The sequence below is a fragment of the Misgurnus anguillicaudatus genome, chromosome 4 (assembly GCF_027580225.2).
Source record: "Misgurnus anguillicaudatus chromosome 4, ASM2758022v2, whole genome shotgun sequence".
Classification (NCBI taxonomy): domain Eukaryota; kingdom Metazoa; phylum Chordata; class Actinopteri; order Cypriniformes; family Cobitidae; genus Misgurnus; species Misgurnus anguillicaudatus.
Window position 1 is genome coordinate 15,493,064 of NC_073340.2, and position 109,844 is coordinate 15,602,907.

The 109,844-nt window shown below is 37.2% G+C and overlaps 3 protein-coding genes across 6 annotated transcripts; 2 read left to right on the plus strand and 1 right to left on the minus strand.

Moving 5' to 3' along the window:
- The first annotated feature begins 12,757 nt into the window (after positions 1–12,757).
- Positions 12,758–62,975, plus strand: htra1b (HtrA serine peptidase 1b). Its single transcript, XM_055175626.2, has 9 exons — positions 12,758–13,373; positions 27,811–27,913; positions 28,690–28,894; positions 55,325–55,519; positions 56,049–56,081; positions 56,416–56,530; positions 56,617–56,674; positions 57,059–57,154; positions 61,373–62,975. Exons 1-9 carry the CDS (start codon positions 12,911–12,913, stop codon positions 61,539–61,541), a joined length of 1,437 nt encoding a protein of 478 aa, XP_055031601.1. The 5' UTR covers positions 12,758–12,910; the 3' UTR covers positions 61,542–62,975.
- Positions 62,976–70,236: 7,261 nt separating this feature from the next.
- Positions 70,237–82,774, minus strand: c4h10orf88 (chromosome 4 C10orf88 homolog). 4 transcript variants are annotated; one of them, XM_055175635.2, is made up of 7 exons: positions 82,635–82,774; positions 82,252–82,429; positions 81,944–82,141; positions 75,836–75,902; positions 75,543–75,743; positions 74,251–74,516; positions 70,237–71,475 (listed from the first exon to the last, which is right to left on the minus strand). In XM_055175635.2, the coding sequence occupies exons 2-7, from the start codon at positions 82,392–82,394 to the stop codon at positions 71,298–71,300; spliced, it is 1,053 nt and encodes a 350-aa protein (XP_055031610.2). In that variant the 5' UTR covers positions 82,395–82,429; positions 82,635–82,774; the 3' UTR covers positions 70,237–71,297. The 4 variants fall into 4 exon arrangements, with proteins under 4 accessions (XP_055031610.2, XP_055031607.2, XP_055031608.2 ...); XM_055175632.2 differs by having other exon boundaries at positions 75,830–75,902; positions 82,635–82,773; XM_055175633.2 differs by lacking the exon at positions 82,635–82,774 and adding an exon at positions 82,511–82,611 and having other exon boundaries at positions 75,830–75,902.
- A 2,036-nt stretch (positions 82,775–84,810) lies between these two features.
- adam9b (ADAM metallopeptidase domain 9b) lies at positions 84,811–109,324 on the plus strand. The gene is made up of 22 exons (XM_073866767.1): positions 84,811–84,971; positions 85,375–85,472; positions 85,558–85,634; positions 85,727–85,802; positions 86,009–86,085; positions 88,530–88,713; positions 88,805–88,867; positions 88,967–89,038; positions 96,851–97,020; positions 97,522–97,612; positions 97,931–98,067; positions 98,500–98,671; positions 101,834–101,923; positions 102,249–102,444; positions 102,537–102,642; positions 103,507–103,696; positions 105,455–105,541; positions 106,351–106,456; positions 106,543–106,677; positions 106,921–107,024; positions 107,334–107,383; positions 108,750–109,324. The coding sequence occupies exons 1-22, from the start codon at positions 84,914–84,916 to the stop codon at positions 108,802–108,804; spliced, it is 2,394 nt and encodes a 797-aa protein (XP_073722868.1). The 5' UTR covers positions 84,811–84,913; the 3' UTR covers positions 108,805–109,324.
- Positions 109,325–109,844: the final 520 nt, after the last annotated feature.

Consider the following 109,844-nt stretch of genomic DNA (forward strand, 5'->3'; position numbering starts at 1 on the left):
TGGCATCGCGCAAAAAAATAACCGGGGAGTTTCGATGTTTTTCCTATTTGGGGCTTGACTCTTCTGTAGTTACATCGTGTATTAAGACCGACAGAAAATTAAAAGTTGCAATGATATTACGCAGTGCCCAAAAATAGTCCCCTGCCATTGAAAGTTACTAAGGGGACTATTTTCGGCTGCTGCGTAATATCATTGCGCCTCCTACACCATGTTACGGCACCAAAGTCCTTGATTATTACCTCAGAATGAGAGTATAGTTCCTAGCCATATCTGCCTAGAAAATCGCAGCTTTTGATTTTCTGTCTGTCTTGGTGCGCGATGTAGCTGCAGAGGAGTCAAGTTTTAAGTTGGAAAAATATCGAAACTCTTTGGGGGTTTTTGCCCGATGCTGGTGGTCTGGTCGGATTCGGTGGATTGTGCTGAGCTATGCTGGGGGTGGTACCGCCGGACCCGGAGATCAGCTTGAATGGATTCCAGGAAGGGTACAAATCAAATATTTAACTCTAGGAGAGCTGGAAAATGAGCATATTTTCAAAAAAGTGGAGTGTCCCTTTAAAGGGATAGTTCGGCCAAGAGCGATGTTGGACCCATGATTTGCTCGCCCCCGGGCTGTCCGGGTTGCGTGTGTCCATCGTTTTTCGGACAGGCACATTTTCGGATATTTTGGAGGATATTTTGGATCTTTCTGTTGATTAAATGTAATGTTACGGGGTCCAGCCATAGTCCACGACCTTCAAGTCCAAAAAAAGTGCGTCCATCCTTCCCAAACGGCTCCAGGATGGTGGACGGGGGTCTTCTGGGGGTGATCCGTGCGGTGTTGTTGTGGAGGTATCCATATTTGAAATTTTATTGACGTAGTTAACTACCTTCCGGTAGCGCTGCCATCTTAGAGTATTAGCGTAGTGTACGCACTTTTCTTAGTGACGTATGACAAATTCGGAGGGCGGGGGGACAGAGCAGCAGCAGAGAAACCTCTGTACGCTGCGTAAGCGCTCATCCTGAATGCGTATGATACTAGGATGGCGGCGCTGCCGGAGGGTGGTTGATTGCGTTGATAACATTTTAAATATGGATGTTTCTACAGCGCCGCGCGGATTGCCCTCGGGGGACCTTTGTTTGTCATCCTGGAGCCGTGTGGATTTAATTTGTGAAGGGGGGACGCGCTTTTTTTGGACTTGGGGGTCGTGGACTGTGGCTGGACCCCGTAACATTACATTTAATCAACAGAAAGATCTAAAATATTTTCTGGAATGTCCGAGAATGTGTTTGTCTGGGGGGCGATGGACGTGTGCAGCTCGGACGGCTTGGGGGTGAGTGAATCATGGGTTTGGTGTCGTTTTGGCCGAACTATCCCTTTAAGGGTACAGACACGAAAACAGCACAGTTTTGCTCCTACCCAAATAGGGGCATTTTGGACATGCTATAATAAATGATCTGTGGGGTACTTTGGGCTGAAACTTCACAGACACATTCTGGGCACACGTGAGACTTCTTCTACATATTGTAAAAATGGGCATACTAGGTACTCTTTAAATATTTTCACATTAAGCAAAATCACAAACTGTAAAATCAGGAAGTTGTATATTTTCATTTCTAACAGGGAGTGCAGTACACTGTACTAAGACCACACAGTTTGAATTGGAAACGTCTGTAAAAAAAGATGTACAGTATATGTTTTGTAAAATGTTATATGTAGTTTACCTACAGTACTCTGATTGATACAGCTGAACGATTTAAAACGCTACAGATGGGGATTAGGTCACTGATTTAATGTAACTAACAAACAAGATAGTGAGATATTGTAAAAAGATCGTATATGTTTTTGTTTGTATTCTTATTATTAATGTGGTGCATTTCTTGGGGTACTATAAAATGTTTTTGTCCTATAGCTCTTTTAGGGTTTTTATCATTAACTACATTTTATTTTCTGGATTGCTTCCAAAACCCTAAAAAAATGAGCTTGTGATGAAAGACCACCATAACGTATGGTAGACACGTTTCTTCTGATTGCTGTAGAGAAAATGCATTTGTGTTTTTAACAATTCTGTGTTTGCTAACATACTGCCAACCCTAATGTTGTGTTACTAAATCAATGGAGGTTTCCTAGGAGCAACATGTTTTTGTGCACATTGTCATTTTGGTGGCACTTTGGTAAATGCACATATGCATGGACATTTTGTAGAAAATATAAATAATTTAAATACAATTTATTATTCAACAAATAGCAAAAGATTTAATAACCTACGGGCATAATATTTTTTTTAGATCCAGTGTATCTCTTGAATGACCCTGATGCTATAAATATAACATACTTTATTATACATTTATATGCTGTACCATGTTTTGTTTTGTAATCTGTATGTCTCCTGTCACAGACTGAGTGCGTGTGTACTTAACCATAGTTTGGGAAAATCCTGAATCGCCATCTAATATAGAAATAAATCATACGGAAAAGGGGGGTAAGGTTCAGGTTTGGGATAGAGTCTTTAATTTGCTTTATATTAAAACAATAGAGGTCTAAGCCTGTGTCCTTATTTATATGGCAATGTAAACATGGGTGTGTGGATTTACTGAGCTATAGTTTTAGTAAATCTAACTAAGTGTGTGTGTAGCTCCTGTGCTGACTTGTTTATCCAGAAACGATGTTGCACAACGCTCCGCACAGCTGTATAAGTGCCTGCATTCTGTTATGATGTCCAGATGTTGTGAACCTTCCAACTGTACCTGATATTCATGACAAATCATGTGTATTATTTATTTTATGGAGGTCAAATTAAAACAGACAAAATAATGTTTCTGCTTGTGTTTTGTTTTGATTATACACTGAAAAACCTAAAAAGTTGACTGAAGTTGATTTGAGTAAACTCGTTCCCTCAATTAAATTAAGTAATGGGTCTCCCAAAAACTTATATATTTAAGTTTACTTAACTTGGTGGCCACATAGACTGAACTTAAATTGTTGAGTTCACCACACTTGGAGTTTGTACTGTTCACTTAAACAATTAATTTCATAAAGACTGAACTTAAAATGTCATTTAACTTTATATAACAATGTGTAATGAAAGATATTCAGGACTGACTCGATGTCAATCAATGAATGAACTTAATTCTCCACAGAAGCACACAACAAACTGCACTGTTCACGTGTATCTTCATTTTAGTGGAGAGAAATACAATTATTAGTTAAATATGGTGCATGCATACTAAAGGAAACACTGTAATTGTAACACTGTAAAACTATAATTTACAAAAAAAAACATCAATAATGTTACAAAAAGTGTCAAACTCTAAGAAATGTTATTATCAACCGGTTTATATGTCCTCTTGTTATTCTTGGACCAAAGATAAATCATTAAAAAATTTCAGGCGCAAGGGCTTATGGTTATTCCTCACAGCATTTTGAACTGATAATCTTAAGTTAATTGCACTTGAATTTTTAAGTTTATGGTTTATATAAGTTAATAAGTTAAATTAACTAAGATAGTTAAGTTATGGATCCAAAATGCTAAATTTAAGTCACGATTGCTTGACTTTTTGAATACAAACAGCATTAGGGCTTTCAGTGTATATCCTGTGTTTATCACACAATCATCATGAATTGTGCTATTCTCTGCTTTCATTATCCGTCCACTTCCTGTAGCACTTACGAGGATCACAGTAAGTGTTGTGGTCCATCACAGCATATACTGAGCTGAAGGCAGGAAAAAAAACTACCGTATATGGGTAGCAAGCTTATCAAAGCATTAGATAAAATATCTAAGCAAGTGCATTATTTTATAAAATCTTTCGAGCTGTGTCATGGGTATACAGAGTCATCTCAGTGTTTCGAGCATGACTATTTATTTACACTAGGTTATGTGTCCTGATTGAACAACCATGTCATTTATTTAGTCACATGGTATCATCATAAAAACCCCTAACGGGTATTGAAGCTGCAAATTTGCAGGCATGTGTAAAATGTTATGTTTGCATACTGCTCTCTACTGGTGTGAGACAGTTAATTCTGTGTGTCTATATCAGGGGGTTACAAACCAAGGGACCTCCAGGATGATCTAGAGAGTCCCTGCAAACTCAGAGAAAAAGACAAAATGGTCATTTACAGGGTTTTTTTATTTTAGGTTTCAAAATTAGGTTTATTTCATTTCTTACCACATTCCAAAATTGTTTCTACATTTGCTTTGTATCTTTCTAGTTCAAGGGTTTTTAAACTAGGGCCTGGCATCCTCCAGGAGGTTCACTATGGTCCCCAGAACATTTTTGAGAAAAACATTTTGTTTATACATTTGCTTTGTATCTTTATAGTGCAGTGGTTTTTAAACAGGGGTCCGGGGGCCTGCAGCAGGTTCTCGGGTCCCCAGAAAATTTTATAAAAAAATAAAAAAATTCACGTTTTTTATTATTTTAGGTTTCTCTCTTATTTCTTACTACATATATATTTCAAAATTGTTTTTACTGCATTTGCTTTGCATTTTTCTAGTGTGTTTGACTTATTCAGTCCTCTTTATATCTGAATCATTTTTGTGTCCGTTTTTTTATGTTTTCCAAAGGTGCCGCCTGCGGGGTGACTCAGAAAATGTAATGTAATGTGTTTAATCACTGTAGTGTAAAATTATGTAATTTAAGAGTAGGCACTGAGGTCCACCCTATTTAAGGTCCACTCAGTTTAAAATTTCTGGCCTCGCCACTGATATGAATCTGCATTAAGAGAACAAAATGTACAAGGCTGTTTGTGGTTTGTTATGTGTTGCTAACGATATCCTTAGCCTTACACATTTTCTATTAACACCCACTAAATGTAATAATTTAATGAGAAATAATTCACTACAAATACATTAATGCACAAAGTGATTTGATTCGCATGTAGTGCTAATATGCAGTACTGTGCAAAAGTCTTAGGCCACCACCACCAGCTTTGTTGTTTTTGTCCATTTATTTTTCACTCTTTTTTTAAGATACAAACAGAAAATACCAGGAAATATGGACACAAAACAATTTTCAAAACTAAATGTCTTCTTCGGGCATCAGTCAACATTTAGTGTGACCTCTCTTGGCACGAAACATATCTTGAGCTTTTTTGAGAAGACCTGAAGTCATTCAATTAGAAATTAGGATTTAATTTTATTTAGGTTTAGGAGATCCTGCAGCTGCTATTGCTCAAGTGGAAGGGGGGGTTTCTATTCTAATAGACTGAAAAATAATTATATATGATCACTATACAATTGCTAAAACAACACATCTAATGGTAGCATGGTGGTCTTTTGCACAGTACTGAGCAATCTTATTTTTAATCTTAAAACTTTCATCCAGTTCATCACATTCAGTGTTTTCTGCTATGGCTCTATGAACTTGACAGTAACTTCTGGGAACTCTTAAGAGGGTTCAATAACTTACTACAGTTAAGTTTATAAATGACAAATGGAGTATCAGGACTTTATTACTAATTCTCAAAGGTGTTACTAAAACATCATACTGTATGAGAGACAATTTGAAGAGTTTCGTTGCAAAACGTGATAACTCAGTTTTTTTTAATTGTTCAGAAATCTTGTTTTTTGGTTGTGCATTCCAATTAATATCAATTCAACTGCAGTTGTTTTGTTTTGATTTAAACCTTCATAACTTAAAAAATACAGCTAAGTAGCACCATAAAACACAAAAAATAACATGATAACATAATAATACAAAAATGTAAAAAAAATGGATTTATCTCGTTTTGCCACGAAACTCTTCATTTGGATAACCAGGATCATGCATATACCTCTTAGTTATGTAATGCTTGTAAATGAACAGTTAATTCTCATTAACATATTCAGTAAAACGTCTAAAAGTTCAATTCATTATATTTTTATGGCAAGTTAAAAAAATGGCTGCAGGCCAACCAAAGTGCTGTACATATATGACAAACAGATAAAAAAAACACAATAAAAACAAAAGAAAAGACAAAAAATCATAAGAAGCACTATTTTATAATGATATATTAAAAATAATATTTAAGAGCACCTACGAAACTATGTTATTGTGTGTATTTGGTGTAATACAAGTGCCCTCCGACGTCAGCCAAAAATGTGATGCTGTTTGGAAGATTTGCTTATAATGTAATGCTGACAGGAGTTAAAATCGATTCCCCCTTGTTTAAGCCAGGTACAGGGAATTTTGAGAAGAAGTTTTGTTTTGATTCAGATCTGAGACTTCTGAAAGGGGAGTTTATATGTAGGAGGACAACACTGAGCACTTTGCAGTGCATTATGCGACTGTCTTGATAAATAAAATACAACTGTTGAATGCTTCTCTTTGATATGGGACCATAATACAAAATGAATACATACCAGTATTTAAATAATAAGAAGAAAAAATAAAGAGCAAACCATAAATAAAATATTTTTGAGAAAATATGATTTGGTTTAAAGAGGTGACTCACTTGTCTTGGGGATTGTTTCAAGGAACTATGGGAGGAGGTTTTGTTACCGGAATGCTACTTTGTATCGGACACAAGCCCAGCTTACTCTCACATCATCAGGTCAACCTCCCTGATAAATGACCTCAGAGACGGCAGGACAGACCGTGATCTGTTTCAGCAGATTAAATCATGTTTAGATGCATAGCTGAGGGTTTATGCAGTCATGATTCATGTTGTTGATATTTTGCTCTTTCATCTTGTGTGTTCGCGAATATCCAGATGTGTGTGAGTGAGTTTGTGTCTCTTCTTTTTGATGAAAGTGTTTCTTTTCTGTCTCCCTTGAACAGCTGTGAGACATGCAGGAGAAATCATTGTTCAAAAAAAAATTCCTTTCTATAGCCTACAATTGAACAGAATTTGCTACTTGAGCTTTTGTATAGTGAATACTTAAATTCTCTCCTTAAAGTGCAGCGTGTGCATATTTCTCAAAACCAAGCCTTTAATCAGTGGTAAAAGAATTGCTTTTATAGACATAGTTGGGTAGACATCAAGTTTAATTTGTCTAATAAAAATGACTGTAGTGGATAAACACACCGTGTCTTAATTTAACATGCTATACGCCATTTTGTCGCAATGCGCATGCGTTGAACATCTGTGTTGAACAGGCTGTGCGTTTGACCTTGAGATGTCAATTTATGCAATTCCCCATATTTGATGATCATTTAAATTAACGATTTAATAAATAATCGTATCAATCTAATAATCGTTAATAGTGCAAAAAGTCTTTACTGCAGTGGCATATAGATGGTTTCAGCTGTATAACAACATCAAAAACTTCTTTATTTGTCTTAGTCATTTGATTACTGATAATGACTGAGATACACAAAAGCACAATATCATTTAACAGACTTTTGATTTATGTCAACAATAAATATTTAAAGGTAAACTTTTACAAAGATCTAATGACAAAAATGCAATAATATACACATAACTATATTATCAGTGGAGTATAAAGACCTTACAAAATGAACTGTTATGTTCTTATTCCCTGAGAATGAGCCGTATTTATCGCCATACACCGTGGGTCCCCTTACATGGAAGTCGCCATTTTGTGCTGCCATGTTTTTTTACAGTAGCCTAAATTTGTAACAACGCGTCAGTTTTACGTGGACCGCAAGCACTGTGATTGGTCCACTGGAACCCCAACCATCAGGTAAAAAAAACTGTGTCATAGGTATTACGTTTGCGACGGTGAGAACAAAGATGGGCCATGTTGAGGAGTGATTTAGCTGAAAAGTCGTTTATTTACATCCATCTTCGCTGGTCTTCTCAAAACATACACAACAAGTTGCTGTTTCTTCTTCGTTTTTGGGTTAAACTTGCCAAGGTGCTTCTTTATTGACGTTCGTCTATATCTACAGTAGCCTAAGTGATCATGTACTGATAAAAGTGTATTCTCCATTACTGGAGTTTTGATTTCTTGCGCTTATCTCATGTTGGCTTGCTTACTGAGAGACTGCTGATATTAGCTTAGCGTTTTATAAATTATGTTATTTAACTCGACGCATTTGTATTGCCACAAATTGCAATACCGCTCCTGGCCTATATACTCCGGTACATGCATGCACGAGTCATGCGCACTGTACATTGACCCTCGTATATGCGTAAAAAGATAAATATACACAGGCTTTGAAGCTGCTTTGAAAAAATGCACCATTTGAATTGAACTGAATGATACAATTGTTAAAAGAATCCGTAATAATATAGTATTATATTACTATACATGCCATTTTTGGGGGGGGGCGTCCTGGCCAGGATTTCGGGTGCATCTTCCAGAAGTCGTATTTGTCAACTGCATACGTCATTCAGGTTTTATTTCAGAAAAGCAACCGCTGTATATGTTTTTAACTTAAATCAGTCAGAACCTTGATGAGGGAGCATTTGGAGGCTGCATGTGAAGGAGTTGGTTAATTATGTCATTTAAATATTGATGTAAAATTTTAAAAAGGAACTGCCCCAGTGACAGCTGGGGTACATACAGTGAGGAAAATAAGTGTTTGAACACCCTGCTATTTTGCAAGTTCTCCCACATAGAAATCATGGAGGGGTCTGAAATTGTCATTGTGGGTACATGTCCACTGTGAGAGACATCATCTAAAAAAAATCCAGAAATCACAATGTATGATTTTTTTAACTATTTATTTGTATGATACAGCTGCAAATAAGCCTGGAAAGGGCTACGGGGAAATTGCCAAGCAGCTTGGTGAAAAAAAGGTCCACTGTTGGACCAATCATTAGAAAATGGAAGAAGCTAAATATGACTGGGGCTCCATGCAAGATCTCACCTCGTGGGGTCTCAATGATCCTAAGAAAGGTGAGAAATCAGCCCAGAACTACACAGGAGGAGCTGGTCAATGACCTAAAAAGAGCTGGGACCACCATTTCCAAGACGTCATGGTTTTAAATCATGCATGGCACGAAGGTTCCCCTGCTTAAACCAGCACATGTCCAGGCCCGTCTTAAGTTTGCTAATGACTATTTGGATGATCCAAAGGAGTCATGGCAGAAAGTCATGTTGTCAGATGTGACCAAAATAGAACTTTTGGTCATAATTCCACAAAACGTGTTTGGAGGAAGAAGAATGATGAGTACCATCCCAAGAACACCATCCCTATTGTGAAGCATGGGGGTGGTTACATCATGCTTTGGGGGTGTTTTTCTGCACATGGGACAGTGCGACTGCACTGTATTAAGGAGAGGATGACCGGGGCCATGTATTGCGAGATTTTGGGGGACAACCTCTTTCCCTCAGTTAGAGCATTGAAGATGGGTCGAGGCTGGGTCTTCCAACATGACAATGACCTGAAGCACACAGCCAGGATAACCAAGGAGTGGCTCTGTAAGAAGCATATCAAGGTTTCGGCGTGGCCTAGCCAATCTCCAGATCTAAACCCAATAGAGAATCTTTGGAGGGAGCTCAAACTCTGTGTTTCTCAGCGACAGGCCAGAAACCTGACTGATCTAAAGAAGATCTGTGTGGAGGAGTGGGCCAAAATCTCTCCTGCAGTGTGTGCAAACCTGGTAAAAAACTGTACCAAATATTAACACTGACTTTTTTCAGGTGTTCAAATACTTATTTGCAGCTGTATCATAAAAATAAATAGTTTAAAAAATCATACATTATGATTTCTGGATTTTTTAGATTATGTTTCTCACAGTGGACATGCACCTACGAGACAATTTCAGACCCCTCCATGATTTCTAAGTGCGAGAACTTCAAATATTACCTCACTGTATTTCGACATTTTTTTCTGACAGTGTATTAAAGCAGAAATGCAACGAGGAATAAAATCCTGTATAATAGAAGTAAAACTTGCTCTTAAATTTCGTTTACAGTATGTTTCAGGATATGCTGCATAGCCTGCAAAAAATTATACCAAGTCAAACATGATTATAGGAGAGCTGTGACAGTTTACTGTTATGTAATGAAATTCCCCCACCAAATGCTGTAATTGCAAATTAGATCTAATTCCTGTAGTATATGTAACTGTGTTTTACTTGACAAAGTATGTTAGATGATGTCATGATTGTGTTCCCACCCTTACATATCCCCTTAATACAGCGAGGAAACACTAGTAACAGTAACTTCAGTAAACACTGCATGTGGAGGACAAGGTGTGCTCCACTTCAAAATCAACAGTTTTGGATTTTAAAGGAAATCTGAGTAATGCCCAAACCCCTGGGATGTTGCTGTGTGGTTGCTATGCTGTTCTGGGTGGTGCAAAAGCGCCCATCCATCCACCAAATCTCTTTAATATTCCGATTTGTAGATATGGTCCCTACTTCAATGTAAATTAATTGTTTTGTTTGCCTTATTTAGCCTCACAATTTGAGTTATTATTACCATCTGAGAAATAAAATAGTGAGTCCAAGATAAATGTGTTACTATGGATAACCTAAAATATTAGAAACAGCAATTTGGCAAACACAAGTATCAATACACATGATTCATGTCATATTTTGGTCCATAGGAAAGTTATGGCTAAAAATCCCAGATTATAGTAATTGTGAAAGTGACCGTGTTGCAGGGAGTGTATACGAAGATCAACTCACATAATATTGGAGTTACTCCCTTCAGAGAGTACTGCACGCATGGGAGGACAGCTTGAACCTGCAACACTGTGACATACACATTTAAAAATTCATCAAGGCTTACAGCTCATTACAATACTGAACACAAGTTCATCTGTTTAAACGAAGTGTTATACTGCAAGTATTTATTTAACATAATTTTCTGAGGTCATCTGCTAGCTCAGAGTACAAACAGTCCCACATTTAAATTATTATTCTTTCACACATCATGCCAATCCTGACAAATCTTAAAAATGCAAATGCTAAGGTTAAGATTATCAATGACTTTTCTACTCAAAACTATTTTATGTTTTAAGAAACCTTTTACTTGGTATACCCTTGATGTCTTATGTTGTTATGTGATGGATGATCCCAAAACTAACAGTTCCTAAGTGTCTATAATACAGACTGAAAACACAAAACAGATGAAATATTTAGTTGCTATTGTTCACTTGACGTACGTAGAGTCTTTACAGATGAAAACAGAAGGTGCTGTGCAGTGTAGAAGAACACATCATATTGTGCAACAATGATTTCAGAGCTGAATATTAAATCAAATGAATGCTGCAGCTGGGTGGAGCTGTGGACACAGAGACTAATTTTGTTCTTTCTGAAATGCTGTTGCTCTTGTGTGTTTTGAAATGTTTTTGAATCAAATTGATATGGCAGATAGGACTACTTCTGTCAAATGATATACACTGTACTTACAATTAAAGTAATCTGACTGTTGCAAATAACTAAGTGTAGAACAACTTTGTACATCAATAAAAAATGAATGAATTAATTGTTTCGGCAGTCATCATGATGAACTAATCATGTCTGAACTAATGTGATGCTTGAATGCCAAACAAATATGCAAAAGCTGTAACTAGGGCAGTACATTTTTTAAAAAGTACACATTTGTACCTAAAGGGTGCATAATAGTAGGCCACCTCAAAGGTGGAGAATGGTACACCCGAAAGGTTTGTTTAAAGGATTAGTCCATTTTCTTAAAAAAAATCCAGATAATTTACTCACCATCATGTCATCCAAAATGTTGATGTCTTTCTTTGTTCAGTCGAGAAGAAATTATGTTTTTTGAGGAAAACATTCCAGGATTTTTCTCATTTAATGGACTTTAATGGACACCAACACTTTACAGTTTTTATGCAGTTTAAAATTGCAGTTTGAACTCAGTTTCAAAGGACTCTAAACGATCCCAAACGAGGCATAAGGGTCTTATCTAGCGAAACGATTGTCATTTTTGGCGAGAAAAATATGCACTTTTAAAACACAACTTCTCTTCTTCCTCCGACTGTGTGACGCTCCAACGCGACCTCACGTAATTGCGTAATGACGTCGAAAGGTCACGTGTTACATATGAAACGTACATTTGCAGACAATTTTAAACAATAAACTGACACAAAGACATTAATTAGTATCATTCCACATACAACAACGTCGGAACGGTCCTCTTTCTCCACCCTTGTAAAGACTGGGGAGTAGTTTCGCATACATCATCCGTGACCTCTTGACGTGATGACGTTTTGCGTGAGGTCGCGCTGGCACGTCACAGGACCGGAGATAGGCGAGAAGTTGTTTATTTTTATTGTCAAAACAGTTTGGGATTGTTTAGAGTCCTTTGAAACTCTGTTGAAACTGCAATTTTAAACTGCATTAAAACTGTTAAGTGTTGGTGTCCATTAAAGTCCATTAAAATGAGAAAAATACTGGAATTTTTTCTAATCAAATTTCTAATTAAAATTGACTAATCCAATTTAAGTGTTACACCATTTCCTAGGCATATAGCTTTTGTACCTTTTTTCTGATAGGAAGCCTACCGGAGTAAAAATCTAAACTTTTGCTGCACACAGTATTTGGGCGTCATAGTATGAAATCCTATTACTACAATGTTTTTTGGGGCATCATGGTCACAAAGCCTATCATTGTCATTTTTGTCCTCATCTAAATTGCATTTTTGGGCATAGCCTTATTCAAAACGTTTGTGTGTTGCTTCAAAACAGTGCACTTTGTATGTAGACTGCATAATATTTTGTCTTTATAATATTTTTATGACTGTATTCAATTAAAATGTGCATGTTACTATAATATTTTATTTAGACACATGTTGGGCGCGTTGCCGACTTGTTTACCATTGCATCTATTCCCGCCCACGTCTGTGACGCCATAGATAACCAACCAATTAGAATCCGTGTTTATACTCCAAGGCTTTATAAAGCCTGTCATTGAGGAGAAGAATAACGGACACTGAAGCGCAACAAAGCAACTGACGTTTACGCGCATTACGTTTTTGTCCGTTCCTTGACTTTTGACTATTTAGTTAACTTACTTGAAAAAGATTTCAGTGTTGTTAAAGTTTATTTGTTTTTAGAAGAATACTTTACAATGATGCATCTATGGGTTTCATGCGCTTTCCTGATCCTGGTGCCGCTGCTGTGCGACGCGCACATCTCCAAGCGTTACGTGATCGGTTGTCCGGACCGATGCGACAAGAGTCTGTGTCCGCCCGTACCGGCCAGCTGTATGGCCGGAGACATCCTGGACCAGTGCGACTGCTGTCCGGTGTGCGCGTCCGGTGAGGACGAGCCATGTGGCGGCACGGGGAAACTTGGAGACCCGGAGTGCGGAGAAGGTCTGGAGTGCGTGGTGTCTGACGGGGTCGGATCCACAGCCACGGTGAGGAGGAGAGGAAAGAGCGGCGTGTGCGTGTGTAAGAACCCGGATCCCGTGTGCGGCAGTGATGGGGTCTCATACAGGAACATCTGCGAACTCAAGAGAGTCAGCAACCGGGCGCAGAAACTCCAACAGCCGCCTATCATCTTCATCCAGAGGGGAGCCTGTGGCAAAGGTAAAAACTCAAAAACTAGGGATAGCATACTTACTTTTTCGATCCAGATATGAGATAGCGTAAACTTAGTGTGCTGCCTACGCAGACAACATTGTGCGCATCATAACGTCAAAATCTGTTTAGCATTTTCAGAAAAAATAACTATATTGTGTGCTGTTTATGCAGACATTATTTTGGGTATCATCAAAACCTAGTGTGCTGTCAATGTAAACAGCATTTTGGGCATCATAACCTCAAAACTAGGTTTGCTGCCTCCATAGTCAGCAGTTTTGGCATTGTAACGTTGTTGCTGTATCTGGAAATCATTTTGAGCATCATAGCATCATAACCTAGTGTACTGTCTGTCTAGACAACATTATCAGCATAATGTCAAAACCTAGTGTGCTAAACATGATTTTGGGAACAGCGTTCTGTGCTATTATGATCTATGACATCACACTGTCAAATACTTTTGTACTACTTAACTTTAAAAACAGCATCTTAAATGCATGCTGTGAGTCAAAGATGTTTATGTTATTTTGCATTAAAATTGCATTTTTAAAAACAGCGATCATGGATGCAAGAACATGTCTAATGTGAACGTTCCTTTAGCCTGCAGAAAACTATTTGAGCAATTATTCAAATCACACAAGAGCAACGCTAAAACATACAAAATCCAGTGTGCTGGCATTGTCCTAATATTTTTCCACTTTATATACACACACCTACTCTTAAAATAGACTAAAAAATATGTGGGAACTTATGAAATGTTACCAGTTTGTCTAAAGCTCCATTACCAGGAACAGAACTCTGAGGTATTTGGGATTAACACTGAAGCTCATGCTAAAACAGAAACCCCAGCAGATAACCAAACAAGAGCTCAAGAAGTTCAAACCTGAACACATTCTCGTAGAGGTTAGCAGTAGTTCAGCCAGATTCTCCAGAAATCGCAAAATGACAAGTAGATTCCAAAAAAAAAATGTTTGAGTCCAAAGAGAGAGAGAGAGAAAGCAGAGCTCATAATGTAATGAGCATCAATAGTTGATCTATTGGATCTGGCCCAACATAAATGCAAAGAGGTTACTTAAGTGCTTAAGAATGAAACTAAGTCAGCAAAACATTTTAAAAATGGGTGGTTTCCCTCACTGCCAATGATCAAACCTGAAATTCACTCCAAGTCTTAGTGGAGCGAGCTTTGTAGGGCATCCAGATGATGGGCAGTGTAGCAGATGTCATCTGGTGCGTGATGATAAATGGTCAGGTGCGTAAACTTCACTCCCCTGTTCTCAAGAGATGTACTAATTAATAGGGGCTGTGGCCTTTCATATTAGTGTACACAACTATGCCAGCTTGACCACCCATTTGAATCCTGCTTGGAGTGGACATAACTGCAGCATTGCGTCTCTTTAGTCCATTTATGAATCAATTATTGTTGTTGCATATGAAGAGCGTAGCTTATGAAGGTAGCTGCCTGTGTAGGTAGTAGACAGAACACTAGGTGTGCTGTAGAGCCGGAAAAAAAACGTTTTTGGAAGTTGAAGTTCTTATGTATTTATAACAAAAACACTAAAAAGGCTCCAAACCAATGGGATGAATTAGGTTCTATGTGTCATTGGATGTAGTGATGTATAAATTGGGCCTGGTGTTCTCATCCACAGGTTATCACTTCATCCTGGTTTCAGTCACAGTTTAACGGGCCAAAAATAGCGTTATAAAGTCTAGATAGTGTATGCACCACGGTTACGTTCAAACCTCACAGCAGATCCAGAGCCGAAACTCTGTTTTCACTCAGCTGAGGTCATTACAATAAGACATCTGGAGTTCATGAAGCCGGACATTATCTAACACATCTTTTCTCCAAGGATTCATATCTGGGTCAAAATATTAAGTCCTTGAGCTGTTGTTATGTCTTAACCCATAATGTGAAGAAAAGACATGCTGTATATTTTAATGAGTGTTTCTTCAGCTGTGGACACTTTGGTCTGGTTTCACAGACAAGGCTTAGGTAACAGCCACGACTAGGCCTTAGTTAAATTTAGATGTTTAAGCATCTTTACATCGGCGTATGTGACAGAACCGGTCGTTTCTCTGAACTGAGATCTGTTTAAGTTTCACAACAACTTATTTCAGTTGCTTTAAAGCATTTAAACATGACTTATTGGGGTATAGTCTCACAATCTCGTCTGACGGTAATAAAAGCTAGTTTTTACGGTGCAAAAAACTGACACAGGAATGTTCATCTGACAGGAAGTTTCGTTTTATCAGGTGCCTGTACCATATTTTTCCACTGGCAGCACGACTAACATGGCAGGGCATCTCCGGGTTCAAGGTCAGATATTATATTTCATTAAAGTCTAGTCTAAAAATGGCATAGCATTTTTTGTGCTTTCAAAAAAAAGTACAAATCGAGAATCGAATCGAATTGTGGCATTAGAATCGAAATGTAATCGAATCGAAGATTTGGAGAATCGTGACACCCCTAATATTTTACGAGTTGGCTAATTTCGTAAAAATTCATACGAAGTTAATCGTGCAAAGTCGTACGATTCTCATGAAAACAACAACAACAAAACTGAACCCCTAATCCCAACCTCACAGGGGTCAAGGCAAATCTTACCAAAACTTACGAATGTGGTCATATTAATTAATACGAATTAGCCAACTCGTAAAATATGTACGAATTCTCGTTAGATAGCGTTGGTAAAACTTTGGGACTTAAAATGGGCAATAAACATACTTTTGTCATTTATTGAATGTAGTTTTATAGAATCAACAAATGCCATATCCAGCACATTTCAAATGATGTATTTTATTTGAGAACATTTTGGGGTGGCCAAAGCATTTAAAAAAATAAAAATCCAGACTCATGTGTCTTGCAAAGGAACGTTGCGCTGCATATAAAATACACAAACAAAACAATAAAACCTGTAGGTACACGAGAAGTGACAAATATAAATCTTTTATTGCTTACAAATATAAGTATGTAGTCAAAAAGGCATGAGAGGCCTTCAGCGACAATGCCCTTCACAATTTAAATAAAACAAATATTTATTGTATTGATTGTGTAATTACAGCAGGGAAAATGGAAAATAAGTATTTGACACATCAGCATTTTTATCAGTAAGGGGATTTTTAAGTGTGCTATTGGCACAAAATTTCCACCAGATGTAGCCATCAGGACAAATATTGAATTCATACAAAGAAATCAGAACATTTAAGTATACAAGTTGAGTCATAATAAATAAAGTGAAATGACAGGGAATAAGTAAGGTGCAAAATCTGGACATTGGACTGTTTTTCACATGCATAGTGGTTTCAAACCTGCATGTATTTGGCTGTGTTTGGCTGACTTTTTCATTCAATTTCTATGCTCACATTTACATTTATGCATTTGGCAGACAATTTAATCAATACAGTGCATCTATACATGTTTATATCAGTATGTGTGTTCCATTTAAAACGAAACCACAACCTTTGCGCTGCTAACGCAATCCTCTAACAAGTTTCCAGGGAGAATGGGGGATGTTACCAAATCTACGCCCTAGCATTTCATAATTAAAAGTCATTGAAATTTGTCATTAAATTAACCACTGGAATGCAACAAGCCCCAAAGTAACACCCTGATATGTTGTCAACGTCCCTAAGGAGCAAAGGTCGTGCCAAATGTTGTACACCCAAAGTATCCCCAGAGGACATTAAAAGCCCCCAAACTGCGAAGAAAATATTGACAGGGTTTAATTGTTGACAGAAATCAATTCTTGAGTAAATGGACAATTTGCTAAGCAAAAGAATCAGACGCATACGCTTTAACCATGCATGCAGTATTTTACTGCACAAATAATCTCAGTCAAACATTAGCTGGAGAAGGAAGTGTGTTGCAGTAACACAAATGTTTAGTTCGGTTTGCCCCAAATGCTGAGTTTGCATCACAGGAGGAAATTCATACAGTACCTTCTGCCCGTCTCAGCCGGTGGCGTGTGGTTACGGAAAAACTGCACGGTTAAACTAAAATTTACGGGCAGATTTGGGATAAGGCAACGTGCCAATGATGTGGAAAATTCAGCAGAAAGTGGGCATGCTCGAACCTTACCCAGTGTCTGAGGCAAGACTTTTTGGTTTCTATATATGACATAAGGAAGGGATAATGTATATCCAGATGGTTGTTATCGCAAAATGAACCCGACAAGGTAATCAGTGTCACCCTGAAGGGCTTTATTTTGTGATAAAAACCAGCTGCATGTGAATTATTCCCGGCTGCTTGCCACAAGAGCAAATCATTTAACGTGAAATATTGATTTGAAATATTTTATTAGCTTGTTTGAAATTTAAAGCTGGCATGAAAAGAGACAGTGAGGTGAAACATTAAATATATGTTAGAAGTACGGTTTAAGATTGCTTGCAGTACCCAGTGTCCAGTTTCAGACCTCCAAATTTCACTTGTTTATTTTACAATTAATTCCATGCCCCAAAAGTAATCTTTAAAGGATTACTCCATTTTCTTAAAAAAATCGAATTTACTCACCACCATGTCATCCAAAATGTTGATGTCTTTCTTTGTTCAGTCGAGAAAAAAATTATGTTTTCTGAGGAAAACATTCCAGGATTTTTCTCATTTTAATGGACTTTAATAGACATCAACACTTAACAGTTTTAATGCAGTTTAATATTGCTGTTTCAACGCAGTTTCAAAGGACTCTAAACGATCCCAAACGAGGCATAAGGGTCTTATCTAGTGAAACAATTGTAATTTTTGGCAAGAATAATAAAAAAGATGCACTTTTAAACCACAACTTCTCGTCTTCCTCCAGTCGTATGACGAGCCAGCGTGACCTTACGCAGAGGTGTCAAGTAACGAAGTACAAATACTTCATTACAATACTTAAGTAGATATTTTGGGTATCTATACTTTACTTGAGTAATTATTTTTCAGACGACTTTTTACTTCTACTCCTTACATTTTCACGCAATTATCTGTACTTTCTACTCCTTACATTTTAAAAATCGCCTCGTTACTTCTATTAATTTCAACTTGTTTTCTTTTTTACATTTCGGCTTGTCATCGTTAAAAAAACCTATCTTGATAAATTGCATCATCCAGATGAATCCGATTGTGGTTGGATGAGAAGTATAAACATACACCATTCCGACTCCCTATTGGTTTGTACGCAATCCCCGCCCCCCAGCTGACTGCAGATGATCAAAAGTTTGTTCGATAGCGCTGCAAAGATAAACATAAAAGAACCGCGAGACCGATTAGAAAGCATGCAGAGTGTCTCCCCTCGCGATGCTTTGATATCATCCGCCATCTGTTTGTACAGTAACAGAACGCGGCATTCTGTCTTCAAATGGAAAAGTACGAAATAAAACTCGCGCATCACTTTCAGGTCAGTTCACATTCACAAGCCTGTGTAAATGTATAGCTGGCTGCTGACACCAATCCATCTGTGTGATTTAAATAGTGTAACAATACCAATTTATATCATGTAACTTCAGTTGTTCAACTTAAATGACATTGTGCTGGGTTGCGTTTTGAAGCATGGCAAAGATATCTATGCTAAAGACATTGTTGTTTTGTATATGCTAATAACTACCCTAAATTTTATTTGCATTAACAAAACCTACTTAGCTGAATGCTTGAGTGTTAAATCAATCAAACAAATAATCATACATACAAACTTTTGCTTTTGTTAATAGACATCAGCTGTTTCCTTAAACCTGACTTTTAATTTACTTACAATAAAGACATTTAGTAATTCTCCAAAATTGCTTGGATTTATACTGACTAAAGTATACAAAAGTCCATTAGCTACACAAGTACAGATGCAGAAATATAGGCTATAATATATAATTGCATATTTGTAATTTGTGTTGCTGTCACAATACATATATAAATGATAACAATAGCATATTTCTATTCTCACACATACTATAGTTGTGTGTGATTTTGTTGTTTTTTAACTAAAGAGGGCACCACTGTAAAAGTTTGGCCACCAGCGGCACTGCTCTGAAGATTGACTTTTTGCACCATTACAATATTTATAGGCAACTAGTCATTATATCTTTCTCTCTATGGAACATATGTTAATGCTCAGTAGTACACATATATGGTTCTTTAATGCAGTGGTTATCAAACCTTTTTTGCGGCCTCCCTTGTGTACAGTGGATTGACATAAACAATTTAAAACTTAAAATTTGAATTAAACAAAACATTTTAAATTATACAATTTTTTGCTTTTGTTTAGTAGCCTTATTTTTCTGAGGTTTAATTACACAGAATTTATAATAAAGTAATGTATTTCATAAAATATTATAAAACTGGGGCCCCTGGCACCATCCAGTTTGAGAACCACTGCTTTAATGTATTTGTTTGCATTGTATTGAAATGCGTTCATTTTTAATGGGCATATACCGTATTTGGTTGAAACAGATAGCCTAGTGCAGGGGTAGGCAACATGGAGTGCCGATGTCCTGCAGTGTTTAGCTCCAGTCTAATCAAGCAGACCTGAACAAACTAATAAAGGTTAAAGTCACCTGAAACTACAGGTAACCAAGGTTTTATAAGGGTTGGAGCTAATCTGCAGGACATCGACACTCCAGGACTGACGTTGCCTACCCCTGGCCCTAGTGCATCCCACATTTTTTAACATTAACATTTTAATAACACTATAGTTATTATGGCCTTTAGAAACATTTTTTAGAGGAGATAGGGTAGTGCCCAAAAGGCCCCTGTGGTGCGGCTTAGGCTTTTTTCTCTAATGACATTTTTTTCCTTACATTACTTTTACTTTTATACTTTAAGTAGTTTTGAAACCAGTACTTTTTCACTTTTACTTGAGTAAAAAGCTTGAGTTGATACTTCAACTTCTACAAAAGTCTTTTTAAACCCTAGTATCTATACTTCTACTTGAGTAATGAATATGAATACTTTTGACACCACTGACCTTACGTAATACGTCATCACGTCAAGAGGTCACGGATGACGAATGCGAAACTACGCCCCAGTGTTTACAAGTGTGGAGAAAGAGGACCGTTCCGACGTTGTTGTATGTGGAATGATACTAATGAATGTCTTTGTGTCAGTTTAAAAAGTTTAAAATGGTCCACAAATGTGCATTTCATGTAACACGTGTCCTTTCCACGGCATTGCGCAATTATGTGAGGTCGCGCTGGCTCATCACACAGCCGGAGAAAGAAGAGAAGTTGTGGTTTAAAAGTGCATATTTTTTATTTTTCTTGACAAAAATGACAATGGTTTCGCTAGATAAGACCCTTATGACTCTTTTGAGATCGTTTAGAGTCCTTTGAATCTGCAATTTTAAACTGCATTAAAACTGTAAAAGTGTTGGGATCCATTAAAGTCAACTAAAATGAGAAAAATCCTGGAATGTTTTCCTCAAAAAACATAATTTCTTCTTGACTGAATAAAGAAAGACATCAACATTTTGGATGACATAGTGGTGAGTAAATTATCTAGATTTTTTTAAGAAAATGGACTAATCCTTTAAGCAGTAATTTACATTGCACCAAGCTAAAACAGCTTTAGGCGCCTTACTGCAGCAATGCCCTGACACCCACCCCACATAGGGTGGGGTACAATTTTCTTGAGAGCATAAAAATATATGAGTTATTTTGTGCTATAAACATAAATAAAATGCAATTTGGGACTAAAATGAGCTTGAAAAAACTTTCACTTTTTAAAAGGAACATTTACATACAGTACATCATTTTTTAAAGTGCATTATAGTGCATTCAACATACACATTTTATTAGATTAACACAATTGTCAAGACTGTGTCGCAGAACTCTAATATAATGTTTTTTTTAAACCAACTGGCCGTGACCTATTGAAGCACGTAACAACGTTACATCACAACATAGTCTGTTTACAAGCTTTCTCACAAAAGCTGGCACATCCTGAGATGACACAGTGTAGTTCACATTAGTTCACTAATGACCTCTGTGCTGTGCGACAACATGTGTTACCAAAATGTTCCCATTCCTATAAAAAGTACTCCAAAATTTCTCCTGGAATATGTGAACCATTTCACATGATTCAAATAAATCATAATTAATGGTAATAACTTATTTTTTCCCAACTTTCATTCAAAACATGTTCAAAATGCACTCCTGTTTGCTGGATATTTCACATTACCCCTAACATAACGAAACCCTAAAGGCCAGATAAAATATAGCTTCAAAGGGTAGAATAAACTTTTGTGCAAGAATACTGGACCAACTGGACAGGTTATTTGTGAGGAGTATGATGTCATCAGCCCATTACATAATACTTAAAAAATAAAAAACTTTTATCTTTTGTTCACATGTACATAATGCCATTGTCAATGTGTAGTTATAAAGTGAATAGGGTCAACCTTTTGATTTCATGTTAACTGTAAGCAGCATGTTTTCTGTGTGTTTACTTTGTAATAAAGAGCCAAAATTGTGTCATTTGATTGGCTTTTTGTAATGAAATGAAAAACAGATTATCCCTATCATCATTCTGGTAATGTACAGTAATCCGGTCAACACACATCCAAGTGTCCAGCTGTTTTCTATAACATAATAATGAATAGAGTGCTGGGCGATGAGTCCCTCAAAAAAGATGTTTGCATGATCACGTTCATCTCCCAAAATTCAGCAGCCCCACAGGGCCACATACTAAAATCTCATAAGAAAAGCACTAAAATGACCTTCGTGCATGATGAGATAAGTTTCCTTTTAATGGCTCTTTATCAAGGAGAACATCTCATGAGACCGGAGAGATGTTAATCTCTAATGCTTCACGAGGTTTATAACGGCAAGCGGTGTTAAGAGGTCAAGGTTTTTCTTGTTATCGTGCTGGCTTCGCTGATAGGTGCTATGATAGCTCCATCTGGTTGTAACTTTCTCCAGCATTTAAAGGTATCCATGCTAAATTTATAATGCAAATATTTAAATAATGAATTGTATATTGTTATAATTCTCCAGTTTAATACCTCTTAATAGTGAGAAATGGCTTTTATAAAGAAACCTCTTTACTCTCTCTGAGGTCACAGCTTGGCACCTGTGCATTTTCTTGTGGTGCCATCGGTTGATTAGCATCACTGGGTCATTTATCTGTAGCTTCAGAGTAATTTATCACATGGCATTAGTGACTTGAAATGGCTCCAAGCAGTGACTGGCTCAAAAACAACTTACCATCAAAAGATATCGACCCATAAGATCGCAGATATTCAAAGTAGATACTTCCTGGGGAGAAAGATTGTCATTTAGATGCTGAATGTAGGCCTATATTTTATAAACTTGTGTACCAAAGTCTTGAGAATTCTGGTGAAACGTATAAAGTAAAAAGACAGACAGAGATTGAAGATCGCACATTCACCTCTTGGCTCAAAACTAAGAATAAAAAACCTGCATGGTATTAAAGCATTGGTCTTCAGCCTGGAGTTTAATCACAAGCATTTTTGTTAAACATGATGCACCAAACGTTACAATCAATGTTCCCTTTAAATTGCGCATGTGTCGTAGGTTTATTGAATGTCTAGTGCAATTTTAGCTTGCGGATAAAAACGAAATACCTGAAGACTAAGCTCTGTGACAAAGCTATCACTCGCATTTAAAATCAATGAAACGCTCGCTGTGGTAGCCTCCTGATGGTGCTTGCTGCAAGATTCATATTCAGATTAATATCCAGACTAATAGCATTTGACAAACAATGTTGCCCCTATGATGCTGCGGACTCATTGCATGTTGTTCTCCTGAGTCTTTTATGATGCTCTGCAGCAAATAAATGGTAAATGGACTGCATTTATATAGCGCTTTTAACAGACCTATGGCCAACCAAAGCGCTTTACATATCGCCTCACTTTCACCCATTCACTCACACACCGACTGCGGTGTCAGCCATGCAAGGCGCCAATCAAGCTCGTCGGGAGCAGCTGGGGTTAGGTATCTTGCTCAAGGACACTGCGACACTTGGTCCGGTGGTTGAACCGGGGATTGAACCACCAACCTTCTGGGACAACCTACATGAACCAATGGTATTTCAAGCATTCTGACTTATTAACACAGTTCTAGAGTTGTTTCCTCATGCTAAACATAGACAAAGGGTCAAAAAAGCAGTTGGACATGTTATAGAGTATTTCTGTGCCGAATGCACTTCGCCAGGGATCGTACAAGTTTCGGAAAGTTTTTTTCGATTACAGATCCAACTGACGTTTCAGGGGTTTTCTATACGTATCACTTCTTTATATGGGCACTTCCCCCGGAAAACCCTGCCCACCTGTCAGAACTTACAAACATTCACTTTGTTTAATTTCAAAACTCAACAATGGCACGAATGAAGAAGTGTGTTTTTGGATGTAAGGACAAGAAAGCCAGCCTTATGGAAACAATGAATATAGTTTATTATCCGGGGTAGCAGCGGAGTTTTGCGTGTGTGTTTGATGCAGTGGATTTTCCCAACCGGGTCACGATTTGCATGCGGTAAGTAAGACTTCTGTCTTATGTAGGAAATAGCCGCGTACATATTGTATAAATGACACAAACATGTAATCAAAGTTAAACAGTGTTGTATAGTGTTGCATGACTCGTACTCGCTCCACCCGCGGTAGTAACTCCTCCTTCTTCATTTTTTCGTACGTTATCGGAAAGATTCGGTACAGCTAATCTTTCTTTTATAAATCTGATTAAACTAAAGACTCTTCGGAGATATAAAGGATGTCATGCTACTCTATAGGTACTCCAGATTAACATCAGAAATGCAGAAACAGGGTGTGTTACGTGAGCTTTAATACGATAAAGCAGCCTCTTGTACCTTACTGCTTATATAAATATCTCTGTTTTACACATTTACCATCAGGGGGTCCCTGCTTCATGCCTCTCTCATCTAAGGAGTCCTTGCCCCGAAAAACATTAAATAGCCGGGGTTTAAATTGTTGTAGTAGGCTGGAGTAGATGGTGAATTTTTCATCGTCTTATTTTTTCTCATTTTATTTCTTGAAATTTAAAGTGACATCATATCCTCTTCATATCAATATCTTTTATCTGCATGCATAATGCAATGCCAATCAAGTAAACTATGAGTGCAGACTCAGAAAGGACAAATTATTTGTCCAAAGTCCTTATCAACACATTACTAATGATAAGTAAAAAAAATTATATATTTAGGTGGGAAATTTTAAAATATCTTTATAGAATATGATCTTTACTTATCCTAATGATTAAAAAAAAATAATGTTTAATTTTCACTGCTAGAGGTCGCTAAACAAAACAATGGTGTAGCTATAGTAGTAGTAAGTTAGTAGTAGTTAGTTTTATAACCATTAGATTAAAAAGTAAGCTCACAATCTGGCTTAATAGAAGCAACAACAGATTGGTGTGCTAGACATTTTAAGTACTCTTTGCATGGCACTGTGCAGAACGACTGACGTATTTCATCAAAGTATCACGGGAGCAACGCAATAAGACTGCTTTTGTGATATCAATTTTGTGATACTTTGATGTCACTGGCCGATCGGCCTGTGCAGTGCCACATGAAGTCAAACACACCAGAAACCGAAGATAACCTGGAATAATGCCATTGTCAAGTGGCCTTATGAACAGGGGAGTAGCTGGTATAGAGTAGTTTACAAGAGTTTAAAATGAACTCATAAGATTGAACACAGAAGGTTTCGAATTCATAATATAACGTGACTTTATATGTCACATTGCCCAATTTGTGTGAAAAATCAAAACATCATTTTGTTGAGGAACAGATGTTGCCATTTCCCGATCCTCTAACATTCCCCAGAGCATATCGAATCATTAGTTATACTTGAATTTCACATAAAACACGAGTGTTAGAAGTGTTCCAGCTATGACATAAATAAAATGTTCTCTCACTTTAAATGTGCAAAACGCTCCACAGATGTGGAGCCATATTAACATAAGGGCTCTAAAGCAATTACGTTATCAAAATTCCGTAATCATGATGTGAAGGCTATCACTTGTATAAGGCTATGATTTTGTTTTATTAATGAATTTGTTTCTAGTGAAATGTAACCCCTATTTACAACCAATTTTGTTGAGAAAAGACATTTTTATGATACAGTATCATTCATAATAGCAAATGACAGCGATGAATCTGTAGCTTGGTTTCACATTAATGTTGTGGGCTGTGTTTGGTTTGGCAAGCGCACATCAGCGGTTTACCCATCTGTATTGCATTACAGTAATCGCCGCCTTTAACAACTTAAATGCTGAGCGGTATTTACTAATGTATTACAGCAAACCTCCCAGAAATAAAAAAGGTCATTAAAGTTTTGGTGTTTGAGGGGTCAAGGTGCTATTCATCCCAGACGATTTCAAACAGTGGATGCATAGAAGCAGACACACAGCCGTAGGGAAAAACAAATAGCATGCCACCCAACTCTCAAAAAGAATGCAGATGTGTTTGCACGAAGATGTTGTGACAGGATCGTTATACAAGGTCAAATAAAGTGTTATATATTCAAAGTTATAAATAACCAAATTTTATAAGCACTTTTGGACTGCCTGGGCACTTTAAAGGCAGGGTCCATGATCTCTGAAAGCCATTGTTGACATTTGAAATCACCTAAACAAACACACCCCTACCCCAATCTGGACCTTCTTTTGATAGACCCGTCCCAAACATACGCAAACCAAAGATGTCATTTAGTAGATGTGCACCTTACTGCTGATTGGCTTCAAGTGTGTTTTGGTAGTTGGCCCGACTTGCTTTTCCAAAGCGTTTTCAAGAAATTGTGCACTCCGCCTTTAAAGGAAAACACCACCGTTTTTCAATATTTTGCTATGTTCTTATCTCAACTTACACAAATGAATACACACCTATTTTTTTTCAATACGTACACTTTTAATCTTTGTACAGCGCTTCTTGAATGTGTTAGCGTTTAGCCTAGCCCCATTCATTCCTTAAAAGATTTATTTTGTGCCACCATACTTCCTCGTGTAGCTTCTAAATTCATCCCTATTTGGATCCTAAGGAATAAATGGGGCTATGCTAAATGCTAACACATTTACGAGGCGCTTTACAAAAATTAAAAGTGCACGCATTGAATAAAAATAGGTATGTATTAATTCCTCTAAGTTGAGGTAAGAACATAGTAAAAAATTGAAAAACTGTGGTGTTTTCCTTTAGGGATGTATTATTATACAAGTCTACATAAGTCTGTTACTTAAAATTGTCTAGTTCAGTTTTTCCCGACAGCATTGCCAGCCAACATCAGCATTTTTTATGATTTTCACAAAAGTTGAATGCCTTCCAAAAAATGTTCTTCTTTAAATATATAAACACAATATATCAAATAAAACAACACAAGCTCTTCTTTCAAAGAAAAACTTTCATCCCATCTTCATTTGTTCTCTTTTTTCACCTCTCAAATATGGGTAAGTCTCTTCGAAGACTTTTGTTAGAGATCAGACTCAGAGCGATAATTAAAACATATACTGTTTTTAAGTATGGTTACTTTATATATTTATACTGTAACATAATATTTATATTAATTTATATTTGTGTAAGAGAGCCACCAAGTGGATAATAGCAGAAATATGGATTTTTGTAAAAACTCGTCATTGGCAGGGAAGCGTTTTCACTTAATTGACTAGATAACTTGTCAATGGCGGGGAAAGAGTTAATAGTTCTCATCTATAGAACACTGTGTTTTATGATTTCTGAAGATCACATGATTTAGCAATAGAAGATGATCTCCTAAATTAAAATTGGTCTCCTAGTAGCCAACCCTTGAATTGTCGAGCACCTGGCCACCTTAAAAGTGTAACTAAACCGCTGGTCAGAGCGTGACTCCAACCACTGGCAATATTTGAAAAATGCAAGAAAAGTGGGCAGATCCCAACGGAGATAGAGGGGACGAACTAAGCTCGTACCAAGTGTGTGGTAACATCATAACAAAGGCGTGGTGAGCTTGAACCTGCTTACGTCACAAGTTATTTTTTGGACCCAACATCCAATAGGAAAATTCAACTGCAGTAGCCACCGTTCAACCTGAAGAGGGCAGCACTCTGACGTTTTTACACCATATATTGTAGTATTGAAACACTTTATATCCAAATGTCAAAAAACTTAATAAAATCAATGAACAGCACTAATAAAACGATGACACGCGGGTTGATCCAAAATGAGCGGGTTCCTGCGGTCACGGGTCATCAAAAAATATTTTTAATGATTTTCAGGTCGTGGTCGGTCAGGTTGTTTGAAATAAAGATGGCAATTAACTATTTTAAACAATTACTACTTTTAAAAAATGTGGGCCAGGAAGCAGTTCAGGTACATTTTTTTTGTGGTCCGAGTTGGGAGCCGGTTAGTTGAAAATGTCAGTCGAGTGCGGGTTATTTATACATTGATCCGCACATCACTGCAATGCACTATGGAAGCATGTAAAAATTGCATTTGAATTGGTACTGTATATGCCTCTGACCTTTTTGTTTGCCATACTTCCAGGTCACAAGGAGAATCCAGACAGTCTCCGGCACAAATATAACTTCATTGCTGATGTGGTGGAGAAGATCGCTCCAGCTGTGGTTCACATTGAGCTGTTTCGCAAGATGGCTTCCTGTCTCCTCAGTCGCACGCTCCATTAGTCAATGACCTTAAGATCATGAAGGCCCTTTTATATCAGTTCAAACTTTATCACAAAATCCTCACTTGACAATTATTTTGAAGCACATTTTAAGGGACTCGAATAGCATGCTGCTAATGCGAAGTGAACAGCATAATAGCTATAAGCATAATAAGTATGATAGCAATTAAATGTAAATGAATTGTATTTATAGACAACATTTCTGCCACTAACAGTTTTCACTGACCATGTCACAATGCATTCTGGGAAAAGATGCATGAAGACCAAGCTAGCATTGCTCATGTTGATCATGAACCTTAGATGATCTGTAGGTCTTGGAACAGAGCCTAAGGTTAGCAGTAGGTTCTGGCCTATAATGAGCTGACTGAAAAAATCTTAATACGGAGGTTGTTTCAAGTTCTGTATAGTAAGCATGATACTTTATGTGACCCACAACAGTAAACATGTTTTGACTTGACATCCAGATATGAATAGACCTCTCACAAATATCAAAATATTTGAAAAGTGGTTTCTCATCAACCAAGACTTTGTTTTTCAAGGGTAAAATGCATGCAACCTCATTTTATAGACTTTGAAAATCATGCATTGCAGTCGCAACACTTCGTGACCACAGTCCAAATGTATTTTTTCAGATGTTGAACCAAGAATGTGCAGCTGTATTGTTTGCTTTTCGGTGGATTGTAAATTATATTACTAAAGGGTTAATATCTATCCAAAAATTATCTTCTTTCTCTCTGAAGGATGGCTTTTTCTAAGCGGGAGGTGGCAGTGGCCAGTGGCTCTGGATTCGTGGTGTCTGAAGACGGTCTGATTGTAACTAATGCTCATGTGGTGGCCAACAAGCATCGGGTGAAGGTCGAGCTGAAGACCGGCGCCACTTACGATGCCAAGATCAAAGATGTGGATGAGAAAGCCGATATTGCTCTCATCAAGATAGACGCTCCAGTGAGTACCTGCAGATCTATGCTCAGCCGTCAGAGTATTAAAGGGACACTCCACTTTTTTTAAAAAATATGCTGATTTTCTAGCTCCCCTAGAGTTAAACATTTGATTCTTACCGTTTTGGAATCTATTCAGATGATCTCCGGGTCTGGTGCTAGCACTTTTAGCATAGCTTAGCACAATCCATTGAATCTGATTAGACTATTAGCATCGTGCAAAAAAATAACCAAAGAGTTTTGATATTTTTCCATATTTAAAACTTGACTCTTCTATATTGTGTACTAAGACCGACAGAAAATTAAAAGCTGCTATTTACTGAACTCTCAAACTTACGTAATAATCAAGGACTTTGCAGATGTAACATGGCTGCAGCAGGCGTAGTGATATTATGCACTGCCCGAAAATGTGTCAGACCCGGAGATCAGCTGAATGGATTCCAAAACAGTAAGAATCAAATGTTTAACTCTAGGGAAGCTAGAAAATCAGCATATTTTCAAAAGAAAGTGGAGTGTCCCTTTAAGCAAAGCTGAAGTAAGCACTAACACAAAATCGCTCATTTCCACAGATTAATGAGTTGCCTACACAGGCACCATGTACTGTATGGCATTATCGATACATTCAAAATATAAAGGCTGTCTCATGTAGGTAAATACATTAGAAGATTCCACTGGCCACATTCCAATGTAGCATCCTACAGTGTGCATCTTTCATTAAAATAAGACAATCCCATAATTCTTTGCTATAAGGTCAGTAGAACAAAGTCATCCAAGATTATGAGAAAAATGCTCATTAAAAACCTAATTTTGCATCTAGTTTAAATGTATTCAATATGTGTACCTAATTAAAGTTTTCCAAATCAGGTTTTTGTACTAAGATGCTGTCTTTTAAGGAATCTTATGTAGGCAATAGACATCAAGGAAGCTACATTTTGGAAAAGAGTGTGAGTCATTACAGAGAGAAAGAGTAATACATTATACTTTGTTTAATGTTAACATCTTAGACTTATGAAAGAAATCTGCTGCCCTAGTTTCAGGGTTACCTCTTGATATTTTTCCCAAATCGAGCAGAGCTGCATTTTTGTATGCTTTACTTGGCTTGTGTTTGGTGGAGCTCAGAGAATAATGACTTTGTTTTAGAGAGAGGTCACTTCTGTACAGGAAGAGACAGACCCTGATAAGCAGTGTTGAATTTCTCCACTAAACAACTCTGACTCCACACCCAGACCGATCACCAAACAAGTCAAGGGGTTGTTTTAGCTTTAGTGCATGTTATACAGTATGGAAACCTTTTATTATATTATCAGGGTTTATGAAGTAGCATTAGCAGTTATAAAGACATGTACATTAAATTACACAGAAAACTTAGAATATCAAGGGGTTAGCATTAGCATAGAGAGAAAATGTGATTTCAGTCATAATAACTCTCAGGATACATTTTAGCATCTTTGCGGTCATGACATGTCAATGTATTTTGTAGGAATTAATTAGATCTCTTTAAGCTGCTGCTGTTTTTTAAAAACGTGCAAATTTAAATGAGCTTGCCAATGATGCTTCTGCACAAGAAAGATATCTAGAGAGGTGGAGCTGGGGGTGGAGGTGGGTGATTGTTAAATGTCTGATTACTTACTGTATGATACAGCTTACAACATGCCAACAATTCAAATGCATTTTCATTGCTATGAATACCTGAAACCCCAATCAGTTTCATTATTGCTAAGTGCAAGCTGATTGGCTGACAGATCGCAAGATAATAAGGTATGAATGACAGTACAAGTTTATAAAAATAGCTACAACTGAAGGATTTGACGTGGGCAGTTGCATCTTGTCTCTATAAAAAATATATGCACCAACACGCAGATTTAACAATAAGCATGGTGTTCATGTTTGGTGATGGTATCTTGTGCTGGCAGTCAGAAGTGCCACGTTGCTGTAATTCAGCCCAGACTCTTATGCATAGTTTTGCCTTCCTTTGGCTCAGGTTCTGCTGAGTCACTGCGGTACTGTGAATCATTTATATTGTAACTGTCTCATACTGCGTTTCCTGACAGAGTTTGATTGATTGGTGGAAAAATAGGTGAAAAATCCTTCTTGTTTTATAAATGAACAGATTTAGAATTTGCCTGAGGGTCGTTTCACCACCCGTTTTGTTTGTCTGGCTGTTTTGGGGTGGTAAGCATTTCCAAACCCATTGAAGATTAAGCTCAAGTTGCTCTCAGGGAAATCAAATCGGTGCTAAGAATGCATCTTGCAGTTAATTGCCATTAACTACCCCTAAAACAGCCTGAATAGGGACCATTTGCTCAACACAGTTTTTTCCCAACTAAAAGCATAAAATGTTTTGGCTGTCCATAAACATGAAAACACTGTTCTGGGGGGCTGAAAATGCAAAATGGGTTTCAAAGTGCAAGTATTTAAAAATTACACATCATCTCCATGTAAACTACACAAATGTGAATTTGTGAAAATAGTGACTTCATGTATGTGCAATACATGTTCAAACATTGTGTGACATCGGCGACTACTGGCCTGGCATACATAAAACATCATTTTTAGTTGTTTTCGCGATCTGTGTGAACACTGATCTTTTTACAACGTTGTCGTAAACAGCGCAAAGGAAACACTTGTCGGTCTTTAGTACATCGTGGTTGTGTAAACGTACCTTTAGGCCGCATTTACGACTCAATTCCGATTTTATTTTCTCTCACGAGGCAAAGATCGGATATGACACACAAATGTGTAAAGGAAAAACGCATTTTGATATTCTTAGATCTGTTTTAGGCCTTATTATTCATATGTAGAAATAAATATAAATCGGATACATGCATTCGCGTCTGCAATGTAAACGGACAGATTGGATATTTGTAAATGACGTCAACAAGGTGGACACCATCCGAGATTACATGACTCTTTTTAGCAGTGCAAAGGAGGACGGCGGTTTCATTTAGTGGAGTAATGCTGAAGTTTCATGTCTTGTTATACAGAAATAAAGTTGTTTAATCTTGTATTTAAATATTGTATAATCATTTAGGCTGTTTCTTAATATGCGTTCTTCAGCGATCTTGCGTCTTGTGTCCTCGCTCTACGTCATCATCGGCCGCTGAAGTTCAATTCCAATTCTCAAAAACGCAAGTACAAAGTACACATGAAAATACTCGGATGTGTTCTTGAAATCGAGGATACATCGAGTGCAGACTTGCGCAAAGAAATCGATTTACGCCCCAGAAGTCATTGCGGCAAAACAATGGCGGAGGTCAGGTGACCAACAGGAAGATAGCACGCATTTCAATTCTCACAAGTGCGTTCTGTGTTCTCGCGACCTTCTGAGTTCGTTCTTCCAAGGTTGCCTGGCAAGACCGATCTCCATGAGAACGCAAGTCTGTTCTTTGCGTTCTTGGAATTGAGAAACAGCCTTCGTCTTTGATGTGATTTAACAAGAAATTAATTAACTTTAGGTCCTGTTTACATGAGAACACGCAAGGGGAAAATATTTTATCGGATGTGCCTTTGGTTTATACGGCGGCAGCGTTTTTGGGGCTTAAAAACGCAAAAAAGTGAAACCACCCTCCAGAGTGGAAATCTTTAAAACGCTCTGCCGTTGTGTTCCTATCTAAAGGGTAAAAAGGGTGGCTCTCGTCGCGTACGTGTTTACGTCACAGGCATGCGCAAGTTCAGAAAAATAACAACAAACATGTCGGATTATTTCCATATGTCGGACCTTCAAGTTGCCATAGCAGCCCTGATAAATATACAAGAGTCTTTCCAGCAGTTGTACGAAATATTCACAGCTAGTATTACTGATCAGAGAAGGTGCATTAATTGCCTCTATCAAATTGATGCGCCAATTCGTCGGAGACAAACCAGACGACTTTGGATGAGACCTGGGAGAACAACAAAGGTCCTGTCCCAAATGGCACACTCCGGACATGTGGTCCTCCTCAGAGTCCACACTTTGATGACATCACGTAGTCCAGACTTTAGGGACCCTTAATGCGAGTCCACGTGGGTGCAACAGAGTCGTATTTTGGGACAGACTAGAGTGTCACACCGGAAATAGGTAGAGCAGTTGCCCGTCAGTGTGAGCTCCTCCCTTCCGTCGTCTGATTGGTCTGATTGCTCTTTTGCAAGGACTTCTGGGTTGGTAAAGTGCGCGAAGTCTGCTGCAGTGCGGGCTTCGCTGAAGACCGCATCAAGGGGGCAAAGGAGGCGCTGATGAGCACACTTCAAAGCGTAAAAATGGCAGATGGGACACCCTACAGACTCATGGACTAAGCGAGCACGCGCAATTTAAGGCCACGAGACCGAAAGTCCACATGAAGTGTGTCATTTGGGACAGGGCCGAAGAAGGTTGTGCGCAGGCACGTGGACTTGGTGTTGTTGTGTGTCAGTGCTTCACATTGCCACCTAGCTACCTGGAGTGCATACTACATCAAATATCACACATTTTGGCGTCACCATATGCCCGCAGATTTCCCCCCAAAACACTCGTATAAACGCGTAATAAAAAGTGATAATGCAACGCTACATTTGTGTTTTCTCTTCAGATCGTTTCCATGTAAACGTAGCCTTAAACTCATTATAGGAAACAAGAAAAAGATATCATAATATTTTAATAATAATAAAAATGTATTATTAAATTCATTATATGAAACCAGAAATCTTTTTTTTATTCCAATTCAAACTGTATAGTCTTTTACTATACTGAAACTGTGCAGATGTGTGAAACAGTCCTCACCCTGCATTCTGCGTGAGATAAACGTACCCTGTGGAGATGAAAAACGGATGCCAGTGTAGCATGTTAAAGCATGTCGCTGTTTTTATTTCCAGTTAGTATCTAGTGAATGTTTAAGGCAGGTTTCCACAGGCCACATCAGGTGAAGAGAAATACTGAACCCGCCAGGATGACTAACACCGGCTCTTTTACAGTAAATTCAGATCTGGGTCAAGATATTTTTTTGAAGATCACCTAATTTGTGTTAATATTTAAAAGTATGTTTCTGATCTAGATCCATGAGTGTGTATGTGTGAGAGTTTGTGTGTGTACTTGAGTTTCCGCTGTAGGACTGAGTATGTTAACAGACCCGACAGATGTTCGTTTGACTCCCAAACATGTTGTTGATGATATACACAGATCTGTTAGATGGTTGTTAGTGAGATTGTGTACATCTGGGAAGGGCTGGTTTACAGACAATGTTTTCCGGTTCTTACACAGTGTGTAGTACAGTATATGCACAAAGTTGCAACCAAGTGCTAAGTCTTATCAAGCATTACAAGCTGAACTTAATTCAAAAGAGTAGTTAAGAAACTTTGTAGTAGATAATTCACACAAAATACTTTTGGCTTGCCATCCATAAAGAATTTTGTGCCACCATGTTTCTGCAGTAGCTGTAAACAGACAAACTGCTCTGTGTTTCGTCACTACATTTTCTTAGGCGTCGTTATGTATGTCCTGTGGTGGTTTTTGTTGCTTCTCTATGCGTTTTGAAAGGGAGGGTTGAGCTGTGTTTGGTTGCAATTTACAATCTCATTGTCGCTAAAATCTACACACAGTACCTTTAAGCCCTTCATTCCTTTGTTAGTATTTTACAAAACTAGAAAACAACAGCTGTAAGATGTAGCAAACAGTAGCAAACTTTAATTCATTAGCATGACATTAAAAAAATTTACTTTAGCTTGCTGGCAACCCCGCTAGCTCTATTGGCTTCTATTCCTTTTTAAATACAGAACTCCACTTATTTCTTGTTTTCACTGTGTTTGGTTGACCACAGGAAACGGTTTTATCAGATCTCTTTCATCTGAACCCTTTGCCCTTCTCTGTCTTGAGTTTGTGGTATATGTGAATTCATGTGGGTCATGTTAGCTAGCTTCATATTATTAAAAGACTACAAAAACAAAAGGTCTGACCTTGCTGTGTGCTTTATAATTTACTGCAATAGGAAAGCCCCTGTAATTATGACACACAGTCTCGAAACAGCAGTAAAAATACAACTGTCAACCTGTGTTTTAAGCAATAGTTCTTTCGTGTTCTGTCAATGCACACATTTATCTAAACACTTATATTTCTGCTAATACCTTACTAAATACAAATCTGAAATTATATTTTCTCTTTTTTTCATGTAAGTAAGAAAGAACAGAGAAATGTCACACAGTAAGGTTGAGTTGCTTAATATCTATTTGGGCAATCACACTGATGATAATTATAATGACAAAATATAGCTATATTAGCATCAACACTTAATAAACAATAATGATAACATTATGTTAATTCTACACTCATATGCTGCAGTGTTATATATATATATATATATATATATATATATATATATATATATATATATATATATATATATATATATATATATATATATATATATATATATACATATATATATATAGTATATACACTCACCTAAAGGATTATTAGGAACACCATATTAATACTGTGTTTAAACCCCCTTTCGCCTTCAAAACTGCCTTAATTCTACATGACATTGATTTAACAAGGTGCTGAAAGCATTGTTTAGAAATGTTGGCCCATATTGATAGGATAGCATCTTGCAGTTGATGGAGATTTGTGGGATGCACATCTAGGGCACGAAGTTCCCGTTCCACCACTTCCCAAAGATGCTCTTTTGGGTTGAGATCTGGTGACTGTGGGGGGCATTTTAGTACAGTGAACTCATTGTCATGTTCAAGAAACCAATTTGAAATAATCCGAGCTTTGTGACATGGTGCATTATGCTGCTGGAAGGAGCCATCAGAGGATGGTTACCTGGTGGTCATAAAGGTATGGGCATTGTCAGAAACAATGCTCAGGTAGGCCGTGACATTTAAACAATGCCCAGTTGGCAATGAGGGGCCTAAATTGTGTCAAGAAAACATCCCCCACACCATTACACCACCAGCAGCCGGCACAGTGGTAACAAGACATGATGCATCCATGTTCTCATTCTGTTTACACCAAATTCTGACTCTACCATCTGAATGTCTCAACAGAAATTGAGACTCATCAGACCAGGCAATATTTTTCCAGCCTTCAACTGTCCAATTTTGGTGACCTTGTGCAGATTGTAGCCTCTTTTTCCTATTTGTAGTGGAGATGAGTGGTACCCGGTGGGTTCTTCTGCTGTTGTAGCCTATCCGCCTCAACAAGGTTGTGCGTGTTGTGGCTTTACAAATGCTTTGCTGCATACCTCGGTTGTAACGAGTGGTTATTTCAGTCAAAGTTGCTCTTCTATCAGCTTGAATCAGTCGGCCCATTCTCCTCTGACCTCAAGCATCAACAAGGCATTTTCACCCACAGGACTGCCACATACTGGATGTTTTTCCCTTTTCACACCATTCTTTGTAAACCCTTGAAATGGTTGTGCGTGAAAATCCCAGTACAGTAACTGAGCAGATTGTGAAATACTCAGACCGGCCCGTCTGGCACTAACAACCATGCCACGCTCAAAATTTCTTAAATCACCTTTCTTTCCCATTCTGACATTCAGTTTGGAGTTCAGGAGATTGTCTTGACCAGGACCACACCCCTAAATGCATTGAAGCAACTGCCATGTGATTGGTTGATTAGATAAATGCATTAATGAGAAATTGAACAGATGTTCCTAATGATCTTTTAGGTGAGTGTATATATAATTTATTTCTTTATTTATATCAATAAGTGTTATATCTAGGGTTGCAAAGTGGCGGAAACTTAATGTGAATTTGGACATTTAGGGAAATGTATATAAATTATATCATATACAAACATAAGTAAACATTTAGTTTGGTCATAATCAGACATGCATACAAGGTAATACAAATTTTAAAAATGACATTTAAAAAATGAGACAAAAATTTTGCCCAAACTTTTGAACGGTAGTGTGTATTGTTACAAAAGATTTTAATAAATCTGTTCTTTTGTAACTTTTTATTCATCAACTCATCAAGCATGGATTTATTTGATCAAAAATCCTTTCTATCCTTTTTAAAATCATTCTAATATAAGCAGTGATTTTTTTTTACTACATTTAAGTTCCCTGTTATAGGCAACTCTGAAATTTTGTCAAATTCCCATTATATTCCCATACATTTCCATTAATTTCCATATATTCCCGTTATTTCCCATTAAAAGTTTCCAGACTTGAAAATTCCCAGAGTTTTGCAACACTATTTATATCCTTATATCAGACAGTAAAACCTGGCGGCAACCAACAATAGCAAAAAAAGGAATACACCAGAGATTCTAAAATTGGCAGTATGTTTTTTCAGTCAACGCTGAAACTGATTCCTACAAAAAAAATGTTTTTTCATATATTTATCTTTATAGTTGTGGTGTGAACCATTTTTATAGTTATCATTATCTTTTACAGCGTAAACAGCCCTAGGATTTAAATCTATAGTACTGTATGTCAGGGTTGCTAAAAATGTAAGTGCATAATGACTTTAATTACTATAACTAACATGCAGTGGCTCCTAAAAGTATTTTGTACACTTAAATATACTGTATGTTGCAATGTTATTGCCTTGGATAACAAAATATAATATCAGGTGTTGTGTATTTAAAAGAAAAAACTACAAGAACAATATTTAGTAAAACATTTTAACGAGAAAAGGTTGTTGTGTTTAATATGGTTAGTTGATATATGAGATCTGACACTTTTTGCACTGTAAATATGATATAGGGCTCTATCTTACACCCGGCGCAATGCAGCGCAATGCGCGACGCAAGTGTCTTTCGCTAGTTTCCACCCTAATTTTCACGTTTAGCGCCGCGTTTTTTAAATAGCAAATGCATTTGCGCCCCCTTTGCGCCCATGGGCGTTCTGGTCTGAAAAACGAGGTGTGTTCAAGCGCATTGTTGGCGCGTTGCTATTTTGAGGCAACTAAAATAGACTACGCCATTGACCAACAAAAACCTGGTCTAAAGTCAATGGCGCAATATGTTTTATGTTATTTAAAGAGCGCATTAATATGCGCCTATAAACGGGAGGACAACGCGGGTTTGCTTATCACAAAGTACATAAATGCGCAGCAGCACAAAAATGCTTTTAAATATGAAAGATTAAAGGATTGAATGTAAGAGAATATTATTGAGTCTCTTGGACATATTTATAAATGAGGACTGATTATGAGACGTTAGAAGGCGCAAAGAGCTGCTTTACCTGCAGCCTGGTAAGTAAATAAATGCTTTGCTTTAAACAAATGCGTCTGTTTTTAAATGTTTTTTTTAATGCTACCTCACGGATTTATTGTATATGATGTACCTGTGGATATGGCGAGATGAGAAACATTTGTAAGTAATGCTTAAAAAAACTCTTTGCTAAAAAAACGCTGTCCAAAGTGCTGAAACGTGAGGAGAGCCGTTTGTAATTTCTTTATCTCCTGTTTGTTACAAATAAAGTATTTTTAGAGTACAAACCTTATCTTACATGCTTGTAAATTATGTTTTGATGATATTGGATAGTCATACATTTACAGCAATTACAAGCCTGCTTTTTACTTCCATGACTAAAAGAAAACGGGTTTTAAAGGTTTTAATAAAAAAATAACAATTTCAAAATAAGGGAAAAACAACACAATTATTTAACATTAATCTTAAACTGGGGATCTTCTTCCTCCGCTTAGTTTTTAAGTTTGCAAAGTTCGTCATCTAAATAGGGATTAGACATAGCGCCCGCGCAACTTGCTTTTAAAGGGGATGAGAGCTGTGACTCTCATTTGTTTACTGCACGTTACGCCCAAAATACTCCCATTACAATAGGACCTACCCTTTTCGACCATGCGCTCGGCGCAAAAACGATTTTTCCCGTCATTAAATTAGCAAAAGTGGATTCGGACACGCCCATTTAGACGTTGCGCTGTGCGCTTTAAACAATGCGCTTAGATCGTTAAAATAGGGCCCATATTCTGCATTTATAAATTATAAAAATAAAGTTGAATTAACTTGCATGGGGCATTTCCCAGACAGGGCAAGTTTGGTATTTTACACTTAAAGTCCTGTTTTCAGATTGTTTATGATGAAATAGAACGGCTTTGACTGAAATTTGGACATATGTTGCTGGGCCGAGAATTTTCGGGTGTTTGTTGTATCACCTCCCACCTCTACAATGGCTGCATAGGTGCACTGGAACAATCCTTCCTAAAATGCATTAAACTTTTGTTCAATGGAGTTTTTGTGTGAGCATATCAGTGAACACCCCTGACCACTCGGTGAGTTTCACGTCTTTGTAAACGAAAGTTTAATGCATTTTAGGAAGGATTGTTCCAGTGCACCTATACACCCATTGTAGAGGTGGGGGGGCTGATACAACAGAAACCGAAAAATTTTCGGACCAGCATCATATGTCCAAATTTCAGTCAAAACCGTTCTATTTCATCATAAACAATCTGAAATCAGGACTTTAAGTGTAAAATACCGAACTTGTCCTTTAAACCTAGTCCCAGACTAACTTAAATGTTGGTGTTGTCTTGAAAATGACTTAAATATCCAAATTTAACTAAGGCCTAGTCCTGGTTTAAACTAATCCCTGTCCGGGAAAGTGACCCTATTTTTATAATCTCATTTCAAGTTGATTAAATTTAAAAATTGAAGAGCAACAAGGAGTTTTTACAGTGTGGTGGTCAAACATTAGTTCATCTTCATAGTTAATTTGATGTTATATGTAAATACCCTTTATTTACTGTGGTAGGACATTTGTGTAACCTTCAGGAGAACCTAATAACATTACTTTGGGGGGTCACCATACTTTACAGTGTTAAAGTGATGTGGGTCAAATTATGTAGTTTCTTCCTTAATTTGATCCAAATTCATTTGTTACCAACGTATCTTTCTGGAATTTTCCTCTAAGGTCATTTTGGAAGCCATCCTGGCAACATTACTGTCTCATAAACCTTCACTTCACTGCTTTAAATGGATAATAGATACAATTTTTCGCTCAACTGCAATGGTAAAATATTCCAACAGTTTTTCTGCCACTGTCACAACTTGCCATAAGTTCTTCATACGCCAAATATTTCTCTAAATGGGGAACATTGATTTTCAGTAGATGTCTTTTAAAATCTGGGTCAAACTTTTGAGGTTAGTCTTGGTTGAGTTCTCGCTCATAGCATGTGGACATTTCTTCATGACACTTTTTTGGGCCAAAATAAAGAGGGCTCTTCAACATCTTGCTGTCGGTCATACAAATGAGTACTGTAAATATTTCCTGGGTAAACAGCAGCTGGAGTCTTGATCAAGTTTTGCTTTACCCCACAAAGCAAGTCGACAAAGATTCATGTTAGTTGTGCTGTACTTAAGACTTATCAATGCCAGTTAAATGACATAGGAGTCTAAGCATACTCCAGTGTGTTTAGCACAAGAGATTTGGCTGGCACGCACACTTGTTTCAGCACATATTTGAGAAGGTTTGGTCTTGTCTTCCAAAGCAGCGGTCTTACCTCATTCTTCCATTATGGGTTAGACAGAGTAAAATTGGGTCAAGCTCCTCACTGCAAAGACTTGGATAACTTTTGATTCATTATACATTTGTGTTGTTTATATTATATGCACTCCTGAACTATAATAGCCTACTTTATTTTGTTAATACGAAGCTAAACAAGACAGACATAAAGAACGAAACGGAGAACATTTATTCAGTGCTCTTTGGAAAATGAACCAGTTAACTGCAGATGGCTGTTTAACAGCAAACAGCAGCTCCGTCTTTGTGAAGTGTTGTTAAATTAAGCTTGTAACTTTGCACAGTCAGCAATAAGGTATCAAGTCAGCTTTACGTTATTTCTAACAAACTGCTTCCTCTGTTCCCTTAACGCTGGGTTCTTTGGGAAGCTGAGCATGGATACATTTCCCTCACAACCAAAAGCACACGTTTTGGTGACACTGTTGATTTTGTGATTTATAAAAATGACAAATCTTACACAAGAAAGTTCAGGGGGGTGGACGGACGTATACAAACCCTGATGGAGTGTATTTGATACAGAAATACTCTGTCATACATCCAAATAGTTTTTAAATCAATTATATCAAATTCTGAGAAAATTACTAATTTCTGAGGTTTTTTGCTTGTTTTATGCACAAAACACTTAAAGGGGACAGAGAATTAAAAACCATTTTTGCCTTGTCTTTGTTGAATAATGGTAGTCTAACCGCATTCACGAACATACAAAAAGTGCTAAACATGCTAAACATCTCAGTCTCATAGAAATCCCTCTTTCAGAAATGTCAGACAGAAAACGGCCCAATCTGAAAAACTGATGCTTATGACCAGTGTTGGGAGTAACGCATTACAAAATATAATATATTACAGTAATATATTAGTTTTTGCTGTAACGCAGTAATATAACGCATTACTCGTAAAATTTTGGTAATATTTTACTCGTTACAGTCTTATTAACGAGCGCGTTACAACAATGCATTTCAAAATTAGACCGTGTTATTTTAAATTTTTATTTTTGACCAATGCGCGGGACCAGCATCCACACATGAAAAAGCTGTGTGTAAATGGCTGTGTGCCAAACAGCATACTTCCATACTATATAGTGGGCGAAAAGCACTACTTCTCGTACTCTTTGCCTACTATATAGTATGGAAGTAGGCGGTTTGGGACGCAGCGTAGGCTTCCACGTGCTGTATGCAACAAGTTCTTTAACTTTGTATTTGAAATGCGATTTGGACGCGGTGCGCGTCAAATATAGAGATGTTTCTTAAAGAGCCGAATCTGGGAAGTCCGCGGCTGTATTATAAGCATTGACTAAAGTGGTCGCAATCAGGTCCGGTAGCGCCGCACACGCATAATTTTGCGAATAAGAGCACTAAGTAAGAGCAACAGAAAGTTTCTATCGGTCTCCTGTGCTGCTTGAACCTCAGAAGTAAAGAGACTTTTACATGTTGCCAGTAAAATCCATATCACACCAGCAATGACAAGGTAAGCTTTGCTATGATTACAGTCCATATACATAATAGATTGCTAGGCTATTCCTATGCTATCTACAGTTTTATTACAAACAGCAACCTAAACTACAACATAACATTAGTGAAGACTTAAACATGGTTATCTAAATAGTACTTTAAACATCACTGTTTAAAGTTTTTACCAGCCTTTGTATGGGAGCCTATATTCATTGTTTGGCAAAAAGCAGTGCTCCTCTGTTTGTCTGTTTTACTAAGCAATGATATGTTAGCCTACATGTAATCCTATTGGACTGAAATGAGCTGTGTTCCTTGAGGCCTAATCCTCCAATAGCACTTTTTGATAAGTTGTGTCAACCCAGTGCATGCCAGGTTTGTGCTGTGAATCTGAATTAAAAGTGATCAAAAGATTAGAAATGAAAAGAGGTTGCGTGTCTTACCATGTTATTAGGCTATAGGTTGCATTATAGTGGGCTCTATTGTGTGTGGTATGTGTACCATAAATTACCAGACTTTTACCAGATCATTTGTCTATGTTTTTGATTATGACAGTAATTGTTACTGTATTTTGCCATAAGTCTTCACTTTGCCTATTGAAAGCTCGAGGGCCAACACATAACTTCTAGATTTATAAGCAGCAACAAACTAAATTTTAACATTTTATAATGCCTAGTCATACTTCTGTTCTTTTGATGAAAGTAACTCAAAAGTAACGCAAAAGTAGTGTAACTCATTACAGTTCAGAGACAGTAATATTGTAATGTAACTAATTACTTTCAAATGACAGTAATTTGTAATATATAATGTATTACACTTTGGAAGTAACTTGCCCAACACTGCTTATGACATCACAGGCATCTAACTGCCCCTCCACTTTAAAATAATTAGCAAAATTTTTTGAGTGGCAGCAAAGTCAGCCAATCAGTAATGAGATTAGAGCTGCAACTAACGACTATTTTTTCTGTCGACTAATCTAGCGATTATTTTTCCGATTAGTCGACTACTCTAACGACTATTTTTTATTATTAATACAGTGTTCTTTTTTGATTAGCTATTTAATCTGTTGGATAATCTGTTTTTCTACTCTCTGTCTGATCTGACAGTCATTGTTTGTTTTATTGTATTTTAACACAACTGAATGCTATTTTCACATATTATCTGTTCTGTTGAAAGACATATAGGGGCGGTTTCCCAGACAGGGATTAGACTAGTCCTAGACTAAAATAAATATAAGAGCTGTCAAAACTGAAAACAGCTTGCACTGACATATCTTAAAATACATCAGTGCCCTTAGTTTGGCCTCAAAATGCACACAAGTAATGTTTTTAGTAAGGCATGTTTGTTTAAACTAATTATATTTCCTAATTAAACTAGGTCTAGTCCTGGCTTAAGCTAATCTCTGTCCAGGAAACCACCCAGGGCCGGAGTGGGACTCATTTTTAGCCCTGGAGTTTAATGCCTTAAACCGGACCACTTTAGTTCATGACTGACTATATTAAAATAATACAGTTAAATCCTCAATAGCCTATATGTGCAATAGTGAACTGTTTTCTGCATCCTTGCAATTCATTGTATTTTTTTAAATATATAATTTCCAAATCAATGCAAATACAGTAAACAATTATGATTTTTGCTCTAATCTTTCAGCCCTATGATAAGGCATTTTTATATTATTCAATTAAACATATTCAAAAGCTACTAAAAGGGAACAAATGTGTTTTCCCCTATATTTCTATTTTTAAAAAATGGTGGGTGTTGAGATTACCTGTTGGGTTGAAAAAGTTTAGAAACTCCTGATATACAATACACAAGCAACGTTTATCAAGTATGCAGAGGAACAGGAAGAAAAATAAAAAATCCTTATCTTAATTTTTAGTACTTGGATCATGTACATTGCCAAATGCCCTGTGTCATAAAAGAACAAACATTGAATGGACTTGTTTTACTTAAGAAAACATTATATTCATATGAACGTTTTAAATGAACTGATGAGTTTTGCATCAAATAAGTTTTTGTTATCAAAAGACGATGAATAGTAATGACTATTCATAGATCATTCATTATTGCATCTATGACTTAGATTTTAAAAAATTACGATTTGTCTCATTTTCCTTTAAGTGGCCGTTCGTATCAGTTCGCGCATCTAGACGCGGGGCAAACGCCCTCAAATATAGACGCATCTGAATCTAAACTCGTGTTCACAGGCGAGCTCTTTGAAAAGCAACCCGTGCGTCTTGCGCTAACATTTTTAAAGCCGGCAAATTACGCGAGTGGGGCTGAATAAGTGCTGGCAGCAGCAACCTTCAACCCGGTGGCATGACAATTCACAATTCGGCGCAAATTAAAAAATTGCCATTACACAGAGTTACTACAGAAGGAATGCGCGGGGATAGGAGAGAGAGAGAGCTCGCGCACAAGCACATATAGAGAAAGTACGTGTGTGGGAAAACACAGTACTAACCTCATGATAAACTCGAATCAGTCGTCTTCTCTGCCAGTAACATCTGACGTTTACGTGAAAATGCAAGTACAAAACACAGCCAACTTTTAATTCTTTCACTCAGTGTCATGTATGAGAGGCGCTGTCTAGGGGCTTCACGCAGAGAAAAAGAGAGAGTGCGCGTGCACAAGAGAGGCACCACCGAGCGCTAACAACAATAAATGAAGCCGTTTTAAATGAAAATAAAAATGTAAATGTTGCAGCCATTGTTGGTTTTGAGGCGCACACAAAATCAATGTATGTATAACACTGTCAGGAGCAGAAGCCGCCATTACCCAAGATGAATGTAAAGAGCGACGCGTCGACGCATTTTATGCATGTCGACGTATTTTCATAGTCGACGTAATCGATGACGTCGACGCGTCGTTGCAGCACTAAATGAGATTGCAATTTAAGCCAGTAGGGGGAGCCAAATAGGCAAAACCACTTGTTTAAAATTCCCCACCCTAATAGAGCTATCTGAGAGAGGTTTTTAGGAAGCTTCTAAGGCATTACAGACCCAAACAAAAACATTTTTGTCTACATGTCACATCACAGAACAAGGATAAATATCCCGTTCAATCATTCTATGTCACCTTTAAATTTGATATTTTTGGTCTAAAAACTAGACTTATTTTCTTGGGTCGTTTTGCTCATCAAGAAAAATCATCTTAATTTAAGAATTTTTAGATATTTTTCCTGAAAACAAGACTAAGAACATTTTTTTTGCAATGTACGGATCTTCTCGGAGAGAAAAAGTTTGCAAACTCATTGCATTTATTGTCAGAGAGCATTTCACAAGGAACTTGATTTAGGGGGTTTGTTAGTCTCTCTACAGTAGCAAAAAGAGTTGTTTATGTTGTTGTTTATAATGTTTGAGAAGCAGCACTGTCTAGCTGTGCATAGTTTTACATTAAAAGCATGAAGACTGTCCTTAAAGATGCTATAATGTACCTCAAGTTTCGTTTTCGCCACATACGTTCAGTTCTGCATGTTCTTTTCATGCTCTGTACTGCTGTTGCTTTCTCCAAGGTGATTTACGTCGGCCAGTGATCATCCTGACCTGGAGCTATGCCATCAATAGCAACTTGTAGTTTAAATTTTCAAGAAGAAAATTAATAGACTCTGCTGATATGCTTGGCAACATTAATATAGCATTGAAAAATACCACACTGGCGTTCTCATTTATGAACCTTTTTTTGACATAGACAAATCTAGCATCAGTGCAGGACAGGTCAATAAATCAAAGTTAACACAGAAATGGTCAGATACCGCTTCATCTTAAATAACAGTAGATGAAATGTTTAGACCCTTGCTAATGAGCAGATCGGAAGTGTGTCCCCAATTGTGTGTACGGCCTTGCACATGTTGGTTCAGATCAAAAGTATACCTTTAGAAGTTCAATAGCAGTATTGTTTTCTGCATTAGGTTTTGAGTTTGACTTACATTTGAATTTATTAATTCTTTAGTTTTCAATTAAATGTATTTTTTATTTATTTAAAATGATCACATGACTCATTTTATGATAGTACTAATACTAAAAGCTGAAAGTTGGCAAAACAGGCCCTATCTTTCCATTAAATGGAGCCAAAGTCAAACATTTCAAACCAGTCAGATCGACCTACGGTGACATTGACTTTGGAAATGATACAGTATATCTAATTTACTGTTGCTGAGAAATGGGTAGTCACAGTCGAAAGTTCCTTGTGTTTTTGGCAGATTTTGGGTTTAGAGAGGATGTGGAGAGCTTGGCTGAGATTGATTTCCTCTAAAAGGGGTTTAATATACACTTCATGTCCAAATCATCCTGACTCATCAGAATTTTAAAAACAATTTTCAATAATTTACAGTAAGTCTTCTCATCCAGTATGTGTTTATGGATGAGTCTTGGAAGAAGGTTCATTTTTCTGTTGTGTGTCATTCTCCTTGTAAGAGAATGATAGATTTTGTATGTAGGACAAAATGCAGAATGCCATGTGGGAGTCCTGCTATTTTACATGATTTTAAATTAGCTAGAGGTTCAGTTCCAGTCAAGTCTTAAAAGGAAGCTTGTTTTAGCTGTTTGGCTGGTCTTAGCTGATTTAGAAAGGAAGTAGCTGGTTTAAGCTGGCCCTCCCAGCTTGGCTAAGCTGGTCAAGCTGGTCTTCCATCCAGGTCAAGCTGGTAGGTCAGCTGGTTTTAGCTGGTAGGTCAGCTGGTCCCAGCCTGACAAGCTAAAAAGTGACCAAAAGCAGCTTAACCAGCTTATACCAGGCTGGGAGAACCAAGAGAAACCATTCCTGTCTACAGCCGTGAGAGTCCGCTCTATGCTGCTCATGTAATTCAATGGATTCAGTGATGCGGAATGACTTTTTGAACTTGATTTGGCTTGTCGTGTTAATTTAGCCTATTCAGCCTCCCAGGAATGTTCTGTATGCTACATGTATTGTGTAAATCAGTGGTTCTCAATTCCAGTCCTCGGGCCCCCCCTCCCAGAACATTTTAGATGTATCCATATATAAAAACACCTGATTCAGTTTATCAGCTTGTTAGTGTGTTAATTAAGGAGCCTGATGAGTGACATTCTGGGGGGGGAAGGACTGGAATTGGGAACCACTTGTGTAAATAACTCTTTATGTAACTTTAACATGTACAGACACCTATTCAGCCTTCTGTTCTGTGCTGTTGTTTAGTTGAATAACTTTCCAGATTAAATGTTCTTCGGCTTGGATTTTGTGAAATAATTTTCTAAATAAATGCAACGTATAGTCCACTGCGACTTATATATGTTTTTTCCTCTTCAAAACACATTTTGACTGATGCGACTTATACTCCAGAGCAACTTATAGTCCAGAAAATATGATATATATTCCCAAATATTTAATATAAGCTATAGGGAATTGCACGCAATGTGCAAGGTTTTTTTATTTTAATGACTTGCCCCACAAATATAGTAATACATTTTTACCCGCCCCATCCCAAGTGTGAACTTACACTGTAATTATACTAGGTACACATCTAGTTACCATGTAAGTTTACAGGTATAATGCAGGGTTCACACCAGACGCGGTAGAGGTGGAAAGCGCGAGTGATTTACATGTTAAGTCAATGCGAAGACGCGATTAGGCATCCCGCGGATGGCACGTTCCGCGCGAATTGAGCGTTGCCGCGGGAAACGCGCAAGTTAAAAATTTGAACTTCTGCGGATTTCCAAGCCGCGTTAACCAATCAGGACCTTGCTGTAGTAGTGACGTGATTACAGGAAGCGGGTGGAGTCTCAGCGGAGTCGCAGAAGCCCCTCCCATGACGCAAATTTCCGTGTGAATGTATCGAATGACTAGAATTTTACGTGCAGCTTTCATGCACAAATGAAACGAGGAAACTCAAAAGTCCAACTACGTGCGAATAGCACATTTTTGCCGCCTCTGACGCGGCTGGTGTGAATGCACCATAAGGGGCACTTAACTCTTTCCCCGCCATTGACGAGATATCTCGTCAATTAAGAGAAAACGCTTCCCCGCCAATGACGAGATATTCCGTCTTTCCGCAATACCGCTTTTATCCACCAGGTGGCGCACTTCCGCAACTTATACAACCCGGAAGTATTGCCCTCTGACAAGCTGCTGCATGTCCGTGTCTGTTTTAAAGATCGCTCTGAATGGGATCTCTATGAAAAGTCCGTCACAAAAATGGAATTATCTCTGCTTTTTGCTCAAAATGTGGTGTTTTTGCAGAAACCTACCCATATTCAAAAGCTGATTACAAAAGAACTACTCAAGGTAGGATGAAACGGTTTTTTTTGTTTGAAAGGAGAGTGTCTGTTCTTTCATTTGGTATATTGTATGTTTATATATCTTAAGAAGTACATTTTCTGGAAGGAATTAAACTTTGGTGAAAATCATGAAAAACGCTGGCGCTGGCTGGCAACTTTTTTAAAAAATGCTGGCGGTGAAAGAGTTAATATAAAGTGGGACCCCCAGAAAATACCAGCGGTTTTCATGGAGTGCTTTTACATGCACAGTCTTACACAGATTATGCTTTAAGGAATAGTCTACCCTTTTGCCATATTAAACTATGTTATTACCTCAACCTAGACGAATTAATACATACCTATCTTTTTTCAATGCGTGCACTGTACAGCGCGTTGTGAATGTGTTAGCATTTAGCCTAGCCCCATTCATTCCTATGGTACCAAAAAAAAGTTTTATTTTGTGGCACCATACTTACTGTTATAACTCCTCATGTAACAGTCTTTAAATAGGGAAAACATGGAAGTGTTTGCTGGCTTCCCTGTTTGGTACCATAGGAATGAATGGGTCTAGGCTAAATGCTAACACATTCACGACGCGCTGTACAGTGTACGCATTGAAAAAAGATAGACATGTATTAATTATTCTAAGTTGAGGTAATAACATAGTTTAATATGGCAAAAGGGTAGACTATTCCTTTAATAAACTAATAATGTGTGGGGTCATGTAATCTCGTAAAATAGTTTTCTTTCATCGGGGAAAGCCCATAAACAATGTAAGCAAAAAACGATTGGCATGTAAACACCATAACCAGCTTTCTCGCAGTTTTCTTCATGTGTGCATGTCTACTAAGCGCAAGTAGGCGTAACACATAAAAGTCTCTGCTCGACTAAAGCAGTTGAGAGAGAAACTGCGAAAATAAAAGCTCATGTTCAATTTACAGGTTCTGCAAATATGAGAAGAGATACAACAGTACAGCTTAAGACAGATATTACTTCTGCTTGTTTGAATGACTATATGTACTATAGGCAGTGTCATCACTACCTGTGAGAAACCTGACAAATTTCCAAATCCCATGTAAACGCAGTCGTCTGCATAGCCAGTTTATTGATTAGCATGTAAACGCATGAAAACAGTTTTCTATAATAATCAGAATTTCGATAATATCCACTTATTCTGTGCATGTAAAGGTTTTTACAGCAATTAGTTGGACACTTGTTTGATGTCACCAATAAATCAGGTTAGGGTTAATCTATGGTTAGGGTGCATGACTCAACAACTTGCCATTTCCCAGTGGATTTAAAGAAAACAGGTTTAGATTTATATAGACATCAATTCCCGGTTTGATGAACAGAACAGCTTGAGGCGGTTGAGTCACAGCCTGTAGTCAAATCAGCAGAGTGAAAACATCAGTGGATCACATTGAAATCACATTGAGTTTAAGTCCCAAAGTTGTTTAAAAAAAAAATAAGGCCAGCCCAAGGGAAACAGATGAGATAATTCATCTCTGTAGGTCTGGCAAAGTTACTTACTTTCTTTTCTCGAATAGCTTCTATATTCACATCAGTGATCCACTTGTAAAGGGATTGGAGGGACTTTGATAAAATTGTCTGCAAATCCTCTTCTCTACTCTAACAGACGACACAAGCCGATTAAATCGGCTTGCAGATGATCTTTATTTAAAGACTTTATTTTGAGACTAAACAGAAGTTGTACTGTACATACGTATATGCCATGCCTTGCCAACCAACTCAAATACCTTGATTTTTTATATCGGCATTGTGTTTTTGTGATCTAGAATAAGACAGAAAAAGAGATTTGTTGTCATACACTGTCAAAAATAAAGGTACAAAGCTGTCACTGGGGCAGTAAGGTCCTATTATATACCATTGGTACAAATATGTATCTTTGAACAATCAATATGTACTTTTAAAGTACTAATATGCCCTTTTTGTCCCAGTGACAACTTTTGTACCTTTATTTCTGAAAGTGTACCAAGATCCCAAAAACTTCTCACTGATCGTTTTAACAGGTGTCTTGGTAATCAACTTTGTTGTCATCACAGATATCTGTAATAATTTTCTATTCTCTACAGTATGTAGTGCATAAGATATGTGAGACATTTGTAGCGCTGTCCGAAATCTGAAATGCTTATATAATTTGACTCCCTGTATGGTGCAATATTTTACAGGGAGCTTCAATATTTGCAGGTGCTGCATTGATTTACAAAACGATGTAAAGTTGTAGCCAAGCTCTGAGTCTCTCTCTTCAGTCAAATATTTTCATCAGTGTCCGAATCTCACTCATTTTCTATCACTTTTTTCCAGTACTGCATAGTTGACTATTAATCATTCTTTGTATAGTGAAAAGTGAGGGAGGGAGTGTTTTCGGAGTTTTGCTTTGGGACATGACTCTTGATAATATTTCATGACAGTTCTTGACATTCTGATCATCTTTCACCGTTAGTTGAAGCAGTCGGCACTAAATGTTTCTGTCCTGAAGCTTCTGAGGATATGTACAGAGTTTAACTTGGCAAAAGTAAAATATTCAATTACAGATGCATTTAACTGTAATTCAAGAAAACACCTCAGGTAATAAGTCTGACTTATTAAAGGAACAGTTCACCCCAAAATAAAAAAGTGCAAATATTTTACTCAACCTCAACCCATCCTAGGTATAAATGACTTTCTTCTTTTAGCGAAACACAGTCAGAGTTAAATAATATCCTGGCTCTTTTTAGATTTATAATGACACTGGATAGTGCCCCATTTTTAAAGCTCGATAAAGTGCATTGATCCATCAACAAAGAATCCATACAGTTATTAAATGTCTTATGAGGTAAAGGGATGTTTTTGTAACATTGGGTTATAGGTCAGCCTTCCACCTGACTTCAACAAGCTCATGTAGGGCCCTATAATTTCCACGATCACGGAATCTCGGACGGAATCACGGAATTGGCAAATTAACACAGAATCTAGTGTTAATGCGGAATTTCGTGGAATTTTACATATTTTGAATAAAATTCTGTTTTTGTGTCAGAGACGAACGTATGTCTGGGGGAAATGCAGACCGGGGGAAGTAAATCTGGGCGACACACCTCCTCTCGTCATTTAAGACCCCCTCCTTAAAGGAGCATTTCACCCGTAGAAACATTAATCTTTATTGAAAGTGCGTCATATTTGTAGTCAAAATGTAACATACATTTTAAATTTGGTGCCTATTTGACCGAGAAAAGGGGTGTTTGTAGTCTCACCCCCTCAACAAAGATATTGGACTTCCTGCTTTCAATGATGCAATATGATGATTTTTACATCATTGAAAGAAGGAAGTGCAACACTTAAATCTGTATTTCTCCTGTCTCAGCGGCAACTGAGAAAATGATGCACGAACATTCAAAAACATGACTGGGGTTCTAACTATACAAAGCTTAATGCAAATGGGTGAAGTGTACCTTTAACACTGAAACCATGGCGAAGCGGCTCTCCGCAACTCTGCTTTCGTCAGCGAAAAAATTAAGAAATTGGACGCTAAGCACTTAGTTCCGAGCAGTTCTCACATGACTTTTATGTGACCGGAGAACTGTTATTTTGTAAGTTTTGTCAACGCTCTGTTCACTGTGAGCGCAAAGATACATGCACCCTCTCATCCACGTCTGTCTCACTGCACCTCTCTCACGTGCACACGCTCTCGCATCTGTCTGAAATCCGAACACAAATCCTCATGTATTTGTTCAGTTTTATGCATTTCAAGCGAGCTGAGGCAAACTAACTATCCCTCGCATTTAAAATATAATCATCTGCATCATGGCGCCGCTCTCTGTCTCTCTTTCGCTCGCACGGGCAAAGAGCTGCGCGCTCATGGTGTCCTTTAAGTAATCGTGTTATCCAGTTTTTCCCCAAATCATTTACATTTTAATCATTAACCTTAAAGGCAAACTCTTTTTATGACTAAAATAACAGTAAAGGGTAGAAAAAAATAATTGCCATAAATTAAAACTGATAAAACGGAATTTGCAAAAATGAAAATGGAGAAAACGGAATTTGGGATAAAATTAAACGGAATTTGGGAAAAAATAAAACGGAATTTGAAATTATGAAATTGGTGTTGTTCATCATTGGCAGTGTGAATGAACCAAGAATGAAACGATCCCGGATGCATTTTCCGTGTATTTTTATGTCTGTATGAAAAGAGCTCAAGATTAAAGCATCAAAGCTCCAGTTTCCTATCCAAAGCAGGTGCAGTGTCATACTGTAACAACTAAATGATAGTTTGTGCGCATATTGTCCTGCATAGAGAAATACATATAATTTGGAGACTAAATTTAGAAGAGCTGGATTCAGCCCAGGCCATGGTCCACTGGCTTTAAAAATGTGATTGCAGGTTGTCACGTATGCATTCAGGGATGGTGGGAACGAGTGTAGGCGTAAAAAGGCGTTTGTTATCTTTAGCCAAACATTGATTGTTCATCTGTAAACCAAACTGCCTGGAATGCACAGTACGGTAAATAACTTCCAAAAATATCAGCTTGTCCTTCACTGACCTCTTATGGTTTCACATTTCTAGGACTGCAGTTTTAATAATAGATCAATGTGTAATTTAATTACTTATTCATTGGGTAATATAAAACGAACGGATAATTGCAAGGTGACACAGGGATAAAAAATGTAAAAAGTATTTTCCTTTGTAATCTACAAAGATTACATGTATCTTCAAATGAAAGATTGTATGTGTTAAATTATTAAACTTAAAAATGCAGCAAACACAAAAAGAGCACACTGCAAGTGTGGTGGAGACATCAAAAATCAGATTGACTTTTATTTTTTAAAAAGACAGAAATTTGTCAATGATAGATAATAGGTTTGTGGCACTACACTATCTAAAAAAAAATCCAGCTCATTTAAAGTTCTCTCGTCTCTGATTAATAGAAATACCATAATTTTTTCCATCTGGAAATATCCTTAGGCCACAAGCTGACAGCTGTACATACCAGCACACATAAGCACCCACACAAACCTCTATCATGATAGACTGTGTATTTCGACGCCACATATGAGCTCATACTGATTTGCATATAGTATTTACTTTTTTAATAAATGGAGTTCTTTCTATTGAAATGTGAGTCATTTAGTTTTTTTTCTTTTAAAGTACAATATTATATGACCATCCTGATGATGCCAAAGGGAGAAACGTTTTACATCCTCCAGAGTGTAAAGGAATGATAATGTAAAGTCTCACCAGGCTGCTGTAGTGTCCACTGTGTCCAATAACCGGCTGTGTCGGTTATTGAAGACTCCAAAAATAAGACCCCATAGTTTGTTTGTGAAAGCAGTTTATTGCGACGTACAGTTACGTTTTAGGGATAAGCGCCCTCTAGCGGCCAACAGCAATCATAACTTGCGGTTGCGTTTCAAGGTTGCCTTATGCATCAGATTAGACTCATTTCATTTTTCTGCATTTGTACAAGTACAAATGGTTTCATAAACACTTGATCAAGTTTCACCTGCTGCTGGTAGTGGCATACATTTAGTAAACGGTCTTATTTGTGGTAACGGACAATGACCTAAACAGTCGTATGGGTTGGCAACGTGATCTTGTGAGAATACGTGTGTATTTTTATACATTTACTTACGTTTTAATACACACATATAATATTGACTTTTGACAGGACTAATACAGAAATTAATCAGCTTTACAGACAGCTTTTTAGTCTCATCTATGAACTGAGAACTTTGCACAAGGCAAATCACCTCATCATGCTGACTTCAGCACATAGCCGGGTAGAGATGTTAAACCATCATGCCAGGCTTCTGATGTAAACCAACTCCTCAGTCCTGACCCAAAAAACCTCAAAACAGCTGTAATTCATGGTGATGAAAGCATTATGGGACTGTTTCTTCTGATTTTTGGTGCATGTAAGCCAGCTTGCAATCTCAGAGAACAGTTTAGCTAAATGAAACTATTCATTAAAACATCTAAACAAAATAAGAGGATCGTGGAACAAACCAGTCAGCCAAAGCACACAGGCAAATGCTCGAAAGAGTGAGTTAAAAGACGTTAATGGTTATGGTTATAAATATAATTATAAGGGAGCTTTGGAAGTGGATGATACATGTAGGCATGCCTCTCAGATGTTTCTCCTCAGAATAAGACCCCAGTAATATTAAATGTATCTACTTTATGATTTAATAACACTTCACAAATGTCTTTAAGGAATAGTTTATCCAAAAATAAAAATTATGCCATCCTTTACTCACCACCTCAGATGTATATTGATTCTTCAGCTGAACACAAGTGGAGTATTTTTTTTAAATATGTCTGCCCTCATTGTCTGTGTTATGCCATTGGATGATCCCCAGTTTTCAGCTCCTGGTGTCGCATGGATTACTTTTATGATGGAGGTTTATCGTTTTTGTAGTTTAAAGGGACACTCCACTTTTTTGAAAATATGCTCATTTTCTAGCTCCCCTAGAGTTAAACATTTGATTCTTACCGTTTTGGAATCCATTCAGCTGATCTCCGGGTCTGGCGATACCACTTTAAGCATAGCTTAGCACAATCCATTGAATCTGATTAGACCGTTAGCATCGCGCTAAAAATAGGACTATACTCTCATTCTGGCGTAATAATCAAGGACTTTGCTGACGTAACATGGCTGCAGCAGGCGTAGTGATATTACGCACTGCCCAAAAATAGTCCCCTGCTATTGAAAGTAACCAAGGGGGCCATTTTCGGCTGCTGCGCAACATCACTGCACCTCCCGCAGCCATGCCACGGCAGCAAAGTCCCCGATCACTACGCCAGAATGAGAGTACAGTTCCCAACCATATATCAGCCCAGAAAATCGCAACTTTTAATTTTCCGTCAGTCTTAGTAGACAATGTAACTACAGAAGAGTCAAGTTTTAAATAGGAAAAATATCAAAACTCTTGGTGATTTTTTTAGCGCGATGCTAATGGTCTAATCAGATTCAATTGATTGTGCTAAGCTATGCTAAAAGTGGTAGCGCCAGACCCGGAGATCAACTGAATGGATTCCAAAAAGGTAAAAATCAAATGTTTAACTTTAGGGGAGCTGGAAAATGAGCATATTTTCAAAAAAAGTGGGATGTCCCTTTAAAAAAAATTTTAAGTCCATCCAATGGCATTACAAAGGAGAACATTGTAATTATTGTACTACACATGATATTGTGCTCTTTCTTGATTTTTCAACATATCTAGTTTAGTAAGAAAAAACAGGGTTAGAGATTTAAACAGCATTTTATAAAAAGCAACACAATAGATACCGCATATGGAGACAGGTTTACATTATGTGGCTTTACAATCTTTTCTATTTGTTTTGCAGATAAAACTTCCAGTGCTGTTGTTGGGCAGATCAGCTGATCTGAGACCAGGCGAGTTTGTGGTCGCTATCGGCAGTCCCTTCTCTCTTCAGAACACAGTGACCACAGGCATCGTCAGTACAACTCAGAGGGGCGGTAAAGAACTGGGTCTGCGTAATTCAGACATGGACTACATTCAAACGGATGCTATTATCAATGTGAGCACGCTTTGCATGTATTTAATATCACAAATATTAAAATAGGTAATAAAAGTCATTTTTGTGAAAACTCGTTTCAACATTTTATTAAAAAATACAATAAAATATAAATTGTTTGTATGAATTGCAATTTATTTATTTATTTTATTTTTATTTTATAGATTAAAAATAGGAAAATTCGACATACATTTCAATCTTTGACGTGACCTTAGTGTCAATATTAAAGATATCAAGGTTATATTTCACAGAATGTTATTTACATTATGTAGGATGATTTTATGTAGAAAACAGCAAACCTCCAAAAATTACTTTTGCTGTGTTTTTACATATTGCGCCACATGTGATAACCAAATATTTTCACATAGTTTGGCATAATCTTTTACTATTATTTAATGAAAATTTTAATCATCTCGGATATCTTCATTTGTCATCAGCCTATAAATATAAATACAGTTAAAAAAGTAATTCAGTAACTTTTAAGTCAAACACATTTAATTTCTTATAATCGAAAACTTTTTCTGTATTTCAGTACGGTAATTCGGGAGGACCTCTTGTGAACTTGGTAAGTTTTTATTTTGTCTTATTTGTATTGCGTCGTACTCATATGTTATCATTTTCTTGCATAATATCAGATAGTGGTCATGCTCTTAGTCTTGCTGTGTGCTTTATTGAATGCAGACCTGGAGCACAATCAATAATGATTATGGCACAATGTTTTTATTAACCATGAGCTTAGGAACATGTGTTGGCAAAAGCATTCAGTGTTGAGTCAGCCGTGACTGTGAACACATGCATTTATTGCGATCATTGTCACATCGTGACAGGAAAACATCTGTGTACTCCAGATGTGCAGAGTGTTTGTGGGTTCACATTTACATTTGCGTTTGTCGCTGCAGGATGGCGAAGTGATTGGAATCAACACGCTAAAGGTGACGGCGGGAATTTCTTTTGCCATTCCTTCTGACAAGATCCGACAATTCCTGGCTGAGTCGCATGACAGACAAGCTAAAGGTAAGGAACAAGTAAATTAATATGCTAATTTCAAAAATATTTAAATTTGATTCTTATTCACAGTATTAAGTGTATTATGTCTTTAGGAAAAATAGCCACAAAGAAGAAGTATATTGGTGTTAGGATGATGACGCTTACCCCAACGTAAGTCCCAGTTGTTACTGCAAAAAAAATCCCAGACAGGACTGAATGGACTTTATCCCACTTATTACATGGCTAATTGCCACATGAGTAAATAATTGGATACAGAATATTTGGCAGCAGATAGCTATTTTGGTTATGCTGGCTTGAGACAAAAGAAAGCAAAATATTAAACATTTAAGTAGTACTGGTCAAGATGATTCATAGTACCCAAAGAGCAGTATGTTATCAATTGTTAACAGATCTCTGAATGTCACAACTGACCAATCAGAATCAAGAATTTTAGTTAGCTGTGCAATAAGCAGAATTATATTACGGAATATATAATCATTACATTAGCAGCTGTATACAAGCAAATTCATGTATATATTAATATTACTCTTATAGACTTGCTAAGGAGCTAAAGGAAAGACAGAGCGATTTCCCAGATGTGACCTCTGGAGCTTACGTCATTGAAGTCATCCCAAAAACACCTGCTGAAGTGTAAGTAACCCATTACAGATCTGACATGTAGCCACTATAAAACTGTGGCTCCATATCTCATCTTTAAATATTTTTATGATTTTCTCATTTTCTTTTCTGTATATTTTATGATAGCTATTGGATCAATCTTAAGCCCTGGGTATAGTATGTTTTTTTTCCACATAAGCGAGTGTACACGCACAGTCGAACGCGCAGCCTTGCAAAGCATAGTTCATTTAACTCATACACTTGCACTGATGTTCGACGCATATGCATTGCCACAAATTGCAATGTATGTGAGGTTTCAAAAATCTGGCGATACACTACACGTGCATTCTTAGGGGCTGATCACACCAAACACGGTTTAAATGTTTGGAAACGCAAGGCGCGCCACACCTCTTTTTGGTCACTTTAAAAACGGATACCTCATTCGATTGGACAATGTAAAAGACACAAATGATGTTGGTCGCTTTTCCAGAGCGCTCCTTTAAAAACTCGTGGCCGAGGCAGCCAAAACGTGAGGCGTTCGGTGCAGATAAGCGTGCATAACGCTCACTACCCATAGAAAATAATTTAAAAAGGCGTCTGCCACTGCCATAAACGCGTTTTGTGTGATCGGCACCTTATGATGACGAACCTGGCACCACACTGTATGTGGAACCTTGTGTATGCATAAAAATGGATCTTTAACATACTGTCCACAGCATACCTATATTTCCCCAATGTTATTTTTTATTTTAAAAACACATTTTTCAAAATCACTAGAATTTGCTCAGTGTCCTCATTCTATTAGAAATATATTCAATGCAGCTATATTTTATGTATTTGCTAAATCTATGCTAAAATCTCACTGTGCGTGCACACCGCCAGCGATAACATGATCAGCAAACTTACTCCCACTATTATCAGACAATTTAAAATATTTGTGTAGTAAATGATTTACAGGTGATAGTGATTGATGAAGCTGTGATTGGGTATTTGCACTGGTAAACATAAACATTTGCATTTGCATGCAAATGACTGGTGTAAACTGGATAGGTTACATGAAGCCCAAAATGCCAAAACTCTATGGGGCGGTTTCCCGGACAGGGATTAGACCAGTCCTAGACTAAAATAAATGTAAGAGCTGTCCAAACGGAAAACAACTTGCACTGACATATCTTAAAATACATCAGTGCCTTTTGTTTTACCTCAAAATGCACACAGGTAATGTTTTTAGTAAGGCATGTTTGTTAAAACTAATTCTATTTCTTAATTAAACTAAGACCTAGTCCTGGCTTAAGCTAATCCCTGTCCAGGAAACCACCACTATATTTTTTGCACAATTTGTACATCATTGTTCTCATGCTAAACCAGCAACCCACATAGTCTATAAAAGTAGGGGAGAGCAAGGGGGAAAGTACCATTTTTCAGAAAATGTCATTTTAAAAGATAATGTTTTAGACAGAGATATATTTTTGCTGTGATCAATAACTCACAAGTGTGATCTATCAATACCACATTTGTGAGGAATGGAATATTGAAACAATGTTAAATGACGTGAGTATAATTTACTTTGAGCATAAATATTGCATACTTTCCACCCTGTCAGCTGAGACAAAAGTAACACACAGAATAAGATTTTTGTGTTACACTTGTTTTTAGTAAATATACATGACTATGACCTTGTTAATATATAACTTCAAACAGATTTTGTCATTTATCTTTGCAAAAAATAATTTAATTATATTTTCATTTTAAATTTCACTTTCATCAAATGTTTTAAAAGCAACCCAACAGTACAAAATTGAAATGTTGAAAATAAAACAAATTCAACAGTTTGAACACTATAAAATAAATTGAATCAAATTGGAATAATATACATTTTCAACATAATGCAACAGTATTAGCAGCAGGACAAAATTATCAAGTGTTACTTTTGCCATGACAGGAACTCCCCATTTAAACACGATTTACTTTTATTTTGAAAAAATCTATAAAGGCAAACTTCAGGATGTGTTAGAGCACTAAATAACCTGTAGATTGACCAGTACTTTAAAGGTGCATTGTGTAATTTTTAAAAGAATCTCTTGACAGAAATGCAAAATAATATACAAAACTATATTGTCAGGGGTGTATAAAGTCCTTTCATAATGAATCGTAATGTGTTTATTACCTTAGAATGAGACGTTTTTATCCCCTTACATGGAAGTCGCCATTTTTTTCCGCCATGTTTCTACAGATCCATTAACGGACAAACTTTTTTAAAAAAGTTGTCTCCGACAATGACATGTTTGTCTGGTGGCGGCTACAAGGGGTGTGACGATTCTCCAAATCCTCGATTTCGATTACATTTTCGATTCTAAGGTCACGTTTCAATTAGATTCACGATTTTTTTATTATAATTTTTTGAAAGACAAAAATTTATATGCCTTCATTATTATTATTATTATAGTTTCACATTAACATGCACATTACATGCTTTTCCTCGCATGGGGTTTTTGGGCTTTACTTTACGCGAGCGAGCTTGTAGAGAGAGGATTCCTTTTTGCACGCACATGGACTTAATGTACGCGTCTTGGACTCCTAGCATCTGAAATTAAACCAGCGCGTCATAAGCAGCTGCTCTTCTCTCTGTCTCACGTGTACACGCTCTCGCATCTGTCCAAAGTCTAAACATGAACTAAAGTAGTAATCCTTATGTATTTGTTCAGTTTTATGCGTTTCATGCGAGCTGAGGCAAACTATCCCTTTTGTTTAAAATATAACCCGCTGCATCTTGGTGGCTCTCTCGCGCACGTGCAGAGAACTGCGCTCTATCCGAAGGCAGATCACTAGGTAGTAATCCTGTTTATGATATGCATTTCAAGGAGTTGTAGCAATACATCCTTCGTACAAATCGCGTTCCGCTGGACCGATGTTTTTAAAGGCACCTCTGAGAGGTTTATTTTACCCTGCTTGGCAAGCCAACCGGACGTAACATGGGGCGTGGCAGCATCGACGATCCCATTTTTTAATTCGAAGTTCGAGGTTGTGATTTAATTTCGATCGATTTCGATTTAAAATCGAAATCGTGACACCCTTAGCGGCTACCGTAGCTTCTCAATGCGTTTCAAAAGCAAGGGGTGATCAGTGAACTGAGCCATTGGTTGCAATTCACAACATCACCACTAGATGCTGCTAAAATGTACACACTGCACCTTTAACACAGGGGGGCCGCAAGATGGTGCCAGGGGGCCCCAGTTTTATGACATGTTATAAAATACATTCATTTATCAAGAATTCTGTGTAATTAAATCTTAAAAATAATAAGCCAACTAACCAACAGCACTACTAGGTATAATTTAATTTGTTTTGTTTAATTAAAATATTACATTTTAGAACTGTTTTGTCATAAAAAAAATTGGGGGGGGGCCGCGAAAGAATGCACCGTACACAAGGGGGGCCGCACGCTGAAAAGTTTGAGAACCAGTGCTTTAACACATAAAACCAGAAACACAACACGTTATAAGTAAAAAATTACCGCTTTAGGAATTTCTTATCATGGTTGAAAACAGCTTTATGGACCTACACACGTGAAACGATGACCAAATAATGCAATATTTGTAAGCTTTGTGAAGGGTTGCCTGCTAAAGGGAATGCAAATGTATTTACAGCTGTAGGACTCTGAGAAAATCGCTTTGTTACTTTTGTAACAAAGGTTCTCCCCTACCTAAATTTCCATTACGCGTTTTTCATTTTCATATAAGGTCTGTGTCACTAAAGTTAAACAATAAACAAAAAAGATTTCATTGTGTGTGTGTGTGGAAGTGCACAGTTCAAAAGAAACCACATCATCTCATTGTGGACAGACGATTTCAATGATTTCAATGCTACAGTAGTAGCAGTACATGAGATTTTTCTATAAAGAAAAATTACTATAAAGAAAAAAAATGCAAGCTCAAGTCAAAAACAACATTATGGGGCGGTTTCCCAAACAGAGTTTAGGTTCATCCAGGACTAGGTGTTATTTATGTCATTTAAGAAGTTTTTACAAACAAAAAACACAACAAGTGTGCATCTTAAGACAAAAAATGTCAGTGGTAAATATGTTAAAATTTAACAGGACAAGGTGTTTTTAAATAAAAGCATGCGTTTGGGACTAGGATAAACCCTGTCTGGGAAACCGCCCCAAAAAGTCCAACTTTGTTTTGTCATGTGAACTCAATATTGTAAATTCAATAATGTTAATTAATTCAGACATCTTCTCTTGTTTCACAGGGGTGGTCTGAAGGAGAGCGATGTCATAATCAGCATCAACAGTCAGAGGATCGCGTCAGCCAGCGACGTCAGCGCGGCCATCAAGAAAGACGAGAATTTGAGGACAGTGGTGAGACGAGGCAATGAGGACATCATCCTCAACATCAAACCAGAGGAGATTGACCCTTGACCTCCCTAACGTTCACCAGTGAGCTGGATCTCAGACTTTGACTGTGTGTGTGTGCGTGCACAGCATCACTCGTTCTAGAATCTGTAGTAAATACTTTCACACCCCAAATTAATCACTTAAGACAGGAGATTACTACCCTTTTTCCAATTATTCATTAGTGTATATTGTACTGTTTTAAAAAAAAGCCCTTTGTAAATATGAGAGGTAAAGTTTAGTAACAAACATTTCAATGCATAAATGTATATCAAAGTATATTTGGTTCTTACGTATTCATCAGCAAGGCAATGATTTCATCATATTTTTACATTCAAACCTTAAACTTGACTTTTAGAGTGCAACAGTCTGATCCAGAAGTAAATATCTTTGTTTTCTCTGTAGAGAAATGGATTTTTAGTGATGATGCATCTTTTAGCATACAGTCCTATAAGCTTTGGTGTTATAAATCATGATATTTGCTTTTGTACAATATACATTTCAATGTAGTTTCAACTTCATTTTGAAAAATTGATGTTTAATGGACAATAGTTACACTATTCGAAGTGATCCACTAATTAAATAAATTACAGCTTACACATAAATCACAAAATAGTGGATGTAAATCGAAACTTTATTTGAGTAACGCTCTCTATAAATCCCAGCTACTTATATATTCACATATAGTTTCATAGATAACACTTCACAATAAGATTGTATTTGTTAACATTAGTACTGTAAATGCATTAGCTAACAATTAACAATTTAATGTTTCAACATTTATTAATGTTAGTTAATGCCAAAACAATTGTGTATTAACTAATGTTAACAGTTACAACTTGATTTTAAAAACGTATTCAAATTAACATGAACTAAGATAATAAAATAATAAATGCTGTATTTTTTATTGTCCATGTTAGCTAATAATGCATTAACTAATGTTAACAAATAGCCTTGTTGTAAAGTGTTATTTTTTAAATATTTTTATTATGTTATTTTACTGGGTTTAAGTACACCTCAGGTTTTATAACTTTTACTTTAAATAAAGTTTTGTAATACTGCGATTGAAGATAATAAATGTAAAACATACTTCTGGACTGAATTGTGGGCAGATGTGAAACCATTGGAGAATATCTGAATATTATCTTTAAATCCCTTCACTTCCTTAATGTTTTTGTGTCTGTGTGTTTGTCAGACGCTAATTTCAGAAATGGAATTAAAGAAGGGAAATATTTTTAACCTGTTCCAATTTTCTGGTGTTTGACTATACTATACAATGCAATACAATACAAGACTCTTTCTGTGAAATCCAGATTAAAGTCTCCTAATCTATTGATAAGATTTGGAGCATCAAAGTTTGATTAATCTGTGACATGATCTTATTCAGTCAATGTTAAAGATATCAAGGTTATGTTTTTACAGAATGTACTTTACATTATGTAGAATGATTTTATGTAACAGTGAATTACAAAAAAAATGACTTTAGCTGGTAGGGTCACACATACATCAAATGCATTTTCCAAGGTTGCCAATATAAGGCAAACTCAACCACCAAACAAATCATACAATAACCAGACTTGAATGTTTAGTGTTTTTTTAAAGGATTACTTGAGTTTCTCATTCTCTTTCCAATGTGTGATTCCAACACATTCATTTTCTGTCTAGTTTGGACGTCAAGACACCACTGCTCAACATCCTGTTACGCATTAACGGTTCCTAATATTTCATCAATCGGTTCAAATGTATCAGACTCATGACTCGTGGTCTGGCTCTCCTGAAACAACATAAACGGTGAAGGATTTATAAAACTATCATTGATCTGGGCAGAGCTTTTCTTCAAAATCAGGCCAAATCACTGAGCTCAGTGCCGATCTCCCAGTACATTCTGTTAGTCACATGTGTCAAAACAAATTTAATATGATTTCACTATGACATGATCCTGGATCAAGTCCATGTTGGTTCAATCGGTCTGTCAGATGTTTGGTTAGCTTTGGGTCATTGCTAGTTTACCTATTGTTACTCTGATTATAGGAGCATTTTTTTGGTTATGGTTGGGATTAGGTGTTAGAATAGAGATGGATACACAAATAAAAGGAACGTTCCTAATCCCACTATTAGGCTAAATCACATCAAAACAAGTCCATCATCATATTAAAACCCTTCAAACACAACTTCTGTCCTTGTCTGATATGGGTTCTGTTTTTAATACTAGATGACAGAACTTTACCATCACTCCGTTGTGATATGCTGCCCTCATTTGTCAGTTCCTTGAAGGCACAGTGTGTTGAGACCTAATGCAATTCAAAGTAGTATATAACAAACAGTGTTAAATAATATCATGTTATAAAGCAACATCACATAGTTGCAATATGAGGGTATGACAGCACACCTCTGATTCAACCAAGGGAGTTATGTTTAGTGTTCCTAGGCTGTACAGCTCAACTAGTCCTGATAATTCATTCCCATTACATATGGGAAACTACCGCTCTGGTGTTTACAAGTGTGGAGAAAGAGATCTGACACTAATTAATGTCTTTGTGTCAGTTTATTTGTATGGGCCGTACATGTGCATTTCGCATGTGTCATGCATGACCTTTTGATGTGATCACGTAATACAAAAGGTCACAACACGAGACGTTGTGATCAAAAAGTACATATTTGGTGAACTAGGTGGGTTTTTTTGTGAAAATGATTGTTTGCTAGATACACGCGTGTGTCCAATGATCAGCATAATAGTTGTTTTTGAACAATTATTGTATTTATTGTTCATTGGCAGTGTTTGTGAAAGGTTTTACTGTATGGATGTGTGGATATGGATGCACGTGCCACATAGGTACACATTCAGCTCTTGTGCATGTATTACGGTTAAAAAACATTTTTGTAGAGATTTACTGTGTTTGTACCAGCTATTATGGCAGCCCCTAAATGCACAAATTATGTCGGTCTTCCTGGATTTCATAGTAAACATTCAAAAGCCATTCAAAATGGCACACTCATGTCCCTCACAATACGACTACCATTAGCTGTAGTGGAAGTCTTACACAAAGGAGCTCAAAGATGGCTGCGCCCACATTTACATGAAAAATAAGGTGGATACTGTAAATAAAAGCAACGTGTGGTGTATGATTGAAAGCAAACGCAATGCACAAAACTGCACAAACTCACTCTCGTCCCACATGTGTAAGTTTATTAGATCTGAGCGATAACTTTTGGGATGTTTTTAACCCTAATAAGAACCTTGGGGTCAATTTTACCACCAAGCCACTTTTCTTTAGTTTAAAAACATGGTTCCCTTCATCTCAGTGGAATAAGATTTTGTGACTTTTCCAGATTATCTGTCAAGATTGATATAAAAAAAACTGGGATTGATTTGGTCGTTCTAAAGAGGCATAAAAATTTAACTTAAATAGTCCCTTTGGGGATAAAAATGGCCGCAGTTGAAAATGAATGGGAAATTTGTCAAATTATTTGTCAATGCATTGAGAATAAATCTGAAATTTCAACACAAAGAAGTAGGCCTGGTACTAGAGCACAAATGCAATATAGAAAAGACATGCTCAATCACACACAGAAAGGTATGACTGCCACAGAGACCTTTTTTTTTGGCAAAAAACAGCCACAGATGCAAAACAAAGATGTAAATTGGTGGGCTCACACAGGTGCGTGCACTCATACACACGCGCACACAAACACACACAAAGTCACAGTAAAACTTACACACACATAAAGACACAGACATACACATAAAGACACACACACACACACACACACACATGATGTAATTTACACGTACACGCACGCACGCACACACACACAAACACACACACACTTACTTAATTCAGTCAAATTCTGTGGCAGTTTGTAAAAACAGACATTTCAATATGCATTAAAAACTACAAAAAAAATCTACTATTTGAAATAATATTTATTTTTTATGTCCTTTCTAATGCTTATATATACATAAATTCACAAAATGTATCACTAAAGTATAGTGATTTGAGCAGTTGGCCACATCCAGTAAAATGAATGGGTCTCTATGGGCCTCTGCTGGTCGAAATGATTTATTTCCTAAATTGTAACTCTTTTATGTTTTTTTCTAAACACCTGATGGCCAAATTCAACACATAACATCTAGATCAATATACAATTTAAATCAAATCAAATCAAATTTAGATCACAATTTATGTGAATTTTTCACAAAAGTGTGATATATTACAGGCAAGCTAATAGTTTAGTTGAGGAATTTAGTGTTAAACAAAAGAACTTCATATCTTCCAAAACACAGCATTAATTTATAGATGGGAAAGTAACAATAAAAATTATATATTATTTGTATAATTAAAAATGTATATATTTTTTATAATCACTCTTTTAATCGCTGGGGTCATTTTTACCCCCGCAGAACTATAATGTATACAGAAAAATCTGGTCTTATGAGGGTTAAAGGATGACGTTAGGCACCAGAATTCAGGAATAATGGCAGAATTGCATTCATTTCCTCACAGCAACAGCTTTAGTTGATCTTGGAGGATGTTGAGTGGACTTAGGCTGACCTGAGCGCATAGATGGAATAAAAACTTATGAGATGTAATTTACTATTCAGTCATACTTCACTGTAGCCACACATGTATTTGTTTTCTTTCGGGAATATTACAGCCAGAGTTTAACAATTTAACTGTTACATAATTCTCAGGATCCACTAACTTTCCTCTGTTACTGTAGCAATTTAGCATGTTCTCATGAAAACATGGCATATTTAAAGGTGCATTGTGTCATTTTTAAAAGGATCTCTCTACAGAAATGCAATAAAATATACAAAAATACTATATTATTATAACTGTATTATTAAAATATGCTTTATATCATTCCCTATCGGTAGCATGTTAATGCAAACTCGTGAAATAAAGAGCAAAAAAAAAAAAAGTGTTAAAAAACACTTTAATTTTAGCGCTTTATAATAATAATTATGAATTATTACTATTAAGTATTATAAACAAACTAAAGCATATAATTAAATCATGTGGTGTGATAAATGCACTAAGTATATAATATAAGTTATATCTGGATTTATTTTTGTGTTTGATTGGCAGACGCAAAAGCAGTGCCGAAAACACAATGTTAATGGGGTCACACCGGACGTGCAGCTCAGCGCCGCGTCGAGTCGCATCTAGGATAACTCGCATATATCGTAGAACCGGAAGTGCACATTAAATAGCGCAAGCTTAGTCAGATAGCGTCTACTTCAAAATGCTAAATATGCGTCAGCAGCCAATGTTAATCGTTAATGAGTTGGGACAAATATGATGTTATTTAATGTTAAACTATGTGAGTGGCGCTCTGTGGTGCGACAGGGATTTGAGCAACTTCCTGAGTAGTAGCTGGGCGCCACCTGTTGGCGCCGGTGTGCGTACACTCATAGAAAACAATGTGTTCCCTTTTTTTAGAACGGCGCGGCACTGAGCTGCGTGTCCTGTGTGCAACCCCCTTTAGTAAGTGTGGCAGGACAGATTAGATTTTAAAATAATGGGAAACACGGATTCATCACTGCACTTATAAACAAACATTTGGTAGTTTTTGACGCAGACAGAAAAATCGTTGGTTTGCATAGATTACATGCAATTGGAACTGTTTGTTTCTTTATGAGACATGAACTTGGACAAATATGGCCATGGGCAAGTAATCTCTAAGCTACATCTTCAGATTCTGCCGTCATGCCTCACTCCATCACGGACATTATAATATGAGTGTGTCGACTTTACCTCTGCACTTTTTTGTACGTAATCATCAGACGATCTACGCAAAGACACTTGACAGAACAAGAGATGGCCGAAATGAACAATTTGAGTTTGTAAGAAGAGAAGACGACACTGCTGCGCTCAGTCAGTGCACTTGCTAAAAGGCATTGCAAAGAAGGCCCAACGTCTGGCCGCGCTACACCGCTACTTGCAAAAAAAACAATTTAACTACTGTTTAAGCTACACACTGTTTAAAAAAAGTAACTGAACTACTGTCAAGCTAAAAAAGTAGTTAAGTTAGTAGCATCGCTACTTGTAGTTAACTACTCAGCAACACTGGTTGTCTCAGATGACAACATGTTTGTCCTTTGGCGGCTACCATATGCATGTTGAAATTGAGGGGTGAGCTGTTGGTTGCAATTCGCAATTTCACTGCCAAAGTGACAGATGCCGCTAAAATGTACATACATCACCTTTAAATATATATTTATGCATTTGGCAGTGCTTTTATTGTTTTCTTTTTATGAGCACGTACAATCCCTGCGGATCTAAGTCATGACATTGGCATTGCTAGTGTCATGCTTTACCAATTGAGTTTCAGGAAATTAAATCAAAATGATATTTTGAATGGAAAAATAAAGTCTGACTGGAAGGACTTGTGCAAAATAAACTGTAATATGTTTTGCTGATGGCATTACTGGAGGACTAAACATGCCTCGTCATTGACACGAGTGTATGAGGCTATTTTCTTGTTTCTTTCTAACATGAGCACTAATATGGTTGTTTGCATGAAGGTCATTGTTGATTCAGTCGGCCAGTCTTTGGGACACAAGTGTGGGTGTCTGCACAAAAACATCATCTGTTCTTCAGCCGTACCACCTCCACTGCTGACCCATTTCTCTGCGGTTACAAAACCCTTTCTGAAGTGGCTTTCGGTCATAAGAAAACAACAGCTCTCTGTTTGAACAAATCTAGCTGCTTGAACATCACTGCGGTGTAGACAGACGCTCAATCTGTAAACAGCCTTACATGATGACAGGCAATAGTCATAAGGTCAACACTTCTTACATCTATGTAAGTGGTCAAGGTGTAGTTAAAGAATACACTGAACTTAAAGCACTCCAAACTGAGCAGGTTTAAGTTATTCACCTTAAATGTTTCATGAAGAATTTCCTTCGGAGTGCATGGGGTTTGTTAATTCAGCTGTGTTGTCCTGTTGCTAGGTTTTCCCGAATCTGCCAACTTCCCCTCATTGCTGATGGGAGACTGCCAAGAACATCTCAAAGTCATGTGTATACTGTAAATAAGAAGGCCGACATGGATTTCTGGAACACGGGGGCTCTAGGACACAACCCAAAGCTTTTATATCAATGTGTTGAACAAGACATGAGCAAGTGAGACAAGCAACCTGTAACACTGGGATAAAACCCTTTCTTCACAGATCCAAGCATGACTTTTCAACGTTAAAATATTGCAAAAACAATTATAAGCCTGCATAGCACAGGTGTAGAGCATTGTGTCCGCAGTGCAAAAAGTCATGGGTTTAAATCCAGGGAGCACACATCAGTAAGTGAACAACAAAAACCAGTATAAGAGAACTCAAGCTAGAGTGCTGCAATACGCTCGCTATTGTCCTGTTCCAGAAATCCAGATCCAGTTTAGTTTGTGTGGTCTGGTGAGGTCATATCTTCCAACTGTAGCATCTGGTAAATGTAATAAGCCATGCATAGGGAGACTACCTGAAAGTGACACTGACATTGGGTACATTTTAGTACAGTAAACTCATTGTCATGTTCAAGAAACCAATTTGAAATGATTCAAGCTTTGTGACATGGTGCATTGTCCTGCTGGAAGTAGCCATCAGAGTATGGGTACATGGTGGTCATAAAGTGATGGACATGGTCAGAAACAATGCTCGGGTAGGCCGTGGCATTTAAACGATGCCCAATTGGCACTAAGGGGCCTAAAGTGTGCCAAGAAAACATCCCCCACACCATTACCCCATTGCATTAATGAGAAATTTAACAGGTGTTCCTAATAATCCTTTAGGTAGAGTGTATATTTAAAGCGTAACTAAACCCCTGGTCAGAACCTGACTCCACCCACTGGCAATATTTGAAAAATGCAAGAAAAGTGGGCAGATCCCAACTGAGAGAGGGGACGATCTAAGCTTGTACCAAGTGTGTGGTGAGATCGTAACAAGGGCGTGGTGAGCTTGAAACTGATTACGTCACGAGTTATTTTTTGGACCCAACATCCAATAGGAAAATTCAACTGCAGTAGCCACCGTTCAACCTGAAGAGGGCAGCACTCAGATGTTTTTATACCATATATTGTAGTATTGAAACACTTTGTGGCGGTTTCCCGGACAGTGATTAGACTATTCCTAGACTAAAATAAATTTAAGAGTTGTCCAAACTGAAAACAACTTGCACTAACATATCTTAAAATACATCAGTGCCCTTTGTTTTGCTTCAAAATGCACATAAGTAATGTTTTTAGGAAGGTGTATTTGTTAAAACTAGTTATATTTCCTTATTAAACTAAGGCCTAGTCCTGGTTTAAGCTAATCCCTGTCCGGGAAACCACCCCTTTATATCCAAATGTCAAAAAACTTACTAAAATCAATGAACAGCACTAATAAAGCATCATTCTTACAGATCATTAACTAAAAAAGTTGGTTTAGGGTTTAGTTACTCTTTACTTTTAATAATTTTAAACCTGTTGTTTGTAACATACAAACTTTTACTTTCAATTTGACATAAGTAAAAATGTTTTAAAATATTTTTTGTATGTTAAAATGATATTTGAAATATATATTTTTTGCTGTATGGGTACATTAAAGCAGCTGATAGCATGCAATGCATCAAACCTAAAACATTCAAGCAGTGCCATTAAAATGGCATAAAAAGGTTTCTCTTAAGATAAAGTCATTATTATAAGTGTGACAAACTAAGATTAAACAGATACACAACAATAGCAAATGATTAACTCTTAGTATAAATAGCATTTAATTTTTTTGTCCTTTAGTTTACCAGTATTATCAGTGTAAACATTTTAACAAGGGCAATTCACAATCACAGTTAATATAAAACTTCTGCTATCAAATAAACTGTCAGTGCATCATTGTGTTTGTCCAAATGGATAAATCAACTGTGGTTAACATTTATACCAAACTGTGAGGAATAAAACAGAATGGGGAAAAATTGTTCATAGCAGCATGAGTATCTTTAACATATCTACTGATAGAAATATCCTCCCCACTCTCACAAGGTTTCGTGATATAGTCACATAATTTTTAAATTCTTCTTCTATGATATTATCACGAATTTCCATGTCCCTTCATGATCGTACAATGAACTCCTGTTTTCGTGTGATTTTCACGTACTGATTTTTAACTGCTTTTTCCGATTTTAAAACCATTGTCGCTTTGGGTTAGATTTGGTGCTTGCATTAGAATGTCACTTTATATAATGGTTTATAATATTTTTTTGGATTTATTTTTCTATATGTCGCTTGGCGTTAGGGTTAGAGTTGGGTTTGGGTAGGGATGTCAAAACAGTTGAGTAACCAATACGTAACAATCACACGAAAACAGGAATTCTCCATACAATCACGAAAAAACATGGAAATTTGTGATAATATCACGAAAAACGAATAAAAAATGTACGTGACTATATAACGAAATTTCGTGAGACTGGGCTGAAATATCAGCAGTTTAACCATTAAAAAACATTAATAACTGTTGCTTAAGTACTGTATGTATGAAGATCATATGCTACAGTTTTTGGACTGAAGACCGAACAACCCAAAACCGTATATTCACAAGGAACAAACACAAAGATAAGAGCTTTAAACCATAAAGCATTTTTGGCCAACAATAGTTGGCAAAACATAAATATTACAGCATTTCTGTTATAGTGTGAAAGGACAAAAGATGAGTCTAGTTAATGTTCACTTTACACAACATGAGTGTCTTAGAAGCAAAAGCTCAGGCGTTGAGTTCCTCTGTTTAGAAATGTTAATCATTCATTCATAAAGTTGTTGTTTATTGGTGGTGTGGCATCTGCGAGAGCGCCTGCTGAAGTGTGGTCTCCAGTCTCTGCTGAAGAGCATCCAGCCGCAGGTCCAGATGTTCCTTTAACCTTCTCTCCATCTCCTCCATCCTCTTCTCTACAACCTGTTCCAGAATCTTCTCGAATCCTCCACAGCACATGTGACCCTCCCTACAGCACAAAATGAAATGGACATTCAGTGGATAAATGAAATATACTAAATACATTACAATAGATTTATTTATTTGTATAATGCAAATAATCAAACAACAAAAAAGAAAAGCCGTTTTTTAAAAAATGGAAGCTCTCCGTACCCTAGTACAGTGGTTTTCAAACTGGGGGCCATAAGATGGTGCCAGGGGGGCCCCAGTTTTATGACATTTTATGAAATACATTAATTTATCATGAATTCTGTGTAATTAAACCTAAAAAAATAAGGCTACTAACCAAAAGCAGTAATTTTTTATAAAACAACATTTTTTTTTTATTAAAATGTTGAGTTTTAAAACAGTTTTTTATCACAAATTTTCTTTGGGGGTCTGCGAAGGAATGCACTGTACACAAGGGGGCCCGTACGCTGAAAAAGTTTGGGAACCACTGCCCTAGTACATGCTACCTAGTATGATAGCTCATCCTCGAATTAGGGATGTTAATAATAAGATCTTGGATTAATTGTCAATAATAATTAATCCGATAAAACTTGATGATGGTTGAAAAACAAGGTCATGCACGTGTGCAAAAGAAGAAAAAAAATGACGTGCAGAAGTATACTAGCCATGAGCACAATGATCATCATTTACAATGATGCTCGATGCCAAGCACACACCTGGGCTTTTTAACGTCATGCAAGATGGGAAAATGAAGTTTTGAATGAAGCACCGATACTTCCCTAACCAAGATTTGAAGCCTCAAAGAGGGTGTTGAAAACAGTGCCATCTTTTGGTTAATAAAACATATAGCACTCCATCAATGAAGCAACAAGCTGATGAAATTCAGATGAATATTAATATTATGTTTACAAATAAAGCTTAGACAACATGTGTGTGAGTGGTCAATATAATAAATGTATTTACTGATTCAAGTGTGGCAATAAATTCCAGTACGAGTTAATATTCATACTGTACGATTCGATACTGTATTTTACTGAACAATGTTCACAACATGCACAAGTATATGTACATAAAATACTTTCTATACACTTTTATGTGGGACTAAAATGTGAATAATGCAAATAACATGCTTTTTTCTGACACACAAAGCGAAGCACGCACGTGATGTGACCGAGCAAAAAGTGAAGCTTTGTTTGTGATTGGTCATGTGAATTTCTACGTTAACAAAACATGCTTCGAATCGAGGCTTCATCTGGCATTCCCACTTTTGATCAACAAAAGTTCCGGTTCAAATGTAACATCACTAGATCTGATCGGGTCTGATACAGAAAATGCAAATATGGTCTCTAGGGAAGCCTGCATGCTTAGCATAAAAACGCTGCTAACACTCCTTTACACAAGAAAGGAGACCAGAGGAAGTTTTTTATGTAAAAAACAGATCAAAATGTAATCTTAAATTCTGTCAAGAAATTGTAAAATGTAAACTGTAACTGACTGTGGTAACACTCTGAACGCCCGCAACAGACATCACTGATGATCATTATTGACTGGCTGCAGTGCAGCACGCAAGCCAAGTTGACTGTTGCGCGTTTTCTAATGGTAGAATACCAAAGGTTGCTATCTTCTTAAAGGGATAGTTCACCCAAAAATGAAAATTCTGTCATAATTTACTCACATGTTGTTACAAACCTGTAAAAATTTCTTTGTTCTGATGAACACAGAGGAAGATATTTTGATACATTTTTGTAACCAAGCCATTTGTGGATCCCATTTACTTCCTTAGAATTCTTTTTTCCTACTATAGAAGTGAATGGGGTCCACGAACGGTTTGGTTACAAACATTTCTCAAAATATCTTCCTTTGTGTTAATCAGAATAAATAAATTTATACAGGTTTGTAACATCATCAAAGTGAGTAAATGATTACAGAATTATCATTTTTGGGTGAACTATCCCTTTAATTAACTATTTCCCCTCCATTGACGAGTTATCTGTTTTGTCAATGAAGACAAAACATTTGCATGAAAAAACATGTTCCTGATGAGTTTTTAATTCTATATAATCCATTCTATAATCGTTCTGAATCTGATCTCGAAAAAAAGTCCTTTACAAAAATGCAATTATTTCAGCAGATGCAATTATTATGAGCAGAAAAAAAAATCACAAAAAATGCTTGCAGGCAACTTTTCAAAGAAAAGGCCATACATCCAGTATCTCTGCTGGAAGTGACAACAAGAAAAGTGCCCTTCGTATGCTTCTTTGATATAATTACAAAAAAAGTTGTTATCAACGACTCGAAAAAACGAGGTGAACAACTAGAAAATAATACTTGATGATAATGAAACTTTTTTCCTGACATTTTCTGACACATGGACTTACTTGCGACTCTTACCAGAGAGTGAACGTAATGCGGAGTTATACACCGTGTCTATTAGTTATTATATTTCATTACGAGAATAAAATATATCAAATTCTAAGTTTTATTTTGTTTTATGTCAAGAATTTTCTTTGGAGGGGCGCAAAAGAGATGCACCCTACACAACGGCACTAGGCCATGACCCCCTCACCTCATTTTAATTAAGCTTAACCTGGTTTGATGTATGGACACTTTCACTTTTTAATCTGAAATAGTTATTGGTTTAACTTTCAGTGCTAATGTTTCAACTAACTGTCAACAATTCCTTAAAAACATCTAAAGCATCCACAAAGCCAGAAAGAAATTGCTTTTAACAATTTTCTTTTAGACAGTTTGAACACACATAGTTATTATGACAAAGTGGTGACTACTGCACAGTGCACAACCACACAGTTTGCTCAAAAGCATGGCTCACGCTTACCGTTCCCCATTCCTCTTCGGAGATGTGGCTTCCTCCAGACGGAGCTGTGTGACCTGGCCGCAGACGCTTTGAAGCATCGGCAGCAGCTCTGGGTTGATCGGGCCGGTCGACATGACACTTGGGATCTGATTTTGACTTTTGGTGGACAGAGTCTGCTCGGGGCCAGTCGGTGGAGTACTAGAAACACCGCCTCCTTGTGACAGACAGCTCAAAACTCCTCCTCCCATAAGAAGAGGAATGAATCCACTCAGCATGTCTGATTTATTCTGAACACAAACAGACATGATCATTGTTCATTTGCCAAGCACAGTCTCATACAGTCCAAAACACAATGCTACAGCTACAAATAAAGAGCTAAGTGCGTCTGATATGTTTTCTTGTAAATTAGCATTTTTTATCAGACTCTTAACGGATTCTGCCACCAAAATAGTATTTCTGAATGACCTGGATTAGGCGGATTTGAAGCAAAATTATTTGATGAACGTACAATAATACGTGCCGAGAGTGATATGATATCACTTAATTTTGATTAATGCTTTTGCATCTGAGTTCCTCAATTATTAAACGTAAAAACTAACATCCATGTAAAAGCTGAAGAAATTGTTTAGCTCCCACACAAAGAATAAAGATGCACCAGGGTCTATCGACACAATGGGCCTCATTCATGAAACGAGTGTACGACAGAAAACTGGACATTTATCAATATGGACGTGAGTGATGGCTACGATCAAATATTACGTCATGTTTCATCTTGTGTACGCAAGTTTTTGAGTTTGTGTGAGGCTGAATATTCTACACATTTTTATATCCTATCTGAAAAAGGAAAAAAGAAGAAATTACATTTACATTTGCCAGAGCTTTCATCCACGTGGAGTTGTGGACAAATCCCAATGTATGTGCACTATAAGTCACTTTGGACAAAAGCTAAATGCAAATAGCTAAATGAAAAACAAAAGGTCTAGAGTTGAGACAATCATGATGTCTGAACTTTAGACTGTGATTGGAAAACAAGGAAGCTGTTTTGTATGATGGGATGTGAAAAAGAAACGATATAAGCTCAAACTATTTTGAAAAACCCCAACGAGACATCCTTGCTCATTTAAAATCAATTTGAAAGACTTGTGTGTTCAACTGTGTGTGAGACAGATGAGTCGTGGGTGCAAATGAAATATGTGTCTGGGCCTTTAGGGTATTCATTCTTGAATGCCAAGTTTGTGCTGTGAGTAAATTATACCACTAATAAAAGATCAGAGCAGTGCTGATTATGTTTTAATAACAGGCTGGATTCAGACCTTCTGCTGGCTCTGCACCAACTCCATAAGGTTTTGAGCCCCTGGTGAAAGGGTGGTGCCCATATCTTCCATCATAGCCTGCACGCGCTGCAGGTCAATGCCTGGGTCCACGGTCAGGCCACCCTGCTTTTCCTTAATGGTTTCTAGTCCCACACCCACATGGGTGATAGTCACAGATGAACGGCCACCAAAAGACAGCAGCTGTGTAGAGAAACTTATGGTAAGCCAACAGAGACAAAGTGTGTGTTTGTGATGACAAACTGGCTTTTATTTTGTGGTTTGCATACCTTCACCTCACATGAAGTAGCAGGGCTTTCTAACACCAGAACATTTTTGTAGTAAGTCCTCTTTTCCTCAGGCCTGAAAGAAAACAGACAGTTAACATTAAGTATTTTAAAATGAGTAGTTTAACATCATGTAAATCTAGCAACAATTTTTTTAGACAGCAAAAACTAATTTATATGTAAAAATTAAACATACTAACATATATTAAACTAACTTAACTAACTAACATATAGAAAATATCTCACAATTAACAGCAATACCACCAATACCACTAAAGCAATATCAACAGTTAAAAGTCATTTAAAAGTAAATATTTAGCAGACACTTTTATCCAATGTGATTTACAAATAAGACAGAATGTTTAGAAGTAGAAACAGAGTTCAAGCTTTGGGAAAATTAACAACATAAAAGGTATATATGTGACCCTGGACCACAAAACTGTGTGTGTGTGTGTACCTGGTAATTATCACGTTGTGGGGACCAATTGTCTCCACAAAGATAGGAATACCAGTATTTTTGTGATCTTGTGGGGACATTTTGATGTCCCCATTAGGAAACATGCTTATAAACCAAACAGAATGATGTTTCTTGAAAATGTGAAGTATCAGAAAGTTTTCTGTGATGGTTGTGGTTAGGGAATGGGGTAGGTAAGGGGAGTAGAATATACAGTTTGTATGGTATAAAATGCATTACGTGTAGGGGTGGCACGGTTCACAAAACCCTCGGTTCGGTTCGTATCACGGTTCTATGGTCACGGTTCTCGGTTCAGTACGGTTGTTGTTGTTATTTTTTCTTTTAATTTTTAACACTCCAGAAATGTATTATCTTATTAATGTATTAATTATCCATAATTTAGGATACAGTATTAAAAAAGTTATATCATGTAATCATGCACAAACTGAATTTGACTTTAAGCACATTATTGGGACCATCTCTGAGGAAAGCCAGGTGAGATTTTGATACAGCAAGACGGAAGACATTGATGATTTCAACATGCTTTTCATTTATTTGGCAAAAAAGAGAATGTGTATTGCCATCTACATGAACTTATGTGCCTTTTTAGCACACAAAGATAACTTGCATTTATCAAAATGCTTACTTCAGTGTAGCTCTAAGATTTATTACTGAGAGGCTGCTTAAATACTGCAGAGAGTATATGTGGATGAGAGAGAAACATAACGTTTATACCTGTAATATTTAAATCCGTCTCTTTTGTCCACTTTTGACCATTTCTGTCCTGATTACTTTAAGGGGCAGTTTATGAAATAAGATCGCGCAACTTTCACACGCTAGCAAAATGAAACTACGCGGAAATCAGCCGCTTTCGTTTTATCAATGAAAGGCTAAAAATAGCGCTGAATACGAAAAGACGTAAAACAGTGTTCATTACCTCAGATTAGATAAATGGTCGGAGAGAAGGCTGTCGCGTGTTGCTGTATCTATTGTTTTATTTCCGCTGTCATCATAGGTAACATAAAATAAAAAATGTTTCCACACACCAAACTTATACGACACTGGGGCATCCTCCAACTGCGGGCAGACTTCCATTTCTCTCCCTCTTGCCATTTCTACACGTAACATGACCGGCAGCAGTCACTCTCCATAGCAGTCACCTCTTCTTTCGCGCTATTCGCGAAAGGGGAACACGCTATCTGGGGTCACATACAGGGCATGAGGCTACATTGCGCATGCCATGAACAGTTGAACCGTACGGCACACACGCGCTCCGAACCGAGACACGCAAACCGAACGGTTCGGATTTTTTTAATGAACCGTGCCACCCCTAATTACGTGTATGGAATGTCCCCACAAAACATGGAAACCAGAATGTGTGTGTGGTCCGGACAGGGTTAGATTAAGCCAAGACTAGGCCTTAGTTAAATCAGGACATTTTGGTTTTTACAAACATCCCTTCCAAAAAGAACAGTACTGATATGCATCATGAGACAAAATAATGGCACTGATATATGAAGAGTTTGGTTGCAAAACGCGATAAACACCATTAAAAAAAATGAGTTACTGCCTAAATCAATATTGTATCAGGTCAGTATTTTACAAGTAAATTCTTAATTTCACGCAAAATCCAATATCCGCAGTGTTATTCTGTCATCTTTTCTCCCTTTTTTTGAAATAAATCTGCTTAACAAATCACAGCATTCCATGGACTGTAAACAACAATGACAGTGCGTTGAATACACAGAATCCTAGTTTTTATCATCTTGTACTTCGTGATCAACAAACAAACAAAAACAAAATAATACTTTGATGGCATTGATAAATCTGTGGTGGTTTTCTGTGATGGAAAAGAAACATAAGCCATCAACATCTAATAATTTACGCGAGAGGCACTCGGGAGACGGAAAATGCTGGTTGTTGCTTGTTCTCCCGACAGCATCAAGCTTCTGTCATGCTAACACATTGACCCCAGGGGATCTTATAAAAATGTTTCATTATTTTACGCAAAGCCAATGAAAATCGAGCAGGACCAAAACATTTTACAGCTGATCATTGTGAAAAAAGTTCAGCGACGACGTCCCAAGTATTCCCGCAGCAATGACACTGTTATTAAGAGTAAGTAAGCGTTTTGGTTAATGCCATTAATGTAAATTTTTTTAATCAGTCTATACCACTAGTCAACTAAATGAATATAACATGGCAAAGATGAATGCACATTTATATATTGATTCAATAGATTTATAGAATTTTGAAAAAAATAATTGTCATGAAAAAATAATAAAAGCAAAAAACATAAAAAATTCAAATCAATAATTTGATTTTCATAGATTTATTATAAAAACAATAAATCTATGAAAATCAAATTATGGATTTGATTTTTTTATGTTTTTATAACCTTTAGATGCTATGTGAAAGTTTGTAACAGAAAATAGTGGTTTTCATCTTGTCATTTCTTGTTATTGAAAACACGATTTTACCGAAATTAGTTAAAATGGATTTATAGTGTTTTGGAACAAAACTCTTCATACGTTTTTAAAGGGGACATTCCACAAGACGTTTTTAAGATATTAAATAAATCTTTGATGTCCCAAGAGTACATATGTGAAGTTTTAGCTCAAAATACCATATAGGTAATTTATTGTGGCATGTTAAAATAGGCACTTTATGGGGCTGAGCAAAAATGCACCGTTTTTGTGTGTATCCCTTTAAATCCAAACGAGCTGCTCAGGTGGGCGGAGTCTCAAGCGCTCACGCTGTAGACATGACAGATCATCGAGGGAGATTCTCTCACGAAAGAAGTTAGTGAGCGATGTTCAGCATTATATATTTGAACAAGTTTAAAAAGTCAATCATCTGTTTTATGCATACTAAATACATGTTTATCAGCAGATGGGGAATATTGTGAAATAAAAATAAAGACTTAAAGCTCTCATGCTACTCTCAGTGTTTTAAACAGGCACAATGATTTTCAGCATGTTACATATAAAATACACTTCCACAAACACTCTTTTTGTCCAAACCACACGAGCACATTTAAATAATCTGTAATAAAACAACACGTTTAATGCTTAAACTTTAGAGAAACAGATCAAATGACATTTTTAAGTTTATTGTGTACACATATTGAACACATTCGAGTTTCTGTCAGTCTCTCATCTATCTTGTAACTCCTCGTATTCGTATCATATCATTCCTCGTATGATAGTGAATACGTGTCGTTTACTCACTCTGTCTCGTGCAGTGCATTAATCCTCGTGTACATTTATATCAACTTCAGAGAAACACATTAAACAATACACTTAAAAGCGAACCGTTGCGTAGCTCTCTCTCTCCTTTGTTCGCTCACTCGCAGAGTGGTCAAACCTACCACCAAAAAACAAAGTGTTCCAGCCAATAAACGACAAGAAGGATTTGGGAGTGGGGGTTGGGCGCATTCATGACTCGTTTAGAAAGCATGGAAGGGAGGGGAGGAGTTAGCTACGCTACGCGTTTTGTTTGACAACACTTCGAACGTCAACAGGAAGGGACGTCACACAGATTCGCTTAGAACACCTTTAAATGAATGTAGCTCATGCATTTTAGTCTGGGACCAAGCCCTGTCCAGGAAATCGACCCAAAATGGCTTCTTAATCAAGACTTCTAAAACCTGTCCTGGAGGAACCCCAGTCGTGCACATTTTGGGCAAACTCCAGACAATGTTTTTGTGCCCTTAAAGGGCACTCTTGAAGGGGATGATGCACCAGATAATGAGAAAATTACATTATTTCCATTGCTATATTTGCAAAGTGTATTTTTTTCAGAGCCAAACTACAAGACACAATTTCCTCCAAAGTTTACACATCAAGAGCTTTGATCTTCAAAGGGAGTAGGGCAGTGGTCAACAACCCTATTCGTGGAGATCTACTTTCCTGCAGAGTTCACATCCAACCCTCCAAACACACCTGAACCGGCTAATCAAGCTTTTTGAGGCTACCTTTGAATTAGTAGTAGATCTATAGGAACAGGGTTGGTGATCACTGGAATAGATAATAGGCCATACAAAGGCCATTTCTCAATTCCAAGAATGCAAAGAATGGACTTGTGTTCTTATGGAGACCGGTCTTGCCAGGCAACAAACTCTGAAGGATGCGAGGACAGAGAATGCATCTTTGGCCTCATCCACACTTATTTGAAAGGTAATAATTAGGTAATGTCACAGAGCAGTTCAGTTCAGTCACTTTGTGTGCGTTTATAAACAAACCTTGCATGCCAGAAGTGTTTTTTTGCTAGTTTGAGCCTGACACAATGTCCAGCATCACGTTATTTAAATAGCAAAATCATTTGCACCCATTTGTGCACCCATGGGCATGCTGGCTTGAAAACAAGGTGTGTTCAGGCGTTGGCACGTTGCTTTTTTGAGGCAACTAAAATAGACTACGCCACATTGACTAACTACAACCTGGCCTAAAGTATAAGGCGCAATATTGTTTTTGTTATTTAAAGAGCGCATTAGTAATATGCGCCTATAAACAGGACGACAACTCACGTTTGCTTATTACACACATGGATGCGCAGCAGCACACAAACGGACATAAATGAAGAGTTTAATAAGAGTTTTTGCCTAAACTCTGCCCACAGGAATACGTCATTCGCCAGCTAAGCTCAAAGGGCTCTGCTAAGGTAAGCTGCTGTCGTATCACAACACACTAAACAAACTAAACATTCAGAACTTGTTACGTATTTCTGAATGAGGGGTTTCATAGAACAAGGAAGACATCAGCCGTTTTTAGGACAATGAGATAAGTAAATTGTGTGAAACATACTGCGTTTTCACACGTATAATGTTATATTGTGCACTGTAAACACAATGAAAGCTTCAAAAACACAGAAAGAACAAGAAGAGTTGATTCACCTGTAGCCTGGTAAGCAGTTTTTTTCATTTTTTTAATGCTACCCCACAGATTTATAGTGTATGATGACTTTATTTGTCTAGAGTTTTTATGTTTATCTTTTCAGTTAATCCTCTACACCCCTGCACCACTCAACTTTGGGAAAACAACTAGCCACTTTAGCTGGTGAGCAAAAAAGTTAATGTAAAGGCCTGGCTGTAGTACTTAACCTTAAAGCTACACTGTGTAGGATCTACTCCCATCTATATATGACAACCAACTGAATATTATTTTTTAGAAACGTAGCTTAGACACTCCTTTTTCATCGATGCGAGGAAAAATATTCCAGGGGCTGTTACACTTGGTATTAAGATGTGTTTTGTCGATCGGATCTACGCAGGTTGAATATGCAGGCTGCATACGTCATCAAGCCTGGTTTATTTAAGTTAACTGAGCATTACATTGTCTTGATGACGTATACCGCCTACACATGCAGTGTAGTCTGAGTGTAGTCTGAAAGTGTGAAAGGCGGAGCTTGAATTTCAGGAATGTCCCTCGTTGGCGAATGTATTTAAAAGATGTAGGCGCAACATGGATTCAGCCAGTCGAGCGACTCGCCCGTATGTATTCTAAATAGCAGATTCTACACTTACAAGAATACTTTGATTAGTAGGTGGAAATAATTACACATGAATGAGCACATACTTTTCAAAAGAACACATGGGTTTTTTGCTATGAATTAACTCAAAAAAACTACACAGTGGAGCTTTAACTGAAAAAAGTTGAAAATACCCATTACTGAAGGGTCTTTGAACTTCCTCTCCACGACAGGTGCCACAGTATTCACCAGAACCTGAATACACTTCAATGGTGCGGCCTTCACTGACAACCTGAACACTGCTGATCAATGATGCCGAGTTGGGCAGACACTGTAGTGTGATAACACAAGACGAGTCTCCTTCAGCTCTCTCCAGACAAATGGCTTTATACCTGTGGAGAAATATGTGGAGAGGCACAGTGTGTCAAAATAACACCTAACCCCCTTTATGGGTTTGAATCTACATACATTTAGTTTACCAGCTTAGTTGTTTATCACTTACAGGTCAAATGCATAATCCTCATTCTTGCAGTGATCACTGAGTCTGATCTCTTGTGTTGTAGTAAGAATATCGGACAGCTGGTTCTGTGATGTGCACAGCCACGAGCTGTATACAGAGATCAGACCATCTTTGCTGGAGTTCATCCTGATCAATTCTCTTCACTTTCAGCATACAACATCTGCGTGTGTTAGATTAAACAGTTTACTGCAACACATCCAAGACTATAACCATAAAATGAACTGAAATTTTAATATTTTACCTATGTGCGTTCGTAATTAAGTAAATGTATGAAGAGTTTAAAATACGTATTAGCTAACTGTTAGCCATGCCCACAGAAAAACACCGCATTCTCATTTTTCAATTAAAGTAATACAATGACATACCCTTATACTACTATTATTCAGTTTTTCCGATAAGCAAGGCATAATGTGTCCATTCACATCAACAACACATGCTAAACCAACTGCGAGCGACTACAGATGCTACAGGACCCAAAGTGACGCCCATTCATAAGCCTGAGTGAAATATCGAACTCACCTCATTAAACGCTTCTGAGTTCTGGAAAAATATTTATTTTTTTCCTCTTCAGTAATTAAATATAATAATAGCACGATGACGTTACAAGTCTCACTGTTCCTGGCGTTCTTCTGTAAATCTAATAAAACCGTTACTATGAAACATTTAACCATACGTACGTATAACGTACACGTTTTGGTTACTGAATATATATATATTTAAAATCATAAATGTTCGAATATTATCTCAGACAATAATTATTGTAAATATAGCTGCAAGCAGCAATGGCGGGCCCTCGCACGTTTTTTTACCGCTACACGGTGCGTCCGAGAAAAAAATGCACGGTGGGCAAGGACATCAAGTGGGTAAAACATCAGTGGGCTATTTAATGTTGTTTCTGAGCCATTTGGGGACTGTAGGTAAAAGAAACCCCACATTTTAGACAAACAGGGGCACTAGTGAGCCACTTAAGAGACACGCCTATGTCTGACCTTTTTGTCAGCACTTAACAGCTGAAAACTCTGATGTGGGTGCCAAATTTAAAGTTCAACTAAGCACGCCAAGAGCCTTAAACATGCCTGAAATTAAAGTAAAGTTTGACGCGTTGCCATGGGAACAGCGTTCGATATGTCAAAAATTCCTTCGCAATTTATCATCTACAATGTCTCGGCATCATGTTGACCACTTCTCGTGTCAATCGCATGAAAATCCTAGAAGGAGTATTTAAAAGTTAACTGTATGCAACTGAAAGGCTTAAATATGCCTTTAAAATGAAAGTAAAGTTTGACAGGTTGCCATGGGAACAGCGTTTGAGATATCAAAAATCCCTTCGCAATTTATCATCTACAATGTCTCTGCATCATGGTGACCACTTTTGGTGTCAATCGCATGAAAATCCTAGAAGGAGTATTTAAAAGAACATTGCATGGAACTTTTAAAAAAATCCAGCTTTGTGACTGACACACTTCCTGGCGCCTGCTGGTGGCGCTATACCCGGGAGTCACAATAGGCACATCGATGCGATCGGAATCTTTAGACGAACAAACACCCCGCGTGTCATTACAATAAGACATTTTTTGCCTTAGATATTAGACACTTCCTGTTTCTCTGATTTCGCCACAACTTTGTCGGCTCGCCATGGCAGAACCGTTTGAGATATCAAAAATCCCTTCGCAATTTAGCAAGTCCAATGTCTCGACATCATGTTCATCACTTTTGGTGTCAATCGCATGCATCCTCTAGAAGGAGTATTCAAAAGTTCACCGCATGCATTAATTAATCGGAATGAATCAATCCGAATGATAATAAACTGTGCAGGTGCAAACTTCCGAATGCAGTCGATTGCATTGGTCAATTGAAGCACACACGCGCCACCTAGTGGAAACAAGCTTGTTAGTTTAAATTATATATAGGCCTTTTCGACCCTGTGCAGATCGATCCAATACGGGGTAATTGACATCAAAATACCGCGAGACCGTTTCGAAAGGTAAGTTCTTTGTAGTGCTGTCGAATCGCCCTCGCAGAACTTGATGTCATACTCTGATCTGTCTGCGCAACATTCAGTTTGCTGTAGGCCGAAAATTAACCATTACCTGGCTCTGGGTTTTACTACAGTTAACATTGTTACTGTAGTAAAACCATGGTAACCACAAAATAACCATGGTTTTGACAATGGTTGTTAAAACCCATAGTTAAACCATGGTTAGTGTAGTAAAACCATAGTTTTGCTGATAGTAATCAATACACCAAAATAAAAAAAAAGCATAACTACACGTTTACCACAATAAAACCATGGTTTTAAGTGTAAACATAAGTGTAAATAAGTTTGTACATATATATTTGTTTTATTTGCAGCTATATCGTTTAACATTCATTTAATGTATTTCCACATGCAATACATTTTAACATAATTAAATTGTTTAGAAAATAATACAGTATTTTTATTCTTTAAATACGAGTTCTATATAAAATTAATACAGATATACTAGATAAGCACATCTACGTAAGATGTATGAATTATTTCAGGATGAGTAAATATGTCGCTTAACCTGTCTGACTGACTTCCAGTGCTCGTGCACGCCCCTCGCTCGCGCTCACCTGCGAGTTGTATCACCTGAGCGCTCGAGCTCAAGTGTAGAGAAGCAGGATGGCAAGATATATTTACATTTTTATTCTGATCCTGATCCATTGCGTCTTATACAACGGTAAGACAAATCCACTAAGTTTTCATTCTTGGTATTTGCGAACTATTTGATTACACAGGAAGAAAGTAAGAAACAACAAAGAAGCGTCGTGTTTTTCCGACCACAGAAACTTAGCAGTAAGAGTAGTCAAATATATAGTAAAATATGTCTGTTGTAGTTGACAGTAACTTAGTTTGACTAAATGATAAGATTTTGTCTTGTTTTGAATTTGTGGTCGTAGATTTTGCTTAGATCATGTAGCCTAAAGCAATCATAACGCAACAAACAACAAAGCTAGCTAACGTTGTATCCATACCAATATCAAGAAATAATCGGCTTTATTTAAATAACTTATTTCACATCATTCACTGTTTTGTCATGTAGAGTATTTTCATAATGTCATTTGCTTAATGTTTCCCAACAGCCACAGATCAGATATTAAAGAACTATAAGGTGGTCAAACCTCAGCTAGTTCATGAGCGTTGGAAGAGACATTCAGATATCACACAAACACCTGAACAGGTATAAACCACTGTTTTATCGACTTTGTGATTAAATTATAATGTTTTTCTTGTCATATTTTAAATGTATGGTTTTGGGATTTCAGGAAACACATGCAGACAGTGTTAAATACTCGATCAACATTAATGGCAGTGAACGATTACTACACCTTACAAAGAACACGTAAAACAAATATAATTTTGATATATATTGTATTACAATTTAAATTTCAGTTTTGTACTGCATGTATTGATCCTAATCTCATCTTTCCCCAGGGAATTTTTATCAAACAACTTTGTCATGTTTACCCAGGATGCAGAGATGAACGTGAAAGTACACACAGAAAAACCTGTAAGAATTTGGCAATATATCATATTTATAGAATTAAAAGTGATATTATTATCTACATTCACTGATTTTATACTTTGTTTAGTAAAGTAGGTCATCTGGCACTGTAAACATTAAGTCATGTGCTCTTTATTTTGTGTAACTTGAGGAAAACCATCAACACCAAGTGTTTTGGCAGATCAGCATTAAATATGGCTGTTTTATTGCAGGTGCTCTGTCACTATCAAGGATACGTGGAGGGTTATGAAGACTCTCTTGTTGCTCTCAGCACATGTGACGGTCTCAGGTATGAACCAGCTTCATAATCTGACTACCATACTAGCAGGACCACACCTAGTAATTTACATTACAACTACTTCTGTTGCATATTATGCTACTACAATGCTTGTAAGGCACCTCAGTATTTAAATAATTATCTTATTACTACAACAAATTGTAAGTTAAGAACTCATGCTTAAATTGAAGCATGCCATTTGTGTATTATTATAGTGTCCCTAACCTTTCAGCGTGCGCACCCCCCATTAGTAATGCATGGGTCGTCGGGTTGGGACGAGTAATGAAATGTTCACTTTATTTGCAGGGCGGGTCATTAAAAATAAAATAAAGCAATTCACTATAGCTTACTGTATATTAAATATTTGGGAATATATATTTAAAGGACAAGTTTGGTATTTTACACTTAAAGCCCTGTTTTCAGATTGTTTATGATGAAATAGAACGGTTTTGACTGAAATTTTGACATATGATACTGGCCCGAGAAATTTTCGGGTGTTTTTGTTTCACCTCCCACCTCGATAATAGATGTATAGGTGCACTGGAACAATCCTTCCTAAAATGCATTAAAATTTTGTTTACAAAGACGTGAAACTCACCGAGTGGTCAGGGGTGTTCACTGATATGCTCACACAAAAATCGCTGCAAAAGATGCTTTCCAATAGGTGTTTTAGCATTCGTTGTAAACTTGTGGACCTATTTTTCCAAACGCCTCACACCCGTATATTCTTCTGTTGAGACCTAGAAAAATAAACACTCCAGCCCAGTTGGTGGCGATAATCCACCTTTGCCAACTGCAAGAATAGAAACAACGTTCCCGGCGCGGAGTAATACCGTACATCACAGCACATCTAATACAAGTCAATGCAGTTGGACAAAAACTATGATAAAACCTGTTGGAAAGCATCTTTTGCAGCGATTTTGTGTGAGCATATCAGTGAAAACCCAATCTGAATGGTGGGCCAAATAATTTTATTAAAGTGGCCGGAATTCATTCATTTTCAATGAGAGCTTGGACGGTGTGAGCGTCGAAGAGAGTTGAAATCAGCTCAACTTTATGGTACTGATCTATGACGCAGTTTGGCGGCAACCAATCTACAAATTTTTACAAATTTGAATGGGTTGAACATGAAAATATAAGTTGACGAAAAATTTTAGTATTAACCACTGATCTATATAAATGACTGGATTGCGCATGACGTCACACTTGTGAAGCCACCGCGCCGCCATGTTGGTATACCCAAACGTTCTATTAAACCAATGGACGTTATCAGATTTTAATGATAAAACATCACTTTACTCGTCTTCGTTTTTATATGTGAAGTTACCCTTTACATTATTACAACAAAAACGTCCAAAGCATGTAAATAGTTATTTACTGAAAGTTGTACATTTTGCGTTTTAATCAGTTATTTCTTTATTACAGTATCAGATCAGCAGACAGACCGCAGCATATTTAGTATTAAGGACAATAAACGTGCTCATTCTGAAATCTAAATACATAATCATGCTTTGTACCGTATGTGCATGCAATATTTTGCTAGTTTTGTAATTATGTTATCTAAACTTACAAGTTACCTGAACTTATTTAGAGAAATAACGCTGACCGTCACAGAATGTCAAACAAAACTTTATTTATACCCGTGTCATTAACAAATGCAACAGACACACTCACCTTAACGGTTTTTTATAAATCCATTATCCTGCCCGATTAAAACATAAACATTGCAAATAACACCAGAATTAACAAATAATAAACGTACACATATCCTATAAATTAACCTTGTGTAACTGATACGCTGTAAAGGGGGTAAATTTTGATCATGATTTTGAATGGAAGTCAATGACGCTCTCTGCCGGTTGGGTATACCAAGATGGCGGCTCGAACTCTGTGCTGGCTTCACCTCACGCAGTTACGTCAAGCGTTCTATGCGCAATCCAGTCATTTATATAGATCAGTGGTATTAACTCAATAAGTAAGTTGGAAAATGTTTTACTTTTATGTAGATTTTATTATTATTTATCTTGACTCTACTGAATGTTGATTCATCAATGCCATATTGCATAGGTCTACACTGTCTTAAACTACCCTCACACGATAAAGATTCTCATACACTCCAGACCGAAGTAGCCTAAACAGCTTTCTGCTCTGAAACCTTTTATAGTCCGGCCTGCTTTGCTAGTGTGTTGCACAAATATGGAACATGATGTCATTCAACAAACTGAGTCATAGGTGAACATGTGAACATGCTGTGATCTTGAACTGATCTTTGATCGACAGTAGTAGAACCCAAGTTTATTTAAAACTTTAACATGATTCCTTCGCTGCCTTGCGGGCATTATTACACCATTTCCCTTTGGAAATGTTAATCCAGTTTTTATATTTCACCATCATAAATATTTATCTGAGCAAACAATAGGCTTTAACTGGGTGTGTCATTGTGTGCTGTGTTACAGGGGTGTGATTTTCTTAGGCAATGAAAGCTACGGAGTGGAACCCGTCCCGCATTCCCAAGCCAATGAACATCTCCTCTTTCTGTTGAAGGACAATCGGCCAGAGCCATTTGTATGTGGACTGGCCAATGACATTTCTCAGAGCGAGGACCACTCGCAGCAGCTTACCATGTCTATGTTTTTAAGGGTCAGCAAGATGTCTTGTTGATAATAAACAATATTTTCACATTCTTACTGTATGTCCACACACTCATTTGATGATTATTTTCAATCTGCAGAAGAAACGAACATTACCTCAAACCAAATATGTGGAGTTAGCCATAGTTGTTGACCACCAGAGGGTGAGTATTGACGAATTAGATGTTTATGTTTTTGGTGTTGTTTAATGATTGCGTTCTTGATTGATTCTTGATTGACAATCATTTGTGTTTTATTATCAGTTTGTGCTTAAGAATCAGGACATATCTGCAGTGCGGGACGAGGTGGTCAGGCTGGCAAACCTGCTAGATACGGTGAGAAAGTATTCGACTTTTGTCCTTATTGTTAGGGTTAACATGTTCAGTATGTCAATTTTTTTAACATTGACATTAGGGTTGTGCCGATAGACGATATCATCGTCCATCGTGATGGTTGACTGACATCACGATGGAGAGACACCATCGTGATGCCACGCCCCCTCCCCACTCCGCTGCGAGTCGTCATACACTTACTCTCTTCTAGACTATATAGACTATAGTTAACCTAATATCTTTGCGTGAATTGCTCTATAAATTAAATAGAAAATATAACTAATACATATATGCTATTTTAAATACTGTAGTCTATGCCTGAGACGTGACGTGTGTTAGTCTGTGAAAATATGTCAGGCATTTGATCTTGACTAGGGATGGGCACGGATATTCGAATATTCGAATGGCAATAATAATTCGAATTTAAAAAATGCTATTCGAATTTTTGTTTGTTTTTAATGTGCCACCAAAGGGTAACAACTTATTTAATGCTTTTTCACTTCATCTATACTGTCTTTTACAGACTTAAATGTAAAATATACATGAACATTAATTTGTATGTATTTCTGATTGTTTGGCAATGCAGATTGCAGACGAATTTAAGTTTTTCCTTTTATCTCCGGGTTTGTCCGCGACGCGCCGTATTTGGCCACTGGCTCAGTGAGGGCTCACGTGTTATTAAAGAGTAACTAAACCCTTAACCAACTTTTTTTAGTTAATGATCTGTAAGAATGATGCTTTATTAGTGCTGTTCATTGATTTTAGTAAGTTTTTTGACATTTGGATATAAAGTGTTTCAATACTACAATATATGGTGTAAAAACGTCTGAGTGATGCCCTCTTCAGGTTGAACGGTGGCTACTGCAGTTGAATTTTCCTATTGGATGTTGGGTCCAAAAAGTAACTCGTGACGTAAGCAGGTTCAAGCTCACCACGCCCTTGTTACGATCTCACCACATGCTACATGCTTGGTACGAGCTTAGTTCGTCCCCTCTATCTCTGTTGGGATCTGCCCACTTTTCTTGCATTTTTCAAATATTGCCAGTGGGTGGAGTCAGGCTCTGACCAGGGGTTTAGTTACACTTTAAACGTGCTTCTCCGCCGCCCGAATCAACACATCATGAGAGATTTGTAAGCTTTCTGTTATAAAGTCTACTTTATTTTGTTAATAAGGAGACAGACACGGAGAACGAAATGAAACGGAGAACATTTATTATATGCGGTGCTCTTTCGAAAATGAACCGGATAACTGCACATGGCAGTTTAAAGCAAAGCACCGTCTTTGTGAAATGTTGTTAAATTAAGCTAACGTTAGTAACTTTGCAGAGTCAACAATAAGGTATCGAGCCGCTTACGTTATTTGTAAAATAATGTTAAATACCGATATTCAATCTTGTTCAATCCGTCTGTTGTTTTTATCGGATAATCATCATCACGAGGAAGTTTTCTCCGCAGCACCAGCATTAGGCTATTGTATCTAGTCAGAAGAACGGGCTTTCACCGAAGCAGGTAGGAGGATAAATACGGTTTTCTTTATTCACAAATACATGTCAAACTAAACTGAGAAGATATTTATATGGCGACTGAGCAGTCGGTTATGTAGATGTGTTTTTTCGTTTGCTCCGGTCTCTTGGTGTTTTGAGTCTGTTTAAATGATGATAGCCTACTTTGTCAAGTCCTCAAACTTTAAACTTCACAAGTCCTCAAACTTCGCTTAGATTTGGGCTTAGTGTATAATATTTGGTATAATATAATGTATGTAAGATCAAACAGTAATGAATTAATACTAACGACCGACTTGAAACTAAGGATTTGACTAGACTTCGCTCCGCATTAAGTTTTAACGCATTTTTTTCTGTAGGATATTTTTAAGAAGAATTTAATTTATATTTATATATATATATATATATATATATATATATATATATATATATATATATATATATATATATATATATATATATATATATATATATATATATATATATATATATATATATATATATATATATATATATATATATATATAATTACAATGTTTTCAACTTAAAAATACATATATATACATACAGAATATAAGTTTAGCTTGTTGTGGATATTTCCTAATTATAAGCCTTCTGTGAAATTATGACAAAATTAAAAATACAAAACACGCATGTCTTAATTAACATAATTTAAATAAACGAATATTCGTTCTTTAAGAGCTTAAATATTCGAAAAATTTAATATTAAAAGTAATAGTAAATTACTGGTAATAGTAAGTTACTGGAAAATGCCCATCCCTAATCTTGACATTGCTAGAATCTTGTCTTTTTACATGTTGTACATTTATCTTAAAATAATTAATTTTGTACAAGAAAACAGCCCATATTAATCATTTATTAGTAGCCTATTGTAGAGAGATCGTGCTCATTGTTACATTGAGGCTATACTGCACTGAAGCGGCAGATTAGGATATAAACCCAGAATTCAGGGAACGTCAAGAACAAGAAAACGGGAACAACACTCCGACCGAAACGCGGGATTTACATACACAGACCATGTTTAAATTTCGATGTGTCTGGCCCTGTTCACTTTGTCTAGTTTTAATAAGCTGCGGACTGAAGTGCTGGCTGCTCCCCGCGGTGCTGAAGACCCGCTCTCTGACGGAGTACTGGTGGCACATATGCACAGATATTTACGTGGAAAATTTGGAAAGCGCGGAGGAGTCGTTGGGTTAGTAAAATAACGAAATTATAGCTTTTAAATAGAAAAAAATATTTATGTAAAGAGATTAAAAAGTGCTTAAAAGTGCACAACTCTTCTTCAGTGGATTAAAGCTACTTTTTCCCCTTATGTGCAACTTATAGGAAAGAGACATTAGTTGGGATAGTAAAATAGCAAAATTATAGATTTTAAGTACAGAATAGTATTTATGTAAAATATATATTAAAATAAAAAGTGCACAACTCTTCTTAAGTGGAAGTAATAAAGTAAAATAACGAATAATAATTATATAATAACGAATAATAACGAAAAATTAAAATACCCCCCCACCTAATGATATCATCGTCCATCGCGATGGTTTACGTAACCATCGTCAACTGCCAATTTATGGGGACATCGCCCAACCCTAATTGACATTGATTTTATTGCAGAGAGCTCACCTTGTAACTGTATAGTTGGTCATACTGAACAGTCGATGTATTGGTGGGCTGTATTGGAATATCTGAAAGGGCTTGTTTCATACAACTCACCAAAAATCTTGCTTCAATGCAGCACAAGAAACACCACTCAGTTTTCTTTCAGAAAATTAAAATGTTTAAAGGGGGGGTTCAATGGTATTTCAAGCATTCTGACTTTTTAACACAGTTATAGAGTTGTTTCCTCGTGCTAAACGTAGGCAAACTGTCAAACAAGCAGTTGGACATGTTACAGAGTATTTCTGTGCCGAATGCACTTCGCCAGCGTTCGTACAAGTTTCGAAAGTTTTTTTTGATTACAGGTCCAACTGATGTTTCAGGGGTTTTCTATACATATCACTTCTTTATATGGGCACTTCCCCCGGAAAACCCCGCCCACCCGTCAATCAGCGGGAGACGCTAGAGCTCGCAAACATCTTATCACGCCACTCAGTTTTGTTTAATTTCAAAACTCAACAATGGCACGAAAGATGAAGTGTGTTTTTGGATGTTAAGGGCTCGTTATAGTCGTGCGTAGGTCCTATGGCGTAGCAGCGACGGCGTAGGTCCCGCGTCGGTTTTCATTTATACTTTTGCGTCGTCGTCTGCGTTGACGTGCAAACACACGCGCGACCGCTGGTAGGCAGTATTCACGCGTGTAGCCACAGTAGCAGCACAAACGTGAAGGAAGAAGAAGCTTTAGCAAGTTAACCCACAAACGAAGAAGAAACAGCAACTTGTTGTGTATAATTTGAGAAGACCAGCAATGATGGAAGTAAATAAACAGTGACTTTTGATGCAGTTTGAGTTAAATCACTCCTCAACTTGGCTCATCTTTGTTTTCACCGTCACAAACGGAAATACCTATGACGCAGTTTTTTTACCTGACGGGAGGGGTTCTGGTGGACCAATCACAGCGCTTGCGGTCCGCGTAGATCTGACGCGCTGTTAAATTTTGTCTGAGGTGTGCGTCAGGCTACGCAGAGCTACGCACAGGCTACGGATAGCCTACGCCGTAGCTACGGCGTAGAACCTACGCACGACTATAAATCGCCCTTAAGGAGAAGAAAGTCAGCCTTATGAAAACGATGGATATAGTTTATTATCCGGGGTAGCAGCGGAGTTTTGCGTGTGTGTTTGATGCGCTGGATTTTCCCAACCGAGTCATGACGAGTTGCACGCGGTAAGACAGACTTCTGTCTTATGTTGGAAATAGTCACGTCCATATTATATAAATGACATGTAGTGAATCATAAGTTAAAACACTGTTGTATAGTGTTGCATGACTCGAACTCGCTCCTCCCGCGGTAGTAACTCCTCCTTCTTCATTTTTTCGTACGTTATCGGAAAGATTCGGTAAAGCTAATCTATCTTTTATAAATCTGATTAAACTAAAGACTCTTCAGAGATATAAAGGATGTCATACTACTCTATAGGTACTCCAGATTAACATCAGAAATGCAGAAACAGCGTGTGTTAAGTGAGCTTTAATTTAATATTTTTTCTCACGATTGAGTGTGTATAGATTATTATACAACAGTTCTTTTTGGTTCACAAATCTGATTGGCTAAATGCATTTGCGATATTCCACCAATATCATCATGGGAATCGCTTACAGAATGGTTGTTACAGAATCAGTACTGAAGGTTTGTTAAAAGGTGGGGTAAGCATTTTCTTGTAAACATTGTTGATATTTCAAATCACAAACAAACACCCGCCCCACACTTAGCCTACTCAAATTTGTTGTGCCATCTGGCTGAGCGTATGATGACGTAAATAAAAGAAAGCAAGGTGCTATGTTACCCTATTTACAGTGAGGAAAATAAGTATTTGAACACCCTGCTATTTTGCAAGTTCTCCCACTTAGAAATCATGGAGGGGTCTGAATTTGTCATCGTGTGTGCATGTCCACTGTGAGGGACATGGTCTAGAGAAGGTCCAGAGGTCATAGTGTATGATTTTTTGGCTATTTGTTTGTGTTATGCAGCTGCAAGGAAGTATTTGAACATCTATATATCAGCTAGAATTCTGACCCTCAAAGACCTGTTAGTCTGCCTTTAAAATGTCCACATCCACTCCATTTATTATCCTAAATTAGATGCACCTGTTTAAGGTTGTTAGCTGCATAAAGACACCTGTCCACCCCATACAATCAGTAAGAATCCAACTACTAACATGACCAAGACCAAATAGCTGTCCAAAGACACAAGACAAAATTGTACACCTCACAAGGCTGGAAAGGGCTACGGGGAAATCGCCAAGCAGCTTGGTGAAAAAAGGTCCATTGTTGGAGCAATCATTAGAAAATAGAAGAAGCTAAACGTGACTGTCAATCTCCCTCGGACTGGGGCTCCATGCAAGATCTCACCTCGTGGGGTCTAAATGATCCTGAGAAAGATGAGAAATCGGCTCAGAACTACACGGGAGGAGCTGGTCAATGACCTGAAAAGAGCTGGGACCACCTTTCCAAGGTGACTGTTGGTAATACACTAAGACTTCATGGTTTCAAATCATGCATGGCACGGAAGGTTCCCCTGCTTAAACCAGCACATGTCCAGGCCTGTCTTAAGTTTGCCAGTGACCATTTGGATGATCCAGAGGAGTAATGGGAGAAAGTCATGTGGTCAGATGAGACCAAAATACAACTTTTTGGTCATAATTCCACTAAACGTGTTTGGAGCAAGAAGAATGATAAATACCATTCCCAAGAACACCATCGCTACTGTGAAGCATGGGGGTGGTAGCATCATGCTTTGGGGGTGTTTTTCTGCACATGGGACAGGGCGACTGCACTGTATTAAGGAGATGATGACCGGGGCCATGTATTGCGAGATTTGGGGGAACAGCCTCCTTCCCTCATTTAGAGCATTGAAGATGGGTCGAGGCTGGGTCTTCCAACATGACAATGACCTGAAGCACACAGCCAGGACAACCAAAGGAGTGGCTCTGTTAAGGGGATCGCACACCGGCCGCGCAGCTCAGCGCCGCGCAGCGCCGTTCTAAAAAAATTTAACACATTGTTTTCTAAGAGTGTACGCACACCGGCGCTGCCAGGTGGCGCCTGTCCGCGCCGCCCAGCTGTGACTCAGGAAGTTGTTCAAATCCCTGTCGCGCCACACAGCGCCACTCAACTAGTTTAACATTAAATAACATCATATGTGTCCCACATCATTAATGATAAACATTGGCTGCTAACGTATATTTTACATTTTGAAGTAGACGCTACCTGACGAAGCTCGCGCTATTTAATGTGCACTTCCGGTTTACAATACCTCCGAGTTCTCCTAGGCGCGACGCGACACTGCGCGGCGCTGAGCTGCGCGGCCGGCGCGCGATCCCCTTTAGAAGCATATCAAGGTTCTGGCGTGGCTTATCTCCAGATCTAAACCCAATAGAGAATCTTTGGAGGGAGCTCAAACTCTGTGTTTCTCAGCGACAGGCCTGAAACCTGACTGATCTAGAGAAGATCTTTGTGGAGGAGTGGGCCAAAATCCCTTCTGCAGTGTGGAAACCTGGTGAAAACCTACAGGAATATTAATACTGACTTTCTCAGGTGTTCAGATGCTTATTTGCAGCTGTATCATACCAATAAATAGTTAAAAAATTATATATTGTGATTTCTGGATTTTTTTTTTAAGATTATGTTTCTCACAGTGTACATGCACCTACGATAACAAATTCAGACCCCTCCATAATTTCTGGGAAAAGTGGGAAAACTTGCAAAATAGCAGCAGGGTGTTCAAATACTTATTTTCCTCACTGTATAATGTAATGAGTAATGTAACTGATTGAATTTGGTTACTTCCTGATTACCTGGATGATTTTTACATCTTAAATGATTTTAAATCCATTGGAGACCAACAGGCTTGGGGACAGTGTCGAACGATTTTTTACAACATAATCCTTAGAAACCAGACACTGAATGATTCGACTAGACCGCGAGACCACACACGTGATGACTGTAGTATAGATTTTAAAGTGACGCGAGATCTCACAGATATGTTAAAACCAAATGTTGTGATAGTTCTTGCATGACACATATAAAAGCATATTTTATATTCTATTTTCTTTCTCAATACTCCCTTTTCTTATCATTTTTGTGTATATCTTGTTTCAGCTATAAAAGCATGCAACATCTGGTTAAAGCTTGCTTGCTGTCATTGGCTATTGGAGCTGTCATAACGGAGGCAGCCCGATCAAGTGTTTTGGGATTGGAGAGGCTCCAACGTGATTGGGTGCCATAAAAATAATGGCAATGACACCACAAACTGACGTTTTTTTGTCAATAAATCTTTTCGATAAAACAGTAATCGGGTCACACCCCCTTTCAATCACAGATGGCGCAAAACGGGCGTAAAATCTTTAGGGGTGTGGCCAACCTAAGATTATAATTAAATATTAAAGCACAGCTACTATATAGTCAGAAATTTAGGACCTCTTCATTCAGTGAGAATCTCTGTAATTCATGTAATTTCTTTTGAATCATTACATTTTCATACTACTGAGTAAATGATTACAGTTACATTTATTTTGTCATTAAATTTTAAAGCGTATTTCCATTACATGTAGCTAGTTACTTTCCAACATATATCACACACCTACTCTGGTGATATTGCTTTAATATAATGTTTGGCTGCTCTGATGTCTATTTCAGTATTACAAACCACTGAACATTCGGATAGCACTGACTGGTTTAGAGATCTTTGACCTAGAAAATCCCTTTAATGTGGAGGGCACTGCTGGAGGAGTATTGGGCAACTTTGTGAAGTGGAGAACCGAACAACTTTTACCTCGACTCAGGAATGACGTGAGCCAGCTCATTGTGTAAGCACTATGATCACAGCACAGAGGAATTTGGTTTTAATTGTATTACTTTATCCTTGATTGTAAGACATTTTACCAAAAGAAACCTAAATTATTTAAAATAATAATAATATATTTTCAAATGAACCTTAGGGGTACGGTGTGTTAGTTTTGTGATACTAGCAGCACCACATAAAACTGCAAAAGTGACAATTGCATTAAATCATGTTTTCAGACACTCTCCTGTCTATCGTTTGTCACCTAAACCGAGAGTTTATCCCACCCAAAACTCCCCCTGGTTTTTAAAGACAATTTTAGATTTGGCATCAAGTCAAATTTGTAGTTCTGTTATTTGCTGGTGCAAAATTATAAAAAAAAAATTGATTTTAAGTTCGTAACAAATGAGTTCATAGCTTTTTACCTAGTTGTAGTAATTACATAAAGGCAACATTGGTCCTTATAACACTAGATCATTTCAAAACTAGATATGAGTAACATGTTCTGTGTTTTTGTTTCTCAAAGGGGTCGCTCAGGTGCATACAGTGGAGGTGCGCTTGGCATGGCTTTCGTAGGGACTGTATGCTCCGCTCACAATGGTGGTGCAATCAATGTGGTAAGAGCATTTATAACATTTTGATAAAAGGATACTAAATGAATACTCTTGAGCATGCTGTAGTATTGGGCATAATTGTTTTCTGAAGTCAGTAATCTGAACCCAGCATGTTTTATTAATGAAAAGGTGTGTTAGCAAAATGACTGCCTGACGGAAGTGAAGGCAACAGTTAAAAATGGGACTTAATCAAGCCGGGGGTTTTTGCTAGTCTGTTGCATAATCTGTTGCATATGTTTATGCTTTTAATTGACTTTGCATTTGAATGAATTTTGTTTCCTTCATATAAAGTAAGGTGACTCTAATGTTCTGCTCTTACAGTTCAGCAATAAAACTTCTCTGCAGTACTTCTCTACAATAATGGCTCATGAGCTTGGTCATAATTTGGGCATGAGCCATGACACCAGTTACTGTTCATGTAGTGGGACGAAGAGTTGTATTATGCTACCCACTGCCAGGTCAGTGTCTTTTGTTGTCCGCATTTATATATGAACATCTATAGGGCCGCCTAAATGATAGGTTAATTCCATTATAATGCTATGCCACAAAATCACATTGAAGGGAAATGTACGAATGTGCCGAATCTTAATTGATATTGTCCCCTAAAATGAGATGCATAACAAAACAACCAGTGCTGTAGTAAAGAAAACCTTTTATTTATCCAACTTATTAAAAGAAAAGTTTTGGTGATTGACTTGTATCAGTTTCTCAAAATTAAACCTATGAAATAATACATATATTATATTATATTATAATATAAAGTCTGTAGTCCCCTTATCTTTGCCCCTAATAAGTGTTCTTCTATGTGTATCATATTCAGATTATCTGAGAAATGACACCAATGATGTGTAACGGTATTATTTGTGTTGTGTGTTTTTGTGTAAATACAGTGGATCGACACTATTTAGTAACTGCAGTGATCATTATTTCGAGAAGCTGATTTTGAATGGAGGTGGGGCATGTTTGAGGAACCAGCCCTCTGCAGGCCACATCATCACGACGCCAAAGTGTATGAATGGCATTCTGGAGAGAGGAGAACAATGTGACTGTGGTACTCCGGAGGTATGATCAAACACTGTACATATTTACAAGGAGGTTTAGTTCTTTAAAGGGGGTCGCACACCGGACGAGAAGTGCTGCGTTCCGCCATGAATCTAATAACAGAACACATTATTTTCTATGAATGTACGCACACCGGCGGCGCCTTGCGGTAACTGTAACTCTGGACACTGCTCAAATCCCTGTTTGCACCACAGAGCGCCACTCACATAGTTTAACATTAAATAACATCATATTTGTCCCAAATTGTTAGCGATTAACATTGGCTGCTAATGTATTTTTTGCATTTTGAAGTAGACGCTGTCTAACTAAGCTTGTGCTTGTCGTCCGGTGTGTGACCCCCTTAAGGGAAGAAACGGCATTGCTCAGTATTTGTTATAGCGAGGGAATTCCTGCCTTCCAGTAAAAAAGTCAATAGAGGGTATGCATTGATGTCACTTTTCCACATGACCACGCTGGAGCTCGCCATGTCGAGTGGCAAACATTAAAAAAATGGCTGGTTTTCATAGCGGCTGCTGCGAAAAACGCCAGTAAAACTGATAATTTTCAGCTTTAATTGAATTTAGTTGGCCTTAACAGTGACCCAAACAACCAGTAGTCTGTGGACATCGGCATATGGCCAGACATTGTCTTGCCTAACACTATTAAACCAGCCCAGCTTTTGTAGAACACAACACTCATCATAATGGATGTTTTTAATGATGGCTCACTGACAAAACTTTACACAGAATAAGAGTATTAATTTATGTGTTTTTTATAGGATTTTTTATCCCAAAATTTTACATAGGCCTACCTGACATATGGCTACTGCTACTGATATACTTCTCCTTTGAGTGGCAAAACATTCAAGAAAATGGCTGGCTGTTTTAACAGCGGCCGCGAAAATGTCGGTATAACTGACAATTATCAGCAAAAATTAATTTTAGTTGCACTTGATAGTGACGCTCGCAACTTCGTCCCCTTGGAATTATAAGGTTCCATCTGACATTTATATCAAAATTGAGTTATTCACATATTCTTATTCTGTGACGACTTATTAACATTATGTGATGTTTTTTTTAAGTTGTGTACATTTTGGGAATTTTTATTGAAAAGGGTTCTATTTACAAAGTCGAACTCTAACTTGGCTCTATAAGGTTTTATCTGCGTGGGCGCTTCGAATGCACAGAAGATGACTAATCAGGATTAACTTTATATGTTGAAACTTAAATTGTATAATCTTACTACACAAAGCTACTGTGTCTTGTGCAAAGAGGTGATGTCAGGTAGAGGAGGAAATGATGTTGCAAAATATTAGAACGTGTTGTACGTGATCATCCACATGCCACTGAGATGATAACATGGAGTGATAGTTGTGTGCCTCAGAACAGAAATTCCATAATAGCCTTTGCTATTATTAGTCATCCTCAAATTAAAAAGATAACAACGAAATACTCTATCTACTCCAGGCCACTCCGCATTGCAGGAGGTAGGCAATATGCACAGCCATATTGAAAAGGCAATGGCAGTGTCTGAATTCTTTTCACCACTGTCTAACCACAAGTTTTACTGAAGGTGAACAGGAACAACCCATTATGAAATCATACAGATGAAGAGTATACATTTGTATGACTTTCAGGCATGTTCCAAGCTGTTTCAGTACAAACAGATTCCATTTTCTGAAGTGTCACAGCTTGTGTTTGATTAGTGTCCATATACTCTTCATTACACAAAAGCACATGCAGAGCCAAGATTTTAAGTAGACATAAGAGGACCGAGCAAACACATGAGAAACCTGGCACCTACATCCATCTTACCCAAACCAAAGGTACTCTCCAAACTGAGCATCATCTCAGAGGCGAAGATGAGTGACATTAAGTCCATGTTTAAATTCATGCCTGAACAAGTTGAGAGTATTATAGTTCTGTGATTTAAAAAATGTGTCACAGAGAGTATTATAGTTCTGTGTTTTGATTATTAAAAATGACTGATGTCTAGAGACAAAATATGGACAAAATATGTAGACATACCTTGCTTAATTTGAAATGTCCTAAATACATGGAAGTGCTAAAAATATAAAATACATGTCATAAAATATGTTAAAAAGTAAAATGTAATTCTTTTTGAGACACTGTTACAACATTTTATATTTAATGTTCAAATAATGTTTTATTAAACCTTATAATTCTCAGAATTAGAAGGTTCTATCTGCATTTGATCCATAATGTATATTTAGAATACATTTAGGGTCCCTGTTATTTTCATGTTTGAAAGAAACTTGTTCCCCATATAAGTTTTCCTATATGTAATGCAAAAACTTTGAAGCTTAATATCTCAAAACTGATCAGAATGCAGATAGAACCTTATAAGGGGACGACTTGTCAACCCACCTGTGGTCTGTGGACGTTGGCATGAACGATCCATTTACTTCTCCTTCCTGTGTTTCTTGGCAGACTGTAAAACAATAGCTCCAAATTCTTGTTAAAACTGTTAGTACAGTCTATCGCACAACAGCTTTTTCCAATTTAGACGCGTTTTCCCCGTGTTTTCGCTGATTTCACACTGTACACACATTCTGCCGCTCTGTCTTTTGCCACTCAGTGGGCATAACCGCCATAGATATTTATAAAGGCTAGATGTGTTACGGCGGAGTCTCTAACGCCATCACCTGGCGGCCATCTTACCACAGGCAGCTCGCTTACTCGTAGCATTGAGTTTAATGGTGCCGGTACTTTTAAATGACCATAACTTGCTCAATTTTCTACCAATTTTCAAAAGGTTTGGTTTCTTACAAACGCAGATGTTCCACTCAATTGGCCAGCAGCGTGGGCGAGACATCTAGCCTTTATTATACATATCTATGATAACCGCAGTCATTTTCGCCGAAGGTGACGTCACGTGCATACCCTCTATTGGTAAGATTAGCGATTCTCTGGGAAAGGGGTGTTGTTAAGCAGTGGTTCCCAACTCCAGTCCTTGGGCCCCAGAATGTTTTAGATGTCAGCCTAGTGCAATTTGTTCTTAAGAAAGAGAATGCAGTCAGAACCAGTGGTGTGGTGGGCATTGCTCGGACATATGGTGCAGATGTACTTTCGGCAACCCGATTTCGATTCCCGGCTTGAGTTCCTTTGCCGATCCTGTACCCCTCTCAGTGTTTTTCTTTTGTGTGATGTTATTATATTGCAGGAGTGCAAAAATAAATGTTGTGATGCTGCCACATGCACTCTTACGAAGAACTCTGCCTGTGCCATGGGAACCTGCTGTCAAGACTGTCAGGTGACATCACACACCACAGATGTCTATTGTTTTATATATAAAGGCTTATTCTACAGTGGGCACTACATGCCAATCTAAAACATTTATTAAGAAAAACATTTTTTTTAAAACTTTAAAGATGTTTCCAAAGGGAGGTTTGTTTGGTTTATAATGAATTCTATTTTAGCAAAGCAAGTGCATCTAAACATCTCTAAACAAAATATATGCATTTTGAATGAATGCATGTTGTATAGTGCCGCTTAAGATTTATGCTTGAAACAATTAAACAGTGTCGGCAGAACAAGACAAACAGTTTAAATGTAAATGCAACACTGTTTATCTACAGATCTTGGTTTCGGGATCACCTTGCAGACCTTCGGTGGACCCCTGCGACCTGCCGGAATTTTGCAACGGAACGTCTGAGTTCTGTCCGTCTGATTTCTACATTATGGACGGCCTGCCATGTATCAATAACACTGCGTACTGTTATGAGGGCCGCTGCCAGACCTTTGACTATCAGTGCAAACAGCTTTTCGGCTCAGGTAGATCACAATGTAGATCAGGCATCAGTTTGTCCAAGCCTCAATTTCAGTACAAAGTTTATTTTGTGTTCTGTGATATTTTCTTTATGTAGGCGCAAGGAAAGCAGATGATAAGTGTTTCAGTTACGTCAATACGCAGGGTAATCAGTTCGGGAACTGCGGATACAGCGGATCTAAGTATACCCCTTGTGCTGTGAAGTGAGTCTGTTATTTCTGTTATTCCAGATGCTTGAATGTTAAACCACACTGTATTTATATATTTTGAATGAAAGTGTATGGTAAAGCATGACTGGGTAATTCTACGCTGGCACTGGAAAATGTCTAACATGCTTTAAGATTTGTTATGACTATAAAAAAAAATTCTTTAATATAAGGAAAAAGGAAATCTTGATATACATTGTATGCCGTGTGAATGCATTTGAAACACTCAATATTTGGTTGCAGTTATTGCTGCCAGTATTCTTTAAGGTAGGAACACACCAACCCGTCGGGCAGGTTTTATGTTATTTTTGTAAATTCCCTATTGTCGGCGAAAGTAAGTCACCATTGCGTTTTATAGGACAATTCAGCATTTCAAATTGGCGGTGGGGATCATTTAAAAGTCTACCTTATTTTGATACAAACCATTTTTATGAAGTGTAAAAAAACTGAAAAAAAAGAGAAACCAATACATTAAATGACACGAAAAGATGCCACAGTATTAGTCAGGCTTTAGTCATTAGCTTTTCTAGTTCCGTTTTTGAGTAATGAATACCAACAACTGCCACCTGCTGGTATGGGAAGTTATCACACGGAGGCACAGAATGGACGTGCCATTGGGTGTTGACTGTCAGCTTGGTTTATAACTGCAAATTTGGACCCTGACGCAACCAACACGCAGCCAGTGTGACTCAACTTCACACAGTTTGTTTTTGTTGCCACTCCTTTGTCTGTGTCGGTTTGGTGTGTCCCTATACCCTAACACATCGTCCAACTGAAACAAGTGGATACAGCCTGGTTAACATAAACAAATGGTTTTATACAGCTATGTGCTGAATAAATGAAGATTCTGTCTATATACAGGGACGCTATGTGTGGGAAAATCCAATGCCTATTTGACAGCAACAAACCTCCAGCAGGAGCCATAGTCAGTGTACAGTCCATAGAGGGAGACGGAGGTCAAATCACGTGCATGAACGCTGACTTCAACATGGGTCCAGATGTGCCAGACCCGGCCTATGTCGAAATCGGTTCTGCCTGTAATCCTGGAGAGGTTAGAATGGTTAACGCATATGGGTGATTCTCATGAAATTCAGACTTAAACGGTATCCAGCATTAGATTTTTTTAAAAAGCCATTGAAGCCATTTTTTTGCACATACCGTAAAACTTCAAATAATAGCCCGGGCTTTTATTTTCCCAAACCTATCATCACACCAGGCGTCTAAAAGAGACAGGCGTCTATAAGAGACAGGCTTTTAATTTAATTGTTCCAGCATGACAGCAGGAGGTTACCACATATTACGTTTTATTTTTAATTTGAATGTGTTTAACAAATTAGTTCGTGTAATAACAACAGTCTTAAATTATTGGCAGTATAAATAAAGCAAACAAGGATATGTTTTTATTGGTTGTTGCGTGAAATCTTACCCAGATACAACAGTGCTATTTTCTGATTGGCTATTGTGTAGCCTCTTTCTCTTTTTTTGTATTGGCTCGCTCGACTAGAACTCTAGGGAAGACGGGCTTGATAGAGAGAGAGAGCAGTGCGGCCAGATACATTTTGGGCGCTGCAGCGTATTAAATATGATAAATAGTGTTTCCACGTGAGAAATACAATGTGTGGCGGGAGTGCATGCATGACAAAAGACTGAAGCCCGTCTATTATCAGCGGCCTCAAAACACTACCGGCCCACCGGGAAAAGTCCCGACTCTCCAGATTGCCACTTCGCTACTGTCATCATCACCTCAATCCTGGCGACGAAGCTTGTTGTGTTGTCATAGTGATGAGTAACGGAACGACTGCGTCTGTCACGTGACATCTACCGGTAAGCAAAAAAAACTTTAGCGTGTTCAATCTGCACCATAGAACTGTCTTAAACAGACTATCTGACGGGTTTTAGAAGATTAAATACAACCCGAAACTAAAAAACAGACCAGGCCTTTATTTGAGACAGGCGTTTATTTACCCAAACCTGTCGTCACACCAGGCGTCTAAAAGAGACAGGCGTCTATTTGGGACTCGGCTATTATTTGAAGTTTTACGGTATAAGATTAAGGTCTGAACTTACTATAACCATTATTTTTAAAAGGAGAATTTAAAAAATATTTCCCATAGAATTATTTATATTTTTTTTATTGTTGTTATAGAAAATTATCATTACCGCAACATGATATATATTTCGGTAATGAGAACTAAAAAGTTGTCTCGGGACTATGACAAACAAAACTTCTATCTGGGGAGAAAAAATAAGAACTGCTTACCAGTTTTTTTGAAAATGTTAGTTCCTTGAGGGCTTAAACAATGATTAAAAATTGTTGCGGAGGATGAGAAAATTTTTCTTGGACACATTTATATTCCTTATAATTATCTCTACATTTACCAATGATCACCAAATACCACATGTTTCTTTACTGTAAATGTTTATAGTATAACATGCACTGAAGCTTTTTATTTTTTTTATAAATATTTTCATGGCAGAGAACCCAAATCCAGTCATGGACACGTTGTGGTAATGAAAATGTTCCCCTTAAATGTGGAAAAAACAACAAAATTGGTTTGTATGATGTAATTTGAAATCATGTGCAAAATAGTACATGAAGAGATGTTTGTAACTGTATGCTTCTTATTTTGATTCCTCATAAGTCTAATTTCGCGAGAATCACCAAAAGTCATTTGTTTTCAGAACTTTTTTGGTAACTTGTCATTTTACATACCAGCACTGCTTCATTTCAGACATGTTTTCTAGTCATATAAATTGACAACTGTCTTCTCTCTTTCTTTCTATCTATCTCTCTCTTCCACACACACAGATGTGCTATCACTTCACCTGTCAAAATGCTTCAGTTTTGGATCAGAGTAAGAAGTGTGATGCCCGGATAAACTGCAGCAATAATGGAGTAAGTGAAGACTTTAATATAAAACGCTTGCACGTTTTGTCCACCAAGTTAATCTTCACAGATGAATGCAACTTTTACACATTTTAAAGTTGAAATGCATTTACTAGAAATCAAAAGCTAACCATAGGCTACAAGCAGACTACACCACAGTCTCTCGACATCAACGTCATCACCACCATCAAGCTTCTGACAGCTCTTTTAAACGTTATTAAACGCTTTCAAAAGCACATTTCCTGATAAAGATAAATCTTTGTTGGAATTGTGCCCATGTTGCATTGTTTTTTGAGACCTTCACGCGTGATGACGTTTAAACTCTGTGACGACGTCTGTAGTCCCATGTAGCACCTTGTTAGCAACTCCCCTTTTAAAGACACATTAAAGCTTTAAAAAGTCACGAGTGAGTGTATTACTGGTGTAGAATAAAACATGAACATATCTTGGTCTCATCTTTTTTAAGGAGTTTAACCAAATCCCCAAAAAGCCCATTGACTTTGAGACGATGGTGCTAAAATTCGAACTCGCTTCCGTGTTTTGCCTAACAAAAAATGCGTCATCCCTGCAGGACTCTATGGATCATTGTATGAAAGTCTTGACCATTTGTGTACTTTTGAAGCTTGAGAGCAGGTTGGACAATACACTCCCATTGTAATCAGAAAAAACAGTTTGCAGTTTCGGTTTCTTTATGAAAAAATTCACTTCACTTTACACACATTTTATAGAAACAGTCAATCTTCAGATCTTCACTTGTGTTTTGCAGATATCAAATGCATTTAAAATGCCATGAGTTTCATTTTTTTATGTTTTTACAGGTGTGTAATGATCAATTCAACTGTCATTGTGATAATGGCTGGGCTCCACCCAACTGTAACAAGGGAGGTAGAGGTGGAAGTATTAACAGCGGCCCTGCACAGATTGGTAAGACTAAGCTCACAATGCCTCTCTGAATGAACCCATCCCACAATCACAATGTTTTTAACGGTTGTATCATTTGTTTCTCTCAGATTACTCGCTGAGAAATGGTCTCCTGATCTTCTTTCTTCTGGTGGTGCCAGTTCTGGTGGTCTTAATCGTTGTTTTGCTCTACGTGTTCAAACGGGACTGTTTCAGCCGTTGTTCCTGTGACCGCCCTTCCAAACGCAACATGTTAGTCAATCACTCATGACGTTTATGTTGTATGACTTCAATTGTAGGGACTGGTAGAGCATTGCGTTAGCAGTGCAAAAAGGGAACACATTTACTGATATATAAAAAAGCTATATAGATTGAATTCACTGGAAGTTGCTTTAGACAAAAGTGTCTGCCAAATGCATCAATGTAAGTGTATTAAGATTTTAACATGGAAATCTTCTGACATTTATTCATGTTTTATATCATTTCTTGCAACATGTCATCTAATGCAGCAAATGGTGCGACGAATGCCCAGCCAAATGCACGGTCAAACGCCAACGCAGCAAGAACGTCAACCCCACAGTCAAGGACACAGGTTCAAATCCACAATTACGTTTTATCAGAGTGTCAGAAAATGATGATAACAAAATATTTCATATAGTAACAGGGCTGCAAATACACGCATTAACTTTGTATCTACAGATAATCGACAGTATGTGCCAGAAATTACTAATACATGTAGATTTATTATCCTAATCCACAATTGACTGTGTCTTGACAAAGCTGTGAAGATACTTTAATAGACCCTGGTTAAATTAAGCTTAATTTAACAAGTTAACTTGTAAAAATAATAATTGATTCCTCATGGTGTCTTTGTCAATGCTCCCTTTATTTCTTTTTTCAGCCAAATACGCCATCATCATATGTAGTCAATACCTCTGTATCTCATCCAAGGTAACTACACTTTGAACTTACTTTACCCTTTAATTAATTCTTAATAAAGTTTTGGCCAAGTTATTAATGTGATGTAATTTTTAAGTCACTAAATCAATATATGTAATCTACATGTCAAACTTCACTTTTACAATTGGTCATATATAGAGAAAGTATGCTATCAATAGAAACCACTGTAGAGACTTGGGCTAGTAAGGAACACCAACCCAACTTTTCTTGGCCAATATCTATTTTAACAAACAACTGATAGCGATAATTGTCACATACTTACTCATTGGAACTTTTTAAAGAGGTCCTATTATGCTTTTTTTTAAGGGTGCACTCATAGTATACTATCCTGAACAAATCATACCCAAATGTGATTGAGCGCTAGTCTGCACTCACACTGCACTTAATGATCTGTACAAAGTATGCTTGTGTCGTTAAAAGATGCAATTGTTTTGAAGAAAACTGGAAGATATGCGCAATGGAGTTTATCAAGCTTATGGCTTATTAGGTGCGTTTAAAATCATGCTTGATGTGCAGATCAATTGGTGTATAACATTAAAGAAATACGAGAGTTATTGCAAAGCAGACTGCTCCTCGCTTGCTCTCTCTCTCTCGCGGTTATTTAATATTGTAGCGAATAGAGGAGTTTCAGAACAGTATTGTTTAAAACAACCAATCATCATTTTGAAAAAGTTGAGTCATTCAGTAATAATTACAATTATTAATTTTGATATTTCTCCACCATCCTTATTAGGGAAATGATTGTTTTATCACTATTCTAATTCAGAGAATTGTTGATTTAGCTCAAAGGCAAATACATACATTTAATTATCATTATATTATATATAGTAGGATTTAGCAGAACTAATAATACCAATTAATTGATGAATTCGTCCAGCGAATATATACATAATTGTAAGTTAATTCTAAGAAACGTTGAGTGTGAGGTAGCATTGATCGAAAGTTAAAGTGACCTTTCTGGACCTTTTCCGAAAGGACCACAACCTGGTCCCTGTTTCAGGATAAGCCTTTATGCAAAGCCGGCATTGTACTTTCTTAGATTGAGGAAGCTGTAAGATGCGCAGGACAAAGCCGTATGTTGTTGTTATAATGTTCAGGAACCAAATTAAAAATGTATTGGAAATATTGTCCCGCTGCTTTTGCATATTCCTTAGGGCTGTATTTATTCAAATTCTATACATTTCCCCTGCATCATGGCATAGGATAACTTTTAAATAGGAAATGACAAATCTGAAAAGTCCTTTTCTTGAAAATAAAGATTCTTGCTTATTTGAACACAACATCTGTTTACATTTAGGCTTTATTGTACGTGCATTTCAGTTATTTACATGAATTCATTGTCTTCTCTACCTTCTAGACAAGGACCAGGAGCCCCCAAACCAATCCCACCCAGACAGACACAAGTCGTATGATGTTGCACATTTTATTGGTATCTTGTATTATGAGTGATGATGGATTCACTTCTCCTGGTGAAGTTGCCTTTGTCTGCCAAATTTCTGTCCTCCAAAACTTTTGAAGCAGATGATGGTTAAAGGTATTTGTTGTCTAAAGAAATGTTTACACAGATTTTAATCAATGTTTTTCTACTGTATCTCCTTTAAACACATATGAAGGTTAGTATGTTTCAGTGTGACTTTAAGGGAAGTTACGTCTTCATGTAAACATCTTCCTTGTGTTAAAGCACATTAGTACACGCACTGTTCTGTGAGAATCTATTTTGAGTTAATTTCATCCATTACTTTATACATTAGACAATTGTTTTATAACATTCATTGTCTTGCATTTATGTAATGTGGATATGTGGTCATTGTTATTCTTTTTATCTGCATTGTAAAATTGTACAATTATAATGTTACCCAAAAGATGTATTTTATTTGTTGAGTATTGTCAGAATCAGAATAATAAAAGAAATTGTATATTTATATTGAAAAATGTTCTTGTCTGTCTTGTGTAAATTCTACACTTAGGTCAGTGGTTATCATTTTTTTGGTGTTTAATGACACAAAAACAAAATTTAACGAAACATTGAATTATAAAATGTAGTGCTTTTGGTTGGTAGCCTTATTTTTCTGAGGTTTATTTATATAGAATTTATGATAAATAATGTATTTTATAAAATGTCATAAAACTGGGCCCCCGGCATCATCCCACGCCCTCCAGTTCAAGAAGCACTGACTTAGAACAGTAACACATTACATTAGACAACATTAGGAATTTTAATATATCTTCTTTATACATTTTTCAAGTGTAGTTCACATATCTAAACAGTTTGTACAGGAAATTACTACTTTTACATTTTTAAAATGCCTCTGTGCTGTGCAAATGTCTGTGTCACATAATATGAGTGATTGATTGGCATGCAAGTCAATGTGAGTGCATTATTAGTGCAGCTGTTTCATCACACGATCTACACAAAAGTTTAAACAAAAAACACTTTATTTTTTTCGAATAA

Excerpts from the sequence above, each read along its gene's own strand:
- htra1b (XM_055175626.2), top strand. The coding sequence starts at position 12,911 with ATGATGCATCTATGGGTTTCATGCGCTTTCCTGATCCTGGTGCCGCTG. Across the intron at positions 27,914-28,689 it reads CACATTGAGCTGTTTCGCAA|GATGGCTTTTTCTAAGCGGG; the intron begins GATGGCTTCCTG and ends TTCTCTCTGAAG. Across the intron at positions 28,895-55,324 it reads TCATCAAGATAGACGCTCCA|ATAAAACTTCCAGTGCTGTT; the intron begins GTGAGTACCTGC and ends TTTGTTTTGCAG.
- c4h10orf88 (XM_055175632.2), bottom strand. The coding sequence starts at position 82,394 with ATGAACTCCAGCAAAGATGGTCTGATCTCTGTATACAGCTCGTGGCTG. Across the intron at positions 82,142-82,251 it reads GAGGATTATGCATTTGACCT|GTATAAAGCCATTTGTCTGG; the intron begins GTAAGTGATAAA and ends ATTTCTCCACAG. Across the intron at positions 75,903-81,943 it reads CAAAGACCCTTCAGTAATGG|GCCTGAGGAAAAGAGGACTT; the intron begins GTATTTTCAACT and ends GTTTTCTTTCAG.
- adam9b (XM_073866767.1), top strand. The coding sequence starts at position 84,914 with ATGGCAAGATATATTTACATTTTTATTCTGATCCTGATCCATTGCGTC. Across the intron at positions 84,972-85,374 it reads CCATTGCGTCTTATACAACG|CCACAGATCAGATATTAAAG; the intron begins GTAAGACAAATC and ends GTTTCCCAACAG. Across the intron at positions 102,445-102,536 it reads CAAACAGCTTTTCGGCTCAG|GCGCAAGGAAAGCAGATGAT; the intron begins GTAGATCACAAT and ends TTCTTTATGTAG.